The sequence below is a fragment of the Lepidochelys kempii genome, chromosome 10 (genome assembly GCF_965140285.1).
Source record: "Lepidochelys kempii isolate rLepKem1 chromosome 10, rLepKem1.hap1, whole genome shotgun sequence".
NCBI lineage: Eukaryota > Metazoa > Chordata > Testudines > Cheloniidae > Lepidochelys > Lepidochelys kempii.
The window spans coordinates 47,660,922-47,805,100 of NC_136389.1; the positions used below are offsets into that span (position 1 = coordinate 47,660,922).

General features: G+C 45.8%; 2 protein-coding genes and 1 pseudogene across 5 annotated transcripts; all 3 read left to right on the forward strand.

The window, feature by feature from the left end:
- The first annotated feature begins 570 nt into the window (after window positions 1–570).
- SCAMP5 (secretory carrier membrane protein 5) lies at window positions 571–50,900 on the forward strand. Of its 3 annotated transcripts, none has more exons than XM_073363311.1 (8): window positions 571–709; window positions 7,581–7,647; window positions 8,069–8,197; window positions 12,284–12,440; window positions 15,429–15,530; window positions 16,233–16,350; window positions 17,774–17,964; window positions 50,819–50,900. In XM_073363311.1, exons 2-8 carry the CDS (start codon window positions 7,641–7,643, stop codon window positions 50,841–50,843), a joined length of 729 nt encoding a protein of 242 aa, XP_073219412.1. In that variant the 5' UTR covers window positions 571–709; window positions 7,581–7,640; the 3' UTR covers window positions 50,844–50,900. The 3 variants fall into 3 exon arrangements, with proteins under 3 accessions (XP_073219412.1, XP_073219411.1, XP_073219413.1); XM_073363310.2 differs by lacking the exon at window positions 50,819–50,900 and adding an exon at window positions 24,190–24,902; XM_073363312.1 differs by lacking the exon at window positions 50,819–50,900 and adding an exon at window positions 24,190–24,818 and having other exon boundaries at window positions 8,074–8,197.
- Window positions 24,413–24,810, forward strand: LOC140894805 (histone H3-like; annotated as a pseudogene).
- PPCDC (phosphopantothenoylcysteine decarboxylase) lies at window positions 50,843–86,046 on the forward strand. Of its 2 annotated transcripts, none has more exons than XM_073303431.2 (5): window positions 50,843–50,995; window positions 66,587–66,682; window positions 77,321–77,449; window positions 80,498–80,666; window positions 85,770–86,046. In XM_073303431.2, the coding sequence occupies exons 1-5, from the start codon at window positions 50,843–50,845 to the stop codon at window positions 85,853–85,855; spliced, it is 633 nt and encodes a 210-aa protein (XP_073159532.1). In that variant the 3' UTR covers window positions 85,856–86,046. The 2 variants fall into 2 exon arrangements, with proteins under 2 accessions (XP_073159532.1, XP_073159533.1); XM_073303432.1 differs by lacking the exons at window positions 50,843–50,995; window positions 66,587–66,682; window positions 80,498–80,666; window positions 85,770–86,046 and adding exons at window positions 69,312–70,352; window positions 71,836–72,068; window positions 73,565–73,716; window positions 74,519–74,570 and having other exon boundaries at window positions 77,321–77,406.
- The last annotated feature ends 58,133 nt before the right edge of the window (window positions 86,047–144,179 follow it).

The window sequence follows — 144,179 nt, forward strand, 5'->3', positions numbered from 1 at the left end:
CCACCCTCCTCAGAGCCTGGTCACCTCTGCCCCCCTCAGAGTCCAGTACCCCCGGCCCCTCAGAGCCTGGGCCTCCCCCCCTCAGAGCCTGGTCCCTCCTGGCCCCCCCCGAGCCCAGTACCCTCTCCCCCCTGGAGCCTGGGGCACCCCACCCTCCTCAGAGCCTGGTCACCTCTGCCCCCCTCAGAGTCCAGTACCCCCGGCCCCTCAGAGCCTGGGCCTCCCCCCCTCAGAGCCTGGTCCCTCCTGGCCCCCCCCCGAGCCCAGTACCCTCTCCCCCCTGGAGCCTGGGGCACCCCACCCTCCTCAGAGCCTGGTCACCTCTGCCCCCCTTAGAGCCCGGTACCCCCTGTGCCCTAGCGCCTGGGGGACCCTCCCGCCTCGGAGATTAGAGCCTGGTCCCCCCTGCGCCCCCTTCCCCTCGCGCTGGGCGCCGCCGGAGCCAGCCCGGGCTGTGGGGATCGGACTCCGCGCCGCCACCGGGCTCAGGACCCTGGACAGCGGCCGCCGGGCTGCTCTGGGTCTCGCGAGAGTTGCGGGCCCCGCCCCTGGCGGGGGTGGGCGCGTGAGTGGGCGGAGCCAGGCGCGAGCCGCGGTCGCTGCGGCAGGAGGCGGCGGCAGCTGTGGGGCGCGGAACCGGAGCTTCCTGCCCGGGACGGGGAAGGGCTGCGGGGCCTGACGCTCTGCACTGCACGGGCGCTGCAGGGAGGTGAGTCCCGCGGGCCCTGTCAGCCTCGCCGTGACGTCAGCCGGGCCCCGGCGGCTCCAGCCCCGCTGGCCGAGCATTGCGGGGCTCGGCCGGGCTGGGGCTGCCCCTGTGCCGCTGCCAGTATGCGCGTGCCAAGGGGCCCTGCACCCCCCTACCCGTCGGTGCGCGCCAGTGCCAAGGGGCCTTGCGCCCCCCCACCCGTGGGTGCGCGTCCGTGCCCGGGGGGGGTGTCTTGTGCCCCCCCAGCCCATCTGCATGCAGGCACCCAGAAGGGGCCGTGCAGTCCCCAGTCCGTGCGGGAGCGTGTCTGCCAATATGCCGCCCACCCCCCTGTGTGTGTGTGCACCAGCACGCATGCGAACGGGCCGTCCATTTCCCCTGTGTGTGTGTGTGTGTGTGTTCGGCAGGGTCTCCCTTCCTTGCGTGTGCTTGCATGCAAAGGGGCCACCCACCACTCCTCTTGTGCGTGTGTGCAAGTCCACATACATGCAAACGAACAAAAATACCCTTGCAGGTGTGTGTATGCAAAGGGGCCTTCTGTCCCCCTCTGTGGGTGTGTGTGCACATGCGAAGGGGCCTTCCACCACTTAATAGCTCTCTCTCAGTGTGCAGGGATTTTTTTTTGGAAGGCCTGATTGCCTTCTGCACAGTGACCTAATCAGTGGAATGCCCAACTGGCTTGTTTATTAACATGCAGTGAGTAACTGTCCTGTGTATTGCAATGAAAGATGAGCCCAAGTGGAGGAAACCTACTTTGCTGATGTTGTGCGGTGTTTTGAAATTGGAACTTGGATTTGTATTTTGTCCATCTTTATAATGTGCTGAACCAAAACCCTAGATCAGTGCCCCAGCATGCTAAGGCATTCAGGCTAACCAGATGTGAGTCTTGTGTCTTGATTCCAGCTCCAATTACAATGCAAGAGAAAATTCCTTCCTAAAGTGGTAGGCGGGTGAATTAATGCTCCCCGGGTGAAATACACTGGGACTCTGTGCCTACTGCATGTGGGAGGTGGGTTAATATCCCAGTGACTCTCACCACAGACCTCCCTATTGCAGGAGAGAGAGGAGTTGAATATTCCAGTGAAATCTCCACCACAGTCCTCCCTGAAGATGAATGGCAGGGTTGTGGGAGAAGATATTGTACCTGCATATTTTTATGGTCCTTTTTCTCACTTGTATGTGTTTCTCTATCAAGGGGAAAGTGTGAATTAGTGTAAGCCCTATTACCACCCAGTATGTCACATTTTAGGGAGCTGGAGGTGTTAGCCATGTCAGATAAATGTTTAGGATAGATTCACAGAGTGCTTTTTTGTGTATAGTATTGTCTATACAGAAAAACCGGGCCCTGATGTTGAGAATGTGGAGCCCACATGCAACTGATCTGCAGGCAGTAGTGGGAATTTCACTTCATAAAGAGAAAATGTCCGTTACTTTTTTTTATGAAGGCCAAATGGTGGTCCAATTAAAGTCAATGGCAAAATGTCCATTGGCTCCAGGAGGGCTAGGATATTGTCCCAAATATGTGTCGTGTATTTGTTTAACTTTTCATCACTCTTAGTTAACCTAATGGGCCTTGTCTGTGCGCATGGAGGGCTAGATAGGCCCCATTGGTGAAAATGACCCTGTCTCATCTGCACTTTTACCACAAATAATAACAGAGGGACTAGAATATTCAGCAAGCTGACTGTCCGAGCATGAACTTAATAGCTGTACTAGATGTGCAGGTGAAGGGGACAATAGACTGGGTTTGTATGGTTGTGTTGGGTGACTTTGTTTATGTGAAAGTGACTTAGTGTCAGTTTAAGCCCCATACTTGGGTTTGATCGCTAAAGGGGCTTTACAGATTTGTGTGCTAGGGTTTTTGTAAATGTTTGCTAATTTTCTGTGCATCAGTGATGGGGCACTTAACTTGAGCACCCTTGGGGCTGATCTTTTGGAATTGCTGAGTAGCGCCGACTCCCACTGTCTCCAAGTGGAGCTACGTGTGCTCATCTATTTTTAAAAATCAGGCCCAGTGTGTCTTGTGTTTTGGGCACATGCAGTCAGAGGCCTCAGCTACTCATCTTGGCAGAAATGCCAAAGCAGTGTGTGTGATCCCCAATGCCAGACTTTCTTTTGCATCCTCCTGGGTGCCAAAAGCACCAGCTATCAGGACTTCACTTTCCCCTGGCACATTCTGTGATGCTCTTCTGTTTTCTATGCAAAAATCTCATCATCACTCCAGTAACCACATCGGTCGTTGGGGCACCATCACTGATGAGCAATCAACCAATTGTCTCCACTCCTGACGATTGTGTGTCAGTGCTTCAGTCTCCGCGCAGTCCATTGCTGTCCACTCTTTTATGTTGTCAGTCCATCTCTTCTTCTGTCTACCTCTTCTTGTAGATTCAAAAATCTACAGCATGGTAAAAATTTAAAACGTGGAGATGGTATCCAATTGAGCTTCTTATCCAAATAATACGGGAGCTGCGGAACTGACTTATTTATTTCCATACTTAATTCAATGAAACCTCACTTTTTTACAAATGTTAATGAAGCTGTCTTGCTGCAAAATTTAGGTCCAGCTTGTCATTGGTACAAGGACTTAATAATAAGGTGCTATTTGTACATATCTATTTATGGGGTTTTTTATAGCATTTAAGCACTATCACTTTGAAGCTCACCAAGGAGATACGCTGGGAGAGCTTCAGACAGAGACCTACAAGATGAACATATGTCCCTCATTGTTAGTGAAATCAAACAGGTACCAGGTCTGTTATTGAGAATATGCCTCCCTGTGAGAGGGCAAGGTGTCAGTGTAACTCGAGTGAGTAGTGGTTAGGCCTCTGCTACAATTAAGAATCTCGCTAGTGCAGCTTTGGTATCACCTGGAGTCCCTTAGATTTCCTTGATCCCTTTCAATCTGGCTTTTGGGTTGGGTAGTGTGACATGCAATTGACACTACTGCAGCCTAGTTGGTGAGCAAACTCTGCCTAATGATGGTCAAAGGGCAGGTTTTTATCCTGCTTCTTTTAGATTTGCCTGCAGCCTTTGGTACCATTATCTGTGAGGTTTTGTTTAGCTGACTGAAAGCCATGTTTGGGTGGATAGTACCGCTCTTGAGTGCTTCTGGTTTTCCTCTCTGGAAGGATCCCAGAAGGTGTTTTGAAGCAATGGCTTACCTGTCTTGTGGGCTCATGTGCAGGCTTAAGTGGGGTTCTAGTCAAGGGTCTGTGTGCTCCCATTTCTTTCTCAGTGTACATATGAGGACGTTGTGGGAGCTAGACTATTTGAGCTGTGATGCAGTTAGTTCAGAGCTCTACAACTTCAGCAGACACGTGCTCCATGTGGCGACTGACCTATTTGGCAACCTTGGTGTGTGTATATTAAACCGGTGTTCTGACAAATGCTCTGCCTTCTGGGTGCGGTTCATGGTGCTTATACTAATTTCTAATACCCTGTGTGTACCTGTAGCTCTATTAATCTAATTTCCTGAGAGAGACTTTCCTTCCCTATGCACAGCAGTAGTAGCGGAGGTCACTATGGGTCCTTGAGCAGTCAGCCCATACCTTTAAACGCCTGGGGACACAGTGTTCTAAGTGGATGGCCCTTGACTCTAGAATTCTCATTCCTTTTCCTCCTTCCCCACCTCCTCCCCCAGTTGCTCTAACCAAGCCCAAGTCTGCTGACCTTCAGGGCCTAGTGTAAGGCATTTGAGATTTATTCATTTATTTTACGGTGTATTGTTTTTTAAACTCTGCATGTGCCCAGAACTTGGTGCACTTTATAAAGCAAAAACGTTCCCAAGCACTTTAATTTCTGAATGCAAGTAAGTTGAGGATGATACAACTTTGTGTTGCTTTCCACTGCTCATTGTCTTATTCTGGTGATATCCTATGCCACAGCATGTCCCTGGATCAGGATTTCAAACTACTCACAGTCTGGGCTTTGATTCTTACCCGTCTCTAGGAAAATACAAACCCAAACTTGTGATTGTTGTGTAGCGATGTGATGAAGTGGGAATATTCATAATGTTTTCTCTGAATATTGTATGGATGCCTCAGTTTCCCCTATGCAGTTCTTAAGTATCTTGGCGGGGGGGATAAGCTGTGTGATTGTTGCAGAGCCCTAGAGGGACAGTGTGATGCTGTCTGCACAGAGAATGGCCGACACCCTGTCTCCTGGCAACTGATGGCCTGGGCCCCTCCCCTGCAAGGTGCCAACTGAAGGTGTTGGAGAACAAAGAGATCAGATGGCCTCCTGGCCCAGGAAAGAGACAAAAGCCAGAGGAGGAGCTGGAGAGTTTCAGTATGGAGCTGCCTGGGGAAATGGAGGGGGGCCCAGGTGGGGCTCTGGCCTCCTTGGCCCCAAGATGGACCTGACTTAGGGCTCCTGTTTCCTGTACCTACAAGCTCTGTTTTGGACCATGTTCCTGTTGTCTAATAAACCTTCTGTTTTACTGGCTGGCTGAGAGTCACGTCTAACTGCGGAATTGGGGTGCAGGACCCACTGGCTTCTCCAGGAGCCCTGCCTGTGCGGACTCGCTGTGGGAAGCGCAAGGTGTGGAAGGAGATGCTGAATGCTCCGAGGTCAGACTCAGGAAGATCAAAGCTGTGTAAGCTTCTTGTCCTGGAGACAGTATGCTCACAGAGAGGAGGCATGCTCCCCCAGAGTCCTGACTGGCTTCGTATGGAGTAGTTCCAGAGCATTGCCCGGTGACTCCATGACAAGCTACAAGAGCTGAGCTGGTTGTTCCCAGAGAGCTATAATAATGGCCACACTAGGTTAGACCAAAGATCCGTCAAGCCCAGTATCCTGTGTTCTGACAGTGACCAATGCCAGGTGCCCCTGAGGGAATGAACAGCTCAGGTAATCATCAAGTGATCCATCCCCTGTCACCCATTCCCAGCTTCTAGCAAACACTGAACAATGTGCTCCCTGGTGCTTCACTGGACTACTCCCATGGATTAGAGAGTGGTAGGCTCGGTGTTTTGAATGTGTCTCTGTCCTGCTCTCCAGCCTGATTGTCTGTCCTTGGAATAGACTACAGGTGGATATAGGCCACTTGAGTAGGAGGGCGTCTACACTTATCGGTAGATCCACACTGCTGCAATTGATGAAGGGTCTGGTGAAGACACGCTAAATCGATGGGAAAGCACTCTCCCATCGATTTGTATATTCCACCTCCCTGAGAAACACAAGGGAAGTCAACAGGAGACGCTTTCCCGTTAACACAGTGCAGTGAAGCCACTGCGATAAATGGATCTAATTACGTCGACTTCAGTTACTTCAGTATGTAACTGAAGTTGCATAAATTAGATTGATTTACCGGGCTAGTGTAGACCAGGCCTAAGCCTCTCCCTGCCCCACATTGCTGAATCTGCTTTTACTCTTCTGGCTGCAGCCAGCACTTTAGTTGGAATACGTGTTTTAGGCCTTTGTAGCCAGTGGGCTACACTAATGGCTTTCCCAGGGGTGAACAATAGATCTGCGTATATGCATAAATACTGTAGAGACGTGTGTCTAATATATAAGCCCCTTCATTTACAGTTTACCCGTTTTTTACCCCCCAAAAATCCCAGGTTTTACAAAAAGTATTTTTGATTTTCACCCTACTTTTGGATCATTCAAATATATAAAAAATAACTTGTTTTTTAGGAAAACATACAATATATTGAATGAGATATATGTATTACGATATATGAATGAGATATATGTATTATGATAATGTATTAGTCTGCGTATATATGCAAAGCTGCCTGTTGAAGGAAGGCTGTGTGTTAGTCTAGAAGATGAACACAATAAACAAACAGGCACGCACACAAGCTCTGAAGTGCATGCACACCTGAACAAACTGATGAATCTCATGCCTACCATGTACACATTTCAAGCTGTTAGCAGATAATGTTGTAAAGATCTGACACACTAAAATGGTGACACACAAAAATCTGTATCAGAATACATTTCAGAACTCAAGGACATGTTTGAAAGTTTAAAAAAACAAACTGGAGAAAAGGATGAAGTTGAGTATATGTGCCTCAAATGGTGTGGCGCAATTATTAAATGTAAATATTTATAGGCTAATAGTTCTAAGTCTGCAACAGTAAACTGTTTGGGGATTAGAGAGATATTGTTTTCTTAAACTCAGAGGTGGCATTCTGTTTTGAGTTTTGTTTTAGTTCTGCAGCAAACCACACTGAATTCTGTTAATCAAAGCATTAATCTACTGAATACTTTCCCCCCGTCCTTCCATCAACCAAAATAAACCCCGATATTTGCCTAGAAAAATTAAGTTTTTTGCACCTGTTTTTGCTGTTGTAATAATAAACACAGATAAATTCCGAGGAAAAATTAAATAAAAATCGAAAATGAAGGGATATATATACACACACACACACACACACACACACACACACACACACACACACAAAATATAGCATAAACAATGGGAAATTCAACCATGCCTTATTATAGCACTGTCCCTGGGAGCCAGTTATTTCTGTAAAGGGGTACTGTACTGGGGGTTATTTTCATGTTGATTGAAGGTAACAGGGATCTTTCTGTCTGAGGATCATCCCAGGTACTGTTGCAGCGAAGCCAGTTGTTTTGTTGTTGTTGCGGTTTTTGGAGGGGGAGAGGAGGAGGCCGGAGAGGATTCAATATACTCCCTTAATTTGGAGAGGATCTACATTGGAGAAATGCCAAGAGACTACATGAATTTCCCCAGGCTTGAATCGGTGGGATGGTGGGGAAGGATTATGGTGTTAGGACATTTGAACTTCCGGTAACAGAGTAAATCCTGGGAGGTGGTTGAACGTAGAGGAAACATTATTTCCTGTTGTTCTCAGTGTCTGTTTCCTTAATGTCGTTACTGTCTTTTGATTTCTTCCAGTTTTGGCAGAGGTGCGAGCTGTTCACTAACTTAGCTGCGGAGTAGAGACGGACAGACACCATGGCAGGTAAGGAAAATCTCTGCTGGTTCTTGTAGAACTGTTTTTTCTATTAAAGGGCTTAGTGCTTTAACGAAGGTAACATATTGGCTTCAGTGGGCTCATGTGTCACAAAGGGTATAATTTGGTCTGCATGATCTTTATTCCTGGTGATTGTGTGTGGAAAGAAAGAGCCCAGCTGGACTGTCAGAGCTCAGGCTGAGTTGCAAGGCTGGCAATGAGGGGAAATCATCTTTTTTTACTTATAAACTGAGCAAATCTGATCTGGAAATCGGTGAGACACAAACACGTAATCCCACTAGGCCACTTTCAAAGTCACTGCTCAGGTTAGATCAGCACTTTAACCAATCAGCAACATCAGATCAGTTTGGAGGAACGGAGACTTGCTTTGGGTTCTGTTCAGTGATACATATTTTATCTCTTGTCATAGAAAAGGTGAACAATTTTCCTCCGCTTCCAAGATTCATCCCCTTGAAGCCATGTTTCTACCAGGATTTTGATGATGACATTCCACCACAGCATCGCACCATGGCCAAGCGCCTTTACTACCTCTGGATGTGTGAGTCATCCCTGGGGCAGGCACCCTGTGTCTGCGGGAGGGGAAAGGATCAGATGGGTCGAGAGAGAAATGCACATGCCTGCTTCTCTGAATGCTCTTCTCTAGAAGTGTTAGTGTAAAGAACAGAGTGGCACTAAGGGAATCATCATCCTGCCCCAGAGTCTAGGGACTTTTTGCCTCTTGCATATTTCTGAAGAGGTTTAAACTAGTGATGGGATCTGGGTCCTGACATTCGGCTCCAAATCTCAGCTTCTCCGTATCTGGGGAGTGGGGTTCTGGGCTGGGCCATTATAAAGAGGCCCCAGTCACAGTGTTTGGGTTCCCATTGGGATCTGGTTTTCTGAAAGGCTTGAGCTCATCTCTAGCTTTAACTCTGCTGGCGCCAGTCATAGAACTCGTCTCAGGGAGTCCTCCCCAACCCTCTAGGTCAGAGGTGGGCAAACTATTCCCACGGGCCACATCTGGCCTGCGGGACCCTCCTGCTCGGCGCCTGGCCCAGGAGGCTAGCCCCCAGCCCCTCCCTTGCTGTTTCTCCTGCCCCGCAGCCTGAGCCAGCGGCGCAGTGCTCTAGCAGCAGCCCTATGCTGTGCGGCGGCTTGGCTGGCTCCAGCTGGGCAGTGTGGCTGCCTGTCCTGGCGCTCTGGGCAGCGCGGTCAGGGAGCAGGGAGGGGATTGGATAGAGGGCAGGGGAGTTCCAGGTGGTGGTCAGGGGGTGGGGGGGTGGATAGGGGTCAGGGCAGTCAGAGGGCAGGGGTTGTGAACAGGGGTGGTTGGATGGGGCAGGCATCCCAGGGTGGCAGTCAGGAAGGAGAGGAGAGGTTGGATGGGGCGGCTAGGGGCAGTCAGGGGCAGGGGTTCCAGGGTTGGTCAGGGGACAGGGAGTGGGGGGTGTGTGTGCATGGGGCAGGAGTCCCGGGGGGGCCATCAGGGGACAAAGGGAGTTGGATGGGGCAGGAGTCCCGGTGGGGCTGTCAGGGGGCAAGAAGCAGGGTGGGGTTGGATGGGAGCGGGTACAGCCTCCCCTAACCGGCCCTCCATACAATTTCGGAAACCTGATGTGGCCCTCAGGCCAAAAAAGTTTGCCCGCCCCTGCTCTAGGTGATCATGTGCATGTCACAAACCATAGACCACTCATGAACTCTGCTCCCTCACAGAGCCTGCCCTGAGGTGGAACAGATCAGCCAACAAGCTTCTCTTTGCTGAAGGATTTACTGCTCTGATTTTCTCCCTGTCAGGCTCCCTCAGCCAGAGAGCTCATCACTTGGGAAATGCCAGCACACATCTGAGTTTTATATTGCAGCGATATCTGTGCTTGGATGCTCCCTTCTCTGCCAAAAAAACCCATGCAAGGTTTCTGCAAATGGAGAGCCTCTTTTTTTTTTTCACCACCCAGACTCCTGCCAGGGCCCTCCTGAGTCAGGAATTTGAGCCAGATTGAGGTGGAAGCCATGGAGCTGTCCTCTAGCCCGGTGTTTTAGGTCACTACTCCCCCATTTCCCAGTTTGCAAATTCCACATCCAGCCCAAAGCAGCATGGCTGCCTCTGAAGCTGAAATGCCACTTTAAATTAATGTGTACAGGGCCACTGATGCAAAGTGCGGTCTCTTTCACCCAGCCAAAAAGTATAACCTCTGCAGTACCCTGCTCCCCAAGGTGCAGGTGCTTGAGGCTTTCCTCAGAGCCAAACCTCACCTACCCCTTCTGCAGCTGCTGTGTGATGTGCTCTCCACCAAGCTGTGGTCCCTTGGGTAGTTCCTAATGCCACTGATGCAACTAGCTGGCAGCTGGAATAGATTTCCCTTGGATAGGGACCATCTACTAGTTTGACCTGTGGACAAGTAAAGCAGACAGAGTGGCAGGCTTCCCTATGAGGGGAAGAAAATAGGTTTTACACCCCCTTTGGGCTGCTCTTCCTTCAGGTGTGTTTTTTTCCCCCTTCTGAAGCCTGGTGTGGAGCTTAGGAAACCCGGCCAATGCTGAGAGTCAGTGTCACAACTGCCCGAACAAATTGGGGTATGCAGGAAATGTTGTTTAATCAGAAATCCACTTCTGAGAAACCACCTCTGCATTTGGCATGATTTGGCCCCTTTACTGGCTAGCCCAGTGGAGAAGCCAAGGATTGAATGGCCCTTGGAAACTAAACTTGTTCCCAGAGGAAATCCCTCCAGGTTGAGGTTACAGCACTCCTGGCGAAGAAGCTTGCATGGCTACTCCACCTAACCTGTGCCTAAATTGAGGACTTCTGGGTAGCGGTGACAGTCCTAGTGACTGAAGTCACTACCCTTTTTTAAATGAGATCAAAGATTGTTCCATCTGTGTCCCTCCCTTCCCTCCCCACACCCATGCTGTTTCTGAAGCTTTACTGTTGAGTTTGCTGCTATGTAAACCAGAACAGTGCAGATGATTTTTTTAGGTAGAAGTTCTGAGATGGGGTGGGATGGAAGCAGGGAGAGGAGCAGCTGTTAATGAACATTTCCATCCTCCTCCTTGCGGGGGGGATACTACTGGGTGATTGGATGACACATACAGGGTCTGTGGGAGCGGGCGCCGGGCAGCCCCTGCCTTTAAGATGACCCCTGTTCCTTATCAGGTGTTCTCTCTGAACATTGAAAGCAAAATGGAGTGTTGCACTGAAGCAGCCTTCCCTGGGGAGTGGTGTGTGCTCCAAGTGCAGGTTAGAAGGAGCTGAATCAGCACCAAAGGGACTGGGTGCTTGTGCTTTTAACTCATACATCTATCTCCTCCAATGGACTTCCCACCCTGCTGCCTTGCTCAGTTTTCAGCTTTGGTTCTGTGTCCTGCTAGGAGTCTGGAGCTGTGCTGGCTTTCCCCTTCCTCATTCAGGGAGGCTGTTATAGTGAAATTGACAAATTATTCTGTTAAGTGTATTTTGCTGGGTGCCGGGAGGGAGATGTGCAGTCACTTTGATGCCCCATCCCTGATTTGGCTGCACTCATTACACTTGTATTTAATAGGCCCCTTTTTGTTCTCAAGCCTTGAAAAGCAAAAGCACAAACACCACATCTCTGTTGAACTTGTTGAGATTGTTTCTATTAACGTGCTGTCCAAGGAGACCCTTTAGGTGAGCCTGTTTCCTGGGGAGAAGACGTGTCAGAAAGGAGTCCAAACCATCCCCTGGAAGAAGGAAAAAAAAAAAAAAAAAAAGCTGGGGGGGCCTCAGACAGTGAGGGGATGTCCTTGAGTGCTGCATGATGTAATGCACATGTGGATGTCCTGCCAGTCAGATCACTGGGTTGGCTGAACATTTTCATCTTGTACAGCGAAGCATACCAGCTGGCTGCTCCATTACATTGGTTGGTGGGAGGGTGTTAATTTTGATTGAAACAAAGATTCATCCTGAAGTTCTGAGGCACAGGAATGCAGATGACAGATTCTCCTCTGCATTGTCTAGTCTCTGGTAGGGTTCCCTTCATTGTAGTAGGCCTGTATCACTTAGCGTCCTAGTATCTTATTGGAGAAATATTTTTCCTGTTGAACTGATCTGGATGTGCCATAGACCAGCCAGGAACTTGTGACTTCAGTTCTCAGAATCAGTCAGTTGGTGTCCAATGGCTCAAGCAGATTTGTCCTGGGAAAGGCAGCTTGGCTGCTTGGTCCAACTCGCCTGGCAGCTCACTCCCTTTAGAAGCCATTGCTGGTGGCAAGTGAGGAGCTTCCTTTACTTCTCTCATTATCATCCTTTGGTGGCAAGAGAGAAGATAATTGTGTTTCAGTTACTCCAACTCGTAGATGATTGTACTTTTCCACCACGCCCAGACTCTCACCTCCTGTAATGGGTGACGTATGCAGGGAACCCACAATTGGGCCAAGGTTCATAGATGCCAGCCTGCTCCGGCTAGCTTGGAACCATTGCTCCAGGGAGCCTGTTGGGTGTAGTAACTGTGACAATTATAGACGGGAGAAGAAGAATAAAACTGAAGACAAAATCCCACCCTTTGATTAAACCTGCCTGAACATTTCTGAACCCCATGGACGTAGCCATCTGAAGGGCCCCTTCAGTCACAGCTTACTTTCTTGCAGTGTGCTACTTTGCTCCCTCTGTGTGTCTGTATGTATATGTTTGCAGTGAACAGCATCACCTTGGCAGTGAATCTGATTGGCTGCCTCGCATGGCTGATTGGAGGCGGTGCAGCTGTTAATTTTGGACTGGCAATTCTCTGGCTCCTGCTCTTTACACCCTGCTCCTATGTCTGCTGGTTTAGACCTATTTACAAAGCCTTCAAGTAAGTGGTCACAGCTGGGCACAGCTTCTCAATGTCTTTCTCCTTTCTTCTCATGAATAACCAATGCTTAGACTTGGTCACCTCTATTTGGGAATCCTTCCCTTCCCTTCCCACCTTTAACTTTACTTTCCTACCTTGAAAACTTGGATTTCAGGATTAAGATCTCAGCTCTCCATAAAGACTAATATATCAAATATATATTTTCTCTCTGAGTGGAGTTCTTGATAGTGAGTCATGGGAGATTGGGAAGTATATGTGAACAGAAAACTTTGAATGCTGTGTTCTATCACATGGTAACTTGAACTAGAGTCCACAGGCACAGTGCATAATGAATGGATACATTCCAGCTCTGTTTCTGTCAAGTTGACAGACTTTGTGCTTTTGCTGCAGAATGTGGAGGCTCCTAAAGAGAAATGCCTTGGGGATCAGAGAAACTCTGAGAGCCCTTCTCTGATACTAGAACTGGAGATGGGAAGATAGGTCAATATTTAGATGAGTTGCAAGTGCTTCTTCCTAACATCACAGCCCCCTCGTTCCAGCTAAGAACTACAGGGTTCCAGCAATCCTAGCATTTACAGCACGCTTCTCTGACTCTAGGATCCTCTGCATTGAGTCAATAACCAAAGGGTTCTTCAGTCCCGAGAGAAAGAGGAGGGAGCAGCTAAACAGCTCCTTCTCTGACTCTGATTTAGCAATGTACTTAAGCTCCCGCTTAATTTTAAGCATGTGATTTGTTCCGGTGAAGTCAACAGAAAGTAGGAACATGCTTGTGTATCTTGCTGAATCAGGGCCTTTAATTCTAAGGTTCATTCTTTGACTTTCAGGTCTCATTGGGCCACGATGCAAAAGTGTGAGGGAAGAGGTATTGGAAGTTGAGGTTCTTTCAAGTTCCTTTTTCCTGACACTAGATTCATTCGCAGGAAACCTGAAGACAGATCCTCAGCTGGTGTAAAGCTGCAAAGGTCCATTGAAGTCAATGGAGCTGTGGCAGTTTACACTAGTTGTTGGGTATCCAACTATCCCTTTACCTCAAGAGATATGGCTCTGTGGACCTCTCTTTGTAGTAGAGAACACACTGGCTCCAGAAACTCAGTTCTCTGCAGCCCCAGCTTGCAGGGGAGATCTGACACTTTTTTTTTTTGGTGGTGAATATTTTCTTTCTACTAGAGGCTCCTTTTACAAACCTTTTGGGGGTGGATAGCATGTATTTGTATTGGTTATGTGTGCAGATTAGAGCAATCCACGCATCACCAAATGTAAAATACACCATTCTAGCAGTCCCCTGCAGCTTGCTGAATGCTTCATTAGTTCCCTACTTGAGAGCAGGATGGACTGATTTAAATCAATGCGATTTTAAATCACCAAGTGGAAAGCATTGAGTTAATCATTTTAATCAACTTTTCCATTTGTACTTCAGTCATTTTCTAAAGAGAGGTGCATTCTCATTGGTTGGTATAACCATTAAAACATGTTCACTTACAACTAAATAGAACCTTTACATTAGTTTTGGTACATCTTTTTTGCTACCTAGGAGGGTATGCTATAACTATATACGTGTATTTAAGCAGTTATATAGCTTAATATTTTCAGATTCTTATTCATTGTACATTTTAGTATCTTAGAAAATGGTAAATGGTATATTGCATATTTGCCAGATAATTTACTTTTTGCTCTTGATTTGTGTCAAGCTGCATTGTGATGGTAACTGGAACTGAATTTAACACTCGGAACAGCATATTAAATTACTTTATTAAACAAAACAAGCCGTTAATACAGTACATGATCTACTGTGCCATATTTATAAAGCTTGACCTCAAAAGCTAGATGATGTCCCCCTGATTCTTTCTTAATACAGAAAAACAGCCTTTAACTCAGTTTTTGATACAGGCTTATGGATTTAGCTTAGTTATTTTTTATTGTTTTAAGAGCTTATAATAACTTTAGTCCTTAGCCAATTTCATTTTAAACAGGTTTATTTTTAATTTAAATAACAAAATAAAAAAAAGATTTTATTTATTTTTTTTAAATCACTGATTTCTTTTTGTCCACCCTGCTTGCGAGGAGGAAGGATGGTCCAGTGGATAGGGCACTGCACATGGATTCAGGAGAGCTGGGTTCAATTCCCCAGTCAGACACAGACTGGTGTGACTTTGTCCATTTCCTAGCTGCAAAATGGGGATAATACTTCACTGCTTCACAAGGTTGTTGAGGATAAATCTGCTAACTATGAGGTGCTCTAATAATATGGTAATTAGGGCTATGTATGTAGCTAAATAGGGTACGTCTACACAGGGATAAAAGACCTGAGCATGGCTGCAGCAGGCCCAGGTCAACTGATTCAGGCTCATGGAGCTCAGGCTATGGGGTTTAAAATTGCTGTGTGGATGTTAGGGCCCCAGCTGGACTATCCACCCCTCACAGGGTTCCAGAGCTTTGGCTGCAGCCTGAGCCCAAATGCCTACGCAGCAGATTTTTCAGCCCAGAAGCGCTGCAAGCCCGAGTCAGGACAGTCACGGGTTTTTTGTCCCTGTGTAGACGTACCCATAGAGCCTTGGGGAAGCTCTGCCCTCTGAGTTAGCACAGACTGCTTCACGTGGCTGAATGTGAAACTCTTACCACCTTTCAGACCCCCTCTACCTGATCTACCTGCTGCCATAACTTAAAGGTCAGAGAAGCCTGTTTGCCCAGCTTGAGCCCCTCACATTTTCCTTTCTCCTTCCTTATGCTGTGATGTCACTATCCTGACTATTCTTTGAGGGCAGCTCTTGTTCGCACTGGACCATCCATCCCCATTCTCATCCATCACATCATGGGGAAAAAAAATCTCTGCTGGAATAAAAGGGATTGTTTAGCTGAGCTGGTGGCAGAGATACTGGGTGTTCAGGGTGACGAGTGCTTCCTTGCTGCCATTTGGAGTGCAGCTGGAGTACCGATTGAGACATGGGTAGCAGTGAGGAGGAGGATGGCGATAAGTTGTTTCTCTTATAGGACAGACAGTTCTTTCAGCTTCATGGCTTTCTTCTTCACCTTCATGGCCCAGCTGGTGATCAGCATTATCCAGGCGGTGGGGATCCCTGGCTGGGGAGTCTGGTAAGGAAGACAAGAATCTGTCACATTCAACCTTTCTTCTCTTCAGGTGCTAGGCACACCTGACTCCTCTTAGGATGGAGGAACAAAAACATTCCAGAGTCCCCTGGCTCAGTTAGTTCAGGACATTGAGTGGGTAGAAGTGGGAGTAGGGAAGGAGTGCATTAGTGGAGTGGGAGGAGAAGGGTGATGAAGGATGTGATGTGGCTGAGGAAGGAGGTAGAACATAAGAACGGCCATACTGGGTCAGACCAAAGGTCCACCTAGCCCAGTATCCTGTCTTCTGACAGTGGCCAATGCCAGGTGCCCCAGAGGCAATGAACAGAACAGGTAACATCAAGTGATCCATTCCCTGTTGCCCATTTCCAGCTTCTGACAAACAGAGACTAGGGACACCATCCCTGCCCATCCCGGATAATTGCCAGTGATGGACCTATCCTCCATGAACTTATCTAGTTCTTTTAGGAGGCTTTGGGGTGGTCCTTTTTAAGTGCTTGCTGGTTTCAGGAATGGCTTAGCATTATCTTTTGTCAGCCAGGGAAAGGGTCATCCAAGATACTGAAGAGTTTGGGAGAAGAATCATTTTAGAGTGAGGTTTGCCACTTGCAGCATACAAAGCCAATGGGTAAAAAAACATAGCTACTGGATATGCATGGCTGCAACAATGCCATTGTTTAACCAGAGCCCTTTTTCATCTCCCTGCAGTGGCTGGATCGCAGCAATATCCTTCTTTGGGACCAGTGTGGGTGCAGCTGTGGTGATGCTTATCCCCACCATCATGTTTACAGTCGTGGCAGTCTTCTCCTTCATTGCCCTCAGTATGGTATGAGTGCTGGATTAGAGACCCGAAATTGTGACATTTTCTGGGTGGCCTTCTGGGGAGGAGGTCAAGCTGGGATGTTCATTGCTTCATGGTGTTTCTAGAGAGAGCTCCACTGGGTACTTTCCATCCTTTGGTCTGTTAGGAGCAACCCTTTGTTCACAATTTCTGGTGCCACTGTAGCATTTAGGGCTGAAACAACTGTTTTTGCCAAACTTAGAACTTCTCCAAATCTAGTGCTGTCAGATCTAGGACAGGACTTGACCCCTGATATTTGAGTTTCCTTAGGCTCTGGCAAGATGCAGGTTGTGGGCTGCTGAATTTAAAAAAAAAAACAGACAAGAACTCTTATTGCTCAGTTCGTCCTAGAAGCTGGGCAAGAATAACTTAAATAGGAATGTTGCTTGCATAGCTTGGGCTCCCTTGGGAAATTCTTACGTTTGGTAAGAAATTTTTAGCATTTTTAAAAAGTTTAGCAAGAATCTAAAATAAACCAAACTCAAGTCTTCATTAAAGCCCCAAACTTCCCGTTTCTCCTGTTCCTGAACTTCATTCTCACTTACAGAGGTCTGCTGCCCTGTGATTGGTTCCTTGATGGTGATCTTTATGTTTTAGAGCTAGGAACGAGATTTTTAAAGCCTTCACGTTATTTTTTTCCTGTCTTTGATGTGTGGGTTGCTCAGTCTTAATTACAACTTCTCTAATCCCCCAAAGCACAGACATGAGTTTTCTGAGGTTAGCAAGATGGGCGGGAGCTCTTGAGGTTAGAAAATGAGGTAGGTGTTTGTGAAAGGTGTCTGATGAAATGCAACTTTCGTTCTATCCTGTTTCCTGCCTTAGGAATATAGATATAGAGGGGACTGAATGACTCTGGGGAAGACTTGTAATAGGGTAGGTTTTCTGTTCCAATCTATAGTGACCAAACATAGTTACCTTCAGGTGATTGATCGGTGGCATATGTGCACTGAGTTGATTGTCTCATTACGGTTTCCAGTGAACAGTCACCCACATCATGAACTACCGTCCCAATTGGTCAATTTGCTTCTCTTGTTGGCCGTCTATGGTAGAGCGCAAAAACTAAATGGAGATGGAGGACGAACTGCTTTCACCCATCAGAGTGGGTCCCATTAGGCCAGGGTTGAGCCTCTTTGGTGAGAAGAGTTGCACCGCCAGGGCTGTTGTGTGGAGCGTCCCCATCTCCAGGGCTGTCGTTCCAACATCTGTCGGTTTCGGTCCTGATCCTGAGGGGTTGAGCACCTACAACTGCCCATGAAGTCAATGGGAGCTGCCAGTGCTCAGCACCTCTCGGGATTGGACACTTTGTGTTAGGTTCTGTCAGGTGAGCCAGACAATTAAAAACAATAGTTGGGGGCTCGCCTCTGTGAATCAGTGATTTCTTTTCTCTCTACCCTGCCTAAATAAACAGGTGCATAAATTTTACCGGGGCAGTGGAGGGAGTTTCAGCAAAGCACAGGAAGAGTGGACCACGGGAGCTTGGAAGAACCCGCATGTACAACAGGCAGCGCACAACGCGGCAGTCGGAGCTGCACAAGGGGCCACGATGCAGCACGAAACACAGTATTCTGCCACTCCTAACTACACCTATTCCAATGAGATGTGAGCAGAAGACTCTGTCCTGAGGTGGGGTGGGGAGGGGAGGTGGGGAGAGGAGAGGGAGAATACTGCTGAGCCAGTTCTGTGTAAGCATTTCAATAAGGGAAGTGTAAGATACTTGATTTTTTCCATTTACTCTAGAACAGGGTTGGTTTCTTTTTTCTTTTTCTTTTTTCTGATTCTCTTTTCTCATTTTGAAGAAGCTGTGAGTTGACCTGCAGGACGCTCATGCTGTGTGGTAGTAACTGTGTGCTTGTGTTCCCCTGTGAAGTAGTGTACGGTGGTGATTTTTAAATTACTGTGGTGATAGGTGTATGTAATAACATCAGCAAAAAAAATAAAACCCCAACAAGCTTACCAAAATGTCAAGAGCAAAACTGAAGATCCCTAACAACTTGGGAGTTCCAGTGGCTAATACTTCCAGTTGCTAATGTGTGGCTAGTAGTGGCTGTCTCTAGCGAGGACTGGTACCAGTTCATCCAATCCCAGGAATTATTTTTATTGTAGCAAGTTACTAGCTGATTTGGCACTTAAATTCTCTGAAGCCAGGAGGGGCTCCCAGTCCATATCGTCCCTCCTAGGTTCAGAGACAACAGGTTCTCCTAATACATGGTGTTGTAATCATTTATTCTTCGATGTATTGTGAGGAAGACAGTATTGGTGTGTAACTGTACAGCAAGGGCCCCAAGGCAGTATTGGGAGTTTGCCCTGTTTGAATTGTAGTGGACCTTCCCTTTAGTGTGAAACTTTGGTACATTCCAAAAGCTCTGGTCTGAGTTCCACACTCCAAGCCCTATATTTTTAAGGTGTTCAGGTGGGAAAAGTGATTGTAAAATTGGTGCAGTGTTTTTCAACAGATCTACTCTTTGGCATAGTAAGGGCCAAATCTTGTTACTAGAAACATTGCTTCAATGGTATTGCTTATGTAAGTAGTGTGACCAGGATTTGGCCCTTCAAATTATCAAGTCATCTGCTGGTTTTAGGCTCCTTTGAAAACCAGAAGCTAAGGGAGTGAAGTACCCAACTTCCCTTGAAATTCATTGGGATCAGGCTTGCTTGCTAATCCCAACTTTAATGTCTAAGTGTTTGCTCCTGTTGGCCCTGAAAACCCCATACAGCTAGGGGAGAGCAAGTTGGATTCAGACGTCTTGCACATTGTCGGTGCAGTGGTCAACTAAATTTGCACTGTCACATTTGCTGATATAAAATGCAGAAGAAAACAACAACTTCAATTTCAGATCCTGGGTGGAATTTATAGCCCTGGCGGTTAAAAGAAAAATATTTTGACTCCGAGGCAATGGATGTTACTGGGAAGGAATAGGGGTGAAATATGCTTATTTTTAGAGAGAGACATTTTAGACTTTGAAAGCACTTTAAGTAGGGAGGCCAGATTTTCACCAAACCATAATCGGAAATTAGTTCACATTTAATCTAATCAGGCCCCTTTGATCAAGTATCTCCTTTCTTCCCTGATCAATGCTCCCCAAAGTCTTAAACCTGTAGCAGCAGACAAGTGGTGGTCCTGTAATTTAGTGACTCAACATTCCACAGCTTATTTGTTTTCTAGTTGCCCTGCTTTTCAGGCCATCAAAATCCCTTCTCTTAGCTGTCTAATAATGTCTGTATATGAAATATATATGCAAGAATTATGCCGATAGGAATGATTTTTTTCCAGCAAAGCCAACCAAGAATAAAGAAGTTTCCTTTTTAAGGATGCAACTTAAATAATTCTGCAGCAGCCAGTTGTCTTTTGACAAGGCTGTGAAATAAAGGTATGATAAAAATGTATATATCTTATGGAGGAAAGGAAGCCTTCACTGAGCCTATTATATACTTAATCAGATTTTGAATATTGTGCAATTAATTATAGCTAGTCTAAAATGTATTCTACCAAACCTTGTGGTCTGTTAGTCCCCTGGTTGAGAATGTAGACATTAACAGTGATTATTTCGCCTTCTGTATTCATAGTAAGAAAGGCAACCTATTAAAACACGCAGTAACACAAACATACAGCTTTAGCCAACCCTCCTCTCTATTACATGCCCAAAATCTATGAATGTGACTGATCCTCAGTAAAATGACACAGAATGCATCAGTATGGCTGCCACCGATGACAGAAGCTGTGCAGAATACGGTACCTTGATTTAATTATTGTTTGTACTTAACCTGTGACTGCTAGCCGAATGGTGCCAAGAGTTTAGATACTGCTCTAACTCTGGAGAAACTCCAATGAAATCAAAGGATTCACAGTAGATTCTCACCAATATGAGATTACAATCTGCTCTGGCCCATTGGTGGAGTCAGCATTTCCAATGGCAAATCGGATGCCAATGTAGCTTTTTGGCTGGCAGGTAGGGTGACGGGGGTGTTACTTCAAAATAGCAACAGTTCATTGGCTATAAAGTATTCACACAGTTAAATTCCTCACAAATCTGCAACCCCCATTCTCTATCTTTTTGTCTGGAGATTCCTCACTCTGTCTTGAGTTTTATGTTCTACGTGTGTCCAGCCAATTCCGAAAGGCGGGGCTATAAAGATATGATTATGTCACAGTGATCATCACTGGCACAGAACTGTGAATTTTGCCATTTATGTGGACCTTGTTGCCACAGATTAACAGTTCGTTAGCTTTGATCTAGACCTGTTCCAAAGAGGACTATATCAAAGCAAACAGCAGCAGGGTCCACAGAGTTGCTCTGACCATAGCGTGAAACTATCTGTTTTTACTGTGATTGTGCTGTGAATTACGCATAATTTTACTATGACAAAATCTTAAGCCACAGTGATGCATCGTAGGCCCAACTTCCATTCTGAGAGGTGCAGGTATTTTGTTATCTTGCAAACAGTGGCATTTAGATTCCTTGACCACACAACTGGGAGTGTTTCATGCCTATTAAAAATATGAATATTGTTAAGTAAATCTCACAATCTTCTTTCCAACTGTATCTACTAAATGAAAAACAAAACATTAGAATCTGTGAGCACAGTCCATTTGTCTATACCTCATGAGTGCGTTGTGTCCAACCTTATTATGCACTAAATTATGTATGCTAAGATTTTAACTCTAGCATAAAGCCCCTACTACTTAACATAGGTCTTTCCAGAGACCTATCATTGGTCTAAAGACTGTATTATATAGAAAATATTTCACTCTTTGCTCTCCAGGGCTCATCCCTCAGCTAATCTCCACCATCTGCTCATTGGCTACCTGGAGTAATCCACTCGCCTCTTGTGTAGATCTAATAAAAACTGGTTAATCCTGCATGGATTAGACTGCAGTGTAGATGGGTGCTTTGAAAGCTCACTGATGCCTGGTGCTCTGCTCTTATCTTCTCACAGCTCTATTCCTTTCCCTTTCTCTTATTTTTCCCCCTCCCAGCAGCAAATTTCTTGCTAGCCTCAAAGTCTTATTAAAACACAACAATAAATGGAATCCTTGCTGGAGTAAATAGAATAATTTTCTGAGGACTTGAAAACCTACTTCAGCAAACAGCACAAGTTCTTTAAATGATGAGGTATGTTCATTAATATTTCTGGTCCTCTTCATCCTCGTGCCCTGGAAACAACTTTCAGAGGCCAACACTCTTAAGTGCACAGATCGGCGCTGTGGCACTATAAAAAACATTTCATGAATTGAGACACTCACAAGTTAATATATTATAGCTATTTCCTCACTCTGTTAAAATGGAGTTTTATTCCTAATTCTGTCTGGAAAGAATTTGCTAAACTAGTGTGGAGTTTCAGATGGTCATAATTAGGGACATGCTGCTGTATTGAAGCAGGTATTCTACGATTAACTACACTAAAGCACCATATGCCATCCCCATTTACGGAACTGACTCAGGCCCACCTTTGTAACACAAAGATAAAATAATAAACCTCACAGCCTGGGAGTAAAGTGCCAGGCATAGAATGAGAAAAGGGACATGGGGCTCCATAACAGCATGAGAACAAATCTCTTCAAATCGTAAGAGAAAGCCCTTTGGGCGCTGGATAAGAATTAGGCTCAGTGTTCGAACTAGAGGTGGGCTGAGGAGAGTCGGTGCTTGGATCTGTGTCGGGCGAAGGTTGAAGGCTGAAATCCAGCAATCTTCTCTCAGGAGAATTCCATCATCTTTGGAGTACACCAAGCCAAACAAGATCCTGGAGAATAAAAGGTCCCATTGCTCTTTGGATTCAACCCTGATCCAGAATTAGAGGGGTGGGTGTACGTCTGTGTATTCAGATCCAACCTAGCATCTCCCAAAACTTCTGGATGTATGTACGATTCTAGCTCAGTCCAGTCTCTAGTTGGAACATTGCACGCCATATGTAACTTTTAATTTGTCGGTGGAGGCAAGTGGTGGTTGTGAGCATGGCCTAGTCTGTGACATAAACAGTCTTAAGGCGAAGTGGTCTGGAATCTAATAATGTGCTTTCTGAGAAGGTTCTGTGGGAAATTTGCACTGAATCATGGTGGGTTTTGCTTCTGTAACAAACAGTAGAGAATGCTCTGGCATGACAGGTTCTAGTCGGAGTTCAGCTGGATAGTAGAGAACAGAAAAACCTCTATGACCAGTGTGTATTTCAGCATAGTTCAGTGTAGTGATGGTGCCATATAATCCTTTCAATGTATCAACAGTCAGGGTTTTTTTAAATTGTAAAACAAATTGGATGGATGGTTAAATATTTGGACCATTTGTGACTATTCAGAAAGCTGCTGTTTCCTTGAGTCATTCCGTGTCTGTCCTGATAAATCAGTGTCATTCTGGAGAATAACAATAAACAAAAATTCTCTAAAGCAAGGTGTGAAAATGTTGTTTGTTGCTCTTTATAAGTCAGTTTTGTGTGGGTAAAAAGTGTGGCTTGACATTCCTTAAGACTGAAGTCTCCTCTTTATCCAGAGGACAGTTACAGCACGGGAAACAGCAGTGCAAGCTTTCCTACACTTAGTTTAGAGAGGCCATTTCGATGATGTTCACTGTCTGTTAATAGCAGTCCAATGGCCTGCCAGATATGGGGTTGACATGTAAAGGGGGTACCTACACATTAGGAGCTGGAAGGAAACCACAAAGACCTTTTGCAATGACAAAAATCATCCATCTGCAGGTGATGACATTTGGTTACTGCCAGTGTCATTCCAGTTGAGACCAGTGATCCAGCACTCAAAGGGTCTGTATCACATCACCATTGCCTCATAAACATTTTGCTTTTAAATTTGCAATGGAGATACATAAAATTGTGGAGTGTCAAGAGCTAAGGAGAGATTAAATCTCATGCTTAAGGCAGTCTCTAACTATTGGAGCTCACCTACCCCACATATACCGAATAATAAATGGATATAAACTATCAACAAGTTTAGGCTTGAAACTAGATGAAGGTTTCTAACCATCAGAGGAGTGAAGTTCTGGAACAGCCTCCCCAGGGGAGCAGTGCGGACAAAAAAACCTAACTGGCTTCAAGACTGAGCTTGATAGTTTATGGAGTAGATGGTATGATGAGACTGCCTACAATGGTATGTAGCTGATCTGCTATGGTTACCAGCAAATATGTCCAATGGCTGGGGATGGGACACTAGAGTTACTACAGAGAATTCTTTCCCATGGGTCTCGCTGCTGGGTCTTGCCTGCATGCTCAGGGTGTAGCCAGTTGCCATATTTGGGGTTGGAAAGAACTTTTCCCCCAGGTCATATTGGCAGAGACCCTGGGGCGTTTTTGCCTTCCTCTGCAGCATGGGGCATGGGTCACTTGCAGGTTTAAACTAGTGTAAATGGTGGATTCTCTGTAACTAGAAAGTCTTCAGATCATGATTAGAGGACGTCAGTGACTCAGCCAGAGGTTAGGGGTCTATTACAGGAATGGGTGGGTGACGTTCTGTGGCCTGCAATGTGCAGGAAGTCAGACTAGATGATCATCATGGTCTCTTATGGCCTTAAAGTCTATGATTCTTATGCCATCATCTGGCTCTGGCCAGTGTTGGAGATAGGATATTAACTAGATGGACCAGTGGTCTGATCCAATATGGCAATTCCTATGTTCCTATTTTCTAATGGCTCACAATTTGAGCAATCCACTCTTCTTGCTCCTGCTTTTTCCTGTGTAATATTGTCTTTGGGTTTTGAAGGCCAGCTGTAACCAGCTAGCTGAGAGTTTTATATATTACATCAACTCACTCTGAATTTTGCTGTTTTCTACTTGAACTTATTGCCTCCTGAGACACTAGCATAAGTCTTTTTATCTTGCTACTAGTGCAGTTAAAGCAGCGTTGGCTCCCTCACAACATCACTGGCAGCTAGGACAAAAAATGTCCTCCATCGGATTCATCTTAGTGGCTGCTGCCCACCCAATACCAATCACTTCCTCACAGTAATCCCACATCACTGTCTGCTGAGCCTAGTGCTATCTCCTTTCCTACTGAGTGCACAGCCAGTGCCTGCTATGACCGCAGAGTTGTGATTGAGGGTTGCTGAGAATGGCCAGGACCAAGCAGATCGCCTGTAAGTCCACCGGTGGCAAAGCCCCCTGTAAGCAGTTGGCCACTAAAGCTGCCTGGAAGAGCGCTCCTGCTACTGGGGGAGTGAAGAAGCCTCATCATTACCCACCCAGTACTGTCGTCCTGCGAGAGATCCACTGCTACCAGAAATCCACTGACTTGCTCATCTGCAAGTTGCCCTTCCAGCGCCTAGTCCATGAAATCGTCCAGGACTTCAAGACCAACTTGCACTTCCAGAGCTTGGCTGTTATGGCCATGTAGGAGGCCAGCGAAGCCTACTTGGTGGGGCTCTTTGAGGACACCAACCTGTGCGCTATTCTCATGCCCAGAGAGTCACCATCATGCCCATGGACATCCAGTTAGCCTGGCATATCTGAGGTGAGAGCTTAAAAGCTTACACCCACCACCTTTTGGCAACTAGGAAACTATTACGACTGCAGAAGCACGAGGGTTAGCCTCGCTGTGCCAAAGTGGGTTCCTGCAATACTCAGGTAGGAGTTGAGTCTTGAGTTTAATGATTTTTTAGGGATGTCAAGTACTGCAGCTCCCATTCTCGGTGTCCAGTAATGAATCCTACTTCCGACTCTCTCATGCATCCATCCCACAGTAAATAAATGAACAAACAAACAAAACACTGGGAAAGAGACAGGATTTCACTCCACCCCGTGAGGCCCCAGTGTCACTATGTAGGCATCTGTGTTCTCATCACCACCTGCATAAGAACTGTGGTCATCAGCTGAATTAAAGCATCCACCTATAACAAATATGTCTGTGAAAAGCCATGCTGAGTCTGGAACAGTCAACAGTGCCTGGTAATTGCTAGGACTTTAGAGGTGATTTCAGGAATGCATAGGCCTGTACCAGGATTTCTGCATCCCTCAGGATCTCCCACTTTACCCTCCAATACTGATCACCATGGAGCACTCATTTTGTAGCTTCCATCTTTCTGGTTGAGAGGGACTGGATGGGGCTCCTTCTACTACTCTTCCATACCCATCCATCCTAGGGTTCTCTTGACAGCCACCTGAACCACTCCCTCTTCCTCCACCACTAGTTAAACATGCTGTCTTGTAGCTCTCCCAGTTCATACTGGCCTAAGCAACGGGATTAGGTCTTGCAGTGATAAGGGCTGACTCACTTGCCTTGGACCAGTTCGAGCCTAACATTTTCATAATTTTCATTTACTGGCAGGTGGGCCATTTAGGCGGGGCGGGTGGGGCTCTATCCCCCTCTGAGTTTCATCCCTGAGGTCTGCTCCCAGCACGCACCCTAGCCCCAGGCGGAGCTGTTAATTGCAACACAGCTTGTGTGATATGTGATGAGCTGTGTGTTGCTCCTAACTTCTGCCTTTGGGCCAGGGAGTTTGTTTATACACAGAGGGAGGGTGATTAAGATAACAAATTTCAGAGTAGCCGCCGTGTTAGTCTGTATTCGCAAAAAGAAAAGGAGGACTTGTGGCACCACAAGTCCTCCTTTTCTTTTTAAGATAACAAAAGGCTTGTCATCAAAGTAAATTAAGGATTGTTAGAGGATTCTGAAAGCATTGCCAGGCACTCAAGTTAAAGATAGGAAACAAAGGATAGGAATAAATGGTGAGAATGGAAGAGGTAAATAGTGGTGTCTCCCAAGTGTCAGTACTGGGACCAGTGCTGTTCAACGTTCATAAATAATCTGGAAAAAGGGGTACACAGGTGGCAAAATTTGCAGATGATACAAAATTACTCAAGATAGTTAAGTCCAAAGGAGACTGCAAAGAGATCACACAAAACTGGGTGACTGGGCAACAAAATGGCAGATAGAAAAGGAGGACTTGTGGCACCTTAGAGACTAACCAATTTATTTGAGCATAAGCTTTCATGAGTTACAGCTCACTTCATTGGATGCATGCAGTGGAAAATACAGTGAGAGATTTATATACACAGAGAACATGAAACAATGGGTGTTATCATACACACTGTAACCAGAGTGATCAGGTAAGGTGAGCTATTACCAACAGGAGAGCGCGGGGGGCTGGGGGGGGACCTTTTGTAGTGATAATCACGGTGGGCCATTTCCAGCAGTTTACAAGAACGTCTGAGGAACAGCGGGGGGGGGGGGGGGATATACATGGGGAAATAGTTTTACTTCGTGTAATGACCCAACCACTCCCAGTCTTTATTCAAGCCTAAGTTAATTGTATGTAGTTTGCAAATTAATTCCAATTCAGCAGTCTCTCGTTGGAGTCTGTTTTTGAAGTTTTTTTGTTGAATTGCCACTTTTAGGTCTGTAATCGAGTGACCAAAGAGATTGAAGTGTTCTCTGACTGGTTTTTGAATGTTATAATTCTTGACGTCTGATTTATGTCCATTTATTCTTTTATGTGGAGACTGTCCAGTTTGGTCAATGTACATGGCAGAGGGGCACTGCTAGCACATGATGGCATATATCACATTGGTAGATGTGCAGGTGAACGAGCCTCTGATAGTGTGGCTGATGTGATTAGGCCCTATGATAGTGTCTCCTGAATAGATAGGTGGACACAGTTGGCAAACTCCACCCCCCCACCCCACCCCGCACGCTCTCCTGCTGGTAATAGCTCACCTTACCTGATCACTCTCGTTACAGTGTGTATGGTAACACCCATTGTTTCATGTTCTCTGTGTATATAAATCTCCCCACTGTATTTTCCACTGAATGCATCCCATGAAGTGAGCTGTAGCTCATGAAAGCTTATGCTCAAATAAATTTGTTAGTCTCTAAGGTGCCACAAGTCCTCCTTTTCTTTTAATCTTATGACAGTTGTTCTTGCTCTGTTCAAGTCTATGGGCACATTCTGGCCTGAATGCATGGGGATTAATGGAGTGTAAGACAGGAGAAATTGGACCTGTGTCTTCAAGTAGGCTTCTGATTCTTGAAGACCTGCCTTGTCACTTACTGTGTCCCAGCCCACATATTATAAACTGCTGTATAGTAACTGTAAGAAGAATCCTACTGCCCTTTTCAATCAAACTCCAGTACTACCAAGCTCAGAATTTGGGGGCAGATAGTTGATATGCATAGGCTAGAAATTAAGAGAGCTGAAAGTAATTTGGCTTGTGACTGTAGGAAATATCACAGGGCGTGGTTGCCCCTATCCTGAACTTTGTGGGATGATCCCAGTTGGAAATGGCCCACAAATTTTTTGAGGACATTGCACTGTTATATCACAATATGATTAGTGTGATGCTGATAATGCCAATATGTTGGTTTGATCCCCTTGTAGGCCCCACCATCATATTACATCATGATGACGTTGCTTTGAAGGTACTCTTGTTCTGTAAAACATAATTCTTTACTGGCACCAAACATCACAATAACTATTATAAGCTGTAACGTTTTGGACTGAGATAAATTCTGCCCTCAGCACAGTACAGTGGATTCCCACTCAGGTTGTGCAAAGATGATTATTAATAATTCGATACCTCATAGAGGCTTCAGCTGAGATCCAGGCCTCAGTTGCACCGGCCTTGTGTGGCTCCCATATGGGATTGTAACCAGATGTGCTCCCTGCTCTGCCTATTCCTGGTCCCTCTCAGCATTGCTGCCCCCAGAGCCTCGTCACATGGGGTGGGACAGTGTGTCTCCAATGGTTTCTTCTCTGCTCTAGTAGCTGGTTTGGCCCCACCAGGATCCCCTGTTGTTTCTTGCCTCTCTCTCCTGTGGGGTTCCCTGGCTGGGGGGATTGTCTGCAGCGCCTTCTCCTGCTGATCACTGGAATGACTGGTCCTTTCAGGACACCCATCATCTAAGCCTTCACTATGGGGCCATGAGGGCCAGCCCTAGGTGTTTTGCCACTCAGGAAGGTGCCCGAGTGGCCAAGCAAAAAAACCCCAAACCAAAAAAATGGATGACTAATGTTTCACCCTCTGGAAGTTGATGCCCAGGCAACCACCCTGACTGACCATCCCTAAAACTGGCCCTGCACAAAGCCTCTGGGGGTATCCTAGTCCCAAGAGCCTGCTGGGAGGCAGTGGGGGGCTGCAGGGGCTGTGCCAGGTGGATCCACTGCTGTAGAATGGGATGGCCATCCCCAAAAGGTGCTGAGGGCTTGGGGGAGAAGTGGCCTACTACTTGCCTGAACCCCATTGTAGAAGCAGGATTGGTGGGTGGGCCCAGCACAAATACCTGAGGGGTACGGAGAGGAGCTGGCTGCTCCTCCCAGGATGGTGGCGGGGCGGTGACAGATGTCTCACGCTTACAATCCTGGGAGAGGTGGAGTAAAGACTCTCAGGCCTCCCTCCCTGAAATGGTTGTCACAGGCTGGATCACTGGCTCCTCAGACTGGGATCTGGCCCCTAGCAGAGCCACACATGCCCAGGTGAGGTGGAGCTTATGATGCACCCATGAGAAGTGGGGTGGATCACTTTAGACCCAAGTCATGATCAAATGATCCCCTTAAGAATATGGGACCATCTGCTCTCAAACAGGATCCAGTTTGCAAAGGAGCCTGTTACTGGGGGAGAGAGATTTTCCTGTCCCTTTGAAGCCAATGTGCAAGCCCCTAAGTGGGAGATGAGAGGTCCAAAGCCCCAGGATATAGTCTTGATTTGGCTTTCTATCTTCTTCAGTCCTGCTAAGAGCCCCTGCGGCCCATGTCCCCATTCCCACACAGGAACACAGAGCCTAAACACCTCCAGGACAGAGACTACCTGCAAGGCTGCCCTGATTTCTATTAACAGTCCATAGGATTCAAGTCTGTGTTTTATTATTATTAGCATTCACTATTTATTTTTATTATGAACAATAATATTAGAATTGACTATTTACTATTATCATTCAATATTCATTATTCTTATTAGCATTTACCATGGATTGTAATTAGCATTTGCTCTTTATTCTTAGCCTTAATGCTTACTAGTTATTTTTAATTACATTATTCCTTTCAGGGTATTCTGAACCCTATTTTTATATCTTTATTATAAATTATTTATTATACTACTTTTAGGGTGAGCTGGATGCAGTTGGGCTGATCGGGAAGGAGAGAATGAAGAGCTACTGTGTTGTTATTATTAATGTTCTCTCTGAATTTTTTCAACTTCAGAGCTGGTGGGTCACTGTTTCTGCTGTCTGTCTGCTCCAGGACAAAGGAACAGCTTCCTGGAGGAGCAGACACTGAGGACAATCTGTCTGTTGGTGTGACAGATGAATGTCCAGCAATGACGCAGTGAACCTTGGTGTGGGATTGCTGCTCACAGACGGGCCTCTGATATGTGGTAGTTCACTGTGGGCTTGGGAGTGTGAACTGAATCTTTCAATATTATGGTAACAGTTCCTGTATATAGACAAAGTGGGCATATTTCCATTATTTGAATTGTGTTAGTACCTACAGGTCTGTCAGGATCAGGCCCCAGGATTGCATTGGGCACTGTTCAAACGCATATGATTACAGTCCTTGTGAAGAAGAGGTGGCAGGAATCTGGCTGTGCCCGTTACACCTGGGGAAGCTAATGGCGCTTGTTTCTGATCCTAAAAAGATGTCAGTAACACTGGAATAACTGTGGGCTGCTTTGTAATGTGCTATGAAATGCACAGATGGGCCTCATTCTTGCCCTGTGCACTGGGGACTGCATAGGGACAATTACTTTGGTTGTGGCCAGGGTGATTTTCCCCCTATCCACTTGCCGGGGGAAGTGGAGACGTTTGGATCTGGATCCAAAGTTTAAGGGTGCTGAGGTCCAGGACTTTGGTTGGGGACCACTTCTACCCTACACCCAGTAGTGTAGCTAGGGGGGGAGCAGGGCAGCAGCTGCTCCCCCACCGAGCAGAAGTGGTGCCTTTTTAATTACTTGGCGCCTTTTAAATGTTTACTTACCCGGCAGTGCTCTGGGTCTTTGGGGGGGGGGAGTCCTTCAGTGCTGAAGACCCCACTTCTTATGAGGGAGCCACTTTCAAACAATATTCCTGGCAGAGAGGGGCCAGACTGCCCTGCTCATCAACAGATTGGGTCTGGAGGAAGCACTAGTTTCCCAGTGGTCTCTGGGCACTGCTAGCTACTGTACTTGTCACCCCTCGGCCGCCTGTCCCCATTGCCTCCAAGTCTGCTGGAGCAGAGGGAGCCCTTAGCAGCCGGGCTCTGTGGGGAAGGGCTCTTGGAGGCCAAGCTCAGGTCTGTGACAGAACCTGAAGCTGCCATAGCAGCAGAGCCCCCAACACCGCTCCATTGAGTATTTCCCCCTTTAGGAAAAAGAGGGGGGCTCATACCCTTCCATTTTCAGGTGGGATGAGACCTTGCAGGACTAATGGGGACCCTATGGTGCTTCCATGCACCAGGCTGCTGCAATCTGCCCCCATGCTGAGGCTGCGGGGCCGCACCTGCCAGGTGCACCCCCGATTCCGAGGCCCAGGGCAGGGCCCTGCCCTACTCGCTGTAGGGGTGTAAGTGTCAGGTGACCATCTGTCTGGAGCTTTCATCACATGAGAGAATCTTTAATTCCTGGAGCCTCCCGGACAATCTTAGAGCTGGGTTGGCCGGCCTAGTTCTCTGCCGCAGGGTTTGGGGCAGCGCTGAGCTCTCCTAGGGCGCATTTCGTGGGCCCTGGAGCTGGTGTGCCACGGCGGCGATGCAGCTGTCTCTGGCCCCCGCCCGCCCCGAGGCCCAGAGGCGCAGCAGGGGGCGGCCCAGGGCCCAGCGCGCTGCCACTGGCAAACAAGCAGGGATGGGGACGGGGAGACCGTCACGTCACAGCCACCGCGCGTGCACGCAGCGGGAGCCGGGCGCTCCTGCGTGTGGCCGGGGGAAGGGCGGAGCCGAGGGTGCAGAGTGGAGGTAGAAGGGCAAGAGGCACTTTGCTATTACCAGCAGGATAGTGAGTTTGTGTGTGTGGTTTTTGGAGGGGGGTGAGAGAACCTGGATTTGTGCAGGAAATGGCCCACCTTGATTATCATGCACATTGTGAAGAGAGTGGTCACTTTGGATGGGCTATCACCAGCAGGAGAGTGAGTTTGTGGGGGGGTGGAGGGTGAGAAAACCTGGATTTGTGCTGGAAATGGCCCAACTTGATGATCACTTTAGATAAGCTATTACCAGCAGGACAGTGGGATGGGAGGAGGTATTGGTTCATGATCTCTCTGTGTATATAATGTCTGCTGCAGTTTCCACAGTATGTATCCGATGAAGTGAGCTGTAGCTCACGAAAGCTTATGCTTAAATAAATTGGTTAGTCTCTAAGGTGCCACAAGTCCTCCTGTTCTTTTTGCTTTCCTCGTCCTGTCACCCTGGTGATGTCAAGCGGGACCCCCGTGACGTCACTGCCTTGGGGGCGGAAAGGCCTCCCGCGTGTCACACAGCCCCGGCCCGCCACGGAAGGACTCAGCTACCTGGGGGATGGCGCTGTCAGGGGCTCAGGGCGAACGAGCGCGCGCTCAGGGTGGGAACGGGGGGGTGCCTCAGGCGGAGGAGAGAACTACATCTCCCACCATGCTCTGCTCGCGCGGCCGCTTCCGGTGCAGGCAGCACTTCCGGCAGTGCGGGGTCGAGCGCCGCCGCAAGGGTGAGCGGAGCGAGGTTCGGGGGAGTGGGTCTGTCTGGCTGAGCGGGGCAGGCTGGACCGGTAGTGCCCCGGTAACTCGGGGGGTTGGAGGTGGCCCTCGCGCCCTGGTTGGCTGGTGCCATGGTTACAGGAGGGTGGGGGCAGGGGGGCTCAGGGACATTCGCCGCCTCTGCCGTGTTAAATGGGGGGGCAGCGACGTGTCCACCCTCCACGCTCGCGCAGCCCTACCCTGCGGGATGACGGCCCCTCCCCCGCGTTCACTGCACCTCCCCCCCACCCCCCGCCATGATCTAGTAGGTGATACAAAACATCCCTCCATAGCGCCTGGGCGCTTCCATACCTCTCCCCGTTTCTGGGCACGCGGGGGGGGGCGAACCCCTTCCTCGCCCCATGCGCGCCCCAGCACACTCTTTGGAGGGGTGCGGGGCTAAAAGCGGAGCCCTGTGTTTTACTGGCTGCTGCCCGTTGGTGTCCTACCAGCAGCAGTAATCAGTGATGTGCTGGACCCTGAATGGTCAGGCGTGATCTCCTGGCAAGACCTGTGTGCAAAGGGACGCAGTGTGAGCGCTGCAGGTGCCCATGAAACGTACAAAGAACCTCTTGAAGCAGCAGGCTATTAGACTGCAAGTTCTTCAGGCTACCGTGTGTACCAGGGCTCGGCAACCTCTCAGAAGTGGTGTGCTGGGTCTTCATTTATTCACTCTAATTTAAGATTTTGCGTGCCAGCAATACATTTTAACGTTTTTAGACGGTCTCTTTCTATATGTGTGTATATATACATATAACTAAACTATTGTTGTATGTACAGTAAATAAGGTTTTTTAAAATGTTTAAGAAGCTTCATTTAAAATTAAATTAAAATGCAGAGCCCTCGCGGACCGGTGGCCAGGACCGGGGCAGTGTGAGTGCCTATCCCTGGTCTGTACTTTCCTGTGTTGTTTGAGGAGAATGTTGTGGACACTTATCAGAATACAAGTAATGTCTAGCTATAATACACACATGCTGCCCTTTTGCACACAATGTAAAGATCTGCTATGATTTTTCTTTCCAGCAGGAGAGTGAATTTGTGTGGGGGGGTGGAGGGTGAGAAAACCTGGATTTGTGCTGGAAATGGCCCACCTGTTGATCACTTTAGATAAGCTATTACCAGCAGGACAGTGGGGTGGGAGGAGGTATTGTTTCATGATTTCTGTGTGTATATAAAGTCTGCTGCAGTTTCCACGGTAAACATCTGATGAAGTGAGCTGTAGCTCACGAAAGCTCATGCTCAAATAAATTGGTTAGTCTCTAAGGTGCCACAAGTACTCCTTTTCTTGTCTAACTAGGCACTCTACTGTTTTCTCCGTTTTCTTTCTGTCGCACATGTGACTGTAATGTGTTTGCAGTGAACACACCACATGGATAAACAGATGAATGGACACATTTTAAGAGGACTTGCAAAGATTATTGAAAAAGGGCACAATTCTCTTCTGTTACACCAGTGTAATTCTGTTCATGTGTATGGGGTGGTATTGGTGGAAGTGAAAGCAGAATTTGGACCAATATTTTTACATTGCTAAACATGGATATAAAGAGAGATTGTTAAGTTCTGCTGTGGCAAATTTTACTGATGAATTCAGCCCTATTGAGAAGAAAGGGTAGATGAAACCAGCAGTGTTTCAGATGGAAGAGGATTCATCAGTAACATGAACACTGTTGTTCTGTAACTGGTAGTTTAATAACATGGAGGGGATACAAAGGAAAATAATTTGTGCTTGTAATTTCTTAAACAGCTACTGACATCTAATAAAAATAACTTCAAAGGGCTCTATGTTTGGACCCAGTTCTGCTTCACTTTCATATTTTATTTCTCTTCTTTGAAGATCTTCCCATCCTTAAAAAATAAAAATGCTCTAGTATAATAACATGATGGTCCCAAACATTGCAGAAAATCCTATTATATGCTGTATTGTTGTGGAAACTTATGTCCTGATCCTGCAATGAGCTCTGCATAGGCCAACCTCTACACCCATGTGAAGTGCCACTAAAGTCACTGGATCACTACATGGGTTCAGTCTTCCATGGAGCTCATTGCAGGATTAGGGCCTTCTTGTAGAATATTGTTATTTCTTTAATGCATTTTTCACATAGATATTTGTTTAGCAATTTGTCTGTTCCTGCTCTTGTTTCTTAGTATTTCCTAACCTTTGACTGATTGAATTTGTGGTTTTAATATTCTTCAAGGTAGTTTTTTTTTTAATCTATAATTTCCTAGGTATAACACTGTCCTTCCCCCAAAATTCCATTGTATAGAACCATATTGAGTCCCCCACCTGCATAGGGCATAAGCATGGGTTAAACCCAAGATTTTTAGATCTGCAGCACAGACTCTGCTGCTTGAACTAAAGGATTACCAGATAGCATAAGTAGGCTGCTGTCCTCTATATGAACCTACCACTAGAGGGGAATATGACACATTTTTCCAGTGTTTCTCACAGTTATTTGCTAAATAGCAGTGGAATGTTGGGAGTTGATTGTCGTCAGATGCCACCGGTGTGTTGCTCTGCTCTGTTCAATGTTGATAACAGTCAGCTGCGTGCGTGTGCTGCCCCGACTCTGCAGATTGCTGACACAGCAGGCCCTGAGAGAACCCCCCAATGACCACAGACTCTGTTAAGGTATGAAGGCACCCGGCCAGATTTATTGCCAAACGAAGCACAGTAGTAGTTTCCCATAGACTCTACAGGACATACTCGAATACGTGCCCCCTGACAATGGACCGGCTCAGTTAGTGGTGGGACTTACCACTGTCCTCTAGGCCAGACAAAGATATCCACTCAGGGATGCATTATTATACACAGGTGCAAACAAGTTACGCATCACTCCAGATGCATTGTGGTACAACCCCTCTACGGTTTACGGTGCTGTTTCTCTCCTCATGTTGGTTCGAACAAACAACTCTGTCCATCATATTATCCTTTTGACCTTGTCTTTAGGATAGGTCAGCCTGTTCCTCATTGTCTCTGTGGAATGTGTTCTTACCGGCATATTCTGGTGCCATCCTGGCACATGTATATGTGCAATAAGCAGCTGCCGTCTTGCCAACTTCTGTGAACGGGGCTTGCCTCTGGCTCACAGCTTAACTTTGCTTTATGTTAGAAAAGTCTTGACCATTACTTTAGTTCAGGCCTCATACTGGGCCTCTGATAAAAGGGTTTATGTTTCAGGGCCTCATCTTACTATATTCCCCCACTTTTTGTCTTTCTATGGGGAGGATGTTTACCCATCATCCCAGAAAAGCATAATGCATGGACTAAAGATAACCCAGTGGGCTAAACACGGTTATGTGGTTACCTTATTTTACCATCCATACACTCATGCCCCACCTGTCTTTAGTCTGCACATTCCGTCAAACGACTGATGGACAGATTTTATTTTCCAATTGATGATAGTCCCTTACAGTGGGCCTGGGAATGTTAGGCCAGGGACCATAACTGAGGAATGTAGTATTATAACTGAGCCTTAGAGGCACTCCCAAATAATTAATATATATGAATAATATGGATATGGCATATATATTTGTAGTGTATATGGGTATATATGTATAGTATGTATATGTACATATGACACCACCTTATATGCAAGCATAACCATGTTTTTCCAGTCTGGTGTTGTACTCTGGCCTTTTTACTTTGGTGCTACAGATAGAAACACACTCCTATTAGGGCAATTGCAGTTATCACCTGTATCATCATTAGTAGTAGGCTGAGTGTTTTGAAATACTGGGATAGGCATTGTTATAGTGGGTTCCACGGTATTATGCATCTGAGAAGTAAAACAGAAATTTGGAGTAGTGACACTACAAATGAGGCCTTTATATACAAATGTCTTGTAATTAGTTACTACCCAGTACTGGGCATTCATGTTGTGGGTTACCCTTACTGCTGGTCATCGCCCTCTGGTAAGCTTTGCTGGGCAGGAAACAGGAATGGCTAGCTTCTCTGTTCCATGGGTTCCATTGCCCCCGTGATGCGCCAGTAGCTGACATAGATCCAGTTGTTTTTATGGATGATGTTTTTCAGAAAACCTACTGAATGGACAGTAACCAATTTCTCAAATATTGCTGTGTCAGGATTTGGTATTTGTACCCAGACACTGAACAAAACTGTTTTGAATAACATGTGCCTCAGTTAGGATGCAGTGTTACTGATCCCAAATTGTGACCGGTACTAACAGGGAATTTATATACCTAATTTGTAGTTGCCATGTAACAATTTTTTATTAACGAATTTGTTTCTCCTTGCCTTCATGTTTGCTGCCTTTTGTTTGTTGATTTTTACCTGTGTGTTGGTTAAACAGTTTAGCAAGGTTATGCACATTGTAAATGTTGTACAGCAATAATACAATACCACAATAATACAACAGTACAACAATAATACAGTAGTACAGCAATAATACAGTTGTTTTTACACAGTAACCAAGTTGAAATTAAATGACAGTTTATCCTGGTCCAGCTAGTGGTTTTTAGCTGATTGTTAAAGTAATTGTCCATATATGGTAGATAAGAGGTGTATTTGACGAGTCTCTTATTTATAAAGCACTTCATTTTTCTTTTTTTGATGCTTGGGTTTTTTTTCACTGTGTACAGATATTTTCTGGTGTCTTTGGTCTGTGGAATGCAACTTAAACAACTTTTGTTAGTTAACATAGTAAAATTTTTTGTTTTGTTTTTGTTTTCAGTAACCCAAACTTAATACAAAGTTTAACTTAGTTTGTTTACAATGTAATAGGGACGGAGTCTTCTATAACACAAGCTACACTTTTGCAATTGTATAGACATTCATTTTCATTTGAGGTGCATTACTAATATTTTATACTAAATGCTTAACTGCTAAAATAAATGCTCACAATCTTCTGTGAGAAGGTGCATTGCTTTTTTTCCCCCCCGCTGAACATTCTGCTAGCAAAAGAGTCAATAACATAATTTTTACCACGCTTTTTAGAGTTAATTTGCTTGTGATACCAATATCACTCTTGTTAACTGTTTAGAAGCACAAACTTTAACAACCACTGCTTCCCATTAACATAACATAACAAAAGAAAAGTGTATGAAATCAAACCAAATAAATTTTAAATACAGGTCCATGCAAATACTTTGAGGATATTAAACTTTCATGATGCTTTGTTGTGTTTGGGAGCCAAAAGTGGAAACCTGTTGAAATTGTTTGGTTAGCTTTATGCATAAATTGTTATTTGTAAATGTTTTTGCTATCTTATTCTAATAACTATATTTAAAAGTGCAAACAAGTTTATAAAAACCCAAACAAGAACTTGACATTTTGTTAATATTATCTTTATCTAATGTTGAGGTTTCCCCTTACATTTTTTTCTTTGAATAATAAAAAAAATTAAAAAACAAAACTGTGATTAATAAAAGAGAATTCTTTTTGTTTGCAATTGCATTATTTGTTGAGGCAGAAATATACGTACATATATTTGTAACTGAAACGTTTTTGAACTTTGCACAAAAAAATTGGTATTAATAATACTATGATTATACCCCAACCATGATCTTAAAATAGTGACAGGTTTCAGAGTAACAGCCGTGTTAGTCTGTATTCGCAAAAAGAAAAGGAGTACTTGTGGCACCTTAGAGACTAATAAATTGGTTAGTCTCTAAGGTGCCACAAGTACTCCTTTGCTTCTTAAAATAGTGCAGTACCACATATACATATATTTTTAAAAGGGTATAACATTGACTTTTGTTACAACAAAATAAAAATAATAAAAAGCAGTCACATGACACACACAACAAACAACACATGACATACAGGACAAACTTGCAATTAAAAAGAAATGGCGACAGAATTCTATTAATAACTATATAAAATAAGGTAAACAAAAATAAAAAGGGTTAAACATTTGAATAAACAAGTTATTTACCTTATTTAAAACTTTTAACAATTGATTACAAATATATTAATATTTGCCAAATTTATTGTATTAATTTGGTAACAAGGAATTTTGAATTACTTTATATTTAACATTATTTTAAAACTCTGCTATATGGAAATAAGAAAAGCCCATGTTTCAAATATTAGTGAGTGGTTAGGATTAGAAGCAGAGTGGGCATTTCTGTTGCTTGGCAACCATATTTTCAAGAAAGTTAGGAATAATTCTAGCTGTTGCATTCCTGAAGGGTTAAAATAATTAATTTACCGGATTTATTTAAAGTAAAGTTGTTACCTTGTTTTCTTTTTGTTTCTTGTTTTGTTCTGTTTTCAATTGCTTTATCTTTTGGAGGTTTTTGTAAAAACTATAACTTCTAACTTTTAAAACAGAGAAAGAGTCGAAGTGAGGAGAGGCATGGAAAAAGCAGGGGCGGGGAGGTGAAGGTAGTGAGACGTGAGCCAAGAGACATTAACTCTTAAGGTACAGGCAGCAGCAGCAAGCTTAGGAAATTGATAAAGGATATAAAAGAAAACATACTGGTATGTAAAAATATTTGAGAAAGGGGGTTATATTTTTAGCTGAGTGCGGAGTGTGGTTCTGTGGGTAAAAGCAGTTGGGAAACCGCACCCTGGGTTTTTATCCTGGCTCTGAGATGAGAGTGGAGGTAATTATCTGCTCTTGTAAAACCTGAATTTGTTCCCCCACTGTCTGTTTTTGTCTGCATGCCAAACAGATTGCAGAAGTGTCCTTTTCTTCCCTGCAGTTAACTGTTTTTGGAAAAAGAAAAGGAGTACTTCTGGCACGTGCATCCGATGAAGTGAGCTGTAGCTCACGAAAGCTTATGCTCAGATAAATTTGTTAGTCTCTAAGGTGCCACAAGTACTCCTTTTCTTTTTGCGGATACAGACTAACACGGCTGCTACTCTGAAACCGGTTTTGGGTAACTCTATATGTTAATGCATCAATTTTAGGTGTTAACCTGTTCAATTGTAGTTTTTGACTTTGAAATTCCTTTTTATTCACTCCCCTGTGATTGAGTCGCAGCTCCTGTCTTGTAATGTGCTCTGTGAACTGTTCCATTTTTTCCTTCGTTTGATTTACCAGTTCAGTGAAAGTACTGTGTGCTGCTTTTTCCATCTGTGCATTTACTTGTCCCGTTCTGACAGGCACCAGTCTAGGTCCTGCTTTAGGTTTTACCAGAACCTGGTTTTTACCATAAGGTAGTGGTTGCACAGCAGTGGACCCCGTTTCATCTTTTAATTTTACTAGGGCCACCTTTTTCCACTTCTGTCCCCATTCTTCAGGCACAGGGTAGCTACCTGAAGTCTGCTGTTTACCACCAATATTTATAACAGGGGACGGCACATGTATTTTTTGTAGGTTCCTTGCAGCAGTCTTCAATGTTTTACTCTGTTCCAATGCTGGTTGTCTCTGGACTGCTTGCCACCCTGCAAGGAGGGGTGGGAGCATTCCAGGGCTGTGTATCTTCTTTTGATTCTTTTAACTCTTTCTTTGTTACTGTTACTTGCCCCACCAATTCTGTGGCTTGCAGTTTTAACCATTAACAGCCATCGTTATAGTTTGCAGTATTTTATAGTTTAAGGCTACAGTTTCTGCCCTAGCCTTACAAATTACATTACATGTTTCTTTCCCTTTATATTTTTTAAACTCTGTGGGGATTTGCAGGGAGGGGTTAAAGGGGTTCCCTAGCTTGTGGTTTTCTATCATGTTAGACAGCGATTCCTACAGCGGACAGCTCGCTTACTCACCAGATCAGTGGTTGGGGTCACCAGTGTTATCAGATGCCACCGGTGTGCTCTGCTCTGTTCAATTATGACAACAGTTGACTGCGTGCATTTGTTCCCTCTGTGTGCTGCCCCGTCTCTGCAGATCGCTGACACAGCAGACCCCGGGAGAACCCCCAATGACCACAGACTCTGATAAGGTACGAAGGCACCTGGCCAGGTTTATTGCCAAATGAAGCACAGTAATAGTTTCCCGCAGACTCTACAGGACATACTATGAATATGTGCCCCCTGAATACTACATTCCTCAGTCATGGTCCCGGGCCTAACATTCCTAGGCCCACTGTAAGGGACTATCATCAGTTGGAAAATAAAATCTGTCCATCAGTCGTATGACGGAATGTGCAGACTAAAGACAGGTGGGGCAGGAGTGTATGGATGGTAAAATAAGGTAACCACATAACCGTGTTTAGCCCAGTGGGTTATCTTTAGTCCATGCATTATGCTTTTCTGGGACGATGGGTAAACATCCACCCCATAAAAAGACAAAAAGTGGGGGAATGTAGTAAGATGAGGCCCTGAAACATAAACCCCTTTATCAGAGACCCAGTGTAAGGCCTGAGGCCTGAACTAAAGTAATGGTCAAGACTATTCTAACATAAAGCAAAGTTAAGCTGTGAGCCAGAGGCAGGCCCTGCTCACAGAAGTTGTCAAGAAGAAGGCTGCTTATTGCATGTATACACATATCTAAAAGGTATCAAGCACTAATAGGATGAACATGCCAGGATGGCACCAGAACATTCTGGTATGAACATTCCACAGAGATAACGAGTAACAGGTTGACCCATCCTAAAGACAGGGTCAAAAGGATAATATGGTGGATAGAGTTGTTTGAACCAACATGTACCAGGAGAGAGGCAGCACCGTAACGCATAGAGGGGTTGTACCTCAGTGCGTCAGGAGTGATGTATAACTTGTTTGTACCTGTGTATAATAATGCATCCCTGAGTGGATATCTTTGTCTGGCCTAGGGGACAGTGGTAAGTCCCACCACTGACAGAGCCGGTCCCTTATCAGGGGGCACATATTCAAGTATGTCCTGTACAGTCTGCGGGAAACTATTACTGTGCTTCATTTGGCAATAAACCTGGCTGGGTGCCTTCATACCTTATCAGAGTCTGTGGTCATTGGGGGTTCTCTCGGGGCCTGCTGTGTCAGCAACCTGCAGAGTCGGGGCAGCACACAGTGGGAACACACGCACTCAGCTGACTGTTATCAACATTGAGCAGAGCACCACAGTGGTGGCATCTGACGACATCGATATTGTTGGATTTCATTCTTGTCTGTGGAGATGAGAGAGGTCCAATGGTTACAGAAAGCACAGCCAAGCTCATAGAGTGGCACATTTATTCTGAAAGTAACATGGCTAACTGAGATGTTGGTCAGATGTTAGAGACACATGGGACTGTACTGTGTCTCTAAAATGCACCTCCAAATGGAGTTAGGCGCCTAAATATCTTTGAGGATCTGGACAAGGGATTTATTCCCAGCTCTTCCTGAAGTGGCCTTGTGCAACCTCTCATTTTCCCCATGTAAAATGGGGGGAGTTATACTTATCTGCCTTCTAAATTAGGGGAATGAGGCTTTGCTCAATAATAAGGGCTGTGAAGAACGTGGAATTATCGACACCAATTGATGGAAGAGCTGAGACAACAACTCATGCGCCCTTCTGGCTCTCAGTTCAGCATGCCTTCCCATAGGCCAAAGGGACAGCAGCTTTTGCTGTTGCAGTGTTCTCTCAGGAGCTCAAGGTCTGTGCAGTTAGGGAGCATGCTGGATGCAGACTAAATCTTCAGAGATTTTAGCAGCAAGCCTCTCTAAGATGTTCTGAGTATATGTAAAACTCTGACCTTATTCTGAAGAACAGTTTTGTTTTGTTTTTTTATTAAACAAAAATCAGCATGAGGCAAAGACCAAGCATTTCAGCCCAAATGATTGAAGTCTGGCAAGGTTATAAAGACTTGAAAACAGTGCATTAAAGTGGAAGGGGTTTGGTAACCTTAACTATGATGTCACTACCAACTCCACGTATAATAGGGGCTTAGCACTTTGAGCATTTGGAAAATAATATATAATTCAAACATTTGGACTAAATAAACCAAACACATCCAGCAAATCTTGTATGTAATTGTAACCAAAGCTTTGCAATCTTCTACATTTCCAAACCACATGCATAAAGGGTCTTATCTAAAGTCGATGGAAAGACTCCCATTGACTTCAGTTGACTTTGGATCAGAACCAGAAATCCCTAACATTTATTTTACATTTAGTCTGGGAAGTTGTATATCACGTCCACCAGCTTCCACCACTAGCTTTATATATTTATTTAAAAATGTTTACTGTGGTATAAATACCTAGATTATAGATATTCATTTGTTTGAGTGTTATATATGTTTTGAAAATTAAATAACATCCTATGTGTAATATGCATTCCTACACATTTGTTTATACCTCAGTCTTCCCCAAATGAGTTTAGTTAATCAATTGTAGTTAATTCTGTATTCCACCTCTCTAGCAATCTTTCAAAGTATCCCCGTGATTATCAGTCCTTTAGTTCTTGCTTGTATTTTAATCATTTTACTTTCCAAAATATTCATTTAAGGCTCTTCCAGTTAATTTCCCAAAGCTCCAGTTAAATAAAGAATCAGAAGAAATAACTAGCTGGAATATCACACTTTTAATTTTTTTCATTAATCTTTCAAAATGATATTTATTAACCTAATTGTGTAATTTTCTTTTGCAAAGTTTAGGACAGGGATAGGTTGGTGATTTAGAGTTATTATTTAATAGTCATATGGGAGTTATGCCAAAAAAAACCCCAACCCCTGTTCCTACTGAATCATTTGTGATGGCCTTAATTTCATTTAAATTGAATATAGATAAAACATTATAAGATGTTACAGTATCCTGAGTTACCTTAGCCAATACATAAATCGAATGTCCCTGTTCCCAAGACAAAAGAAACTGAACCTTTGAGCAATATTTTGGAGGGTGGGTTACCTATATATCCCTTGTATTATAAGACAGCATTAACAAAGTTAGGCTCTGATCCCTCAACTTATGATGTGTGGATGGACTACTGCGATCGGAGCAGATTTCCATTGACTTCAGTCATTTTAATATAATGACCATAATGAAAATGAGTTTTAATTTTCTAATGTGTTAAAATCTCATGCCAAAGTTAAAAATTTGTTACGATGAGTGGTTCATGTGTGATGGCCTTAGTTTCTGTGCAGTGAATTGCAGGATCAGGGGTTAAATTTGCCCTGGGTGATTTTGTTTTTCATTAAATTATAAATAATCAATCAAGTATTTTGGAAAAATGTCATAAGTTCATAGGCAAACAATGGAAAACATATAAAAATTTCAGGAGCGTGTTCATTTTTAGGATATTAGATCTTTCTATAAACATAAATGGTCCCTTTGTTTTTGTGGGTAATTTATTCAAATTACTTACTACCATATCTTGCTTATTGTTAGAGACCCATCACCCATTTGCCCAAATTTATCTGAAGTTCATTTTAAAGAGAGGTGTTTTAAGTAATCTTTACTATTTAATGGATGTCTCCCAAGTGATTCAGAGTCCTGAAAAAGTCATTATTATTACTATTTATATCACAATATTGCCTAGAAGCTCCAGCAGAGATCACATACCTATTGTGTTAAGCGCTGTGCAAACACTTATTGAGAGAGAGGCTATGTCTGCAGTACAGTGGCATTGCTGTGGTGCTGTAGCTGTGATACCATAACCCTGTAATGTAAATGCAATTTAAGCTAACGAAGGGGTTTTTTCATCGAACAAGGAACACCACCTCTCCAAGTGACGGTAGCTAGGTTGACGGAAGCATTCTTCTGTTGGCTTAGCTGAACCTGTGTGGGGCTTAGGTTGGCATAGTTTCACACGCCTCAGTAATGAGGCTATGTCAACCTAAAATTTTAAGTTTAGACCAAGCCAGACAAAGGGTGGGAGAAAGGAAATATTATTCTCGCCATTTTATAGATCAGAAGTACAGGGAGACTAAGTGTCTTGCCGGACGTCACACAGGTTTTTCTGTTACAGAACTGGGCAGTGATTCAAACTTGAATCCTAGTCTTGTGCCTTAAACGTAAGTTCATACATCAGTTATTTCAGGAAGTGTAATTGCTTGTGGTAACTCTAATCTGCTTCTGCTGTGATGCACAAGATATTAACACTCTTGGCTGGCATTGGTTAGGCAAGTGGCAAGATGTGACTTCTGCTTTTCTGCTAAACTGTGTTTGTTTCATGGCTATCTCATCCTCCACTTCATTGGTCTGTTTTGCCCACCTATTACATCAGGGGGTCTAATCTCTGACTGGGTTCTTGGTGCTCCTATGAAGCAAGTGATGATGCTGATAACTCTTGTATGAGATCCAAATCTCTAACTGGGTTCTTGATGCTCCTATGAAGCAAGTGATGCTGATAACTCTTGTATGAGATCCAAGGTGCATACATGTGACTGATTTATTAAAAAACAACCACATGCATTCTTCTTTGAGTGATTGCTCATGTGCATTCCAGTAGGTGTGTGCGCGCACCGTGTGCACGATCGCCAGAAGCTTTTCCCTAGCGGTACCCGTCGGGTCGGCTGTGGAGTCCCTTAGAGTGGCGCCTTCATGGCGGTGTATATATGTCCCTGCTAACCTGCTGCCTGCTCAGTTTCTTCTTACTGCCCATGACGGTCGTTGGAACAGCTTAGTCTCTTGCTTTGCAAGTGCCTTACCTAGTGATTCCCTTGTTTCTAGTGTAAATAGTTGTTAGTTAGTTGTTAATAGTTGTAGATTAGATTAGTTTATCTTACTTCGGGGCGGGGGTGTTTCCCGTTATACTCTCCCCGCGCCGGGGCGTGCCTCGGTTGCAGGGGTTTAAAGTATGCGAGAGGTGTGCAAAACCTGTGTCAACAAGTGATCCGCATGCTGCCTGTCTCAAGTGCCTCGGGGAGGGCCATTAGACAGATAAGTGCCCTGTTTGCAGGAGCTTCAGACCCAGGACTAAGAGGGAGCGGGACTATAGCCTGATGGAGTCGGCCCTTCAGCCACAGCCTGAGCCAACACTGGCACCCTCGGTGCACAGCACACCTGCCTCGGTGCGGGATGTCCCAGCACCAAGGAAGGACTCCGCCAAGGAGCACTTGCACCGCTCCCCAGCCCGCAAGGCCAGTGCCTCATGGTGGCACTCTTCACAGTCTCAAGGGAGTGCTGCATAAGAAAAAGAAACCAGACGGGGACGTTCCCCTGTCAGGAAGCCAAGGGGGGATTCCAGTGGGGTGCGTCCTCCGGCGGGACGCCCTCGGTCTGGCCCCCAAGAACCGGCGCCGTTGACTGCGGCGAGAATGGACTCGCCTACCTGCGACGATTTGGAGGAAGAGCTTGAGCTCCCCTCCACTCCGGACACATATGGGGCGCCTCAAGACCTCATTGATATGACGGCGCAGTACCCGGCCCTGCAAACTCAGGCACCGACTGTGGCCTTGTGCCCAGCACTGCGGGCAGTTACGACACCTGTCATGACACCGATGCTGATGGCGGTACCGTCGGCGGTGCCGAAGCCGTGGATTCATCATCGGGGGAAGCTCATGATGTTGTGGCGCCAAGCTCCGTCTCCCCGATACTGCTCCCCGTCGGGCTCCGCTCCCCCGTGGTTGGGTACAGAATACTCGTCAGAGTCAGACGTGGAATCGTCTGTGTCCAGACGCAGCCACTACGACTCCCAGTCCCAGCACCGATCCCGGCACCATAGGTTGGCAGAACAACCGGCACCAGTCGCCACTTGGCCACCCCAGTGACAGGGCCCAGTGCAATGGCCTTTTTGGACCCCCTGCGCCTACCATCAGGCTCAAGGTCAGGGATCTAGGCTGGTATCCGTGGTATCGGCCACCCCGTACCCCTCCATCAGCGACGTCGATGGAACGCCACACCCCTAGGGCCCCTGAGGATCCCTTACAGGACAGGGCTGTTGAGTGGCCACAGTCAAGAACGCCCCCTCCTCCACCGACGTCGGTGGCACCTGGACTTCCGGTCGCAGGGTGCTCTGAGGCACCTGACCCGGCCTCCAGAGAACCCGAGGGGCAGAAAGACCCTGTCCTAGGAACCTCTTCCTTCTCTTTGCTGGACGAGGATACCAAAGGCCCAAAGGATACCAATGGATACCAAAGGCCACCAGGACCTGCTTAGGAGGGTAGCAGTTAACCTCCTCTGCCTGGAGGTTGAGGTTATGGAGGACTCAGATCCGATGGTGGACATCCTCACCACTGAGGGTCCTTCCAGAGTATCTTTGCCCCTCATAAGGACAATTCAGAACACCATGAAGGTGCTCTGACAAACCCTGGCCTCTACACCACCAGTGGCTAAAGAGGTCGAGGGACGCTCCTTTCTGCCACAAAAGGGCTATGAGCACCTGTTTACCCACCCCCAACCGGGGACTCTGGTGGTTGACGTGGCAAATTACAAGGAGCAGCAGGGTCTACCAGGCCCCGCACCTAAGTCACGTGACGCCAAGAAGCTGGATCTCTTTTGCCGTAAAGTCTATTCGACTGGGGGGCTCCAGCTTCGGGTAGCGAATCAGCAGGCGGTGCTTAGCCAATAAGCTTTCAATTCCTGGAGATGGTTGGCTAAATTCCAAGAGTTAATCCTGGCTGATTCTCGCAGGGAGTTCTGTGCGCTCCTTGAGAAGGTAGAGTGGTCTCTTGGATGGCCCTCCAGGCAGCCCTGGATGCAACGGACTCTGCAGCTAGAACCATAGCCACCGCCATGGCTATGAGGCGCAGTGTGTGGCTTCGGGTTTCAGGGATCCCACCTGAGGTCCAAAATACAATTCAGGACCTCCCCTTTGACTGTGCGGGCCTGTTTTCTCAAAATACGGACATGCGCCTTCACAGCCTGAAGGATTCAAGGGCAACTCTGAAGTCTCTGGGGCTACACATCCCAGTGCCTCAGAGAAAGCCCTTTAGATCTCAGCCCCTGTCCCGTTTCTACCCGGGGCTCCCTCGGCGGGATCCACCTAGGAGGAGAGGCAGAAATAACAGGAGGCGCCCAGCGCAATCCTCCTCGGACCAAGGCCAGGGTTCAACCAAACAGCCCCCCACCCCCAAACCCAACTTTTGAAGATGCGCACGAGGACGGCGCACCAGTCATCTTCTTGGATCCTTCCCCTTGCTTTGTGAATCGACTTTCCCGCGTCTACCGTGCTTGGTCTCAGATCACGTCAGACTGCTGGGTCTTCAGCACAGTGGGGCGGGATATTCTATCCAATTCTGTTCCCTCCTGCCCTCCCACCCCCCTTCCCCATCCCTCTTCAGGGACCCCTCTCATGAGCAACTCCTTTTACAAGAGGTACAATTGCTCCTAGCTCTAGGGGCAATAGAGGAGGTTCCTCAGGAATTCAGGGGCAAGAGGTTCTAGTCCCGCTATTTCCTCATCCCCCAAGGCCAAGGGCGGTCTTTGGCCTATCCTGGACCTATGAGACCTCAACACATACATAAAAAAGGTAAAGTTTTGCATGGTCTCTCTGGCCGCCATCATTCCGTCCCTGGATCTGGGAGACTGGTACGCCGCCCTTGACTTGAAGGACGCGTATTTTTACATTGCTATTATTCCAGCCCACAGATGCTTTCTCAGATTCATGGTCAGCACTACCAGTTCGGGGTGCTCCCATTTGGCCTTTCAGTGGCCTCCCGGGTGTTCACCACGTGTATGGTGGTAGTGGCAGCCTTCCTCTGCAGGTGCAGGTGTTCCCATATTTGGACGACTGGCTCATCAAGGATGAGTCCCAAGCATATGTGGTGGAGCACGTATCCCTGGCCCGGGCTATGTTTCACAGGTTGGGACTTGTATTGAATGAGCCCTAGTCCACATTGATTCCACACACAAACAATAGAGTTAATCGGTGCTCTCTTGGACTCCACATGTGCGAGGGCATGCCTTCCGGAACTGCATTTCAAAGCGCTCACGGACATTATCCAGACCCTCCTCCACTTCCCCACAACCACAGCCAGGAATTGTATGAGACTACTGGTGCATATGGCGGCCTGTACGTACGTGATACAGCATGCCAGGCTGTGCCTCTGGCCCCTCCAGACATGGTTAGCACAGGTGCACAGACTGGGTAGGGACCCATTGGACTCAATCGTGACCCTCCCGCCTCAAATTCTCCACTCTCTCCAATGGTGGCTGCAACCACAGCTGGTTTGTGCAGGAGTACCCTTTGCAAAACCCCCAACCCATGCTTTCCCTTGCCACAGATGCCTCAGCGCTCGGTTGGGGAGCGCATCTGGGCAATATCAGAACCAAGGGCCTCTGGTCCCATGCAGAGCTATTGCTGCACATCAACGTGAGGGAGCTGAGGGCAGTTTGCCTGGCATGCCTAGCGTTTCAGGCCTGTCTGCAGGGCATGTGCGTATCGGTGCTCATGGACAATACTGCAGTGCTGTTCTATATAAACAAACAGGGTGGTGCTCGTTCCTCTCCCCTCTGTCGAGAAGCCCTCACGCTATGGGACTTTTGTATCACCCACTCCATACACCTGCAGGCGTCGCACCTTCTGGGGGTGCAGAACGAGCTGGCAGACTGCCTCAGTCGCTTGTTCCATGGACACGAGTGTTCCCTCATACCGGACATCGCTCACTCAATTTTCCAGAGATGGGGCTCTCCCCACACGGACCTGTTCACGACGCAGAGCAACAGGAAGTGCCCCAGATTCTGCTCCTTCTTCAACCACAGCCCAGGCTCCACCGCAGATGCCTTTCACCCGTCATGGACGGGTCACCTGCTGTACGCATTCCCGCCATTCCTACCATACACAGGGTGCGCCTCAAGACTCATCAGGACAGGGCTTTCTTAATTCTCATAGTGCCAGCGTGGCCCCGCCACCACTGGTTCACCATGCTACTGAACCTCTCAGTGAATAGACCAGTAGCGCTCCCTCTCTGTCCAACCCTAATCTCACAGGACCACGGCCGTCTACAGTACCCCAACCTGGAGTCACTCCACCTCATGGCATGGAAGCTCCATGGCTGAACCCTCTTGTGCTTCAGTGCTCACACTTGGTTAGGGAGGTCCTGCTGGGGAGTAGGAAATCCTGCACTCGAGCCACGTACCTGGCTAAGTGGAAGCGTTTCTCCATTTGGTCTCAACAAAGGGGAACTGAGCCGCAATCAGCCCCAATTTCCTTTATTTTGGATTATCTTTTAGAGCCAAGCACCAAGGGTTAGCAATATCATTCCTAAGGGTTTCAGAGTAACAGCCGTGTTAGTCTGTATTCGCAAAAAGAAAAGGAGTACTTGTGGCACCTTAGAGACTAACCAATTTATTTGAGCATAAGCTTTTATGAGCCACAGCTCACTTCATCGGATGCATACTGTGGAAACTGCAGAAGACATTATATACACAGAGACCATGAAACAATACCTCCTCCCACCCCACTCTCCTGCTGGTAATAGCTTATCTAAAGTGACCACTCTCCTTACAATGTGTATGATAATCAAGTCGGGCCATTTCCAGCACAAATCCAGGTTTTCTCACCCCCCCCCCACAAACTTACCCTTCCCCCACGGTAACTGCTTGGAAGTCACCTATTGGAATGCACATAAGCAATCACTCGAAGAAGAAAACATGGCTGCTTACCTCTCATAACTTGTTCTTCGAGATGTGTTGCTTATGTACATTCCAAATCCTGCCTGCCTCCCCACTGTCGGAGTATTCCGGCAAGAAGGAACTGAGCAGGCAGCGGGTCGGCAGGGACATATATACACCGCCATGAAGGCGCCTCTCTCGGGGTCTCCACAGCCGACCCGACGGGTACTGCTAGGGAAAAGCTTCTGGCGATGTTGCACGTGGCGCGCGCACACACCTATTGGAATGCACATGAGCAATCACTCGAAGAACAACAGTTATGAGAGATAAATAACCATTTTTTTGTTATTCCTGGTAGAGAATGAAGGTATCCAGCTCAACTGAGTCACGTGCCTTTTCCATATTAACAGCAGACTCTAAATCCTGTACCAGTTTGGACAAGTGAAGTAGCCTCTTTACATTTATTTCTGTTGACCTTCCAGAACAAAGCCTGACAGGTCCTGAAGCATGAATCTAAGCTGTCTATTTTCAAGTCTTTTATCTAAAAACTTATTTAATGGTGAAGATTCTGCAAGGTACTGAGTATACTGATCCCAAGCCGTGGGGGCCACAGACTACTCATGTACTTAAAGTTAAGCAAGTGGTTAAGGGTTTTTCTGGATCAGGATCAGATTGCTTATCACCTCACAGGATTGAGCCTAAAACTAGGTGACCTGATTTCGGATCTACTAAGATCCTTCCACTTTTCAATAATGTTGATAATTTTGCTTCCCTTCATAACACTGGAAGGGATCCCTTCCATTGTGCCTCTCTGTTAATTGACAATAATATGGGATTCCTCTAAAGATTTTGAAACGTTATCTCAAGACCACCTGTTTTACCTCCTGGTATCCTGTAAATACTTTTGCTAGCTCACTTTCACCAATTGGGCTATTCCAGATGTGGAAAGGATCCGATTTACTTCAATGAGAGGTGGATCAGAGTTCCCGACTCTGAGGATTTGCATGTTGCAAATGTACCCCACTGGTGAGTGTGTGTTACATGTGTCCCTCCATGCCCAATCCACAGAGCATGTGAGTCTGTTACATCCCCACACTACAGAACCTGACTCTTTAGCTCATGCTGTAGCAACATATCCATTTAGCTCTGGATCAATTTCTGGTGGCCTCCAAAATGGCAGCCATCATTCATATAACCCTTGATCACAAGCAGTCCCTTCTGGTGAATGCACATTGAGTGCTTTGAGCCATAATACCTGATATTTTTTAAATTGTTAAGTTAATTTCACAGTTAACCCTGATGTGACCTTTAAAATAATACGTTAACTGCTGAGGAGCAGAATGTTATGGTGACCTTCCCACCTGATTACTAAAAGAAGTGTGACACTTCATGGATCAGTTTGTATTGTTCTGAACTGAAGAGTGTTATGAGGACACTTACTGATATTCTGTGTAGGGAAGCAAATCACCAATTTCTCTGCACATCTATCATTGGGTAAATCCAGCTCTGAGTTTGAAGGAGGGCTGGTAAAGTCTGTTTCTCCTTGTTTGTAGATTTGATTGTCGTCAAGGTGCATAATGGAGCCCTTAACCCTTACAGAGCCACAGCCTTCCCCACAAAACAGCTTGCCCACACCACAAAAGAAGTACAATGTCCTGGTGGGTGTTACTGGAAGTGTGGCTGCCCTGAAGTTGCCTATTCTTGTCTCAGAATTGCTGGAGATTCCTGGGGTAAGTAACTTATGCTCCAGTGAGTTAGAAGAGAAACTGTAAAAATGGTATCTTCCTGTTTCCTTTTTATCCTCTCTTAGTGGAGATCAGATTGGGTCAGTTAGAGTTTTAAAGCTGATTCTAGATGCTGGTTCTGGGGTCTGAAAATCAGGCTCGGCATTTTTCTGTCTCTTTTCCTATGATCAGTAATAAAAAAACTCACAAATTCTCACAGTAAGAGCTTACCTGACCGTTTTGTTGGTATCACACAATACATGATGGAAACCAGCTTTGTGTCTCAGCATTATGTGGGCTTTGCAGGGCTCAGTGCTGTCAAAACTTAGATGTCAGTAAAGTCGTCAAATCTGAATTTAAGAGATACATATAGTAAAAAGTGCCATATGCTCTCTAAAACTCCAAATTTATGGTTCAGATCGTGCCATATAAATAGTCTCAGTAATTGAGACATAGAACTTAAAAGTTGGATGCTAGTATAAGATGGAAGAGGACAAGCTTAAAAAATAAAGAAGCATCTGTATGTACATTAAAAAATATATATTATTACCTAAAGTAACCAATTTTTCCAGCAGATGGCAGTAGTAGCCAGTAGTGAATAGACTTACATTCCAAAAAAAGGGAAATATAATAGCTTTTGCTAAAGTAAAAGGAAAATTCAGAATGCTCTCACATTTTGGAACGAACCCAATTATCATGGTTCATTTAAAAAAGAGAGAATGAGGGGAGAGAGAGAATTTGTGGCACTTTCTTTCTTAAACATAGGCCAAATACATAATCCACTTATATTGCTTGGGTTGCTAGATGGCCTGGTTTAATACCCTTTGGATGATTCATATATTTGGGATTCCTTCACTCCATAGCTCAAGGTACCCCATGAGATTCGTACACAGGAGATGATATTTTGGAAATGTAAATGTGAAACTGATTGGTGGTGGTAACAGCAAATCTGGAAAGGCTGTTGAAGGTACACAGAGCTTCAGGGTAACAGTGCTGTATCTTGTCAGCTGTTGGAAACAAAGTTCAGCTGGCATGTTGGGGGCCTTAGTTAAGCTTTTCAGTTCCAGTAACTAAAAGAGACTTAAGGTTCCAGACCAGATTGGGAAGGGTTGGGGGTGGAAACGGACAGAAGAAAGTGGTGCAGAGATAGGAAGAGGTCATGTCAGAACCTCAGGTCATGTGTTGCTGCGTGTATGGAATGTAGGTTATGCAGGGATTTTCCATTCCCCCAGCACTCATCCACAGCTTTCTGGATTTCCATCTTAGCAACAGGAGCTGCCTGAATGATAGAGCCCACAGCATTCCCCCCCCCCCCCCCCAATCCTGTACTGGTATCCGAAGGACCTCCCTCCACTCTATAGGTGACAGGAAGAGAAAAAACTAACCATTCTGAAGGAGTCTAGATCAAAGCACATCCCTTCTCTGTGAATATTTTGATCATAAACTTTGCAGCAAGCTGGATCCAAATTTGATAGCAAGGCTCCTTGATTCTGTGATCTTCCTGTGCAGGAGTCTGCAGATTTTGTGGCAACTTCATTTAAATGTAAAAATAGAGGTTTTCAGTGAATGAAATATAAAGAATCCATTTGGTGTAGGAGCCCTGGTAATTTATTTTGGCAATAAATTCAATTTATTTTCTACTGTCTGTACAATTTCAGGGCCTGAGCCAAAGCCAAATGAAGTCAATGGGAGTCTTTCCAATTACTTTAAATCAGGCCCTCAGTTTTAACTTGCTGCAGATTTTTGTGCTTACAACGGAGAACCGTCTTACGAAAGTTGTCAGAGGAACTTGGGTAGAAAACAGCTGAAGTTTTTGGATCATTAGGAAATGTGCTGAGAGGTTTAGGGTGGTAGGCTAAGCAAGTTAGATTGAACTTTCTGCTTAAATGATCAGCAGTGAAATAGTTGACAATTTAAACATCAATGTTGTAATCATTAGGTTTCAGATTCAACCACTCGTTGAGATGAATGAGGTAGTTAGTACATCTCATAGCCATCAGGTTAGGCTCCTGCAGACTCAGGATGTTAACAGTGCATCAGTTAACATTTTAAAAATTTTCTTCATAACCATAATGGCTGTTGAAGTACAAAAAAGTGCTGTTTTATCCAGGCCAGTGGAAAATTCTGATGGTCACGTATGTATTTGCTCAGGGTTACTAATATAAGTCAAGTCACCGCTTTCTTGACTCTTTAAAATGGCACAAACATGTAAACATGGGCAAAAATCAGGCTGGCAGAGCATTGGCTAGTGGTTTTTGTGTAGAGACAGCAAAGCAAGAGATCCAAGCTTAGCCCTGGATGAAGACTGCCACTCCACTAGCCTCTGGGTATTTGCTGAATCTCCTCATGTAAAACACACACCTTGTGACTCCAGCACACTTCTTTTACCAGGTGACGTGTACATCAGCTTGTATCAGCAGTTAAACAGAGGAGTCATATGCTCATTTTCTATTTTACCTGTTATAGAGGCAAACAGAGGCTGTTACTGGTGTATAGAAAAGAAAGAATACTGATCTCTTTCCAATTTAGGTGGAGGGACATGAAAGTCCCGCTTAGGATGAGTAAGCAAGAAGCCCATCCCTGCAAAAAAGAATTTAACAGTGGGAATAATTAATTAATGGAACAGCTTACCCAGGAATGTGTTAAATTCTCTATCATTTGGAATTTTTAAATCATGATTGAATGTCTTTTGTAGCGCATAGGGCTGGCCTGCTTGCTTGCTTGCTTATATCCTTTCTTATGGGTTTGTTGATAATAGATTTATAGCTTTGTATTAGAGTAGTTTTTGGCAGTAATGCAAGAAACCTACAGGCCACATCCTGTATGATGAGTTAAAGCAAGTTAGTGTACATATGTTTGTGACCTTTGACATAGAGAAGTTGCGAAGCGACTGTGCTCTATAAACTTAACAGGTACACCACAAAGAACATGGAAATAGCCACCAAACTGATTCAGGCCAGAAATAACAGATGTGAGAATGAACACCCCAATTTGATGTGGGTGAGGAAATTGGACATGGAAGGTTGGGTACACAAGAGGGCAAACCAACATGATTAGGGTTAGGTTAGTTTTTTCTTGGGTCTTTTTTAGCTTAGTTTTCTGGTTTTGTAGCTTTCTAGCTCCTCCTAAATTTTTCACCTTCCACTCAAACATTGAGGAACCTGGACCTACTCTTTTGGCATGCCAGAGACGAGGCTGGTCCTTTGTCTCTTACCACCAGGTTCTCAAGGAAGGATGACAGTATGTTAATCTAGGAAGTTTTATAGTAAAGGATACCACGTGTACCTCTAGAACAGTCCTATTTCCTTTTTAATTCTGGTTGATTACTTTCCACTTGATTACTTTTCCACTTATGTCAGTAAAAATATCTACGGCTGTATTGTATTCTCAGCATAAGTGTCCTTGTCATACATCCCGAGGGTCCTTGCAAGACTCTGTGTAGCCTGATTTCGGGACAAGAACCATATTTTCTGGTCAGATCAATTGGTAATCCTTTTAATTTATATAAATAATAATATTGATCCCCTAAAATCAAGCAACACAACTGTTATAAAGGGAAACAGAGGTTGTTACAGATATGTAGAAAGGAAAGAATACTGATCTCTTTCCAACTTAGGTAGAGGGACATGAAAGTCCCACTTAGAATGAGTAAGCAACAAGCCCATCCCTGCAGAAAAGAATTTAACAGTGGGAATAGTTAATCACTGGAACAGCTTACCCAGGAATCAGAGTAGCAGCCGTGTTAGTCTGTATTCGCAAAAAGAAAGGGAGTACTTGTGGCACCTTAGAGACTAACCAATTTATCTGAGCATAAGCTTTCGTGAGCTACAGCTCACTTCATCGGATACATTCAGTGGAAAATACAGTGAGGAGATTTATATACACACATTCTCCATCACTTGGAGTTTTAAAATCATGAGTGAATGTCTTTTGAAAAGATGTACTCTAGCTTAACCACAAAATATTGGGTTCAATGCAGGAATCCCTGGGTTCACTTCTCTGGCCTGTGCTATACAGGAGGTCAAACTAGGTGATCAGAATGGTCCCTTTTGGCCTTAAAATCTGTGAAAGAAATGGCAGAAAGTGAGTGGTTTTTAAAAGTGCCTTGGCTGCAGCTATGTGTTTGTTTTGAAGGGCTTGTCTACACTAGAAAGGTTTGCTGCCTTACCTGTACCGATATAGTTAAAGCAGCAAAAACTCCTGTTGTGTACACAATTATATCAGTATGAAAATTCTTATATCAATGTAGCTTATTTTGGTTCAGGAACTGAAATAAACTATATTGCTATAAGGCACCTTTATATTGGTATAACTGTATATATACTAGAGCTTTTACTGGTATAACTACATTGGCAATAATAATAATTAATATATCACACCCCTAACCAGTGTAGGCTTTGTGTACACTAGAAAGTTTAGTTATAGCTATACCGCCCTCTAAGGCTATGTCTACACTGTGCACCTTAGAGCGACACAGGTGTACCGCTACAGCAGTGCTGCTGTAAGGTGTGCAGTGTAGCCACTCTTTGTTAGCCAGAAAAAAAGCTCTCCTGCCGACAAAATAAAACCACCTCCAACGAGGCGCAGTAGCTTTGTCGTTGGGAGAGTGCCGGGATGGCCTAACCATGAGATGAACTGAGGCGGGCACCTCAGGTGCCAGACTGTGTGGGGACGCCACTAGGACCCAGAGTGTAGAAAATTGTGTCTGCTGCTGGTGCATGTGTATTCTCTCTGCTCTAGATGCACAGAGACGGTGGAGTGCTGTGCTGGAGGAAGGCGGGTACAAGAGACATAAAAGGCAGGCAGGAGAAAAGGTGAGAGGGAATAACGGGAAGCAGCAGAAGCTGCAAAGAGAGAGAGTAGGAGGAGGAGCCTCTTATGTACCTCTCTAGCACCCCCAGGAGCCTGGACTGATTAACACCAGCTTCTCAGGGAGCTTCCTGTTTCCTGCTGCTTCCCTGAACTCACTTGAGGAGAACAGGCAGTCAACTGAAGTAGTAGGAGCCAGTTAGGCCCTTAAGACGCTGATATCTTCCCTCACTCAGGCCCTGCTACCAGCCTGCTTATTTGTCCTTTTCAACTGAGTGTTGAGAGCCAGTATAGCTGGCACAGAACAGTAGTCATGAGTGAAAGAAGAAAACCACCCCTCTGATGTCCTCTGGGGCAACATTCAGAAAAAGAAAGAAAGCAAAGGAAGCTTTTCTATCTAAGTAGGAAGGAGCTCTCCTGAGATACATAGACACATAGTTCACGGTGAGCCTTCTGGCCCCAGTGAGGATGTGAGTGGTGAGGAGATGCCTGATCTTCCAGTTAGTCAGAGTGCAGGTGACCTGGCAACTACTGCAGCATCCATATCTCCATCTCAAATGGATGTAACCTTTCACATTCCTGAAGAAAAGTGTAGATCCAAGAAGAGTGTGGTGGAGGCACAAGAAACAGCTGCTGCTGAGTTTAGTTCCTTAAGTCTAGATGATCTAGGACTGTGGACCGACTTGAGCAGTAGCCTGAGGGACTTCCTTGTACTGCATGGGCCACAGCAAGTGAAAAACTTCATGTTCCCCAAAGACAATGAAAATAGAAGTTTCCATCCAACACATTATTGGGATGAAATCCCCAATGGTGACAAAGGGGAGAGGCCATGGCTTATGTACTCAAAAACTCAGAATGCTGCATACTGTTTTTGTTGCAAACTCTTCCAGTCTAATGTTCCAGCCACATTGGGTTCTACAGGAACAAAGGACTGGAAAAATCTGGCTCGAAATCTGGCATGCCATGAGAAGGCAGCAAATCACCAGAGAGCATTCCATAGGTGGAAAGAGCTTGAGATGAGACTGAGGTTAAAGGCCACCATAGATGATCAGCATCAAGAGAAGATTGCATCAGAGTCTCTTTACTGGCAAAATGTTCTGAAAAGGCTCGTTGCGATTGTGAGAATGCTTACTACCCAAAACCTAGCACTGCATGGCACTTCAGATCAGCGGTTTGTGCCAAACAATGGAAACTTTCTTAAAATTGTGGAGCTGATGGCTGAGTTTGATGCTGTACTCCAGGAGCATCTAAGAAGAGTCACTACCTAAGAAATGTACACACACCACTACCTTGGAAAAACAATTCAAAATAAGATCATTCAGTTACTGGCAACAAACGTCAAACAGAAGATTGTGGCTGATCTGAAGTCAGCATGTTATTACTCTGTTATTCTGGACTGCACCTCTGACATCAGCCATATGGAACAAATGACTTTTAATGGTGCATTTTGTAACAACAACAGAACCTAGTGAAAATGTCCCTGCAATGGTGACTGTCAGAGAGCATTTTCTAGAATGTATTGACATTGATGATACTACAGGAGCTGGTATGACAATTGTGCTTCTTAAAAAGCTGGAAGATATGGGAATTGCGATAGCTGACATGAGAGGTGCCAACATGAGAGGAAAGAACAGAGGAGAGCAGACACGGATCTGAGAGTTAAACCTTCGAGTTTTTTTTGTCCCATGCAGTTCTCATTCATTGAACTTGGTGGTCAGTGATGCAGCATCAGCTTCTAGTGAGGCTGCTGAATTTTTTAATGTAATTCAAAGCATCTATGTATTTTTCTCTGCATTAACTCATTGATGGCAAATTTTGAAGCAACATCTGGGAACATCCTCTCTGACACTGAAACCACTGAGTGCAACACGATGGGAAAGTCAAGTGGAGGCGATAAAGCCTATCAAACACTAAACTGGGAAGATAGATGATGCCATAGTTGCCATTATGGAGGATAACGCTATGACAAGAACTGTTCGTGGGAGAACAGTGGCAGAGGGGAATGGAATCACCAGAAACATACATAACTTCAAATTTCTGTGTGGCTTAGTGTTGTGGCATGACATACTGTTTGAAATAAATGTTGTAAGCAAGAGACTTCAAGGTGTTGACCTTGATATAGCTGGAGCAATGGAACAACTGGACAAAGCAAAGTCATACCTACAGTCTTACTGGTCAGATGAGGGATTTCAAAACATTCTGAAGAGTGCACAGAAGTTGGCAGGGGAACTTCACACTGAAGCTATTTTCCCATCCATTCAAGAATACAAGAGTCACCAAAGAAGACATTTTGATTAACCAGGTGCTAGATTGTGCAACACAGTCAGTTGAAGAACGTTTCTTGCAGCTCAAGCAACACAGCAGTATATTTGGGATGTTGTATGATATTCTAAAACACCTCCCTATATCTGAAGAAGACCTACACCAGCAGTGCAGGGCACTAGAGACAGAGTTGACACAAGATGACATGCGTGATATTGATGCGAGTGATTTAGATGATGAACTGAAAGCCCTTTCAAGATACATTTCAGCAGGAATAACTCCAAAGGTTGTTCTGGAATATATATGCCCAAATAAGATGACCACACTCTTTCCAAATGCTTTTGTTGCTCTGCGCATACGTCTAACGCTTCCTGTAACAGTTGCCAGTGGAAAATGCAGCTTCTCCAAGCTGAAGTTAATAAAAACACATCTATACTTCACAATGACACAGGAGAGGTTGGTTGGCCTTGCAACCATCTCATAGAATACCGGGGTTGGAAGGGACCTCAGGAGGTCATCTAGTCCAACCCCCTGCTCAAAGCAGGACCAATCCCCAATTTTTGCCCCAGATGACCCCTCAAGGATTGAACTCTCAACCCTGGGTTTAGCAGGCCAATGCTCAAACCACTGAGTTATTCCTCCCCCCAAATGTAGCACTTGTGTTGACATCAATATCCATTAATCTCTCCACATGTATGAGGTGCTGTTCACCTTCCTGTGAAGTGTAAAGACTTTTTTGGAGGCCCCCTTCATCTCAATAGAGCATGAGCTGGCCCAGACTGTGGACCTTCAGGAAGAAGTTCAAATCTTTGCAACCAAGAAGGCATGGAAAGAACCACTTTGATTATTCAAACAGATAAAAATACCAGTGTTTACTATGCAGACAAGAAAAGTTACATTTGCTGTCCAGGCATTTGAAAGCTCAGTGGTTTGCGCATTGGCCTGCTAAACCCAGGGTTGTGAGTTCAATCCTTGAGGGGGTCATTTAGGGATCTGGGGCAAAAATTGGTGATTGGTCCTGCTTTGAGCAGGGGGTTGGACTAGATGACCTCCTGAGGTCCCTTCCAACCCTGATATTCTATGATTTGAAAGTTAAATTCCTGAAGGACGACTCATCACTCTCACAGCTCTTGGGAGACAGGCCAGTCCTTGCTTACAGACAGCCCCCCAACCTGAAGCAAATACTCACCAGCAACCACACAACAAAAAGAAAAGGAATACTTGTGGCACCTTAGAGACTAACCAATTTATTTGAGCATAAGCTTTCGTGAGCTACAGCTCACTTCATCGGATGCACAAAAACGCTAACTCAGGAACCTATCCTTGCAACAAAGCCTGTTATCAACTCTGTCCACATATCTATTCAGGGGACACCATCATAGGGCCTAATCACATCAACCACACTATCAGAGGCTCGTTCACCTGCACATCTACCAATGTGATATGTGCCAGCAGTGCCCCTCTGCCACGTACATTGGCCAAACTGGACAGTCTCTACATAAAAGAATAAATGGACACAAATCAGACGTCAAGAATTATAACATTCAAAAACCAGTCGGAGAACACTTCAATCTCTCAATTATAGATGTGGCAATTTTTCAACAAAAAAACTTCAAAAACAGACTCCAACAAGAGACTGCTGAATTGGAATTAATTTGCAAACTGGACACCATTAACTTAGGCTTGAATAAAGACTGGGAGTGGATGTGTCATTACACAAAGTAAAACTATTTCCCCATGTTTATTCCCCCCCCCCCCCCCCCCCCACACACACACTGTTCCTCACAGGTTCTTGTCAACTTCTGGGAAATGGCCCACCTTGATTATCACTACAAAAGTTTGTGGGTTTTTTTTCCTCTCCTGCTGGTAATAGCTCACCTTACCTGATCACTCTTGTTACAGTGTTTATGGTAACACCCATTGTTTCATGTTCTCTGTGTATATAAAATCTCCCCACTGTATTTTCCACTGCATGCATCCAATGAAGTGAGCTGTAGGTCATGAAAGCTTATGCTCAAATAAATTGGTTAGTCTCTAAGATGCCACAAGTCCCCTTTTCTTCTTGTGAAAGTTAAGTGTTTCTTAAAATTTTTGAACAAGGCATTTTAAGTTGTTCGTTCTCCTTTATTGGGGTAGGTAGCAAAGCAGTACCATGAGAGGAGCAGAAGAGGAAGAAAGCAGAATTGAGACCTTTCAAAGTTTTGGCCCAAGTGAGGGGGCATCGGGGCGTCATTTGAGTTCCCCACCTCAGGTGCCAAAATATTGTGGGCCGGCCCTGGGAGAGTGTCTCCTGCTGATAAAGTGCTGTCCACACTGGCGCTTTTTGTCAGTAAAACTTTTGTCCGTCAGGGGTGTGTTTTTTTCACACTCTTGACTAACAAAAGTTTTACTAAAAAGAAAAGGAGTACTTGTGGCACCTTAGAGACAGTTAGAGAGTAAAACTTAGAGAGTTTTACTGCCGAAAGTGCGATGTAGACATAGCCTTAGTGTAGTTGCATCTTATAGCAGCAAAACAGTGCTTTTGCTGGTATAGTCTATACCAGTTACCGAACAAGGAGAATTGCACCCAGTGATTCCTGCATTGAACCCAATATTTTGTGGTTAAGCTAAGGCTTTTATTAATATAGAAATGTCATTAAAAATCACATCCAATATTAGTATTCTGGCTAAAGTCTATAGTATGGATCTGGCCCCAGTTATGCTAGCATGCTTCAAAAGATTCCTAGCGCATTTTAACGTAGAATGGGACTACATCAACAGACGCTAGGTGTGTCATTTCAGAGTGTGTCAGCAGGGTCTACGTGGGGCAGTTTCAGCACAACATTTTAGAATGTTCTACAATTTACACCGCTCCGGTGCACATTGACACACCTTGTAGACAAGTCTAAAGAATGCAGTTGCTGTATAAAATCAGCATTTAAATAGGCTGTGTGGGCTCTGAGGTAAACACCTCATTGAGGCAAATAGGGTAGAAGTGCAGTTAGCACCTTTGCTGCTGCTGCTTGGCTGGAAACAGTTTTGTGCAAAGTGAGGTTAATGGAGAAACTCTGGTTGTTGCTCTGAAAATGATTTTGACACTAGAAAGGGCCAGACGTGTGTGTGATTTCAAATGAAAGCTATGGAAAATGAGCAAACATTTCAGAAAGAGCATAATGTCCCAGGGTATGATGCAGAATAACTGGAAAGTGCCCTGCTGTGAAGAACAAGAACATAAGAACACCCATACTGGGTCAGACCAAAGGTCCATCTAGCCCAGTATCCTGTCTGCCAACAGTGGCCAATGCCAGGTACCCCAGAGGGAAAGAACCTAACAGGTAATGGTCAAGTGATCTGTCTCCTGCCATCCATCTCCACCCTCTGACCATAGGTGCTGACTTTTCATTTTGCCAGTGGGTGCCCCACCTGGCCCTACCCCTTCCCTGAGGCTTCACCCCCACTCTGCCCAAGGCCCCATCCCCACGCTGCCTCTCTCTGCTTCCCCCCTCCTGGTGGCTTGGTCTAGCACCTGACTCCACCCGCTCACTCAAAGTGACACAGGAGGTTCCCCTCTTCAGGGTAGGAAAGGTTGCCTACTGGTTAAAGCACAGGCTTGGAGCTCAGGTGTTCTGAGTTTGATTCTCTGCTCTGACACAGACTCCCTGCTTAGTCTCAGGAAAGTCACTTCATCTCTTGGTGCCCTAGATCCCCCCTTCCAAATGGGGCTAATGCTTCCCTGCCTCACAGGCTAAGTCCATTTATGCCTGTGTGATGATGGGGGCAATGGAGGTATCAAGGTTTTGGCATTCACAGCATCCCCTGGCAATGAGTTCCACGGGTTGACTATGTATTGTGGGAAGAAATACTTCCTTTCTAAGATGCCTGAGGGTGTATTTCCAGTAGATACAAATGTTATCATATATTTCCAATGTCAGTGTGCTTTCTTTTCCTATTAAGTTACTCAGCAATTAGAAATAAAGTCTTAAAAACATTGTAATCTATTTATACAATGCATTTGATCTTTCTCCAGCACAAATGAAAACACACTCCAGTTCAAGATATTAAAGGTATAAAGATTCAAAACAAAAAAACAAATTTAAAAATTGAACTTGCATTAACAAATGACTGATCTAAAAGGCTGTTTTAGCTCTGGAAACAGTTCAGTTTTACAATATAAGAAATCCTGAGTATGTATCTACAGTGACTGAACTGGATGATTCTTAACTGTGTCTTAGTGAAAATACAATATGACACTATATGTCTTAAATGTTAAGAAAATTTGCCCTCTAAACAATGGGTTTCAGAGTAGCAGCCATGTTAGTCTGTATCCGCAAAAAGAAAAGGAGGACTTGTGGCACCTTAGAGACCAACAACAAATTTATTTATAAAGTCCTCCCTTTCTTTTTCCTCTAAACAATGTCATTTTAAAGGGCATACTCAAATGTTAAGGAAGTTACTCAAGAGACCTGTTCTAAGGCTGTAACAATCAGGTAGAATTAAGAGCACTCCGGGAGGGTTTTTTTTTTTTTTTAAATTAACAAAAGTCCCCAGGATCCATTGACTATTTCAAGAAAGAAGATTGAGAAGCAGGGGTAATTACAATAATACTTCCTCTGATCTCCATCAAGAGCAACTGAAATGTCTCAGGGAAGCACTGACTGTGACGCTGAAAATAAAACCGATCAACTTTGTGGGAGAGACTTGAGATCAGCACTCACCACATCCCTTCTCTTGGCCAAGGCTAGCCAGAAACTGCTCTCTCCGGGGTCTGATCCTATCAGCTGGGTGCGAGCTATTTACCCACATGAAGTGCTTTGAGTGCACCTCTGGCCCAGGGGCTGCTAGCACTGCTGCTGGCTGTGGGGGGGATTTCTAACTTGCACAGGCTCTCAGCCACTCAGCCTGAGGGGGCATTTGAGAAACTCATTAAAGACTCCCTCTGTGTGCGAAGGGGTGGGGCGGACAGAGCAATCCAGACAGCTCTGCTGCTTCCAGCCTCGGGGCAACAGCAGCCCACAGAATGGGGAATTTACATTTCCCACAGCCCAGAGCCAAGGGGGAGAGAGGAGCTGCTGATCCAGCTCCTCCGGATAGCCGTATCAAGTTCTTGCTCAGGGAGGAGTAAAAGCCTGCTCTGCCCTGGAAACGGACCACTTTTACCTGCCATGGGGGCTGGGTTAGAAACTGCAGCCACACGCGGCTCATCTGGTGGCTCCCTGCCAAAACAGCTGATAGGTGGCTGCGCACTACAGTTAATTGGTTAGAAACAGCTAATCCAGCCACCAGCCAAAAGTTCATGGGGCTCTGCATGTGCGAGAGCTGAGTTGCAGCTGCCACAACTGATTATCCCGGTGGGTGCAGAGCACCCACAATTTTTTTTCTGTGGATGCTCCAGCCCTGGAGCACCCAAGGAGTCCAGGCCTATGCCTCTGACAAACAAAGGCTAGGGACATCATTCCTTACCCAGCCTGGCTAATAGCCATTAATGGACTTAGCCTCCATGAATTTATCTAGTTCTCTTGTAAACCCTGTTATAGTCCTTGCCTTCACAAACTCCTCAGGCAAGGAGTTCCACAGATTGACTGTGCGCTGAGAGAAGAAGAACTTCCTTTTATTTGTTTTAAACCTGCTGCCCATTAATTTCATTTGGTGGCCCCTAGTTCTTATATTATGGGAACAAGTAAATAACTTTTCCTTTGCATCCGATGAAGTGAGCTGTAGCTCACAAAAGCTTATGCTCAAATAAATTGGTTAGTCTCTAAGGTGCCACAAGTACTCCTTTTCTTTTTGCGAATACAGACTAACACGGCTGTTACTCTGAAACTTTTCCTTATTCACTTTCTCCACACCACTCATGATTTTAGATACCTCTATCATATCCCCCCTTAGTCTCCTCTTTTCCAAGCTGAAAAGTCCTAGTCTCTTTAATCTCTCCTCATATGAGACCTGTTCCAAACCCCTAATTGTTTTAGTTGCCCTTCTCTGAACCTTTTCTAATGCCAGTATATCTTTTTTGAGATGAGGAGACCACACCTGTATGCAGTATTCAAGATGTGGGTGTACCATGGATTTATATGAGGCAATAAGATATTCTCCGTCTTATTCTCTATCCCTTTTTTAAATTATTCCTAACATCCTGTTCGCTTTTTTGACTGCCGCTGCACGCTGCATGGATGTCTGCAGAGAACTATCCACAATGACTCCAAGATATCTTTGCTGATTAGTTGTAGCTAAATTCGCTCCCATCATATTGTATATATAGTTGGGGTTATTTTTTCCAATGTGCATTACTTTACATTTATCCACATTAAATTTCATTTGCCATTTTGTTGCCCAATCACTTGGTTTTGTGAGATCTTTTTGAGGTTCTTCACAGTCTGCTTTGGTCTTAACTATCTTGAGCAGTTCAGTATCATCTGCAAACTTTGCCACCTCACTGTTTACCCCTTTCTCCAGATCATTTATGAATAAGTTGAATAGGATTGGTCCTAGGACTGACCCTTGGGGAACACCACGAGTTACTCCTCTCCATTCTGAAGGTTTACCATTTATTCCTACCCTTTGTTCCCTGTCTTTTAACCAGTTCTCAATCCATGAAAGGATCTTCCCTCTTATCCCATGATAACTTAATTTACGTAAGAGTCTTTGGTGAGGGACCTTGTCAAAGGCTTTCTGGAAATCTAAGTACTGGATCCCCCTTGTCCACATGTTTGTTGACCACTTCAAAGAACTCTAATAGATTAGTAAGACATGATTTCCCTTTACAGAAGCAACCACAGAACCCAGCCTGGAGGAGGGAGAGCTGAAAGACATGCGCTCAGATAGTGCTGGCTGACTCCAGCTAGCTGCTTGCTTGTTAGATTGCAGTTCATAGGTACATGCCCCCACTATGCTTTGACATTGCCACTTTCAAAGCAACATAAACTAAACTGGAAAAGAGCAGTTTTAGTCCAGAATAAGAATATCAACCCAGTGTGATGTACTGCTACACCTATATTACTATAAATATACCCACATAGAGAAATTTACCTGTATATACTATGTAGACAAGCCCTCCTTAGATTCTGAAATAAACAGCAAAAGTGATCAAAGACTGTGAAGTTTTGGAGCTGGAATTTTCCACTGCCCCAGGTCATCCTAGGTAACAATGGTGGAGGTAGATAAGCCTAGGAAGATAAAACAGACAATAAAAGATAAAACAGGCTATAAAACAGTCACTGTTTGGGAGATAGGTTACCCTGTTCCCAAGCCTCAACTGCTGCTGTTGGAAATTGTCAGTAGCTTTTGCTCACAACAGAGGTGTATAGGGGCTAGCATGATGAGTACACCTAGAAAGCCCATAATCAAGTATATTACTATGGATGTGCCTACACAGAGGGTTTTTTTTCAAATTCTCCCACCACTGGTGGAAATAATGGCAGGAAGTGCTAGCATATACTGGCCATCATCAGTGAAGAACAAAGTCTTTTGTCCTTTTTAATGTTCCACTCTAGTCTATCTGCTGTTGATGAGCCTTCCTTGTTAGCCACTTTCTGTTGGAGATAAGCACTTTACACGAATTAATGTCTCTCGCACGTCTGGTGATTTACACAGAAGCTTACAGTGAAAACACTCAAATATTACCTTATGATGTGGGATACAGATATAAGTGAGATTAATGCATGCAGCAACTTACAAGCATTCCATAAAATCTAAACACTAAATGCGTTGTTATTCTAGTACCGATCTTAACATTACTAACACACAGGTGAGCCTGACTGATTTCAGCCATGTATTTTTAAGTATTCAGTTGAGGCATTGGGACCTTGGCATAAGCTGGCACCTGGTATGCCAGCGTCACACTCCATAATAGGTAGTAAGTGTACATCCTCACTGGTGCTAGGACAACAGCCAGAAAATTTGAGAAAAGCCTCCTTGCAGTTAAAACCATTGAGTTACACCCATAATCTCCCATGGCAGGCAGACTGTTTACATGCAGTTTGATTGCAAATGCAGTAGGTGTAGTTAGACACAGACGGATGAACAAAAATCCTACCAGGCAGAAATAGCCCTGGGAAACAAAAAGTTTTATTATGGTGTCTTCTTGTTCAGGGCCATGAGGTGCCATGGTTAAGAGGGCCTTCCAGAGCCAGGCACTTTCATGCCCTCTTTCCATACACATCTCATGATCAAACAAGGATCTTGTAGGGAGCTTTGTTTTTCCTGGCAGCCCTCTTTTCTAAACCACACCTCTCTTCTGTCTGTTTTGGTCATCTTCACTGGCCCAACTGCTGGTTGGTTATTTGCATATGCTAGGAACCAAATGACTAAGGCCCAGCCTGCTCATGTGAAGAACAGAAATGAGTATCTGGCTTGCATTGCACCTGTTGGTGCCTGCCCTTTCAGCAGTGACTGGAAGTGGTTATGCAAATATGAATTGTAGGGTGAAATCTTGGTGTGAAGGCCTGATATAAAACTCTTTGCCACCCAAGTCCTCCTTCCCTTTCCTGCCTTAGGGCTTTTATGTTATAAGCTAATTGTTTGAGTCTCCTCCTCCTTTTCTCTCATTAGCTGAAAGTGCGTGTGGTAACAACCGAGAGGGCAAAACATTTCTACAACCCCCAGGAGATTCCCGTAACCCTCTACAGTGACACTGATGAATGGCAGGTCAGTATCCCTCTCCTACCCAATCTGATCCATTCTCCATGGTTGCAGGGGACACCTAGGTCCCATGCCAGCTTCACTTTTTATATAGGATTTGGTTGTTCATTCAGTTGACCTAGTCTTCCAGAAATGGCCAATAGCTGATACTTCAGAGCAAGGCAAAACCCTCTCCCTCCATAATGCACTTGGTCAGTTGTGCAGATGCTGGAATTGGGGTAGTCAAAGAATTCCTTCCTGGTCCCCTTCAAGTGATCAGTTTTTCAGAATGAGGCTGATGGACTGATTTCATTCAGTTTTACAGAGCTTTTGAATCCAAGTAGAAAGTATTAACAACATGCAAATAATATGATGTTGCCCTCTCTGGATGGTGGTATTTATTATTATTACAGTAGTGTTTAGTGGTCCCAACCAATATCATAACCTCATTGTGGTAGGCACTGTACAAACACATAATAGACAGGCTCTGTCCTAGAGCTTACAATATACAGGAAATAAATAAATAAATAAATTCCTAAATAAAGAGGAAAGGCTAAGTGTGGAAGAAAGGAAAGATTGTTAATGGGTAGGGGGACTGGGCTGGGTTGTGGCACTCTCTGGTCAGACACCAGTATGTTGTGAGAAGACCCAAGCACTGGATCTCATGTGCTTCTAAGACTGCTGGGTCTAGGTAAGCACTGGTCACTTCCTGTATCTGGGTCTCTCGGGCACACTCCCTCTACACTATAGGTCCAATTGTGCCAGTGCAATTTTCTGGCATGGTTAGGGAACATCTGTATGTTGTCACATTTTTTGTTTGTGATGACCTGGGACTGTAGCACAATTCCCAAATCACATGGTCTCAACTACACTAGAAACAAAGTATTAAAACAAAGGTTGCCCTCACTATGCCAGAGAACCACATGGCACACAGATGGATGAGGGAGGGAGTTTAGGGTAAGAGGTGGTCTCTGACCACTCAGGACTTAAGAGCTATCCCCATCTCCCTGAATAGCAGCCGGAAGTGAGTAGGAAGCCACTGAAGAGCTGTGGGGCATGGGCAGCGAGTTCTATGGGCCAGGGGTGCCTGGGGACCATTCCTGATCCGGCTCCAGCAATGTTTGAGGCCGGGTCTCTCCCTTGGCCCGTCCCCGGGCACTCCCCCCTGTACGTCCCCTGGGCAATTTAAAATGGCCCGGGGCCCCCACCTACCACTGACAGCGCAGTGGAGCTGAGCAGCTTCCTGCCTGCTCCATCCACGTGGCTGCCGGCCCCTCCCTGCAGTCCGTGGGTGGGGGGTGGTCTGTGTCTATGTGTGCTGCTCCCGCCCCAAGGAACCTTGCAGCCAATAGGAAGTTCCTGGGGGTAGCAGCACATGGAGACCCCCAGTCCACCCTGCCTAGGAGGCCCCCAGCCCACCCTGCCTAGGAGCCTGCACCCCCACCCCTTTCCCACACCCCCACTCCCACCCCCAGACTCCCTCCCAGAGCCTGCACCCCTCACCCCCTGCACCCCACTCCTTTCCCACACCCCCAGAGCCTACACCCCTCACCCCCTCCTGCACCCCTCACCCCCTGCCCCAGCCCGGAGCCTGCCCTCAAACTCCTTCCCAGAGCCTGCACCCCTCATCCCCTGCCTCAGCCCGGAGCCTGCACCCAGCACCCAAACTCCATCCAGGAGCCTGCAACCCAGACCCCCTCCCCCACCCAAACTCCCTCCCAGAGCCCAACCTCTCACCCCTTCTGCACCCAAAATCCCTCCCAGATCCTGCACCCCTCCTGCACCCCAATCCCCTGCCTCAGCCCAGGGCCTGCAACCCAGACCCCCTCCCCCACCCAAAATCCCTCCCAGATCCTGCACCCCAATCCCCTGCCGCAGCCCAGGACCTGCACCCCAGACCTCCTCCCCCCACGCAAACTCCCTCCCAGAGCCTTAGGCAGGTGGGGAGGGGCAGGCTCTGGGCATTCTGGGCACCACCAAAATTTCTACAAACTTGCACCCCTGATGGGTGCAGAAGTTATGCAATCATTATGCCTCATCCAATTTAGAGGACAGCAGCTTGATTACCCCTATCATTATCTTAGCCTGCAAATCTACAGACATTATTAATAGTAATACAATTATACAGCCCTGTTTAAAATCTACCTTCAGCATATGACTCAATAACCTCCAGCACCACTGAATTTCCCAGGTTATTATACATCATATGGAGTGTAATAGAAGTTCTAGATTCTCAGCCTCAGATCTGATGCCTGGGCACCCGGAGAAAAAGTTCATCTGTGCCCAGTTTCATTGCGGAGTCCTAACTCATTCAGAACTTCAGTGTTTTGCTGTTTTGGATGGTTCCCTCCCATTCATTTTCCTCCTGTAATTTAATACTAGTTAGGATTCCAGATTGGAGACTATGGCACTGAACTGCCTTTCTTCTTAATCCTGGATCATAACATGAAATCCAGCCAATCAAAACAGATGGTTTGTGTGGTGAAAAATAGTTCCAGATTATGTTTCTGGCAGCCGGAGGCAGCAGTTTGTGCTGCGTGAATGAATTGCTCTGTACCATTCTTTATCATCTTATGATTAGGGCTGTGAGACGGAGACCTGGGTTCTATTCCTGGCTCTGCCACTGACTCATTCTTGTGACCTTGGGTGAGTCACTTTACCTCTTTGTGATTGTAGTGGATTAGCAGCGGGGGCTCCTCCCCATCTGGGTCCGTGGGAGGCCACTCTGCCTCACCACATGTCTGTTCATTGCCTACGATGGGGCATTAGCGGGTTGACAACAGTCTACCGCTCGAGTCTATAACTCAGGCTTGTGGTAAGGGCCCAGCAACAAAACACAGGTAGGAAAGCCAGGCCCTTAGTCAGGGCAGGGCAATGAAAGTCTATAGCTCAGGCCTGCTTTCAGGGTCAAGTAGCAAGGGGTTCAGGCATCCTAGCTCCGGCGGATGCCCAAAATGCACTGGCCTTTTAGCCTAGAGGGGGGAGACCACCACCGCAGGGGTTGGGGTGGCAGAGGGGATGTAGGCCCACCCATTCCACTGCATCCCGGCCCAGGGCCCTAACAGAAGTAGAGGGGTTTGCCATTGGGTCAGCAGCGATCCTGACCACAACACGCTGACTGGGTCTACGGCAACAACGCAACCAGACTAGGGTTGTCTGTCCCTGGGCCACTTCCTAACTTCCCCTCGGGGCGTACCTGGGTCTCATCAGCATTTGGGGAGAAGAGCTGCCCAGTCCCAGCTGCACTCCAGTCGTAGGAATTACGATACCCATGGACAGATTTCACGATGCATGACAGAAGGGGCTATGACCGGGACACAGTGCAGTGCAGGGTCAAAGCGAAGGAGCTGCGAAACGCCTACCACAAGGTGTGGGAGGCAAACCGCTGCTCCGGTGCTGCGTCAATGAGCTGCCGTTTCTACAAAGAGCTGGACGCGATGCTCGGTGGCAACCCCACCTCCACTGTGAGATTACTGTGGAGACTTCAGTGGCTTGTGTGCCAGTCGAGTGTGGACCGAGCCAGGAGGAGGAAGTCTTGGATGAGGATGTGGAGTGGGCCAGGGGGACCCAGAGGGGGAGGACGACTCGGAGGTCAGAGATGCATACAGCCAGGAGCTCTTCTCTACCCCAGAGGAGGCTAGCCAGTCACAGCTGTCGGAGCTTGGCGAAGTGCAAACTGGAGAGGAGGAGGCTCCTGGTAAGTGGCTTTAATTTTTGGGAATCGCTGAAGCGAGTTGTTGCGGGCAGGAGGGTTGCAGAAAGCAGGCTTGTGTCTGTATGATTCGCGTACCACCACATGCCTAGTCTGAGTGATAGAACAGGGTGTTGATTGACTCCCACACTTCACGAGAATCTGCCTCAGAGATCTCCACAAAACTCTCATGGAGATACTGGGCAATCCTCTGCTACAGGTTCTCTGGCAGAGCTGCTTTGTTTCTTGCCCCTGTGATACAGCATGGCCAGAAGGCAGCAGGAGAGAGAAATAGGAGAGATATGCAAGTCCCAGGATGAGGAGAAGCCCTATTCCCTGGAAAGGGAAGAAAGGTTTCTATAGATTAATTAAAAGCACCTGAAGCCAATTAGAGCACCTGAAGCTAGTCACCTGGTAAAACCCCCTGCTTCAATCAGCCAGGGGAAGGAATTGGAGCAGAGTGGTTTGGAGTTGGAGCAGAAAGCAGTTTGGAGGAGTTGAAGTAGAGGAGAGTTTGGAGAAGTGCCGTGGCTGGCTAGAAGACCAAGACCCTAGGTAAAGAGACACCCGGCTTGTGCAGAGAGAGAGGGCAGGAAGCCCCACAAGCTGAAGAGCAGGAGAGGGAAGTAGCCCAGGGGAAGGAAGCACTAGTTCAAGTGGTTTACCACTAGCCCTGGGGTCCCTAGGCTGGGACCTGGAGTAGAGGTTGGGCCTGGGTCCCTCCCTCTCCACTAGCCTTCTCTGGGTTACTAGTGGGACAGTAGATACCCTAGTTCAGGGGCAGGAAACTGTGCCCTGAACACAACCTTTCCACCCCCCCCCCCCCGGGCCGCCCAAGAAGAAGTGGTTTCAGCATTAGCCTGCTAAACCCAGGGTTGTGAGTTCAATCCTTGAGGGGGCCATTTAGGGATCTGGGGCAAAAATTGGGGATTGGTCCTGCTTCAAGCAGGGGGTTGGACTAGATGACCTCCTGAGGTCCCTTCCAACCCTGATATTCTACGATTCTAAGTGCGGGACCGATCATAATCGTACCGGCAATTTGCCACACCCCATTAAGGGTAACTTTTCTGCACCACTCTGCCTTCGCTGGGGGGGACCATTGCTGCACACAGGCGAGCTGCATAAGGGCCAGAGCGGAAGCTGCAGTCTTGGAGAAGACCCTCCCTTGATTCCCTGCTCACCCTCAGCAGCAAGATATCTTCCATAATGATGACATCCTGTGGAAAGTGTGGGGACAGTAATGATTATCAGGCTACCCCCTACAGTGCTGGCTCTCCCCAAGAGCCACGTGCCCAGTGTACAGTTCGGTCTTGGAACATGATTTCCCCTGCCCCTGCGGTTACTCACTATTTTGGGGGTCTTGTGGCTCATGTGTGCTTGCCTGGGGTTAGCCAGTTAGTGACAGGTCTGTGAACAGTGGCTGTGTTCTGAATCACTGAATCAGTGGTCTGTGTGTTGCAAACAATACCGCTTCTGTAAAATGTTGCAGTTTGGCTTCACAGAGATGACCTTGGGAGCCCAGCCTCCCTCTTTATCGCTGGCTGAACGGCTGCGCAGAATTAGAAAGCAGTCACAGAGAACTAAAGAGGACTTTCTGCGTGATGTCACGATGCACTCTGCAGCCGAAAAACAAGAATTGAAGGAGTGGCGGGACAGCGAGAAGAGGGACCAAAAGGAGAACGTGGCGCGCCAGAACAAAGCCACGGAGCGCCAAGCGCCAAGGTGCTACTAGCACTGCAAACCGAGCAGCTCCACGCCCTCCCTCCTCTGCAGCCACTGTCACAAAACTCTTTCCCATGCGCCCCCCAGACACCGCCAACACACTCTTATCAACCTCCTGGCTCCAGTCTGTATTCGCTGCATTCCAACCCTGCCCTGACAGAGTCCAGCCCTGCGGCTTCCCAGTACCCACTGCACTCAACACCCGTCCCTCTGCAGTTTAGCCCTGCTGAAGTAGAGTACCTGCTGCACTGTACTCCAGGGATCATATGCAACTTTGCCCTTTGGACATACACAAATCTTTAACCATCCCGGGACCCCACCTCCTCCTGGGACCCTCCCTTCCCCCCCGTCCCCCACAGAGCTGATGTGTTTTTTGTTTGTCTCTCTCCTCCAGTTGTTGTTTTTTAATGAAAGAATTGTTTTGGTTTGAAAGCAATCTTTATTCCATTAATTGTGAAAGCAAACAGAGCCCTGCAAAGCAACAGGCAATTTTCTTAAACCTTCATAGTGCACCGTCTGCACCAGTCACAATCACCTCCTGTCATTACAAGCACTGCACTCCCGAGCATAGCAACAAATATTAGCGGATATCAGCTTCAAATTGCTGCCTCAAGGCATCCCTGATCCTTATGGTCCCATGCTGTGCCCCTCTAATAGCCCTGGTCTCTGGCTGTTCAAATTCAGTCTCCAGGTGCTAAGCCTCAGCGGTCCATCCCTGAGTGAAGCTTTCACACTTCCCTTCATAAATATGGAGCGTACGGCATGCGGCTATAAGCATAGGAATATTGTCATCAGCCAGGTCGAGCCTCTCATGTAGGCAGTGCCAGTGGGCCTTTAGACAGCCAAAAGCACACTCAACAATCATTCTGCATTTGCTCAGCCTGTTGTTGAACCGCTCCTTGTTGCTATCAAGGTGCCCCGTGTATGGCTTCATAAGCCACGGCATTAAGGGGTAGGCAGGGTCTCCCAGGATCACAGTGGGCATTTCGACTTCCCCTATGGTGATCTTCCGGTTCGGGAAGAAAGTCCCTGCTTGCAGCTTTCTGAACTGGCCAGTGTTCCTAAAGATGCATGTGTCATGCACCTTTCTGGACCAGCCTGCATTAATCTCTGTGAAAATGCCCACCATGATCCACAAGTGCCTGGAGAAGCATTGAGAAATACCCCTTCTGATTAATGTACTTGGTCGCTAGGTGGTTTGGTGCCAGAATTGGAATATACATGCCATCTATCACCCCTCCACAGTTAGGGAAGCCCATTTGTGGAAAGCCATCCACAATGTCACGCACGTTGCCCAGAGTCACAGTCTTTCAGAGCAGGATGCGATTAACGGCCCTGCACATTTCCATCAACACGAGTCCAACGGTCAACTTTCCCTCTCCGAACTAGTTAGCAACTGATTGGTAGCAGTCTGGAGTAGCTAGCTTCCACAGTGCAATTGCCACGTGCTTCTCCAGCAACAGGGCAGCTCTCATTCTCGTGTCCTTGCACCACAGGGCTGGGGGGGAGCTCATCACAGAGTCCCATGAATGTGGCTTTCCTCATCCGAAAGTTCTGCAGCCACTGCTCGTCATCCCAGATGTGCATGACGATGTGATCCCACTACTCAGTGCTTGTTTCCTGAGCCCAGAAGCAGCGTTCCAATGTGGTCAGTACCTCCATGAATGCTACAAGCAATCTTGTGTCGTAGCTACCACACGTGGCGAGATCAATGTCAAACTCCTCTTGCCTTTGTAGTTTAAGGAATAACTCCACAGCCATTCATGACGTGTTAGTGAGAGCATGCTGGTCAACAATGCGTGATCCATTCCTGCAGACAGAAGAGGCAGAGCGCGCAGTACACAAACTGTTGAAAGATGGCACCAAATGCAGACGGCAGCACAGGGATTGCTGGGATGCAAAGCAATGCATACTGGGGCATTGGGACAGGACCCAGGATGCCCCGCAACCCCATCCGTCTTACCACAGCTGTTAGTGGCAGAAGAGGAAGAGATGCTCTGTGGGATAGCTGCCCAGAGTGCACCGCTCTGAATACTGCTGCAAGTGCCCCAAGTGTGAACATGCTATTGCACAGGCAACCGATAGTGTGAACACACAACAGCGGTTTCCCTTCAGCACTCTCTGAGTGGCGCTGTAACTGCTGGTGATGTAACTGCCAGTATAGACATACCCCAAAATCTCTTTGGCTTATCTCTGCTGGTTCTCTGTGAGCTAAAGTTCCCAGTGCACTTTTCAGTCAGAGTAAGGGATATTCTGGCTGTTCAGACTTCTTAACATGCCCTTAGTCTGTCAACCAGCTTCTCCTGTTCCAGACAGTGTGTGAATTGTTGCCAAGTGCAGAATGGCTGCTGTTTGTCCAGTGCTTTCTAAAGCACTTTGAGGTACCCTAACTGCAAAGGGGTGGTTGAATAAATACCCACATTCTATTCTCTGCATCTCCCTTCTCTCAGCTTTGCAGTTCTCCCACCTTGAGTGAGTACAAGAAGACCTGCTCATCACCATGTAAGCAGTCCTCTGTTTTTGCACCCACAAGCATATGTTGCTTTCCTTCACAGAAAGGCATGTTAGTGGGAATGAACAGAAAGTTTTCCAGTCATTTCAGAGATCATTGTGGTTCATTGGCAGAGCTCTGTTGCGGCTCAGGTCTGGAATAGCAGGGGAGCTGCAGGTCAGAACTGAGGTGCATTGGCTGTGCCATATGGGCTTGCAGTACTGAAATACCAGGGAATGTTGCAGATCAGGATTAAGATGCATTGGCAGAGCTGGGCAAGGGGTGTTGCAGGTCAGGACTGAGGTGCATTGACAGAGCTGTGTGAGAGGAGCCTGCACAGCTCCTGCTTGCATTATACGTGGCTCCAGGGCCATTCCTACCCATATGCAAAGTACACAGCTGTGTAGGGCTCCGCCTCTTCCCCATGGCCCCCGCCTCTTCCCACCCCTGCTCCGACCCAGCCCCACCCCTGCTCTGTCCCAGCCCCTGAGGACTGCAGCAGGGTCTGGCCTGCACTCACCAGCGGCGGGAAGTGCAGCAACCGCCGGTGAGTGCTGGGGGGCGGTTCCTTCCTGCCCCCCGAGCCAGCCCCCCCCTCCCCGCAGAGGCCTGGAGCCACACACCCTTTCCCTCCCCCCCGCCCTAGAATGGCTAGGGATAGCCCTGCCTGGCTCCAGAAGAATGGCTAGGGATGGCCCTGCCTGGCTCCAGAAGAATGAAATACAAAAAGTTATTTTAAAAAGAAAGCGAGACTCTTTAATGTACTTAAAAACTAAAAAGAGAGTGAAGAGCTCTACTTTGGGAAGGGTGGGGAGCACTAGTTATTCCGGATGCTGCCTCTTTGTTGTGGTTGTGTGTGACTCATAGAGTGAGCAGTTTGTGGCCCTGATGCACACCTCTCACTGGCCTGTGGTTGTGCCTGGTCTCTGGAGGTAAGACACATCATCTCATTTGCTGCTTCTCTTGACATTTTACCAGCTCAGATGCTCCATGGAGGTCAGATGTGACAGATATAGCAATTTCCTGCAATATCCAGGACAAACCTGATTGGATTAAGTTAAATCTTTTTGAATTAAGTTTAAGTATGTTTGCAGTCTATTGTATTTTAAATGTGAAGTTTGTTTTATTGTGGGATTGTATGTAACTTCTTCTGGGGGAGACATGGCCAGTGTAAAACTTGGGAAATGTTATGAGCTTCAGAGGAATATTTTAAGCAATGTGCCAGACAAACAAATATAAGTGGGGTTCTAGGAAATACCCGCAGATTGGTAAATGCAAATGACTACTTCTGGCTGTACAGAGACCCAGCCTTTTGAAGCTTCATCCTGAGGAGGGGACCACTGTCTGGCTACTTAGTATTCACGGTCTCTGCAGATCAAAGACCCAAACTGTGTAAAGGGGTGACTCTCAGATTCAGGCTGTGCTTGTTCTGAGCTAACTGCCAGTATGAACTTGTGACCACAGAAAACCCCCATGGTGGAATTTGAAGGACCAACGACATGTCAGAGCCCTTGTTGGAATTGAGGTGATCTCCGGTAAGCTGATTAGTATGCAGCATATGTGTAGTTTCTTTAACTTTTTTAATATGTTTTCTCTGTAGTGCTTTCACCTTAAGAATAAATGTACTTGCTTAGGACAAGCCGTTTTGTAATTTATACCTATCGGCAATTACACTGTTTGCTGAGGCAAAGGCAAAGCAGGCTAGCTTAGGCAGTCTGACTTGCTGGGGAATTCACAGTGTAGGCAGAGAGCTGTGCAGTCTGGAAAAACCCCAGTCAGGAGGGAGAGAGATGTGTGTCTCCAACCAAGAGAGGCTGTGGCTGGGGATCTGGAAGCCTGAGAGTGGGTTTCCTTTGCTGGATCATAGAGGGCGAATACAGGGGCAGTTGCACTGAACTGTGACCTATATATCTTCCCCCAGATACTTCTGAGGAACCCCACTTAACTTTGTTTAAAATAGTCCTTTGAAGTTCACAACATTTCCCAAGGTTTACAAGTCTCCACCCTAGTGAAGATACATACAATCCCACAATAATACATACATATTGGATTTTTAATACGAAGGGCTCCAAAGATACTTAAACTTAATTCAATAGGGTTTAAATTAATTCAGCAAAGTTTGCTCAGGATATTGCAGGAAATCGCCATGTCTGTCACACAGAATTTCCAGGGCAGCATAAACCTTCTGGGTAAACTAGAATGATCAGAGTTACAAAGGTTGGAGCAAGAAAGACCTAGCTGGCCCCAGCTGGTCTATTCTATGGGGTTTTGGCCAGGGTTGTTCAAAGCAGACTAGTCACCAGGGTAAAATTTTCAGGAAGCTTTTCTAGCTGTTCCTGAGATTCACAGGTGCCCTGTGGTGAGTGTGATGGGGAAGCCTGTGCTGGCATGCAGGGTGATGTAGATGTCTGACATGTAGATAGACTGCTTCAGGGAGCACTCAGTTTCCTTGATGTTTATCTGTACGGTGCCTAGCACAATGAGGCTGTGATCTTTGATTGGAGTTTCTAGGTGCTACCACAATATAAATAGTAACTATAGGAAGCGCGAAGCAAGAGAAGAGTGAAATATGAAGAAGCAGCTGCAGCCCTGCTGTCTCAGAGCCCCATTGTGATTGGGCTTTGTTCCATGTGGATGTTACTCTTTCCCCATGGTTTGACATGGCATTTATGCATGTGGGGTTGGTACAGTGCCAAGCGCTCTGTGTATGAGTGACTGTCTCAGAAGGGTTCAGTGATCCAGCTTCCTCTGTTTTCTACAGCTGTGGAAAGGGCGTACGGACCCAATCCTCCACATCGACCTGAGGCGCTGGGCCGACCTGATGCTAGTGGCTCCTCTTGATGCAAATACACTTGCAAAAATAGCGAATGGCATCTGTGACAACTTACTGGTGAGTTACTGTCCGCATCTGGACCATTAGTTGCCCTGAATACTGGCTGAGGACATCTCTCATGCTCTATTTCCTCATTCCTCTATTTCTTCCACTGTGCCTCTATTCTGTTTTCCTTTTCATGCAAGCTCTTTGGAGCAGGGACCATATTGTTCTGTGTTTGTACAGTGCCTAGAGAAATGGGACATGGATCCATCACTAGGGCTTCGAGGCATTAAAATACTACTATTAATAATAATAATAATTAATAATGCCTGCTCTTTTCAATGCCTCCCTCCTTATACCTCTCTCTCTCTCTCTCTCCCCTCCCTCCACATCCTTCTTCATCTCCCTGGCCCTTCTCTCATGGTGTTCACCCGCCATCCCTTTCCCTATATTTCCTCCTCCTCCTCCTTTGCCTGATGCATATTTCTTCTTCCTCTCCTGCACCTTATATCCTCTTCATCTCTCTGTCTCTCTCTATCTCACACACACACTTTCTCACTCTCCAGTTCCCCTTCCTTTCTGTGTTTTAGATGCAGTCTGGAAAGACACCTGTGAGATCAGATAAGTTTGTTTACTTCCTGCTAGTCCTCACTCCCTCACCTAAAAACATAACGTGGACATCCACCCACCCACACTCACACATTGCAGCCACTTCCAGTTTCAGCCACAGGTCTTTTTTTGGGCAGTGCTGTTTTCTGATACCTCAAGTAGCTTGCGGTGGTGGAAGAAGGGAGTCAGCTCCTGCATTTGGGTAAGACAGACTACCCAAGAGCCCCCTGTACACCCAAGTGCTTTGGGACCAGAGATAGGTGCTCATTAGATAGGGAAGGTCACAGAATTTTTTAGGCACCTAAGGAATCTTCAAAGAGAATGCAAATCTCCACATGCAGCCCTGGTGTAACCAGTTCAGTGTCCCTCAAAAATGAGTGGAGGGTGGATGGAGCTAGGGATGTAGGCACACAAAATCTCAAAAGGAAATTTGTGTGGACAGGTGCCATTCAGGTCATGAAACTCTGAGTGGCTGAACCCCAGTGCTAAGGAAAACCACAGTGCTCGTAAATGAATAAAATACAGCTGGAGTGACAGGCTTCATCTGTGTGAGCATGTAGAATGTCTCTGGAGGTGTCGGCTTAGCAGGAGGAGCATGACAAGGCCCAGGAGACAGATCCCATCGGTCAGTGACACACAAGATTACAACTCTACAACTGCTATCCTTTTTTGGGAGGAAAATAAAATAGCATAGATGTACAAAACAGGCCATTTATGGTTTCCTTTGGAAGCTTGGAGGGGATCAGACCTAACAGAATTAGATTTTGCCTGTACTGGAGAAAGTTCACATCATACAGTACAAAACAACAGATAAAAAGTTTACTGAACACAAGATGACTACAGTCGAGATACTATTCCAAGGACAAATGCAAGTTGTTCTTTGAGTAGTGTCCCAATGAGTGCTCCACTGTAAGTGTATCTGCACCCCTGCACCTCTAATCAGCGATTTTAGGTAGTGGTGTCTGTTCAGCCCATACATGCGTTCTCCCTCCCTCGTGGTTTTCCTCGAGGCTGTCTAACTGTTCGCGCGAGCAAACCGTCTTTGGCGACAAACGGAGTGAACAGTTGTCTCTTCCTTATCTGCATCATTAGTATTGACTCAAAGACTATCCAAATGGGTCTCTAGTTGCATTAATTACTGTTATCAAGGGCACACCCTGTTTCCTCCATCTAGAATCCGTACGCACTCTGCGAGGTCAATTTCTACCTTGGTCGCATTCCTTAATGATGTCCCTATCTCAGAAATCTGCAGAGCAGCGACTTGGGCCTCTGCCCACACTTCTGCAGAATATTATGCTGTCACTCCGATGGCATCTTCGACTCCACAGTGCTCTCTGTAGTAACAGACTCCACTCCGAAGCCTCGGCCCTCCATGGGGGATGCTGCTGTAAAGTCACTTGCAGTGGAGCACCCCTAGGGGCACTACGTGAAGAAGAAGAGGAAGTTACTCACTTTATGCGGTAACAATGGTTCTTTGAGATGTGTCCCCCAATTGGTGCTCCACAACTCACCCTCCTTCCCTCTAGCGTTCTCCATAAGGGGATTTGTGGTAGAGGAGGACCTGAGGGGGGTTCACCTGTGCAGTACTAGATAGCCTCTAGGCAGACCACGAGGGAGGGAGAGCGCATGTGTGGGCTGAATGGACACTGCTACCTAAAATCTCCAATTAGAAGAGCGGGGGCGCAGATACACCTACAGTGGAGAACGCCTAGGGAGACGCATGTCAAAGAACCATCGTTACTGCACAAGGTGAGCAACTTCATTTTGTCCTTTTGTCTTTAGGATGCTGTAGCAAACCCTGTCTGCCTATCTGACATGATAATATCTTGCTGGTTCAAGAAGCCAGACAGAGAACTGACTGCGCCCTCTATTAATGATCTGCAAACTCTGTCACTGTAGATTCTGATGTGATCCCTTGTAATATGTAGGAGCTGTTTGATGGCTGGGAAGCTGAGGGCATGTTTTGATATAGGCCAGCCATGTTTCTTGTACTTGATGCTAGTTACATCCATGGAAGATGGGATGCTTCTTTTGATTGCAAAAGTGACATATCCAGTCGACACAGCACTTAGGCAAAATGACTGTACATCTGGCTTCCCTCACATATGGTCTAGAGAGTTGTACGGTATGGTTTGTGGCCACCCTCAGCTTTACTGTGGGAGGTGCAGCCCAAAGAGGCTGTTGGCTTGTGCCAACTGTAATGTTCCAGCTGGATCTGAGTGCGCTGCTCACTTGACTCAAGGAAAGATGAAGCATGTTGTTCTGGGACTTGCACTCTTTGTACCCCTGCCCCCTTTTCCCTATTAGAAACGAGGCTGCTGCAATCTGATGTCATTGAGTGCCTATTGGTTGCAAGTCCGGAAGCTGCTGACAAGTTTCCAGCATGGCTGGGCAAAGTTTGGGTACCTTCGGCTTGGCAAAGGGCTTCTGCAGCAGCATGATAGGAGATGCAAATAGGAAAGGCAACAAACACGCTAGGGCTGGATTTCTTGTCTTTTTTTTTTTTCCCCCCAGACCTGTGTCATCCGCGCATGGGATATGACAAAACCCCTGCTGTTCTGCCCTGCTATGAACACAGCCATGTGGGAACATCCTATTACAGCTCTTCAGGTGGAGCAACTAAAGGACTTTGGCTACATGGAGATCCCTTGTGTGGTGAAGAGGCTGGTGTGTGGGGATGAAGGTCAGTCTTTAGCATGGCCTCTGGCTACTTTCCTGTGTGCTTTCTCTTATGATGATCATGGAAATGTTACGCTGACGGTGAGAGAATCTTCTCATCCTGTGAACTTCAGTGTGTTGGGTTGAGGTGAACAAGTACAGTGTGTGCTGTAACCCTCCATAGCCAAAGTTTACAGAAATGTGTTGAAATTGGGTCTCAGACCAGCCGTGAAGAAAATATTTCTTTTCTTGCCAATTTTCAAAATTCATGCAGACACTGTGAGATGCTAGGAATCCAAAGCAGAATCAGGAGTAGGAATTTGGGGTTAGGGGTTTAGCTTATCTTAGCTTCAATAACTCAAATCAACCTAAGATTTGAAAAATAAATGTTGCCAACTAGTAATTCATGATAAAAGCATGAGAGAGAGGAAGGATGGGCCAGTGGTTAGCATGCTATCCTGGGCCTTGAGAGACCCAGATTCAATTCTCTGCTCTGCCACAGGTTTTCTGTGTGAATTGGTCTAGTCTCTCTGTGCCCCAGTGGGGATAACAGAGGACAGTAGCACTTCCCTGTCTCACAGGGGAGTTGTGAGGGATAGATACATTAAAAAATGGAGGCACTCAGATACTATAGTAATGTGGGCCATATATGGAGAGAGAAGGAAAGCTGTTTCTTTGGCATGTTGTTCGTAACAAAAAATCAGCTGTAGCACCTGTATAGAATCATGTTTGAACAAGCACATCTGTGTTAATATTTTAATAACTTTGCTTTATAGTTTGATACCAAGCTCTATGGTGTGCATTGACACAGTGCATAGAAATCTGTGGAAAATAAGACACATTTAAAAATAGTCTTTGTGGTTGCTGAGTAAGGGTTGGCTTTCACACCTCCTGATCTCTCAGGTAAATAATGTGCATCTCTGAAAGAGAGGCCTTTTGGAACTGAATACCAATATACTTTTGTGGTTGGATAAACAGATTTGTAAGTTATTTAAATCAGTAAAAACACACCAGGCCATAACTGTTCTGCTAGGGTTCTTACAGCTCATCACATCAAATTTCTCACATGTCCATGATTACTGTAAATGGAAATACTCAAACGAGGTCAAACCACACAATAGACTTTGGCAAAAAGCCATCTGGATCAACATGCCTTCCCTTTTTTGTCTTTTCCTTTATCTATTTAACTAAGATCCCCCGTTACCGTGGTGGTATCTGAGCACCTCGCAATCTTTTATGTATTTATCCTCACACATCCCTGTGAGGTAGGACAGTGTTGTTATCTGTACTGTACCGGTGGGGAACTGAGGCACAGAGAGGATCCATGACTTACCCAAAGTCACACAGGAAGTCTGTGGCAGAGCAGGGAATTGAAGCCAGGTCCCCCAAACGAGCACCCTAGCTACTGGACCATCGTTCCTATGTATCCCTCACTACTGATATCTTATACCCATCAATCACCTCCATCTCCAGAAACAGTTGTGGTTTTTGGGTCTTGTCCACACTGAAGTTTGCTCTGATCCCACTTGTTGATGCCAGCAAGGTTCAAACCCGTAGAGTAGAAAAAGAAAGCTGCAATTTGCACCAGTCAGTGTTTTGCCTGTCTAGTCTACAGGTTTGTGTTGGTGCAGTTACACTGATGACAGGCCACTGATGGCTGGAATTGGGGCAAAACCTCAGTATTAGCAAGGGCGTCAGCACACAGTCTTTGCTTGAATTACTTTCCCTTGTAATTTCTCTCCCCTATTAGACCCAAGAAGTCTCTAACCGTGTCTACACCCGGATTTTTGGATCTGTAATTCCCAACAGATTCCACTCCCTCAATGGATGCTGTAATATAAACAATACTCAGATGAGCTCAAGTGTTTTTATCACTGTATTGCTTAATCTTTCTGGGACAGTAAGACAGACTGGCCTGCAGCAGCTGACTCAGGCAAAGTACTTCCTAATGCTTACACTTTTCATCCTGCTTAGCCAGTATTCTGTGTCATGAGCTCTTAGCAGAGCCTACCTAGCTAAGCTTTTCATCATGGTTAAACTGAAGAATGTTTCTCTTCTGTTTCATGACTATTTTATTTGTTTTCTTATTTTGTTTGTGATTGTCTCTCAGAGGTGCATAGGTTTTGTGTCGGGGTGGACTTCACCCTGTATGAATAATTTGTGGGTTCAGGACACACTGCTTACCAAGGTTTGCACAGCTAAAAAGGCCAGATGTGACTTGCCAAAGGTGAAATGGAAGTAGTTGGGAAAACACAGGCAGGTCTTGGAAATGTTATTTATGGATCATGAAGATTAATGGCTCTGTATGCAGAACTGTAAGGAGCAGAGGTGACATGTAACTGTTGATAGTGGAAGGCACAATTTAAAGGTTTCAGGGGGGACCTGACCACTCCATGTGTTGGCTCTGCTTCCCACCCATGTCTCCTTTGCATGCTCTCCTCCTTCTGCCTCCTTCCGCAGCTCTCCCTCTTGCTGTCCCCGCCCCCAACCCCGCTACTTCTCCATAAATTGCCAGCAGGGTGTATCCCGCTCCCAGCTGCTGTGTGGAGAACCAGCCCCCCCCCCCCCCCCCCCGAGAGCACTCAGAACACCTGCAGCCTTCCCGGAGGACTCCTTCCTTCCCCTCTGCCTCTGGCCAGGACAGCACTCCGGGAAAACCCAAGACCCTCGCACACAGAGCGTGGTCCAGGAGGAGACGTGCCCTGCATGTACCAAAGCTGTCCAGAGCCCTGTGCAGCGCTGGCATGGGGAGCCTCTTTGCCCCACAGATAAGCGCTGGAGTGGGGTCTGGGGAGTGATTTCCAGCCTGTTCCCGCCCTGGACTTGCAGGCTCCCTGGCAGCCCCATGGGCAGGGGCTTAGAGCCCTCTTTTCACCTCTATCAGGCCTGGGCCCTGGCCCCAGGGAGCATGGGGCTGCTCTGTCCAATAGGCTTTGTGCCCAAAGCAGCAGCCACATGTGGCGCTGCTCCTCCCTTGCTGAGCCACCTCTGGCTGGGCTTTGTGGCCACTGAAGCCCCTGCAGTGCCCAGCACCTGCAGCTGGTTCAGGGAAGGTAGGGATGGATCTGCTGGTCCCCCCCAGCCCAGCTTTCTGCTGCCGGGCACCAGCAACGGCCCTTCCCTGCCTGCTGCCACTACCTGCTCCAGTGGCCTTGCCCAGTTCCAGTGTGCTGCCCAGCTGGATGGTCCCTCCATGGAGAGCCCCAGGACTCAGCTGCTTCTGCTGAGCCCTCTGGACTGCGATGGCTCCGCCCTGCAAGCCCCCCAGTGCTGGTGGATGCCTGGCTGGAAATGGAAGGCAGAAATCTGGGGGGCACGTGACCCCGTGTGCCCTCCTCCGACACGTTGCCTCTGGTAAGGAGGCAATCCAAGAGGATGTCTCTTGTCCATATCTGTTGGGCGCTGCTCCATCTGTTCAGGGTTAGACAGCATGGAGATTAACACACAAGCCTGCCTATTCCTTATCTACAATGCAGTCCACCAGCAGGAGTTCACTTGTTGGGAATTATGAGTCTGAAAAATCCTAGTGGAGAATGAAGGTTCTTTCAGCTTTTTAGGAAAATAGTTCCTTTGTTCTTTCAAAACCATCAGTCACCAACAGGTGCTGACAATTATGGGGCCTTCCTAAAGCAAGTCTAAGGTAACTAATTTCTGATTAGGAACTAGGTAACTAACTAGAAATTAGGTAATTAAATTTTAAATTAGAAATAAGGCACACTTTTTTAACAGTGAAAGTGATTAACCTTTGGAACAAACTACTAAGGAAAGTGGTGGATTCTCCACATTTGAAGTCTTCACATGAAGACTGGATGCCTTTCTGGAAGATATGCTTTAGTCAAACCAAATTATTGCTCGAAATTTAGGAGTAGCTGGATGAAATTCTATGACCCGTGTTTGACAGGAGGTCAGACTAGATTATCTAATGATCCCTTCAGGCCTGAATATTTATGAATCTATGAAAAAAGACTTCAGGAGTGAAAGCAACATCTCCACTGAAAGATTTAGTGCACATCTGGCAAGTAACCAATCCCAAAGGAAGAGTTTTTACGTTTTGTTCTTGTCCTTACATTTCCAAGAATTAGTTCAGGATGCAAGCCAAAGCAAAGTCAGGACAATTTTCACTTGAAAATAGTCTTAATTTCATTGTATATTGAAAGCGTACAAAAATACAAAGTGTTCATGCTTTTGACATAGAAAAAAACGGCCATTTTGCATCAATTTCACACAGAAATAAAGTTTCTGGGTTTCAAAATGAGAAGTTAAATGAAAAAAATTCTCACATTAATTTGTTTTGGTCATTTCTACTCAACTTTTTTAATCAACCAATTGGCATTTAACCAGGACACACAATCCACATAGACCCTGGAGAATCGATGAGGCTCTGTGGCTAGTTCATGGGTATTTTTCACCTGCCCATATGGAACACAGTTGCTTTCTGATATTCAGGCCACTATGGGAATCAGGTGGGCCACTCATGAGGACCCATAATTTGTGGCAGTGTCTGGCCCCTTGGAGTTTGGCAGTGGGAGCCATAGGCGCCGATGCCATGGGTGCTCCAGGGCTGGAGCACCCACAGGGAAAAATTAGTGGGTGCTCTGCACCCACCGGCAGCCAATCTCCCCTCCCCGCTCCACCTCACCTCCTCCTCTGCGTCCTCCCCTGAGCGCGCCATGTCCTCCACCTACCTTGCCGCCAAGCTCCAGGAGGAGCAGGAATATGGTGCGCTCAGGGAAGGAGGCAGGGAAGAGGCGGGGCCGGGGCAGGGATTTGGGGAAGCAGTCAGAATAGGGGCAGGGAGGGGGTGGAGTTGGGGCAGGGACTTTGGGAAAGGGGTTGGAATGGGGGCGGGGCAGACGGTAGATGGGGGGGTCGAGCACCCACCGGCATGAGCAAAAGTCGGTGCCTATGGTGGGAACTGATCTTCACACTAGCCTTGTTCTGTCTTGCCAGCATATCTGGTGTAACTCGCTGCAATGCACTGGTTAGAAAATACACTGGAACATTGCATTGCTGTGTGTATGGGAAGGAACAAGGCCAAATTTCAGCAGGGCTTGTGGTATGTCAATGCTTAGCAGTTGTGCAGCCTCCCTGGGACCTGAGTTTTACTGTGTGTGACCTTGCTCTCCAGGTCGAGGTGCCATGGCGGAAGTATGGACCATTGTGGAGAAGGTGAAGGTGATCCTTTCAGAGCGGGACTTGCCGACACAGAGATGATTCCTTGATGTAAATCACGTTTGCCCCCCTTCTTGACAGTTTTTCAGTGTGAGGATGAAAGCAATGGGGAGCTGAGATGGCATGTGCCTCCAAGAACATTGCCATCAACTGAAAGAATAAGATGTTTGGGATCCAGTGCCATCAGCTGCTCTTACATTAAAACCTCTTACATCATTATAGACCGTCCAAAACTGAAGTCAAGTTTCTATATATGATTATGTGGGGGCCGTCTGCCATACCTTATACACAGTTCACATACAAACATCTGTATAGAGAGGGACTTATATCATACTAGGCCTCTTTATCCTGAGTATTTTATATGGAACAGTTTTTGAAACATTGAAAAGAGAATTTCTTAGTTGCTCTATGTCCAGCATCAAGAGGAGTCAGAGAAGAGAATGGTGTAAAACAGTGGTGGGCAAGCTGCGGCCTGTGGGCCACAAACAACCCGTCAGGGTAATCCGCTGGCGGGCTGTGAGATTGTTTGTTTACATCAACCGTCTGCAGGCATCGCTGCCTGCAGCTCCCAGTGGCTGCGGTTCACCGTTCCCAGCCAGTGGGAGCTGCGGGAAGTGGAGGCCATGAACTGTACTGGCCACTGCTTCCCACAGCTCCCATTGGCTGGGAACGGTGAACCACGGCCACTGGGAGCTGCGGTCAGCTGTTCCTGCGGACGGTCGATGTAAACAAACTGTCTCGCAGTCCACCAGCAGATTACCCTGACGGGTTGCAGGTTGCCCACCACTGGTGTAAAAATATTTATTATGGGAATGCTCCCAGCCTCCCACTAAAAGTCACTGTAGTGAATGTTGTAAGAGCACTGGTTTTGGAAAGCTCCTATAGCAGCTGCTCTAGTCTTCACCTTTCCAGCAGGAAGCCCTATATTATTGATATTTCCCCAAGAAACTATAATGGGAAAAGGGTACAATTTTACATTTGAAGGCCGTTTGACTCAGTCTTTGCATGTTTTTGGTGCCTGATGTGCACTTTCTAAATTACTTGAATGTTATTGTTTTTTAACATCACAGGAAAAAAAAATACATTGAAAGAGAGCACACAAGGCCTTGTATTGACCTTTGCCCTTTTGTATCCATTGATGTGTGGAGATGCAGACGTCAAACGTAAACCAAAATGAACTTTTGCTCAGCCTGGCAGGGCGCTGCAGGTCTTAGAATCAACATGTCTGGCCACTCTGGAAAGCCTGGGGAAGCTGTTCCCAAGAGACTTTAACACTCCTTTTGAAATTGAAAAATTAACTGCATGATGAGGAAGTTAGGAAATCCTGACCATGAACACCAGCAGTTAGACATGAGAGGGCCCCACAGTTCATCCTCCTCCTTTGAAATGCAATCCTTCTACCTGAAGGGGACGGGAGTGGACTGGGGAGGGTGCTGCAGCAGCAGACCACAGCATTTGTTTACAGATCCTAGAGTTTATTTTTAACTAGTTACAATCAAATATAAGACCTTCTGTACAGAACCTACATATTAGGCAACCTTTGAGCTCCTTAGCACGAAAGGTTATCATGGAGTGTTTAGTTTCCTTATCGACGTTACACAAATAAAAAGGCTTCTGAACTTTCCCACTTTGGCTTCTTTACTGATGTAGAGTGGGCCCCTTGGGGGCCCAGAATTGCTGGGGATAAGGGCAGAAGGGAGTCTAATGACACAGCCTTAAGAGTAGCAGGGATGTTCGGCTGGGTGATACTGTTCCACAGTAGCGGTAAGAATCCTTGTTTTATAGCGGTGGCCCGGTGGCTTCTGGTCCTCTGTCTGGCCTCCAGCAGTGACCTACCTTTAGCAGTGCTATATTGTGAGGGTGACTGTCTTGTGGGGTTTTTCCATGTTTGTGGGAAAAGTCTCTTACTATTAGTCTATTAGAATAGCTTTGTAATGGTGACACAGGGTCTGATCCAAAGCCCATTGACATCACTAGAAAAGACTTCCATTGACTTCACTGGACTTTGGATCAGGCCCTCACTGAGTGACTACAGAACCTTTGAAGAGAATGTGTTCTGCTGGTGGTTACAACGGGATGGGAATTGGGACTCTTGGGTTCTATTCCTGGTTGTGCTACTGATTTACTCTGTGGGATTGGAAAAGTCACTTACCCTCTCTGTGCTGCAGTTTCCCCATCTGTAAAAAAAAAAACAGCTAAACTGGAAATAACACAAAACTATCTTGTGAGGCTCACGTAATTGTAAAGCACTTGCAGATCATTGAATAAAAGGAATTTTATAATTTCAGAGCCAAGAGAGAGAATTCAGTGGAGATTATGTCAATGAAGTTGTATAGATATACATTAAAGTAGAACATGATCCATAGCATGAGGAAATATGAGCAGACAGTGAGATGACCACTTAAGGAAGTAAGAGAGAACTGCCTGAAAAATAAAGGATGGAGCTTTTTCTTAAAGGACCCCACTCTGTTTTACCTGTGGTACAATATCAGACATTAGTGTGCCATTGTGTGATCCTTGGAAACCTGAGTAGACACTCCTCAGAGTACCTTCTTATTGGATATGGGTCATGGTGTCAGCATGGGTTAGTTTAAACTTTGTTGAAACCAGTGGGTGTAACAGCTACTCTTCATTTGAGATAAATGTAAGAGACAGTTCGACTCCTGTATGGAGCCACATAGCTGAAACAATAGCAGCCTCCATCCAAAACACAGGAACATGTGACTACTGTGCACATGGGGACAGAGGGGTTTTGCTGGGTATTGTTTTGTGAATTTTTGTCGTGGAAGAGAGGCTGAAAGACTAAAGAAGGCAACAAGGAAGCATCAGACACAACAACAGAAGCAGTGTAGATCTGAGGAAAAAACTAAGAGTGCGCTTTTGGGCTGAGTTCTGGCTAGAAAGGGGCTTGAAGCTGTGATCAAAGAAACTGTGTCCTGCTGTTGGATTTTTGCTGTGCTCAGACAAACAGGACTTCATACATACTTTGTAAATAAACAGAGTTGCATCAAAGACACCTGCTCTATCATCAGTTTTTCCCTGCCAACTGAAACAGCGTGCAGGACCCTGAATTTTGGCTAACCACTTGGGTCTAAAAGGGGTAACAGTATATTAGGCATCAAATGAGGGATATCTCATAAAAGTGATCTTTGAAACAGAGAAGAAGGAAAACTGGACTTTTTCCCTTTTTTTTTTTTTTTTTTTTTTTGCTGCTTTTGGATGTACAGCAGACCTGAAATGTTTGCGGGGAGGAGGTTTGTTTTGGTTTTTTGACATTATAAATTCTAGCCTTATCTGCCCTATTTTTCTTGAAAATCTCCATGGATGACTGGAGGATTAGTATGATTGTGACATCACAGACGGCATGCAAGTGGAAGCCAATTAACTGATGTTGTTTGTTCCCATTTTGTTTAGAATTCTTTTTTTTTCTTTTTTTGGAGGGGGTGAGGGAGCAGCACGTGTTTTAACTGAAATGCCTGAAAAAGTAATTGGAACTACAGCTCTTTTTGTTAAAGATTCAGTGCCCATTCCCCCTGCTTTTAAGGGCTGAGAAAATTCAGGATCCATATCTAGGGCCTTTATCTAGAGTAGGATTTGGAAGGCTAGCTGACATCTGAACAGACTAGTGCAAACGAGGCAATGTGCCTTTAACACGTTAGTTATACTGGCTGAGTTAAAGCCTAGAAACTCATCCAGTTTAATTCATGTTAAAGGGTGTGTCTTCACTGCAGGGTTAACTTGAGTTATCTACACTTGAGTTACTTCTCTAGAGTTAGCCTAGCTTGAGTGAGGGTATGGGCTTGTCTACATTTGAAACGCTACAGCAGCACAGCTACAGTGCTTCAGTATGGATACTACTCCACTGACGGGAAGGGGTCTCCTGTTGGCATAGGTAGTCCACCCCCCCGAGAGGCAGTAGCTAGCTAGGTCTACATAGGGACTTAGGTCAGCTTAACTACGTTGCTCGGGGATGTGGAATTTTCACGCCCCTGAGCGACGTAGCTTGGTAGACCTCACTTTTTAGTGTTGACCTGGCCTAAGAGTGACCTGACCACACCGTGAAATAACACTTGAGTTGCTGCATCCACACTGGTACTGCAGTCACTTGTATGGGGTATTAAGATTTCTGGGTGCACGTTCTATGCTTCTTTGTGCTGCACTAAGCTGCGTCTGGTACTCTGTGAGTTCTTTCCTAGTACATTATGGGAGAACTTTTCTATTCTTTCTGGGCACATGGAAGAAATTGTGGGAATGCTTTGGAGGCAATCAAATGGAGCTAGCTTGTGTCCACACTACCGAGTGGTGATGTTAGGAGCCTAAAAATTGTGCCATCTCAGGCTCTACCCTTCCTCAGGTCAGCCCACTCCAGATAAAAGCACCACCATGAGGGAATGAAGGGTTTTCATGTGTGGACCGGATACAAGCTAGGGACAGCACTGAAGTTATAACTTGAAATAACTTTCCAGTGAAAACAAGCCCACAGGTGCACTACTTTGTCAACATGAGGCTGTTAGCACATTTTAGCAAATGCCTTCTAAAGCCTACTCTAACAAGGCCTAAAACCTCCAAAGAGATCTCCAACAAACCTCAGAGAACACACAATGTGATATTTCTGATAGTACTAAAGTGAAAAAACAAGCAAGTCAAAAATAAATCTCCCATATTCACACTTTCTTTTATTACAACATGAACAATTAAAAAAAAAATCACAAACCCAATTCTTTGTCCTTTGCAGATCATTTATATGTATATATATATATATAAAGATTGATCTGCCTGCCCATCTATCACCATGGTATCTGGTAGAGTTACCAGAGATGAATATGATCCTAAATATTTTTCCTCTGCTATCTTTAATAGGTATTTATAGGGTGCTTGTCATCGTAGTAAATGCTGTGAAATATCTTTTTTAAAAGCCCTGACTCCAGAAGTTTGTGTGCACTGGCTCCGGGGTTGACTCCTGTTTGAGGTGGGTGGTGGGGTTCACACTTTTGCAGCTGTTAGGCTGGAGACGCCTTTCTGCAAGCCAGGGAAATGGTGTGGCTTACATCTTCGAAAGCTCTTTGCAACAGGAAGTGAGGTGCTTTTCTTTTTGAAGAGAGCAGATTTTACAGAGTTCAGCAGCAGGAAACTCAGCAAAAGGCAGAGAGATCTCAACATCACAGGGGTTGCGCAAAGGCTTTCCCTGCAGCTCTGAGTGGGCTGCGACCTTAGGAAGAAGCACTAATGGTGATAGATTATTGGTGATGATTAAGAATAACACCTGTCCATAAACATATAGTCTTTAGCTGTAGCATATCTGACAAAAAGAAAAGGAGTACTTGTGGCACCTTAGAGACTAACAAATTTATTTGAGCATAAGCTTTCGTGAGCATCTGATGAAGTGAGCTGTAGCTCATGAAAGCTTATGCTCAAATAAATTTGTTAGTCTCTAAGGTGCCACAAGTACTCCTTTTCTTTTTGCAAATACAGACTAACACGGCTGCTACTCTGCTATCTGACAAAGGCAAAGCTGAATGTAATTAACCAGCAATGTACTTGAATTTTTTATCTGGACTGCACTGAATTTTGAGAAATGGCAACATCCAACCCTTATGGCCAGATGTAACATCCCAAAGGACTGTGTTATATTACAATGCGGCCACACATAGAAGTAAGATTCCTTTTGCTTACTGCTTCTTCTTGGCCATTGTTTATTTTACAATGATCCATCATTGTGGTAGAGTGGCAAAAAACAAAACACTCATCCTATAGAATGGTTTAGATAGAGGATTCAAGAACAGTGTCCCAGTATAGCCCTATAAATGACATAGGATCATTGAAATCAAAGGGGGGTAATGCTGGAATTGAGATCTTAAATGATATTTTATAAAGGGGATTGTAACAAGGAGGCCTTGGCCAGCCAGCCCTGTTCAGCTAGCCCTGCCCCATTACACCTGGACTGCATGTTGGATTTAAAAGGAGGAAATACAAGCAATTGGAGACTGGCTGTAGAGGACAGCAGTTAAGTTGAATTGGAGGGGAGAACTATAGGAGTGGAGCTAGCTCCTTTGGTGGGCCTTGAACCAAGGGCAAGGGTCCAGGCAGGCAGCCCTGTGGACTGCTGTTGCTGAAGAGCGATGGAGAGCTCTAGAGGAGCCTGAGAAGGGCGAGATGCTCAAGCTCAAAGAGGGACAGAAGATGCTTTAATAATATTTGATTTTGTTTGTAGTTTTAATTCTTTTGAGGGGTTCCTGGGATGGGAGAAGCCCTCGGTTTGCTACCCTGAAAAGAAGACTGTGACTCCATTGAGTTTCTGCTTGATTTTTAAAGACTTTGCTGCTGGCCCAGATGAACCCAAAGCAAGGACCTTTGAAGAGGCCAGCTGAGAGAAGCCAGCTTAGGGTCTGACCAGTTACTTAAATACACTGGAAGGGTTTAAATTTGTTTAGTACTTTGGCCAGAGGGAATGGGAGTGATCAATTCATGCAGGAAAAGCCAGGGAAACCCACTCCAGAAGAGGGAACAGAGGCAAGGAGTTGACCAAGAAGGGATGCAATGGGGTGACCATGCCTGTGACAAAGATGAAGAGTCATTTAAAGAAACAGTAGGACAGTACAGGGAAGATCACAGAGTGATAGCAACTTTATAGTGATGGAATTGTGTAAAGATGACCAAATGTGAGAGGTGATTCTCCTGTATTGGCAGACCCAAAGGAAGTACCACAACAACAGAGGATATGATTTCTTTGAAGATGGTTTGCTGAAGGACATAGTGAAAAATCATTCAAGGTTGTTGGTGGTGTTCACAGAGCAGCTGCAAATGGTGGAGCACTGCTTCTGTGCCCAAGAAATGAACATTGACTGCTGGGATTGCATCATAGTGAAGGTTTGGATGATGAGCAGTGGCTGCAAAACTTTTGGATGTGAAAGCCCAAGTTCCTGGATTTGTGGGCTGAACTCCCTCCAGCGCATGGTCACCAGAATGAGAGCTGCATTGACAGCGAAGAAGTGAGTGGCGGTTGCACTCTGGAAGCTCACAATGTCAAAATGCTACTGCTCAGTGGGAAATCATTTTGGAGTTGGAAAATCCACAGTTGGGGCCGTTGTCATGCAAGTGTGTAGGGCCATTAGCTGTCTTCTGCTACACAGGACTGTGACTCTTGGCAATGTGCAAGAAATAGTGGATGAGTTTGCAGCAATGGGGTTCCCAAACTGCAGGGGAGTGGGGGAGTCCCTATTTTGGCAACAACCCTCCTTGCCCCAGAGTACTCAATGGAAAAGGTTACTTTTCTATGGTTATGCAAGCATTGGTGGATCACTGGAATGCTTCACCAATATCAATGTGGGCTGGTCAGGGAGGGTGCACGATATTCGCATCTTTAAGAACACAGGACTGTTCAGAAAGCTGCAAGCTGGGACATTCTTTCCCAACTGGTGGGTGCCCACTGGCAATATTGAAATGCGGCTGCCAACAGTGATTCTGGGGGACCCAGCCTACCCCTTGCTCTCCTGGCTCCATACACTGACCACCTTTACAGCACTAAGGAAGGATTCAGCTACCAGCTTAGCAGGTGCAGAACAACCGCTGAATGTGCTTTTGGTAGACTGATGGGACACTGGCATTGTTTACTCACTACATTGGATCTCCGTGAGAAAAATGTCCCAATGGCTATAGCGGCCTGTTGTGTCCTGCATAATAGCTGTGAAGCAAAGGAGGAAAAGCTGCCTCCAACGTGAAGGGTGGAGATGGAGTGGCTCTCTGCTGACTTTGAACACCCGGACACAAGGGCTATTTCAGAACCCCAACGTGGATCTATGTGTTTGAGGGAGACTCTGAAAGAGCACTTTAACAGTCAGCTCCAGTAGTGTTTTCTGCTGGAGTTTTGGTTTCTGCTTAGGATTGGGTAGTGCCTGCTGTACATTTATAAATATGACTGGGTGTTTTCCAGAAGCAGTGAATTCTGTGATGCTTGGTGTACATTTACAAGTACTGTTTCCTTTGAACACCGTTCTGCGATATATGTTGGAACTAATAAAGGTAATTTGATCCTCCAAAAATAGAACTTAAATTGGTAGGAAAAAATACTGCAGAAAATAATGTGCAAAAAAATCCACAGGCAATGTTTTATGAATTTTTAACATAACTTCATGAGGTGCAAATTTAAAATTAGAAAGGAAGGAAACATTTAAGTCCATTTGAATCCACAAATGTAGTCCGTCGTGGGTATACACACACCAACTGTGGTTGTCACAGGTCAGTGTTATATGAAGCTGTGGTTTTCCTTGCTGTCTTCCAGTGTGGAGTGGTGTGGGTACTGGTGCACCCCATTATGCCACATAGTATGTTCAGAGGGTTTAGGCATTCTTCAAGAACTGCAAAGAGTGGAGAGTTCTGGATTTTTGGACCTGTAAATCAACCAGGATCTGAAGCATTTGGGTTTGCTACGTGAGAAGACCCATTATGTCCTGGTGCATTTCCCTCTCCTTTTCCTGATGGAACGCCTGGGCTTTTTTTCTATCTTCTGTGTCTTTCTACATGCTGTCGGTCATACGGGCCCTCCAGATCCATTGGTCACAGTCTGATGCTTGGCTTGCAGGACCTTGCGAAACACGTCCTCAGCCGTCCTCTTCTTTCTCAACAGGATAGGCTTTCTGCGGGTGTGGAGGGGGCACCCTGAAGGTCGTGACACCAGAAGCTCCTCATAAAAACAGACAGATACTGTGATTTACAGTCGCAATGGAAAGGGAAAGAAAACTTTCAAACTCCCTCTCCTTATTCCCATCAACAATGTCAATATGACTTGCTTATTGACACCAGCTTTGGAGCACCACAGCACAGCACCACTCTCGACCCCAGCTATAGTGAGTGATTTTCAGTTGCACAAAGCTATAAAATTTTCATCCCTATTCCATGGATCTAAGCATAAACCAATGGCACTGACTATTGGCACTAGTTTCAACAGAAGGTAGTGATTTTAGCTGATATCTCACTATGAAGGATAACAAAGGTACAGAGAACACAGCTGCTGGCATCCTGAAGCTGCCCGGGCCCATATGCCACTAGCCTGTTTACTGCAATGTCACCAACCAAACTCATCACAAAGTGGTGTGGGAAAGTGTCTTACCGTGGAGGAAGAAATAAGTCAGCCATTCCTAGAAATTTTTGGGAGCAGATTGCATAGTATCTCCTTTCATGGCGATCTTTCAGGAGGATAAAAGGTACATTTTTATGCATATAAAAAGTGCTCCAGATGGACCCCACCCTGCCTAACCCAACAGGGGAAAGGAAGGCAGGTGCCAACTCTACCTTTCTTGGTTGTACCTCCACCTCTTCTTGTACAAATAAAACAATGAAAAGTTGATACCTTTGTCTTGTTAACTTGGGGATGGGCCAGGCACCATCTTTAAATTTCAATGCTCTAAGGAAAAATATATGCGAACTCCCGAGTTCTCTTCCCCTTCATCAGGCTGATCTGTGCTTGCCTGGTGGGACTGGCTAGACTGTGGCAGAGACTCAAACAGATCCTGGCACGCAGCATGGCTAGAGTCCCCTGCAGTGTTTCCCTCCCCTCCCCTCACTGTTCACAACAGGGGTCTCTATCTCGGGCTCCTCTGAAGCATCCACAGGGGTCTGTGGGGTGCTGGTGGAGTCTCTGCCAAATATGGCGTACAGTTCCTTGTAGAAGCAGCAGGTCTGTGTCTCAGCACCAGATCTACTGTTGCGCTCCCCGCCTTGTGGTATCCCTGGTGAAGTTCCTGGACTTTCACATGACACTGCTGCTCATCCCAGTCATACTTCTTTGCCTATATCTCCAGGCAATCTGCTGGTAGGTGTCCATGTTTCCACAGCTGGGCTGTAGTTATGCTTGCGCAGCCTCTTCTCCCAGCCGGTCTAGGAGCTCTAATAGTTCCTGTTCACTCCAGGCAGGAGTGTGTCTAGTGGAGCTGGCATGGTTGCCATACCACAAGAGAGAGCTGCTAGGTGTGCTGCCAAGGAGGGCAGTCAGGAAAAGGCATTTCAGAATGTGGGGAGAGGGTTGTTTTTGGCCTGTGACTCCTGGGCAGTTGAGTTTACAATGGTGATCAGAGAATGAGGCATTGTGGGACAGCTGCTGCAGGATTGTGAGGGTTGACACAGGTCATGCATTGTCTATGCTTGCACTGTCATCCTCAGTAGGTCAACCATAGCTCTACGCCATTTGGGGAGGTGGTTGCAGTGCCATAATGGGGCAGTTACATCAGCCTGAAACAAATTTGTGCATAGACACATGCACAAATAGATCAATGCAAAGTGACTTACATGGAACTAACTTTGTAGTGTAGACCAGGCCCTAAAGTAAAAAGCGCCTCTGAAAACATTTTAAAGTTCTCCAATCCCTTTTTCTCACTTGTTCTGCAGAGCAGGGATGTTCTCTCACCCTGCCTTGGGGCATGTCTACGCTTGCCATTTAAAGCGGAAAAAGTCCCTTTTTTGGTGCAAAAACCATGGGAGCGTCTACACTCTCCAATGACATTTTGCAGTGAAACTCAGACGTTTCACCACAAAAAGCAAACCACCTCCATGAGAGGCATATAGTTCGTACCAGTGATGCTTTTGCGGTGACGTGCAAGTGAAGACACATTCTTCCCAGTGGCGTAGCCAGGTGGAGAGAAGAGGGAGAGTGGACATAAAAAAAGGCATCACCTGCTTGGACTCACCCGGCGGTGCTCCGGGTCTTCGGCGGCACTGAAGGACCCCCTGCCGCCGAAGTGCCACCGGAGACTGGAGCAAGCGAAGGACCCGCTGCCGAAGACCCAGAGCGCTGCCGGGTGAGTAAAAATTAAAAAGGCGCCATGCCCGCTTGGTGGGAGAGCAGCCCTTGCCCTGCTCCCTCACTAGCTACGCTCCTGATTCTTCCTGTTTACACAGCTTTTCGCCTCCGCAGGATCTCCCACAGTGCCTGGGTGACCACTCTCGCCAGCAGCTCTGCTGCTCTGACGCCAGGTAAACAGACATCCACCCCTCCCCCTGTAAAGCCCCGGGAACTTTGAAACTCCCCTTCCTGTTTTCTTGGCAAGGGCTCACTGATCTGGCCAGGTGACAATGCCTGCTCCACGGAGCCAACGATCCCCTGCTCCCCTGGAGCAATGCTGAGCCACTGGAGCTTATCCGTGTTTGGGGAGAGGAGGCTGTGCAGGGACCCAGGATGCCCCGCAATCCACACCCCCTTCCCACAAGACCCATCGTCAAACTGGAGAGAGCTGCACTGTGGGATAGCTGCCCTAGAGCACTGCTCTCATCCGCGATGGAAGTGCTGCTCATGTAAACACTCTCTGACACCTGAGGAATTAAGTGAGTACACAAACCAGCGCTTTTCTTTCACCGGTTCCCTGTCACCCGTGAAACTTACAGCGCAAAAACTCCGCAAGTGTAGACTTACCCTTGGTTGGAAGGATTCTCTCTGTCCCTTCATCCTTAGAAGATGAGCACATGACCCTTCAGACTGTTTTTTACAGTGTTGTGTACAACACCTAGCACACAAATGGGGCCCTGTTCTGCATGGAGCCTTTGGCTGCTGCCACAATATAAATAGTAATATTGTTGTGCTGAAAGGCGTTAATGGCTGCCAACAGGTCTGAAACACAATCACAGACTTTGTTAAAACCTGTGTGTGTACCAAGCACTCTTAACTTGCCTTGTGTGGTTGAGGTGCAGCGCTGGGAAAAACCCCCACCTCCACGAGGGGCGAAGCTCCCAGCTCTGGGGCACTGTTTACACTGGTGCCCGAGACTTGCTGCACTCGGGGGAGGTTTTTCACCCCCCTGAGAGAGAAAGTTGCAGCGCTGTTAATTGCCAGTGTAGACAAGCCCTTATATGCTCCACAGAAGGAGCAATCAAGCTTCTTTGTGTAGTAAACAAAGCAATGGCTGCATGGCGGGCCCTGAACTAGCCCCAGTAGATTAACAGGGCAAATGCAGGGGCGACAGGCTTGTCCTCACCTACAGCATAGTGCAGCTTTGATGCTGTGGTGCTTTAGTGAAGATGCTAGGACACCGATGGGAGAGCTTCTCCCTTCAGGGGAGTTAATCGACCTCCCTAGAGGCAGTAGCTACAGCGCTGTCCAGGGTGGGGGGGATGGATTTTTCACACCCCTTTGTGATGGAGTTATACTGATCTAGATCTGCATAGTAGACATGGTCTAAGAGATCAGTTGTAAACTGTGTGTGTTGAAGAAAGCCCGGTAAAGGAGTGAGAATGTGACTGTGAGAGGAAGCAGAGGGACATAGCTTCTTGGGCACAGACCTTGCTGGAGAGGCTAACTTGGGGATTTCCAAGCAGGGAAACTGCCTATGGTTGTTTGTTTCTGCTGTGTTCAGGGAGACAGGCCTGTGGGTACATTCTTTGTAGGCAAAAAGTTTACACCAAGCATACACTGACACAAACCCCAGTTTCTCAGCCGAACGGAAATGATGCTGCTTGACTGACTGCCTGGACCACTTTGACTACAAGCTTCAGTCCACCTCTTCCCAAAGGGGGCTCTGTGCAGCTGCAAAGCCAGTTCCTCATTCCTGAAGACTCAGCAAAGACCTTTCCAGTGCGCAGGCCTTGTGGGTGGATAACTTGGGGACAAAACTAGACTCGAGCTCCACCCATAGGTATTGTTTTTATTCCTGTAGTGCCCAGAAGCTGCAACCAAGATCAGGGCCCCGTTGTGCTAGGCACTGTGCCAACACATAGTGAGAGTCAACCCCTGCCTCAGAGAGCTTAGAATGTAGAGAAGACAAAGGGTGGGGGAAACTGAGGCACAGCAAGGGGACGTGACTTGCCCAAGGTCACCCATTAGGCCAGTGGTAGAGCTGAGACAATAACTCAGGTCTCCTGAGTCCCACCCTTTTGTGCCTTTTCATAGCACTTACCTTCTTTGTTTTAGAAGCTGATGGAAACTGATCAGAGCAGTGTGCCCTGTCTATTGGCCTGGGAAAGCCAAGTAGTCCATCGTGCTGTGTCCCATTTCCTTCTCCCTGCTGTGGTTTTCTGTTGACTCTAGTGATGGTCGGCTGTGAAGTCTCTGACACAGGTGAGGAGCCTGTCATGCTATACTATCAAATTACAGTTTTATGCTGGAACACAGGATTAAGCAGATTTTCACTTAGTGCTTAAATTCAGCAGCTCAAATTAACTATTAGCCAAACTCTTAGCTGAGATTGTCAGACTCGTGCATAAAAGGCTAGTTATAGTTCTCCCTCATTAGATGTTGCTTACAGAGACTCATTTGTCGGAGGTTCCACAAAAAAGAGGTGCAGGATCTGGGAGCAGAGTGGATCCTCTGAATCCTCCTTCCTTCTCAAGGATCAGTGTTATGTTCTCTCTATGTTAAAGCCCTGCATCTATTGAAAGAACTTGAGCTTTTTAGGTTTGTTCATGTTTGTGATGGATTTGGTGTATGATTTGCCTTCTCAGCTCATCAGAAAGTAGGGGATTCTGTACTAGTTTCTAGTCCAGTTCTTATTGGCACTGGACCCCTTACATTGGACAGTCACTATAACTTTGGCTCAGAGCTGCACTGTATTTAGGATTGGAAGGAGGGATTCATGGTAAGAGATCTGGATGATTAGCTGAAGTCTCAGATACACTCTGACTTCCTTAACATAGGGTAGGGTGTTTAAACTAGCAAAGTTAACAGCTGTGTTCCGTTGTGGTGGTTTCAGAGCTCATTCTATATGGATTTATATGCTCATTCTCTCAAATGGTTCTTAATCTAGTCTATTCTGTACTCTATTCTGCATTTTAACTTCTGATCTGCAATTTATGGTTTTTCTCAGTCATCTTTGTGGTATTACTTTCCAGCTGCAGCATCCTTTCACTCTCAGGTCCTTTACAGGTCTTCCCCCAGTTATGTTATAGATAAAAAGCCAGCTTAGCTACAGAATTATTTGATAAGGGAAGTCCTTGGGTCTTGAGACCAAAAAGCTTTGTACAGACTAGTCAGCAGCAATTACAGCGATATCTCTGCTTTGAACCAACTAACTCCCAATTAAAATGTGCAGGTGCAATGATCACCCACAAAAAATTCTTTCCAGAAATAATGATGCTTAATTAGGAACGTGAACTCCCTGGGGACATGCTCCTCCATGTTAATGTTCTGTACTGAGGCCTGGGTTTGATTTCCCAGTCTGGAGCCATCGTCGGTGGTGGCAGTGAACAGAGCTGCTTGCCCCTGCCAGGGTTGTGCTCATTGATGGAAAAAATCTAGGTCTGAATAAACATGCAGACTGAGGCCCTGATCCTGCAAAAATGAACTGAGGGTCTTATTTTAAGCCCAATGTTGTGGTGACATTCTTTGGAGGAGCATGTAGGCAGGTTACAATACTGTCTGCTGTAGGTTTTGGGAGGAGGATAGTCCAGTGGATAAAGTGCTAGCCTGGGCCTCAGGAGACCTATTTTCAATTACCTGATCCACTGTAGCCTTCCTGGATGACCTTGGGTAAATCACATAGGCCAAGTCTACGCTCAGAAGTTAAGTCAACCCAGCTACATCACTCGGGTGTGCAAAATCCACACTCTTGAGCAAAGTAGTTAAGATGACCTAAGCCCCAGTCTACACAGTGCTAGGTCGATGGAAGAATTCTTCTGTCAATCTAGCTACTGCCTCTCGGGGAAGTGGATTAAGTAGGTCAATGAGAGAACCCCTCCCATTGCTGTAATGAGTGTCTACACCAAAGTGCTACAGTGGTGCAGTGGCAACATGGCAGCTGTAGTGTTTCAAATGTAGACAAGCCCTGAGTCTCTCTGTGGCTCACTTGCTCATCAATAAAAACAAGATAATAGACTTCCCTACTTCACACAGGTGTTCTAGGGATAAATGCATTAAAGAGAGTGAGGTCCTCAGATACTGTAGTAATGTAAGTACCTAATAGACTAATAGTGCTCATGAGAAATTTCTTGACCAACTCTTAAGACACTCAGAACTACGTTTTATTCACGGGGCATTGTAACTACCCAGTCTAGAGGTCTGCTCAGGCCTGATTTTAAAGCCTGACCTAGACCATACCTGGGAGAAACACAAGAGTGTCAAATGCAGTATAGTTGTAGCCATGTCAGTCCTAGGATATTAGAGAGGCAAGGTGGGTAAGTTAAGATCTTTTACTGGACCAATTTCTGTTGGTGAGAGAGAGAGCCACACAGAGCTACACAGAGCTCTTCTTCAGGTCTGGGAAAGGTTCTCCGAGCCTCCCAGCTAAATGCAATGTGGATCAGATTGTTTAGCATAAGTAGTTAGCACTAGGGCTGTCAAGCGATTAAACAAATTAATCACGTTTAATCGTGTGATTAATCACACTGTTAAACAATAATAGAATACAATTTATTTAAACATTTTTGGATGTTTCCCACATTTTCAAATATATTGATTTCAGTTACAACACAGAATACAAAGTATACAGTGCTCACTTTATATTTATTTTTGATTACAAATATTTGCACTGTAAAAATTAAAAGAAATAGTATTTTTCAATTCACCTAATACAAGTACTGTAGTGCAATCTCTTTATCATGAAAGTTGAACTTACAAATGTAGAATTGTGTACAAAAAATAACTGCATTCAAAAATAAAACTGTATAAAACTTTAGGGCCTACAAGTCTACTCAGTCCTATTTCTTGTTCAGCCAATCACTCAGAGAAACAAGTTTGTATACATTTGCAGGAGATAATGCTGCCTGCTTCTTGTTCACAATGTCACCTGAAAGTGAGAAGAGGCATTCACATGGCACTGTTGTAGCCGGCGTAGCAAGATATTTACACGCCAGATATGCTAAAGATTCATATGTCCCTTCATGCTTCAACCACCATTCCAGAGGACATGCGTCCATGCTGATGACAGGTTCTGCTCAATAATAATCCAAAGCAATGCGGACCAATGCTTGTTCATTTTCATCATCTGAGTCAAATGCCACCAGCAGAAGGCTGATTTTCTTTTTTTGTGGTTTGGGTTCTGTAGCTTCTGCATTGGAGTGTTGCTCTTTTAAGACTTCTGAAAGCATGCTCCACACCTCATCCCTCTCACATTTGGAAGGCACTTCAGATTCTTAAACCTTGGGTCAAGTGCTGCAACTATCTTTAGAATCTCACATTGGTACCCAGGGCTGTCCCTAGGGGGTGTGGGGCCTGGGACAAATCAGCCTCTGCCAGTTTGGGGGCCCGCTCTGCATCGGCGGCTCGGCCAGCAAGATGTATCTGGCCTGGTGGTGGGCCACCTGCTGCTGCTGGCAGTTGCCGGCGCCTACTGCAGGGCTATTGTTGGCAATATAGCGCCATGGCTGCTCAGGGCTCCGGCCAGGGTGAGCGACTCGCTGCATCAAAAGGCGGGCGGCCGAGCCGGGGGCTGTCTCTCCTAACTGTCAACAAGACGGCAGGCCCTGCGGAAGTGATGGATTTGTCTTCCGGCAGTGGTGCTGGAACATTTTTAATAGGGGTGCTGAAAGCCAGCCCTAGTTCCCGTGCCTATGTCTTCTGGGACCGACCATGCTAGCCAATCGCACCGGCTTGCAGGGTCCCCCCCAAAGCACGGGGCCCGGAGCGGTCAACCCAGTTCGCCCTACCCAAGGGACGGCTCTGTTGGTACCTTCTTTGCATTTTACCAAATCCGCAGCGAAAGTATTCTTAAAATGAACAACATGTGCTGAGTCATCATCCGAGGCTACTGTAACATGAAATATATGGCAGAATGCAGGTAAAACAGAGCAGGGGACATACAATTCTCCCCCATGAAGTTCAGTCACAAATTTAATTAACACATTATTTTTTAGCGAGCATCATCAGCATGGAAGCATATCCTCTGGAATGATGGCCGAAGCACGAAGGAGAATATGAATGTTTAGCATATCTGGCACGTAAATACCTTGCAACGCCAGCTAAAAAAGTCCCATGAGAATGCCTGTTCTCACTTTCTGGTGACATTGTAAATAAGAAGTGGGCAGCATTATCTCCCGTAAATGTAAACAAACTTGTTTGTCTTAACGATTGGCTGAATGAAAAGTAGGACTGAGTGGACTTGTAGGTGCTAAAATTTTGCATTGTTTTGTTTTTGAGTGCAGTTATGTAACCAAAAAAATCTACATTTTTAAGTTCAACTTTCATCATAAAGAGATTGCACTACAGTACTTGTATTAGGTGAATTGAAATATACTATTTCTTTTGTTTTTTACAGTGCAAATATTTGTAATCAAAAATATAAAGTGAGCACTGTACGCTTTGTATTCTGTGTTGTAATTCAAATTAATATATTTGGAAGTGTAGAAAACATCCAAAATATTTAAATAAATGGTATTCTATTGTTTAACAGTGCGATTAATCTCACGATTAATCATGGTTAATTTTTTTAATTGCTTGACAGCCCTAATAATAATATAAAGTGAGCAGTGTACACTTTTTATTCCGTGTTGTAATTGAAATGAATATACTTGAAAATGTAGAAAAACATCCAACATATTTAATAAATTTCAATTGGTATTCTATGGTTTAAGAGTGCGAATAAAACTGCGATTAATCGTGATTAATTTTTTTGAGTTAATCGTGTGAGTTAACTGTCATTAATCAACAGCCCTAGTTAGCACATATTGTCTCTCTCACCACAGAAGTTGGTCCAATAAAAGACATTACCTTCCCCACCTTGTTTCCCCCGAGAGTGTCAAATCGTTTTTAGACCCAGCTTGACCCAAATCTGACATTCCTCCCGGAACCAGTGTCAGTTCTGCGGCTTCGTCCTTGGGGCTTGGCCTGGGAGGAGCTTCCTGCTGCCAATCCCCGTGCCAACTCTTGCTACAGGGAGCAGTGAGGTGGCAGTGGCTGGCAGGAGCTGGGCATGCAGCCACTGCAGCGTCGACCCCACCGACAGGAGGAGGTGAGCACGGACGACCCAACCTCAGCCTGGGAGGGTTGGGTTGTTTTCAGACCCAACCCAACCTCGGTTTGACACTTGTATTCGGGTCCTGTTGGGTCAGGTTGGGTTGCAAAGCTCTGGAGTATGAAGTCCATTCAAAGAAGCATCACAGCCCAGGTGTATACATTACATAAAGGCCATTTTTATGGTTCACAAAGTAGAGAATCTTGGCAAAGGAGAAGTCACCCTGGTTTTCTTCTTAGAATTAGGAAAGAACTGATTGAGTGTGAAACTACAGGAAGGAAGCTTGGGGCAGTGGCCACAAACTACTCACACTCATAACACTAAGGAATGGATTGACTGAGCACAGCACTACAATGTGGTAGTCTTCAGCTAAGCAAATTCTGGAGGATGAAGCTATCTAGTGAGCAAGATGCATTGGGGGGGGGTGTAGATGATTAATATTGATGAGAATGGAAATAGGCTGGAAGATCCTAAAGGACATCATAATCAAATCACATCAAATGTTGGCTGCAAGGACCAGTAGCCAATAAGTTGTAAATAAGGACGGCTCAGAGATGGGAGGTAAAAGTAACTTGAAATGGAAACGGGAAGAGACATGGGAAGAATGCCCCATCAGTTAAAGGTGGCTCACAGAATGAAAATGACAACTGAAGTACTCCCAGGCACCACTGCGTTCAGATGCCATGAAAATGGTTAAGTAGAAATACACAGAAAGAGAAACCTCGATAGTATTGAATAAGTGCATAAGAACCGCCAGACCTGTGAGGCCATATAGTCCAGTGTCCTGGTTCTGACTGGGGCCAGCACCTGCTGCTTCAGAGGAAGGTTTAAGAACCCAACGGTAGGCAGATGTGGGAATAATCTGCTCCCCATGAAGATCTCACCCTGATCTTTAGTACTTAAAAGTTGTCTTAAATCCTGAAGCATGAGGTTTTATGTCCCTTCCAAAACTTGTTAGCATTAATGATTATACCTTTGGATATTCTTTTTACCCATATAAAAAATCAAGTTCCTTTTTTGAGTCTTGCTAAGTCCTCAATGACATCCTGTAGCCATGTCTTCTGCAGTTGAATTATGTGTTGTCCCCACTAATCATGCTGTGGAAAGCATGAAGTACACAAATCGGGTTTGACTTTTTTTTTAAATTCCTTTTCCCCACAAAATCCTCTCGGTGTTTCCTGGTTCAGTGAAGAGATCCTACAGTGTGCCTCAGTTTCTCCATCTGTAAAATGGGGGTAATGATATTTCCTCCTTTGTTAAAGTTCTTTGAAATGTCCTGATGAAAAAGTGCTATATAAGAGGAACTAGTGTTATTTATTTTTTCAGTGTGACATCCCAGATATCAGAGTATTTATAACAAGACACAGTGATGCATTCTGGGATACCTTTAATGAACAAAGAAATACCAAAGGTAAACTCTTGGCCTTATTGAAGGGAGTTTTGGTATGGACATTGATTTAAATGGGTCCAGGCTTTCACCTCAAGAGTACATCACAACGTGTGTGCATTGAGGAGGAGAAGCAGTTATCCTGCCCTGGCTGAATGAGGCTACAGTGATTCTTTTCCAACAAATTTCTCCGATTCACTAGAGCAGCAAAGCATGACAGGACATGTATTGTTGTGCTGGAATCACACTCCCGGGGTGTGTCTGGGAACCACTTAAGAAGGGTTATTATGGTCCAAACAAAACAAATATCTCGTGCCCTGGAGCATCAGATTGTGATAACATAAATCTGAGTTGGAGACAGTCGTGTATTTTTGATACTCTTCCCTCTAGGCTTCCCACTTACAATGCTTCTACTGAAATCGCTTTTTACAAACAAAAGTAACTTTTTTCATAAAAACATTTCCTCTATGAGAAATAGTTTGAAGGAGGAGGGTGGGAGGAAAGGCTTTTACAGAAAGGTATCTCCATGCAGGCTTGCGGAGGTGAGAATTGACAGAGCACTTGCCCACAATACACATCCATGTATGTCTGGTGTTCTTGGCCCCAAGCGCAGACAGGGAATAAAGCCTCATTCTCATTTATACTAAGGCCCCTTTACTCCACTCTGGCAGTTCAAAGGGGCTTTAACACGGGCATAAATCACATTTACTCCAGTTTACTGCCAGGACCTTTGTGTAAGTGAGCATCAGCTGCTCCTATCCAGACTCAGGAAAGTATATTGGAATTCACCAGCCACCCAGCTAAGGTCCATCCTGTTTCTACACCCTTGAAAGGAGCAGAGGGTCTGCTTCTCAGTTACTCTGTTCTTGTCTGTGAGACGGGAAGGGCCTTGTATTATGGGGCCACGTAGGGACTTACCCTGTCCCTGGTGTAAGTGAGAATTGGGGAAACTGAACTTGGCACATTCTGAACCAGATGGAGGAGGATACTACTTGAACTGTGGTGGAGTGCGCATTGATGTTTGGCGGGAGAAGTACACCAGCTAGTTGGAGCTGTAAAAACTGGTCACTAATGCCCAAATGGTGGAGCTCTTGACTAGAATATGGAAGGAGATTTCATTTTCATTTTTGCATTAAGCAAAACTGAGTGAGTCGCTATCATTAATTTCCTCAGTTTACATGGGCAGCGATAAATATCTGTACCTGACTTATGGTATTGGTGGCTTTCGATGGCTGAGCACGGTATATATAGACATCTCAAGTGAAGAGTCAACAAAGATAAAAAGTGTGCTATTGCTGGAAAGCATATGAAAGGAATGAGAACGTGCCAGAAGAAGTGACTGAGACATGCTGAGAAGCACTAACAGTGTGTTTCATTCCAGAGAGAAATCTGTCATGTGCCAGATACCTGTTTTGGAACCTAGCACAACACCAGACAGAATCCATAGACAAATTCACCACACAGCCAAGAACTTTAGGAAAGGCTTGCGGCTTTGCTGACCTGGAAGATGAAGTTAAAACAGAAGATAATTGTGATCTATCTTAATTATAATAACTATAATTATTAATAATGAAGATTATTATGATTATCTGGACAGTTAAAGAGACCTGATGGAACTCCAGCAACACTTCAGAGGACTTAAAATCTTGGCACTTCTTGCCAAAGACAATGAGTCAGGCATGAACAAACTGCAGGTGTGCCGTATAAACACAAATCATAGAGCAGTGATAAGATAGAGAACCTTTTGCTTAGGGCTTGTCTGCAAGGGGTCATTGACTGGAATAGCTATTGAGGAATAAGCTATTATTCAACAGCTATTTTGGAATGGCACCTGTGATAGGTTATACAACCCTTGGGGCAAGGATGGACATCTCTCTTGTCTAGGACCTCCTTCCCCAAACAACAGTGTTCCTGGAGATTAGTTTCAGAGTTCAGGGCACAGCCCTCCTACTGTGGCTCTTAGGGAATCTCCCCCGTCCCTAGAGGTGAAAAGTACTCCAAATGAAAAAAGCAAAATACTTCCACAGCACATAAAAGGCAGTGACCCTGCAGCCCCATGCAGTGTAAGGGAGAAACAGTTCCTGGGAGTGGATGTGGGTGTATCCAAACACCCAGGTTGAGCCTCAGGACTCCAAAAAGAAAAGCTGGTCCCCCTTTTCCCTCAGAGGGCCTGGTCAGCCAGGGCTGTCAAGCAGTTTTCCCAGTAAGTAACACTTGCTTCCTGGGGCTGGGAAATCTAGCTCTGCTTCCAAGTGCCACCTCTCACTGAACTGGGATGATCCTTTTAAGGGCCTTGCCCTTCCAAGGCTTGACAAGCCTCATCTGCTCCATGGAGAGGAGAGGGGGCTAACTGTGACCAGAGCAGTTCTTTAACCCCTTCCTAACTGCCCCATCACAGTGCCCTATGTGGACATTCTTATTCTGGAATTAAAGTGTCCACATGGGGAACTATTCTGGAATCATTACTGTGGAATAGTTTATTCTGCAATAGCTAGTCTGTCAATTTTGCTGTGTAGATGAACCCTTAGAGAGAAAAAAAACATACTGCAGATATGGAATGTCAGACTCACAACAAGATACCTTCCCTGTAATAGGAAAAACATGCCAACTACAGCAAGAGAAATTCGAAAGAGACAATGAACTAGCCAGGGGGGAAAGAATCTCATTCAGGGCCCGATTTTGATGGTTTCACTCATATTGAGTAGCTCCTTTCCTCCACTGACTATTTGTAGAGTAAGGTACTATCCAACAGGAATAAGGGGATCAGAACCTGGCCCTTGGGAAAGGTACATTTATAGCACCTGAAGTTGAGACCAGTATGTGGAAATGGAACTAGTGTGTTGAGGAATCACGAGATAAAGAGGATAAATTTGTGTTGTCAGGTTGGTAGCCTTGAAAGTCCATACATAGCATTAATGCTGGTACAAACCATTGGTGAATTTCTAAGAGCTTCTGGCACATCAATCAGCCTAATAGATGATGTGCACGGTCAAAGTCTGTAGTCTGAAGTTCCACTGCAATGGGCATATGGTAGTGAAAACTCCTCTCCCATGGCAGAGCTCACTTGCAATGACTGTTGTGACATTCTCGGGGCACTCAGGACTGTGAGTCACCTTGTTATTCCCTGCATTTAGTGAGAAGGAGTCTTTCTTGTGGTAACTGGGTGTCAGCTTCCTGACACTGCCAGACCTTCAGTTACTCAGGATTCTCCTCTGGGCTTATACCTGCCCTTTCTTCACCTTTCGGGTTAACAGTAGGTGCACCCTGGGATGGTGTGTCCACCCCAGGCAGGACTGGAAGGGGTTAAGGTGGCCAGGTAGGCCTATTAACTCCACCAGCTGCACCTGGAGGAAGAGCCAGGGAGCAGGGAATTGACTGCAAGCAGGTGTAGCTGTGCAGGAATAGGTGGGGCCTATAAAGCCAGGAAGCTGGCAACAGACAGGGGTTCCTGCTGGGAAAGGGCAGTCATTCCCTCCATTCCCTCTGGAGGCTGCAGAGATGTGTAAGTGGCAGTTGCTCCCTTAGAGGAGGGAAGAGGGTTTGGATCTGGTACCCCCAGAGAAATGGGGGGAACCAGGAGTTGTAGGAAGAAGTCCAGGGAAGGAGCAGCACTTGTGCACACTTAGAATAAACCAAAGTAAGTTATATTTAAGAAAAAAATCAATATTTAACTAGAAAGTCGAGAGATGGAAACAAGTGGTTACAATACAAAACATAAAATGCCAACCTGGGTCTACTCTGGGTCAATGATAACCTTTCCTATCTAATAAAATAGATTCCTCCCCCACCCCAAAAAAAAAAAAAGTTCTGTCTTTTGCAGAGCTGGCTGATTTCAGACAAAACAGAATACAAGTGTTCATGAATGCCCCCTGATCCCAACACCTCAAGGGGTTTCCTCAGTGAATGGATGCAGGGTGTCTTTCTTCTCACTCTGTTATACTGAGAGCAATCTTTTGTTTTTATTCATAGACAGGGTGAACCCCTGTTTCGTTGTAAAGATTCTTTTTTACTTTTAAGTGGTTTTGACTGTCCTTGTTTCTGATGATTTCCCATTGAAAGTCTTTGTATTGTGCAATGCTAAACAGTTGTGCCTGGCATTGCATCAGTGGCCAGACAGGGCAGGGTGACAACACCCCCTTGCCGGAATAGACAGTTATCGAGACATCCTGGTGACTAATCTTTAATTTTTATTCCAAGTTCATAAAGCATATTTTCAATATAAATATATTGTCCCTTAAGTATTACCCATACATACATCTCACAATGATTAGGAGTCTTGACAAGTTATGAGCTTTCTGTAGACACATCATGTGATATCCCTTATGGATAAATACCCTGCAAGACGTGTTTGGTGTGATGAGTTTGTCAGATCTGAGGTGAGAGCTGTTTACAAAGAACAGGGGACCCTTTGCCAATGGGCCTCTGTCACAACTGTCTACAACTATGAAACCTCTCTAGTTGCACTATTTCATATTGACAAAAGAGCACAAGGTAATAAGCCTTATAAGTCAGGATAAGAAGTCATCAACAATCCAGGTCTTATTTAAATAGTAATTCACAGTGAAAGACCAGATTCATATATGACAGAAGATGTAAATGACCTAAATAAATAATGTCTCATTATTTCAAGAATGATCAGGTACGTTTTTCACAATGACCAGACTGATATTCTGGTAGCACAAAATACCACCATGTATCATTTCAAATGTTCAAAATAACCTTAGCCTTGGTGAAATTAGCCATATTTGGAATATCCAAGCAGTTGGACCACTGAATTTCTGCAGTTGACAAAACTGGAGAACTTCTAGTTGCCAATATTCACCAGGAGAAAAAAAAAGTCTGAAAACAGCAATCAGGAGAGAGTGGAAGATTCATAATACGAGCTTCAGGTGACATTATTTATCAGATAACAGGTTTGTTCTCCAAACTATATTCAACCAAGGAATTATCACTATTTAGTGCTGGATGAAAAATCAAGACAGTCTCCATGCATGTTGGCTTCCAAAAACCTATTATATGAGGTTTCCTCTGTGGCCGAGGTCTTTCTGAATTACATACCTCAAATGATATAACCCTTGGAGAATGCCATCAGAATCAGCTTTGGCATCCTTGTAAATTATGAAACTGATTCTGCTTTAAGAGAAATAATCTTTTGAGTGTTTCAAGAGGCACAGTTTGACCATATGCAAATAAAAGTCTCTGATATACAAAGGAAATTGAAACTGTGGAGGAATGGAAAATAGAACCTTATCCTTAAAAGGGAAACTCATCATAAAGATGGAGAAATTGAGCAGCACCAGCATATCAAGTCATTTCTAGGTCTGACCTAGCCGTTGCTCCTGCTTTATCTCTGTACATGCAACTCTAAGAGCTGCCCTGCATGAGTTAAAAAGAACTTCAGCTTGTTTGGACTCCAAGTTGTAACCATGTCTTTGAAAATATCAAAAATGACTGGTTAGGGATGGCTTAAAGTTTTAGGATGATTTGAGGACATGGTTAAGGTTCCATCTTAATGGAACCATGGTGTAACCTGTTTGGTTTATACTACACTGTAACTGGGTTCCCCAACAGGGTTGCAGTATAGACAGAGCCTTTACAATGCTGTCACATTGGGTCACGTGACAATCCTTAGATGTCTGAGCTGATTGTGGGTGCTATTTCTCTGGCACTAGGGGGTGTCTACACTTTGGGCTGGAGGGGGTGATTCTCAGCTCAAGGAAACATACCTGTGCTACCTCAGCTAAAAATAGCTTGTAGCTGTGTGGCATGAGCAGCAGGGAGAGCTAGCTGCCCCGAGTACAATCCCATCTATGACTGTAGGCACATGCTTGGGGTGGCTAGCCCCTCCTGGTCCTCATGCTGCCATGGCTACACTCTTATTTTTAGCACACTAGCTCAATTAGAGCTCGCACAGGTGTGTCTCCTCGAGCTGGAAATCATACCCCAGCTTGAAGTGTAGACATTCTAATTCTAGGTGTATAATTCTTGTAAAAGTTGGTGACACAGGTTAACTGTATTGTTATGGCAGGTGTCACGAGGCGGTGCTGTTACGTACAGTCTTCCGAGTTCTTTTTCTTAGCGTGAGAGCAAATGTTCAGTCTTGGGAAGACATGCTGTGTTGTTAGATTTTGTTATGCAAGGTTCTGTGTAGTGGTAGTGGTTTATTGCATGGGAACTGTGCAAGCAGCTGAAGTTTGTTCTCTGCCGTGGTTTCTGATTAGAGTCAATTCCTGAGACACAGTTGCTGTATGGCAGTGTCTCTCCACTTTTCCAGGCTACTGTACCCCTTTCAGGACTCTTTGCCCTGGTCTACGCTATGGGGTTAGTTTAAATTTAGCCACGTTAGGTCGATTTTAAAATGGATGCGTCCACACAACCAACCCCATTCCATCGACTTAAAGGGCTCTTAATATCCACTTCTGTACTCCTCCCCGGTGAGGGGAGAGGCATTAAAATCGACCTTGCTGGGTCAAATTGTGGGGTAACGCGGATGCAAATCGGTAGTATTGGCCTCTGGGAGCTATCCCAGAGTGCTCCATTGTGACTGCTCTGGACAGCACTTTGAACTCTGATGCACTAGCCAGGTACACAGAAAAAGCTTTTCTATGTTCCTTTTGAATTTCATTTCCTGTTTGGTCAGTGTGGCGAGCTCAGCATCACAGGTGACCATGCAGTCCCCCCAGAATCGCAAACGAGCTCCAGCATGGACCGAAAGGGAAACACTGGATCTGATTGCTGTATGGGGAGAAGCATCTGTGCAGGCAGAACTCCAAGCAAAAAGAAGAAATGTCAATATATTTGGCAAAATCTCACAGGGCATGATGGAGAGAGGCTACAAGAGGGACACACAGCAGTGCTGCTTGAAAGTTAAAGAGCTCAGGCAAACCTACAAAAGACAAAGGAGGCAAACGGGTGATCCGGGTCAGAGCCCCATACATGCCACTTCTATGATCAGTTGCATGGCATTCTAGGGGGGACCCTACCACTACCCCACCACTGTCTGTGGACACCTGCCAGGGGAGAGTCTTACGCAACAGGGAGGAGGATTTTGTGGATGAGGAGGAGGAGAATGCGCAGCAGGCAAGTGGTGAATCTGTTCTCCCAGGCAGCCAGAACCTTTTCATCACCCTGGACCCAATACCCTCTGAAGGCTGGATCCCCGACCCTGAAGCTGGAGAAGGCAGCTCTGGTGAGTGCACATTTGTAACTACAGTACAGGGTTTAAAAGCAATAGTGTTTAATGTTAATGATTTGCCCTGAAGAATTGGGATGCATTTGAGGCCAGTATAGCTACTGGAAAAGTCTGTTCACATGTCTGGGGATGGAGCGGGAATCCTCCAGGGACGTCTCCATGAAGCTCTCCTGGAGGTACTCTGAAAGCCTTTGCAGAAGGTTCCTGGGGAGGGCTGCGTTATTTCGTCCTTCACGGTAGGACACTTTACCACGGCAAGCCAATAGCAACTATTCTGGAATCATTGCAGCACAAAGCATGGCAGCGAATGGTCCTCGGTTTTGGTCACATTCAAGCAACATTCGGTCTATATCTTTCTGTATTAGCCTCAGGAGAGTGATATTATTCATGGTCACCAGGTTGAAATAGGGGAATTTTTGTAAGGCAAGAGTAAAAAGACCCCGTTCATGCTGGGCTGTTTGCGCTTAGCTAAAATAGGATCATCCTGGAGAATAGCCATGCGGTGGGGTGGGGGGAGGTGTGTGCTGCACATCCACCCGAAAACTGAAGCCCCTCCTTTTAAATGTGAAACCCAACCCACTGCTCGCTATGGGAAAGGATAGCGCTGCATTTTGAAACCACTCCCACATGTTATGCATAAGAAGCCAACCCCGCGTACCCTGTGCCTTACCATGGCTGCCCTGGAAACCGAATTCTGTTGCCCAGCAATGTGTGATGTATACTGGCAGGTGCTCAATATAAAAGGTAAAATGTGACCTTGTACCTAAAGCACATGTGCTGTCTGCTGTGAATTGCTTGATTCACTGTAAAAGAGTATCCCTTTTGTTCTCAAAAATATATCATCTTAAATTTTACTCTCCCTTTTTATCTCCCCTACAGGTGCAAATGTTTCTACGCTCCCCATATCATCTCCGTCCCTGAGGTTATCGCAGATTAGAAGGCAAAAAGAATGCACTCGCTGGAGTCCGTGCAGGAAAAGGAGAGGGAGATGCACCAGGACATAATGGGGCTTCTTGAGCAGCAAACAGAGATGTGGCAGACTCTGGTGGACCTGCAGGTCCAAGAATTCCATGCTCTCCTCTCTTTGCAGCCCATAGCCAACTCAATGTTGGGACCTTCCTACTTGAACCTCCCCCCCCCCCCCCGCCCCAACATTCTACATGACATCAGGGGCTGCTGCACTACCCTTGCCTCTCCACCTAAGAGGACATTAAAAACAATCACAGCTGTACATACACTGACCTGTGAAAGCCATGGTTGGTGTACGTGCACCTGAAGTGGGAATGGCTGTTCTTTCCCTTCATTTATTAAGTTTTGCTAAGTTCTAAATGTTTTTTTTTTATTTGCCTGGTTCATGTTACAGAATAAAACTCTGCTTTTTGGAACATAATTCATCTTTATTAGTTTGCAACATATGTTGACTGGTGCTGATCATGTCTGACAACCATCAATTTTCTGTTACTTCATTTTGTCAGAGCACCCATAACATTCTCAGATATTAATAGGTGCACTGAAAATGTTATATTCCTATACACACAGTACTCGCTACAAGATTCATGCTGGGCTGAAAAAGAGCAAGGCCAGATAGAGCACACACACTACTCTGGCTTACTATTAAAATGGTCTTTCAAAGCCTCCCTGAGATGTGTAGCTCTGTGCTGAGTTCTTCTTATAGTCCTTGTATCTGGCTCTTCAAATTCAGCAGACAGCTGCTCCACCTCTGCCTTCCACTTCAGTGGAAACTTTTCCCCATTTGCTTCACAGATATTATGCAGGACACAGCAGGCAGTGATAACCCTTGGGATTTTTTTTTTTCACTGAGGTTCAATCTCCTAAATAGACAATGCCAGGGACCCATAAATGACTAAAGGTACATTAAACTGTCATTCTGCACCTACTGAGCCTGTAGTCAAAGTGCTCCTTGGTGCTGTCAAGGTGGCTGGTGTAGAGCTATGGGAGCGAAGGGGAGGCTGGGTCTCCCAGGATCACTATTGGCATTTCAACATTCCCAGTGGTAATCCGCTGGTTGGGAAAGACAGTCCCGGCTTGCGGCTTTCTGAACAAGCCTGTGTTCAAACCATCCACTGTGTCCTGCACATTGCCCAAAGTCACAGTCCTGCATAGCAGGAGATGATTCATGGCCCTGCACACTTGTATCACAACCACCCCTGCGGTAGATTTCCTAACGCAAACTTGCTTCCTGACTGACTGGTAGCATTCTGATGTTGCAAGTTTCCACCATGCAGTCACCATTCGCCTCTCAACTGTCAGCACGGCTCTCATTTTGGTGTCCCTGTGCTGGAGGGCTGGAGCTAGTTTGGCACACAGATCCAGGAACATGGCCTTGTGTGTCCGAAAGTTCAGCAGCCACTGCTCATCATCCGAGACCTGCTTGACAATGCAATCCCAACCGTCAGTGCTTGTTTCTCAGGCCCAGAACCGGTGCTCCACCATCTGCAGCTGCTCCGTGAATGCCGCCAACCACCTTGAATTGTTTCTTTCTATGTCCCAAAGCAATTTAGCCTCCAAGGAATCATCATGTTCTCTGTGGCTCCTCTTGTGGATCTTCAAATATTGCAGGATGGGGTGTCTGTGCTTGCAACGCTCATGACAATAGTGCTGAGCTGTGCAGGGTCCAGGCTTTTGTCAGAGACGGTGGACAGTGAGGAGGGATGTGCGGGTTTGTGGGGATTTTGAAAAGAGGTGCAAAATATAATGGGATGCAGATGAAATTATGGGATGGAGACCATTGCATTATGGGAAATTGAACCGATGCTCCCAGTGACCCCTGCAACTCATTTTGGCCCCATGAAGTATTGAAAAAACTTCCCAAAACACCCTGCGCTGGATGGTGGTGAGTTGCACAGTGGGATAGCTACCCATGGTGCACTGCACTCTGCATTGATACAAGCGCTCCTGGTGAGGACGTGCACTGTTCACACAGGGAGCATCATGTGCACATGTATAAGTGATGTAATAACTGTGGCGGCTGTATGCTGACATAACTTAAGTCAACATAGTTTTGTAGGGTAGACATGGTCTTTATCTAAAAACCTTATATAATGACAGAAGTTTTGGAACTTAGTTAGGGAATGAAACTGCGCATCCCACCAGTTACAATTGTTGACCTGAATTTATAGGGCTAGTTTATTATGGCTCGCCAATGATCTGACCAGAAGTTACTTAGGTTCTTGTCCCAAATTCAGGATACAGAATTAGAGAACATAGGGAGTTTAATGTCTTGTAGGGACCCTTGGGATGTGTGGCAAGGATGCTCACACTTAGGACAAAACCAAAATTTCAAGATCTTTATTAAAATAAATGAGAAAGTAATCAAAGCTATAAACCACTGAGCCATAAAGAAGTAATACAGTTCTATAGTCCTTGGTGATAACATCCCTTTTCTAAAAGGCTACTTAAACTAGCATACTCACACCCTTCCTTGGAGACCTGGTAGTGGGAGACAGAGGGCCAGCCTCATCTCTGGCATGCCCAATGAATTCGATGGTCCAGGCTCCTCAATCCCCAGCTGGTAGAGATCAGGTTTGAGTGTTGAGTAGCTAAGCTATACTGCAAAAACTGAGCTGATAGCTTAACAGAAGATAACGAAGAGGAAAAGCGACCACCCAGCATGGATCTTATAGGGTCCTGGCACTGCCCTGAATATTCATATCAATGCCCAACCTTCTATGCCCAAATCTTATTTCCTCACTCCGATAAATCTTTGGGTACACTTACTATATAGGGTAGCATATTCTGACATATTCATACCATATCCATACATATTACTATCGATTATCTCATCCTTGAAACTGTTACCTTTGGCCTAGATCATTACTTCCATGTTCTGTGGTATACCTTTATGTTCCACAATTTTGATAACTACATTCAGTTCTCTGTTCAGTTCTCCATTCAGTTCCCCAAAATAAAAGCGCAACCAGTAGGCCATTTATCTATGCCAAAAGGTACAAACACTTATGCTAACTTGCTCTAGCTAATCATACAGGATACAGGCCTGTAGATTCCTTGCATTACAGCCAAGTAATGTACACTGGAATTATTCAGTACAAAACATAAATCAAGAAAATAATACAATCAATCAAACCAATAAAGAAAATCGAGTATATAATATAGCAAGCTTGCAGGCTAGCCCCATGGGCTACACAGTGAAGAAGAGGCATAGAGCCAGCTCTTTACATCCCGGGTGTCTGTTTCTGTATTCTGTACAGTACTGTACTAATTTCTGATAATCTTGGATTAAATAATTCCAATTGAGCCTGTTATTGAACAATCTCGAATCGTCATTAACTTCAGACACGCAACAGGCTGAGATCCCTGGAAGATATAAATCAAATTACTCTTAGAATAGGCCCGTATTCTGCATTAGGGATTTTTCCCTTCACTTGGAGGCTGATGAGCAAGGCCCTGGACATCATCTGCTGGTCAGCTGAGAGGTGGCACTGGTTCTGAACGGGACACCAGTGTTTGAAGAAGGGACCTTTATGAGCCATGGGTTGTAAATGATACCTGCGGTTGCTGTGAGAAGTCCTTGTCATTATGTGGGAATGCACCTTCCCTAAGTCTCTGGCAATTCAAGAGGTCCTGTCTTAGGAGCAGTAATTGGCAGCATTACTTAGATGTTAATGATTACATTTGTATTACAGTAATGCCTAGAGGCCTTAATCTGTACTGAAGCCACTTTGTTTCAGTTTTCACCAAGAAGGTTGGTGGCGATTGGACATCTAAAATAGTGAATGCTAGTGAAAATGAGGTAGGATCAGAGTTTAAAATAGGGAAAGAACAAGTCAAAAATTACTTAGCAAGTTAGATGTCTTCAAATCACCAAGTCCTGATGACATGCATCCTAGAATAGTCGAGGAGCTGACTGAGGAGATATCTGAGCCATTAGCGATTATCTTTGAAAAGTCATGGAAGACTGGAGACATTCCAGAAGACTGGAAAAGGGCAAATATAGTGCCAATCTATAAAAAGGGAAATAAGGACAACCTGGGGAATTACAGACCAGTCAGCTTAACTTCTGTACCCGGAAAGATAATGGAGCAAATAATTAAGCAATCAACTTGCAAACACCTAGAAGATAATAAGCTTTCTTTGACAGGGTAACAAGCCTTGTGGATGGGGGGAAGCGGTAGATGTGGTATATCTTGACTTTAGTAAGGCTTTTGATATTGTCTCACATTACCTTCTCATAAACAAACTAGGGAAAGACAACCTACATGGACTTACTATAAGGTGGGTGCATAACTGGTTGGAAAATCGTTCCCAGAGAGTAGTTATCAGTGGGAAGGGCATAACGAGTGGGGTCCCGCAGGGATCTGTTCTGGGTCCAGTTCTGTTCAATATCTTCATCAATGATTTAGATAATGGCATAGAGAGTACACTTATAAAGTTTGCGAACAATACCAAGATGGGAGGGGTTGCAAGTGCTTTGGAAGATAAGATTAAAATTCAAAATGATCTGGACAAACTGGAGAAATGGTCTGAAGTAAATAGGGTAAAATTCAATAAGGACAAATGCAAAGTACTCCACTTAGGAAGGAACAATCAGTTGCACACATACAAAATGGGAAATTACTGCCTAGGAAGGAGTATTCGGAAAGGGATCTGGGGTCATAGTGGATCACAAGCTAAATATGAGTCAACGGTGTAACGCTGTTGCAAAAAAAGCAATCATTCTGGGATGTTTTAGCAGGAGTATTGTAAGCAAGACATGAAAAGTAATTCTTCCGCTCTACTCCAAGCTGATTAGGCCTCAACTGGAGTATTGTGTCCAGTTCTGGGTGCCACATTTCAGGAAAGATGTGGACAAATTGGAGAAAGTCCAGAGAAGAACAAAAAAAAATGATTAAAGGTCTAGAAAACATGACCTATGAGGGAAGATTGAAAAAAATGGGGTTGTTTAGTCTGAAGAAGAGAAGACTGAGAGGGGACATGAAACAGTTTTCAAGTACATAAAAGGTTGTTACAAGGAGGAGGGAGAAAAATTGTTCTTCTTTACCTCTGAGGATAGGACAAGAAGCAATGGGCTTAAATTGCAGCAAGGGCGGTTTAGGTTGGACATTAGGAAAAACTCCCTAACTGTCAGAGTGGTTAAGCACTGGAATAAATTGCCTAGGCAATGGTGGAATCTCCATCACTGGGGATTTTTAAGAGCAGGCTGGACAAACACCTGTCAGGGATGGTCTAGATAATACTTAGTCCTGTTTTAAGTGCAGGGGATTGGACTAGATGACCTCTCGAGGTCCCTTCCAGTTCTATGATTCTATGATTGTGCAGGACATTGGATACATAGAATACATACACCAGATGCCTGATAGGAGCTTCTCCTTTCTCTTTGCATGATGGAGGAACAAGTTCTCACTTCCTGAATTGAAAGAAGCTGGTACCCACTTCTCCCCTCTTCTTTTGGGGACAAAGGAGAGACCTGGGGAGTGCTTGATGGGGCCAAGGGCTTCAGGATTCCTCTGGGTTGTTTGAAGGGCTGAATAGCAACTGATTTCTGCAACTCCCAGAATTTGAATATTATTTGAATAGGTTATTCATCAGGGCCTAATGTGTAGGTTTGATAATTAGCATGGTGGTGACATGATCATTGGATGGGAATGCATATGCTTGCTCATGGGCTGAGGAATTTTCCAAGACTTGGGTTGGACAAAGGTGGGCTCTTCCCCTGCTGGATAGAGAAAATACCATGCACGTTTATGGTGCTGGGTGCTCAATAACACAGATCAGAAATGACTGACAAAGAGGGTGAGAAACCCGAAGACATCTCCCCCACTCAAAGAAAAGGGGAGGGAATTTTGCCGTTTCCTTTCTCACGGCATTTTAGCCTCTCCAGACTGTTGCTGCTAAGAGATTGATCTTTTGTGGAGCTATGAAGGTGTGGGATTTTATAGGCTCTGTGGAAAGACATGGTCCAAAGCTCAGAGGCAGGTGAAGACTGTGTTTGCAAATGTCAATACCACATGCAAATCATTTGCAAACTGGCCTTGCAAATTTGTTACTGTTTATTCTAAGGCTTTATAAAATGTGAGTGGGTTTGGCGTGTGTTTTCCAGGGATCAAAGGGTAGACCAAGCAGATAGAGTTGCTGAGTCACCATCTGGGCTTTTGGGCTTTGCATATTGCACAGGCCTTCAACATCACAATGGCTTGTTTGCCCGGATGTGCTGAGGAGCAATTTGTGGGCTTTGCACTATTTTATTTTTCTTTCCCTGCTACAGCTATGAATTAAATATATCTAAAAGCTAAAAAACTCTACGTACTAGGAATTGGGTGGCTTAGGTAATATGGAGCCTTTTGCCTTTAGTCTCTTTGAATTTGGTCCAGGTCAGTAGTGTCTTGTAAATTGCAACCATCTGGATTTTGTTGAGTGGTCTGTGTGAAATGAACTTGGTGGATCTCAGCCTGTTTCCTCTGCTTCATTAAAAAAAAAAAAAAAATTGGTCCCTTCACTGGAAAGCTCAGCAGAGAAGCCAAATATCTACTTAGATTGTAAGCTTTAGGGGGCATGGATCATCTTTTTATTCGGTGTTTGTACAGCCCTTAGCACAATGGGGTTCTCATCCATGACTGTGGCTTCTCAGCTCTACCACAATACAAATCAATAATGATAATAATAATAAAGATGAATTGAGCCACACACTCTGAGCTCCATCCTCCTAGAGGTTCCCCTTTCACTCCTAGAGGTGGCCCTTTCAGACCAGGGTTGAGGTCCACTGGTGGAATAGGTTTTAGACCAATGTTTTATTGTTTGTTTAGGCGAGGTTTTTGTCTAAGATATCCCAGTGGGGTTTGCAGTGGATACTTAACTAAGGGAAGCTGAACTAAGGAAATTCCCAGCCCACCCACACATGACACGTAACTATGGCTTTTACCCAGAAATATTCAAATGTGGCCTCCATTTTGTGTGTGTGTGTGTGTGTGAACACTTCGACACTCATTTTTGAGCACTGTCACCTGTGTGCACAGGTGATGGTATTTAAAAAAACATATGGTAGCATGTGCAAAGTAGCACAAATGGAAACCAGGTTGAAGCTCCTCTGAAAACTTGATCCAAAATATTAGCATGCTCACTATACTGGTGGAGAACTTTACCCCTGCCTGGAGATTGCTCTTCAGTTTTACTGGCTCACTAAACATCTGTACAGAATTGAGCAGTTCTTGGCTCTGGTTCCCCAGGTGAACATCATCTAGAAGAGGAAAATTACTGGGAGAAAGCAATAGGAAAGTGCATCATGCTTTAGGTGGCATTGATGGCAAATAATATCCTCTCATGTCCATACAGAGAGTCTTTAATTAAAAGGAGTAATTAGAGCTTATACTAACACAAATTCATTAATTCCTATAGCACCCCACCTATGTAACGGAATAGGGGAGTATTAGTGCTCCCATTGTACAGGTGGGAAACTGAGACAGAAAGGCCTGATTTACAACTGCTAAGCACCTGCAGCAGCCACTGCCTTCAATGAAATTGAAAGAGGACAAGTTAAAAACTGATCAAAGGGAATTCCTTTTCACATAACACATTGTTAGACTGTGGAACTCATTGCCACAGGATGTTGTTTAGGCCAACAACTTGGTAAACTTCAAAGATGGATTAGACATTTGTATGGACAACACGAATATCCAGAGTTGTAATAATTAAGGATAAAATAAGAGTGTTGGAAAGGAGTTAGAGATTGGGGTAGACCCTTTTGCAGGGAAGATTCTCCCACATTTGCCTGTTGTGGGATTTGTGTACCTTCCTCTGAAGCTTCTAATGCGGGCCAGCATTGTGATACACAATACAGGACTTTCATGAGCCATAGGTCTGATCCATTCTGGCAATTCCTGTGTTCCCATGACTTGTTTGGCATTGTGTATGCTCAGCATCCCTGAAAATCTTGCTCAAAGCTACCCAGAGGTGGCCGTATCAGGAATAGAACCCAGGAATTCCTCGTTCCCAGTCTGGTGGTGTAACTGCTAGTCAATGCTGCCTCTGATGGCACTAACAATCCCATGACACTTTCAATAAGAGAGTTTTCTGACAACTTTTCTTTGGTTTTCTGACAAAATGCTGCCTCCAAAGTTGTCCTAAATATTCCCTGTCGATTTAACTGGATCATCACAAATGTTATGCAGTGTCCCTGGAGCTGGTAACTCACAAGCTGCATCCCACCCCAAAGGAGGTTTCTATTTCAGTAATGAGCAAAGAGAGCCTCTGGTATATGAGTGTAGAAACACGTTGGAGTCCAATTCTTTTGTGTGAAAGGTGCTGAATAAACATGAAGTAATTGCTGTACCATGGTTACACTAGGAAGAAAATTGTGTCTTATGCCTGGCTGATGACAGTCTTGTGTCAAGTCAGGTCATTGCAATTGTTTATTTCTACAGGGGTTGACGGTGCTGAGGGCTGGAGCTTTGTTGACCTATAAGGTTGCAAAATTTAAATAATAATACCTAGCATGTCTCATCTGTAGATCTCAGAGCATTTTACCCTGATTTCCAGATGGGGTAACTGAGGCACAGAAAGATGAACGGAGATGCCTAATGGCCAGTGGCAGAGGTAAGAAAGAACACAGGTCTCCTGAGTCCCAGTCCAGCGCACAGCCACACTGCTTCTCATCAGTGAATGAATTGCGATTGTTTTACAGCTGAATGAAAATTATTATTCACCATTGATAAGACAATTGGACGTCATATGCAAATTCCTGCTCTCTAATGGCCTCATCAAAGCTTTTTTCTGAACCTCAGCCTTCTCTACTCTTTAAAATGACAGTGTAATTTTTTTTTTATTTTGATGCTCAAGAGCTTTATCATCCAGAGATTTCTGATAAAGGACGTTCAGAGCCATGTTTTCCTGGAGGCCTCAAATGGCTTTCTGAATTGGAGGGGTCAAAGCTGTGCGAGCCAGCACCTTGTATTTTCGCCCACACAGTAGTAGGTAGGTGTCAGTCTGCCAGATTTGCATAGCAAAACATAATTTGCCAATGCAAACATGGGCTTTTTGTATGTACACAAAATCGTGGGCCCAGATTTAGAGGTTTCTGTTGAAAATATTGCTACTGGGACGTATGTAGCAAAATGTATTAGGTCAGTTCCTGTCCTCCACTGCAGCCACTTTGCACCAGTCCACAAGCTCAAGGTACCAGGAAGCCATCTGGTCTGGCTGCCTGAGTATTCCATCAGTGTAGGGAAGTCCCTAGATGGCTTATTGCTGGTATGGTGGCTCTGACTCCTCACCCCTCTCTGCCCCCTGACATAGGTGGCATGGCTGGGTGCCATTGCATCCAGCTGAACCCTGGCTGCTGGAGCTGTCCCTATTGACTTTGGGCAGCCAACACAATTTAGAGCAGCCCCAAGAGTACTCTAAGATGTGCCTTTGGACCAGACTGACAATTTAAGGATTGGGGTGGTTTAAATCCTCTGTTAACTACTCTCTCCTGAACAGCACTGTGTACAGAAGGGTCAAACTCCAGGATCTGGTCCATTGACTTTATATTTTGATGAGTATCAAGATTTATAGTCCCTCTAGGTCAGTGGTCTCCAAACTTTTTGGTTCGCACACCCCCAGGGTGAAGACCGGAAGACCTGCCGCAGACACGCCGCCAGAGGGGAACACCAGCCGTGGACGTGCAGAGCTGCTGCCAAAGAAAAAGAATGGCGAGGTGCCATCTGGCGGTGCTCCTGCTGCCGCGCACCCCCTGGGATCATCTCAAGGGTGCGTGCATCCCAGTTTGGAGACCACTGCTCTAGGTAGTCACTGACCCTCAGCACAAGGTCCAGTCTTTTCCCCTGTGGTCAATGAACCCTGAAGCTTACTTCAGTGGAAGTCAATATTTATTCTTCTTAATCATTTGTATTTATTGGTACTAAAATAAACGAAAGCAGAACAAAGTAGTTGCCTTGTTCCACTGATTTTGTTGGGCACAGCTTTGTTCAGAGCTGAATCACATGATCAGACTTTCCAACACTGTTTGGGCAGTTGATAGCCAGAAGAGCTGACACTAGCCAAGGGAAAACTGCATGTCACACCAGGAGGGATGCTGACCTTGCTGGTTAAATTCCTTGAAGTGGTTTCGCATGTATCTGCGTTTTTACCTATTCCAGTCACTTCCTCCTCTCCCTGTGAAGAGCTTATGAATCTATGTGGGAAACACATGCTCATCCGTTTGGAGCCCATCAAAACATTATCATCTCAGCAGTGGGCTGAGTGACTTTTAAAAATCTCTCTGATTCATCCAACATGTGGAAAAACTGGGTCAGGAGCCAAAGAAGTGATGCTAAGAAAGAAGGTGAAGTCGCAAGATGCCTTTCACTTATATGGAGCTTTTGTGGACTTGCACGGGCAAGTCACAGCCTGGCATCATTTATGTCTGGTTTGAGACAATATTGATATTGGTAAAAGATAAGTAATGTAATAAAAGATGTCAGTTTGTCAAATGACTTCCCAGACCTGCAGTGCCAGCTGCATTCACTGAGTATGTAGGTGCCCGGGTTCTGTATCTGAAGTTCAGAGAATTATTTGTAGGACTAAACTCAGGGCTCATCAGTGGAGTTTACACCAGGAATGAATCTGGCCTGGATTTGTTATTGTGGGCCTAGAAATCCTAAAGGAACCTTTTCTTTCCTGTGCCCTCACTTTGTCCTGCTCCAGGCCAGGAAGCTTCTGCCCTAGAATGTCAAGGTAGCTAAGGGGATATCCCCTGACCATTTTTGGTTATGATTTCCCATCCTCCTCTTCCACTTTATTTCTCTGTGTTTTCTTTAGGGTCAGGAAGGCCTCTTCCTAGATCACAGTGACAGCAAGCTGCGGGGGGGAAGGGGGAGGGGGGGTTCACCTTCCTGTGGAGTACCGAGCCGGGCTCATGCTCACCTATAAGACTCAAGTTGGTGTATTACATACATCTCAGGGTGAGAGAGTTGGGGCATAGGTGAATCTTGGTTCTTCCCATCTTTGTCTATATCTCCAGTTGTTGTGGGCAAGATGATTCATTCCTTGGGCCAGTGCCAAAACCTGGCAGCTGGGGGTGCTTTCTGTGGGACTTCCTATCCCTCTGCAGATTTTGCAGGGGCTTAGAGATTGATCAGTGCAGCACATGGGAACTGGTGGGATTTCTGTGGTTAGAAGCTGGAAGTAAAAGCTGAGGTGGTTTGAAGACTAGGCCAGCCTTGAAATAGGGAAGAATGGAAGGTAAGAGGAACCAAAACTGACCCTCAGAGGAACAATAGTAGGCTCTAGGGAGAAGTGAAAACAGCTGTGATTACTAAAAGCAGTGATGTGAAACCGTGGGAGGGCTATTTGTGTTTCTTTCACTTCACTGTCTGGGCAGCTTTTCTTGGTTCTGACCCTTTCGTGCAGCCTTAGCTACAAATTCTTTCCTGCCCTGGGCTGGGTCATTGATGTCAGTGTATCTTACTCCCTCTAAATGTGGAGCCTGCAAAAGGCATGGAGGGGTATGGCCCACTTCTGGAAATGGGGGAGGGAATTCTACCACCAGATTGGCACCACTAATCTGGCCAGTCAAAAACCTTGAGAGGGCTGGCTGGGGTAGGAAGGGAAGGCTCTTCTCTGCCAAGCCCCTGGGCTTTGGAATTCTCCCCGTCAGTATACGTTCAATAGCATCTTCCAGGGCCAGCATTATTTCAAATGCAGTTGTAGGTGGTGGTCTGAGTCTGTTGTATGGAGTGTGATGTTGTGCACTGAACATTTCCTTCCCACTCTGGGATGTATCTGGGCATGCTCTGGTGGTTTATCTTTCGGGTTTTTTGTTAAGGTACTCAGAGGTGACCCTCAGTGCTGTTCCAGGCATGACAATCTCTAGGCAAATTTGGTGTGGGGGAGGGGGTGCTTGGAGGGGCGGAAAATAGCACTTGTTTTTTAAAGACGCTGAATTGAGCTGCCCGAGCAGGAGAGTTGGGATATTCCATGCGGCTGAGGCTTGTTTCTAGTTCTACCCACGCATATTCTTGCAAGGCTATTAAATAATAAGCAATGCCTCATTGGAACCATCAAACATTCCAAAGCGCACGCCTGTTGTTGGTTATTTCACTTTCCCACTGGTCCTTTTTGCTGACAGATTCTAGAAACTTTCCCAGTTGGACCCTTCACCTGTCCCTGATGATGTGTGGGAAAACCCTCCTTCCCTTCCCCACGCAGCCTCTCTGGCAACATCCTTTCTCACCAAGGGGCTAGGTTTTGCTCCTAATGCAGGACAGGGTTAACTCCTTATTTCACCTGAGTGTGGAGTGGGCATGGTGGGTTTTCTTCACTTGGCACTGTATAAAGGGAAGGTGCCAGGCTCTGCTTGTGAGTCAGACCACAGCACTCACCAAACATTTTACAAACAGAGAATGCTGTTCTGAAGAGGAAAGTTTGAGGTCCTTTGTTTTTTGGCGCTCTGAGAAAATTTGTGCCAAGCCAAACTGTTGATGTTGGTTGTTCGCTTGTTTCTGCGCTCACTGCATTTTTTTTTTTGGCTGCTAATTTGCTTTGCATAAATTACCTTTCTTCTGTTCCTTTTAGAGTGGACTTGTAATTGCACTTTAAAAGGGGAATGATCTGCTTGGTGGTGCTGCCTTTTTAAAGCTTGGCCTTCCCCTGTGCTCAGATGGGCTCAATTCTCAGTTACTCCGTCCCTGCCCTTGTGGCAGAGACAGGTTGAGGTATAGGTAGTGTTATTCTGGGGCTGTGTAAGGCCCTACCTTGCCTCAGGTGTAAGTTAGAGCAGCCAGAAGTAGCTCTAATTTACACTTTGTTTCCCAGGACCCCCTGATGCCTTGGGAAGCAGAGAATACCCATAGTGCAGTGTACGTTGGCCAGGCTCCTGATGCAGTCTATGCTTGGGACTGGGTTAGGAGTAGAGCTCATGTAGAGCCCTTACGCCAGCTGTACACCCAGCGGGGAGGCCCCCTGCATTAGGGATATTTTCAGGTGGCTATTTATGTACATTTAAGCCATCTTTACACTGTCAAAGTGGCCTAAATGTAACTGAGAATGAGGGCCAATGTCTATTTCTGCAAATCTCATCCTGTGTGTGAGGGCGTCTGTGGATATGCCATGCAATTGCTTCTTAACGGTGATCTGTAAAGCACAGGAATTTTTAAGTATGGTCCCTTTTTATTTATTTATTAGGGCTGTCAATTAATTGCAGTTAACTCACATGATTAACTAAAAAAAATTAATCGCAATTAATTACAGTTTTAATCACACTGTTCAACAATAGAATACCAATTAAAATGTATTAAATATTTTTGGATGTTTTTCTACATTTTCAAATATATTGGTTTCAATTACAACACAGAATACAAAGTGCACAGTGCTCACTTTATATTACTTTTGATTACAAATATTTGCTCTGTAAAAATCACAGACAAAAGAAATAGTATTTTTCAATTCACCTCATACAAGTACTGTAGGGCAATCTCTTTATCGAAAGTGAAACTTACAAATGTAGATTTTTTTTTTGTTATATAACTGCACTTCATAACAAAACAATGTAAAACAAGTCCACTCAGTTCTACTTCTTGTTCAGCTAATCGCTAAGACAAGCAAGTTTGTTTACATTTATGGGAGATAATGCTGCCCGCTTCTTATTTACAATGCCACCTGACAATGAGAACAGGCATTCTCATGGCACTTTTGTATCCGGCATTGCAAAGTATTTGTGTGCCAGATACGCTAAACATTCATATGCCTCTTTATGTTTTGGCCACTATTCCAGAGGACATGCTTCCATAAGGATGGTGCTCGTTAAAAGAATGCATTAATTAAATTTGTGACTGAACTCCTCGGAGGAGAATTGTATGTCTCCTGCCCCATGGTTTTACTCACATTCTGCCATATATTTTGTATTATGGTAGTCTCGGATGATGACCCAGCATATGTTGTTTGATTTAAGAACATTTTCACGATAGATTTCACAAAACACAAAGAAGGTTCCAATATCAGATTTATAAAGATAGCTATAGTACTCAACCCAAGGTTTAAGAATCTGAAGTGCCTTCCAAAATCTGAGAGGGACAAGGTGTGGAGCATGCTTTCAGAAGTCTCAAAAGAGCAACACTCTGATGAGGAAACTACAGAACCTGAACCACCAAAAAAGAAAATCAACCTTCTGCTGGTGGCATCTGACTCAGATAATGAAAATGAACATGCGTCAGTCTGCATTGCTTTGGATCATTATCGAGCAGAACCTGTCATCAGCATGGATGCATGTCCTCTGGAATGGTGATTGAAGCATGAAGGGACATATAATCTTTAGTGCATCTGGCACATAAATATCTTGTGACGTCGGCTACAACAGTGCCGTGCAAACACCAGTTCTCACTTTCAGGTGACATTGTAAACAAGAAGTGGGCAGCATTATCTCCTGCAAAGGTAAAAAAACTTGTTTGTCTGAGCGATTGGCTGAACAAGAAGTAGGACTGAGTGGACTTGTAGGCTCTACAGTTTTACATTGTTCTGGTTTTGAATGCAGTAATTTTTGTACATAATTCTACATTTGTAAGTTCAACTTTCATGATAAAGAGATTGCACTACAGTATTTGTATTAGGTGAATTGAAAAATACTATTTATTTTGTTCTTTTACAGTGCAAATATTTGTAATAAAAATAAATATAAAGTGAGCACTGTACACTTAGTATTCTGAGTTGTAATTGAAATCAATATATTTGAAAATGTAGAAGACATCCAAAAATATTTAAATAAATGGTATTCTATTATTGTTTAACAGCACAATTAATTGTGATTAATTTTTTTAATTGCTTGACAGCCCTATTAATTATTTATTATTATTATTTTATTTATTATTGCTTTTTTAATTTCTAAAGGAGGCCAAAAGGGTTTCTTTATCACTTTTTAGCTTCTTCTGATAATAGCTCATCTTAATTAATTATCTTCTTAGAGTTGGTATGGCAACTTCCACCTTTTCATCTTCTCTGTATGTGTATATATCGTCTTACTATATGTTCCATTCTATGCACCTGATGAAGTGGGTTTTAGCCCATGAAAGCTTATGCTCAAATAAATCGGTTAGTCCCTAAGGTGCCACAAGAACTCCTGTTCTTTTTTTAAATCAGAAATTCAGATCTTGTCTCCCATTTTTCCTGAAAAACTCTATGGGCAACTGGAGAGTTGATAAGATTCTGACACCAGAGATCCCAAGCCAGGAAAATCTGACTAACTAAAAGAGAAAAGGATTTTTAGCTAGTTTGTTGAAAACTCTTGCTTGTTTTTGTGTTAGCTTTTGAGCTAGGCATTTCAGCTAAATAAGTGCTATCTTTGTTAAAGATTAAACACTACAGCCAGTCCATTAAAGATTCAGAACTCCCAGTTCACATCTGAGAAAGTTTCTAATGAGTTCTTAGATGCATAAAGAAAATTTCTTAAAGGGCCCAATTAAAAACGATCAGTTAAACTAATTAATGGATTTACTTGTAAATTCTCCAGAAAAATCATTCTATGCTCACAGAATAAGTTTGGAAAGGATACATAACGAGAGGTAAGCAGGCACATTCTCCATGAGTGTAAACGGGTGCCACTCCATTGACTTCAATGGAGTTTCACGCATTTACAACAGCAGATAATTTAGCCCAAAATATTTCCTAGAGCAAAGCTTTTTGTAAAACATCCACTCTTGATTTAAAAATTGTCAGTGATGGAGATCCACCATGAAGCTGAATAAGTTGTTCCAATTGTTAATTACTTTCACTATTAAAAATGTATGCCTTATTTCCAATCTGAATTTATCTAGCTCTAACTTCCAGCCATTGGATCGTGTTCTACCTTTCTCTGCTAGATTGCAGAACCATTATTAAATATTCATTCCCTTGTAGGTACTTTTTGACGGTAATCAAGTCACCCCTTAATCTTCTCTTTGAAATGAAACTCATCCCAGCCTGGCCACCTTCCCCTCGCAACAAAGGCCTGAGTGGTCCGTTTCTATTCAGCTAAGCACTTAAGCACCTCGCTATGTGTCTGAAGTGAATGATGATTCAAGATTGTTGAATAACAGGCTCAACTGGAATTATTTAATCAAGGATTATCAATCAGAGATTAGTACAGCACTGTACAGAATACAGAAAGAATAGATACATTACCACCCTGGATGTAAGGTAAAGAGCTGGCTCTGTTTCTCTTCTTCACTGTAACTGGTGGGATGCGCAGTTTCGTTCCCCAACTAAGTTCCAAAACTTCTGTCATTATATAGGGTTTTTAGACAGAGACCCTCTTTGCCAAAAGTATTCTCCCAGAACCATATGCTCTGATGACATTTAATATCTTTCAGTGTGTCCTCTTTCCTCCATACTCATTCTTCCCTGTTGATTCCCCAATAGGAAACATTATATATATAAAGGGGATGGTTTCCATGAACATCTGGAATTTTATAGACATGGAGGCACCAAAGATTATTAGATACAGCCTAACACATAGAATTCCTGAATAGGGTTACTTGTCGGTTAAAGGCTAGTCTTCTGGGCCTTAGAATTTAAACATTCTTTTTGTTAATGTCATAAAGATTCTAAAGAATATAGTTAATACATAAATGAGTCAAATATACAGAAAGAAAATGACCAAAAGGGTTTATACTTCCTAACAGGTACTAACAACATGACGTAAACCCATTCGCTTCTATGGGACTTAAGTATATGCTTTGTTTAAGCATGTGCTAAAGTGCTTTGCTGAATATGGATTGGATTAAGTGCACGCTTTGCTGAACTGGGTCCTGAGCCAGCAGAGAGCTTATGCAACATCCTGTGAAGTTGATGACAAAGTCAGGCTCTGTCAGACCAACTAGGAAAATGAGTAATTATAACGAATGGGACAAGGAACACCCAATAAAGTGGAACTACTCGGGGGGGATATCCTTTAGCTTCTTCTAGGACCCAGGGCATGGGGACAGATTCATCCCTTGTGTAACTGCACTGAAGTCAGTGTAGTTACACCAGAGATGAGTTTGTCCCCTGGTTTAGGTTCTGGCATATAGAGTAACTGACCATCTTTTGAGTGAATGTAGTGTCGGATCCAATGTCTGTTGAAATCACTGGGAGCCTTTCTGTTGAAATCACTGGGAGCCTTTCCACTGACATCAATGGGCATCGGCTCAAGCTCTTAGTGCTGCCGAGGGGTGCTGGACTGACAGGCACAGAGAGAGAATATAGCTCGGGTGGAAGCAATACAGGCTTCCCCCTACAACCCATCAGTTTCTAGCCTTGATCTGGAAGGAACCATCTCTTGGGTGGGAGGGGAGGATTTGGTTTTTCTTTGGCTTCTCCATTGAACCTGCCAACTATTGTCCACTTTAGAAGGGACCATTATGATCATTTGTCTGACCTCCTACATAACACAGGTCAGGAAACCTCACCCAGTAATTCCTGCATCAAGCCTATGACTTCTAATTGAGCTAGACAGACACCCAGTCTTAATTTACAGTTTAGGGTAGTGTGTTTGTGATGGCGTTGGGGCTTATTTGGCCTAATCTTTTTCTAAGTGCCAGTTTAATGATCTGCTCCTGCGTGCTTGAAAATAACACCACTGCTTGGGCCAGAAACCAGATGTGGGTTTTGGACCGTGGATACCACTCTCAAGTTTGCCTCACTCTCCGTGTGCCATGAAGCCACTACATGCCTTGGAATGGCTCACGTGGGCTCAGAAGCTAATGATTGTTCCCAGCTGTTTCAGGGAATTATTTGCAGCCTGGTCATGTGTCAGCCCTCTAATTACACATACACGCGCTGCCTGGCAGGGACATGGTGACAATTAGGCCTGGAGAGTTGGCGAGCCACCCAGCCTTGTGAACATGCCATTGTTCTCCCAAAAGAATTCCCCCCTCAGTTCGCTTCATCAGAAGGGAAAACAACTTGTTCCTCCTGTTTCATCATCTATTAACCCTTCTCACAGCAACCAACTCAGCCAGCCATGGCCCTGGTCCATGGCAGCTATAGAAGCATTTGTTTAAAACCAGCAAAATAAGGGTCAATGTGTTTTTTACCTCTGTTGGCTCAAGGCAGTTTGGCCCTAGGCTCCAGTAAGGAGTAAAGGGAGCTACGAGAACAAGGAGTAGAGAGAGCTGAATGATCCTTGATACAACAAGGCCATAAGCTAAAGTTTCACACGGAAGACAAAGAGGTTTCTGTTAAAGTCCTTATCATTAGCGTCTACATTGGATAAGACACTCCTCTGTTTGTCTACGCCAATGACAACCCCCTCCCCCACCCCACTCCCCAAAGGAATGGGCCTTCTTGCTAGCTGCCTGAATAACTTCTGACTTCTGTTCCAGCTCATGAGTTAAAACAGTTGTTTGCTCCCTGGAGTCTCTATAATCATTTTTTAGATTGCTTTAGCAGCTTGGGAAAGGCACCACATTGACAACCCTGGAGACTGGAGCCCTCCCTCTGTCCCAGGTACAGCACATGAGCATCAGTGGAAGCTTTCATGCCTCCTGGCTCAATGGCTCAATCCTGAGGAAGAAGGACCCAACTCTGGGGGTTGAGAAGGGAGTTCATTCCCCATGTCCTTTAAATCCTTGGCCTCTCTACAGAGCCTGCCATTAGGAGAGCCTGGTGGTGCCAACTATAATGTCCACTAGAACTGGGTTGAAACTAGGGTGATCAGATGTCCCAATTTTATAGGGACGGTCATGATATTTCTGGGCTATGTCTTATACAGGCACCTATTACCCCTCACCAGTGGTGAGCTGGAGCCGGTTCGCACCTGTTCACTAGAACCGGTTGTTAAATTTAGAAGCCCTTTTAGAACCAGTTGTTCCACGAGGGACATCCGGTTCTAAAAGGGCTTCTAAATGTAACTGGCCAAAAGTGGCGCCTTAGGTGCCAACTCCACGGGTGCTCCAGCCCTGGAGCACCCAAGGCGAAAATTTGATGGGTGCAGAGCACCCAGCGGCAGCTCGCCGCTCCACCCCTAGCCCCAGCTCACCTCTGCTCCGCCTCCACCTCCTCCCCTGAACGCGCCGCCCCACTCTGCTTCTCTGCACCCCCCCGCCCCGGCTTCCCACGAATCAGCTGTTCGCGTGGGAAGCCGGGGCAGGCTGAGAAGCAAGCGGCGGCTTCCCGCTCAGGCCCAGGGATGCGGAGGTGAGCTTGGGCGTGGGGGTGGGGGAAGCGCGAGGAGGGCCGCCGGTGCCGCAGCAGGTAACCCAGGGGCAGGGGGGGGGTATGCGCAGGGGAACCGCTCCCCGCCCCAGCTCACCTCCGCCACCCTCGGCCTGAGCGGGAAGCTGTGGCCTGCTTCTCAGCCCTCCCCGGCTTCCCGCCGAACAGCTGATTCGTGGGAAGCCGGGGTGTGTGTGCAGAGAAGCAGAGTGGGGCGGCACGTTCAGGGAAGGAGGTGGAGGTGGAGCGGAGGTGAGCTGGGGCCGGGCGCGGGGTGGGGAGCTGCCGGTGGGTGCTCTGCACCCACCAATTTTCCCCGTGGGTGCTCCAGCCCCGGAGCACCCAGGGAGTCGCAGCCTAAGGCGCCACTTTTGATGTGATCAATGGGGGAGTGGTCGCTCCCCCTGCTCCCCCCCTAGCTACCCTCCCCCACCCCTAGGAGCCAGAGGAATGCTGGATGTTTCCTGGGAGTTGCCCCAGCTAAGCACCGCCGGGACTCCCACCTCGGCCCCCGGCAAGTGCCTCTGGCTCTTAGGGGTGGGGTGAGCACCCACTACGGTGGCCCACGAGACCCTCCTGCCCGGTTCTGGGGGCAGTCAGGGGAGGAGGGTGGATGGGGCAGGGGTCCTGGGGGGGGGCATCAAGGAACGTGGGGGGGTTGGATGGGGCAGGAGTCCCGGGGGGCGGGGGTGGACAACGACCCCTCGTGGGGTGAGGAGGGAACCCATTGTTAAGATTTTGGCAGCTCATCACTGCCCCTCACCCCCGTCCCGATTGTTCACACTTGCTATCTGGTCACCCTAGTTGAAACCAACAGCTTGTTGCATAGGAACATAGGAATTGTCAGACTGGATCAGACCTATGGTCCATCTAGTTCAGTTTTCTGTTGTGGCCAGCACCAACTGCTTCCTACATTACTACTGCCTAGCCAGTTATTCCCCATTTTGTAGGGGATTTGTCGACAAAAATTATGTCGACATTCAAAAAGCGATATAATAAAAATCGGTATTGAATGTTCATACTTGCTCCCTCTGTCAGCAGAGCGCATCCACAGTTGAGGCACTATCATCGACAGTGTGAGCAATGCACTGTAGGTACCTATTCCACAGTCCACCTCGACACCTTCTGTCAGTAGGTCTTGTGGGAAGGTGGAGCAGATCACGGCGCATCTTGGGACCGGGCTCAATGTCCCATGATGCATTGTTTTCTGTCCCAGCACTCCTTGGGCTTTCAGCTTTCTTTCACGGCAGTTTTCAACAGCCCTTGTTTGCTGTGCAGCCCGGCATCTTTGTGAGAAGGGATGGATCCCACACTGCTCTCCTGTGCTTTGATAACTGTCATTAAGACATTGCGGATGGTCGTGCAGTTAATCACGAAGTTCCTAACTGAAGAAAGAAAAGGAGGACTTGTGGCACCTTAGAGACTAACAAATTTATTTGAGCATAAGAAGATTCCCAGTTGACTGACATGCTGTGTGATATGGATAGGAGCAACTTTAGATTGCTTTCAGCATTCACAGAACAGCTGCAGATGGTGGACCATTGTTTCTGGGCTTGGGAAACAAGCACTGAATGGTGGGATCGTATCGTCATGCAGGTCTGGGATGACGAACATTGGCTACAGAACTTTCAGAGGCGGAAAGCCATCTTCCTGGAACTGTGTGCGGAGCTTGCCCTAGCTCTATGGCACAAGGACACAAGAAGGAGAGCTGTCCTATCAGTAGAGAAGCACATGGCAATCGTTGTGTGGAAGCTGGTGACTTCAGACTCCTACCAGTCGGCTGTGAATCAATTTGGAGTCGGGAAGTCGATCATTGGGGCTGCATTAATGTAAGTGTGCAGGGCAATAAATCGCATTCTGCTACGAAGGACTGTGACTCTGGGTAATGTGTGTGAAATAGTGGATGGCTTTGCAGAAATGGGTTTCCCTAACTGGAGGGGCGATAGATGGCACATATATTCCAATTTTGGCACCAGACCACCTTGCAATGGTGTTCATCGATAGGAAGGGGTACTTCTCCATGGTGTTGCAGGTGCTTGTGGATCACCGTGGGCATTTCACTGACATCAACGCGGGATGGTCTGGGAAAGTGCATGACACACGCATCTTCAGGAACCCTGGCCTGTATAGAAAGCTACAAACGCGGACTTTCTTTGCAGACCAGAAGATTACAGTGGGGGATGTTGAAATGCGCATAGTGATCCTGGGAGATCCGGTGTACCCCTTACAGCCATGGCTCATGAAACCTTACACGGGAAACCTGGACAGCAGTAAGGAGTGGTTCAACAACAAGCTGAGTAGGTGCTGGATGACAGTGGAATGTGCCTTTTGCAGATTAAAGGCATGCTGGCGATGCCTTCATGGCAGGTTAGACCTCAATGAGGATACTACTGCCATGGTCATAGCCATGTGCTGTACATTGCATAATCTTTGTGAAGCTAAGGGTGAAAGGTTTGCTCAGTGTGGGAGTGTTGAGGCAGACCGCTTGGCTGCTGATTTTGAGCAGCCAGATACCAGGGCTATCAGAGGGACCCAACAGGGGACAATTTGAATCAGGAGGCTGTGAGGCAACACTTTGAAAATGAGAACCAGTAACCTATATCTCTATGATTGGTGCTGCAATGTTACATTACACGTAGTTTTCCTAGGAAGCAATGGTGAAATCTGGGGCCTTACATTCCTGTACGCAAATGATTAAGCTGCCTGTGTATGTATTAGTAGTGCCTGCTATCTCAGTTTGTAGGAAACAAATAAAGATGAGTTACCATTAAAATACTTTGCTTTTATTGCACAAGAAGCAACACACACAGGGGTGGCAGGTTTGTAGAAATTTTGGTGGTGCCCAGAACCCTCCCCCACCCAAACTCCACCTCCCCCCCCAAAACTTCTCCCCCTACCTGCCCAAGGTTCTGGGAGGGAGTTTGGGTGGGGGAGGAGGTCTGGGGTGCCAGCCCTGGGCTGGGGCAGGGGATTGGGATGCAGGAGGGGTGCAGGGTTCAGGCTTTGGGAGGGAGTTTGGGGATGGGAGGGGGTGTGGAGGGAGGGGGCAGGCTTTGGGAGGGAGTTTGGAGGAGGCAGGAGGTGCAGGGATGGGGCTGGGTTTGGGGTGTGGCTGGGGATGAGAGGTTTGGGGTGTGGGAGAGGTTCAAGGCTAGGGCAGAGGGTAGGAGTATGGGGGGTGAGGGCTCTGTCTGGGAATGGGGGGTTTGGGGTGTTGGAGAGGCTCAGGGCTAGGGCAGAGAGTTAGGGTGTGGGGGATGAGGGCTGTGGCTGGGACTGAGGATAACATGTTTGGGGTGTGGAAGGGGTTCAGGGCTAGGGCAGAGGGTTGGGGTGCAGGGGGTGAGGGCTCTGTCTGGGGCTGGAGATGAGGGGTTTGGGGTGTTGGAGAGGCTCAGGGCTGGGGCAGAAGGTTGGGGTGCTGGAGGGGTCAGGGCTCTGGCTGGGGGTGTGGGCTCTGGGGTGGGGCAGGGCTGGGGATGAGTTTGGGGTGCAGGCAGGCTGCCCCGGGAATGGGGCCAGAGAGGAGGACTCCCCTCAGCCCTCTCCCGCCGGCAGCAGTGAACTCTGGGAGAGGGGCCTCTTCCCCCTTCTCCCCCAGCAGCACACTCACCCCCACCACTGTCACTGCACGTGCTCCTAGGGCCCCTCTCAGGTCCAGAAAGCCTCCTCGTCTCCCTTGTGGTGGATACCGGGGGTGGGGGCTGCCATCACATGTGCGCCTCCTCCCCTGCTGCTGCCCCTCACTGTAGCCTCACTGGGGGAGGCTGGGGGACACTCAGGGGAGGTGCGGGGGGGCAGCAGGTGGGGCTGGGGAGGAGACCTGGCCCCAAGCATTGGTGGAGCCGGGCCCCATGGCCCTGAATATTGCTGGAGCCCAGGCACCATGAGTGTATATAACTCGCTGCCTGTTGTGTCTGGGCTGAGGTGAACTTTTCAAGACTGAGTTACATGGTTTTGCTTGGTTTCCTAATGAAATATAGCAGCTGGTCACATGACAGGGTCTTTTGCCCCACTCCCAGAATCCACTGACCCTCGGGTCACCCAGAGAAGTGAACAAAAGGTGCCAATTTCATTTTGATTTTCAACTCTGGCCACGTGGGTTCAGACAAACCTGTGACTCAAAATGAAACTCTATGTGAATAGAACCTGTAGGAGCCAGGGATGTGCGCAAGACACTCCCTAAGTCAGTGATACCTGTGACATCTCCTAGGTGTAATACTTCCAACCCAGCCACCCCGCCAAAAGAAATCCATCAATCCCATATTCTTGCCTCTGCCCCCGAAAACATATCCATCCTTTAATCACCTGCCGACCCAGTGCCTCTCAATCCACCGTGCTTTCCCCTTCTCAGCACCACTTCGAGGTTCCTCAAGGTGGCTTCCCTTCCAGGCCCCTATTCCACACAGCAGCAGTAGTAATGGCAGGTGGGTTTTCTGTCTGGCTGTAGGGTAGCTGGCTAGCTACGGGGTAGCCTGCTTTCACACTGTGCTGGATGGTAGGTTGGGGAATGGGTTCCTTTATTGCCTGGGGTGGGTTGCTGTGGTGGGAATGGGTTTGGCTGGGAGGAGCAGTCCCTGTGGCTGGTGGGAAGATAATATCCCTTGGCTGGTGGTGGAATGCAGGACAGGGATGGGTTATCACAGAATATCAGGGTTGGAAGGGACCTCAAGAGATCATCTTGTCTAACCCCCTGCTCAAAGCAGGACCAATCCTCAATTTTTGCCCCAGATCCCTAAATGGCCCCCTTAAGGATTGAACTCACAACCTTGGGTTTAGCAGGCCAGTGCTCAAACCACTGAGCTATTCCTCTCCCCGACCTGCGCTGTGGATCCTGGAAGAGAGAAGGCAGTACCAGAGTCCCTCCTAGTACTGGAAATTCCAGTTCTGAGCTGGAGATGCGCAGAGCCGTGCCCGTGCAGAGGTAGCCACCCAGGTCTACACAACGTGCACGGTAGGTAGCCATTCAAGAAGGCAGCCATAGCAAAAGGTGTAGAAAAGCCAATGGGCAATACTGCCAGTCCATCCTGCATCCATGCATTCTTAGACATCTCCCATTACTCACCCTGTGCCATGGCCTGAATGACGACAGTCTGTTACTTACTTTTCACTGACAATTCTCTTGTGGTCCAGGGGCTTAGAGCCCGCTGGCTGCCGGACCTATGCCTCAGCTCTGCCATCACCATCCAGTTCCAGTTCCCCTCACCCGCTTTCAGCTCCTGAGCACCCTCAACCCCGCCCCTGATCAGTCATGTTTGCCGAGGTTGTGAAATTATCACTCTCTGCCCCCTCAGGCAGGGGTGTTCTGCCACTCATGGCTGCGTTTGTGCTGCATGCAACACACCAGGAATTTCCTGCTAACTCTTATGGATACATGTTGTCATGCATGCATTAACTGTCATGCCAGCCTGAAGCAGACCTGAATATCAATTTGAGATGACCCAAAGCCCTCTCAGTGACCATTCTGATACACCCTGGGGCCTTGGTAGCTCCATGTTGCACCTTAGTATGAAGGTAAAGCAGTCAAAAATCATGAGATTGAAAAAAATGGTAATTTGGGGGCTCAATTTATTTTTTCTTCTTGTTTCTGTGTCTTTAGACTTGGGTCATGTTTCCAAGCTTCTGTCTGTAACCACAAGGGCGAGAAGCTTACTTTACCCTCCTCCCCCCAAACTAAAGCTGTAATTCTCAGGTAATCATGATTCCGGATGCTGGAGCTTTGAAAAACCATTGAATAGTGCATGATTTGTGATAAAATCTTGAGAACTGGCAACACAGCTTCCCAGGGACATTCTGAGGTTTGACCGGTTCAGATTTCTAAAGCCCTCAGATAGCTGTACTTCCAACTCTCACAAATTGATCCTACGTCTCACAATATTTGGTGCTTTTCTTAAAGCTCCAGGCTGAAGCCTGTCAACTTTGTTTGTTTGTTTGAATGGTTCTAGCTCTCCTGGTTGGTGACAGAAGCTTGAAAAAGTGAACCCAAAGGCACAGTAAACCTGAAGGCGAGCAAAAGGACTTAAAATATATGATCTTACAACATATCTCATGATTCAAACAATAATTTCTTGATTTTTTTTCAGGCCTCACATGATGTTTGAACTTTTGGAGCCATGCTGTTCCAGGTGCTACGGAGGGGTACACCATTATTCTTAATACCCCAGATCTGAACGCCTCCAAACTTTAGGGAAGTTCGGATCCAGTTTCAAACTTTACTTCTCGCACCCATCTCTAATAATTGTTATTATTTGGTCGAGAATAACAGTAATAATACCCAGTTCTTACATCGTGTTTTGCATTAGTAGCTCTCAAAGCATTTTACAAACGAGGTCAGGATCATTACTTCCATTTTACCAATGGGGAAATTGAGGCACGGGAAGCCAAAGTGACTTGCCTAGTGTCACTGCACTGGCCGGTGACAGAGCCAAGGTTAGAACCCAGCTCTCCTGACTCCAGAGTTATGAAGTTTATACTTGGGTAGAGCTAAGAGGCATGGTGGTGCTGCCTGCACCACACCTGTGTGTCTTCACGGTATTCAAACTGGCACCTTTCACCAGCACAAAATTCAACTACATAAATAAATAACAAGAAGAAGAAGAAGGAAAAAAATACACAGGCCCAAGCAAGCCCTTGATTGCATCACACAGAAAGAGGATCATAAGGCCCACTGGGTCAGATGCCTGGGAGCCAAGCCAGCCTGGACGGTGTTTAAATAGAAAGGTTATGTACGTGTAAGATTTATTTAATGTTTTAATTAGTTGCTTGTTTATATGACTCAATAATTCTTTCGTAATGTTTGCTTTGTTGGCTCGAAGAGCCTTTCAAAATCCCGGCTGTACAAATTTCAAGCCCAGCCAGTGTTCTAGGGAAGCCTTTGTTCTCAGCTCCTGCCGTTCAGTTTTAAACCGGACCAAAATCATAGGGCCCTTTGCTTTGGGGGAGATTGCAACACTGCTAGCTGCTCCCCACTTGCGGGGTGTGTTATCTAGGTCTGAGAGGAGGTGGGGTGAAAGGATCTTGAGCAACTGATCCCAAACACAGCTACGCTGGTGATCAGCTGGTGACATGGCTATGGTCCTGTGATCAGTAAAGGGTTTGTCTACATTAAAGTAGGCAGGCTATTCATCCGGCTATGGACAGCCCTAATTTTAAATGCTTTGTCCCCTGTCCGGTACTGAGATAAAACTGGTTTTGTCCAGTATCACGGACAGGGGATGCCTTTCGGAAGAGCACAGTGCTCTGCCCCCAACCAACATGACCTCACACAAACTGTTCCCATGAGATCACACCTGTGGGGTGGGGTCACACCATTCCTGGTAGAACAAGAATGTCTGGTATTCTGGGGGTGCATGAGTGGCCACCCTACATTAAAGTCACTGTGTCTGAACCACCCTGTTAGCTAACATGATACTGAACATGGCTTAACAATCAGTGTAAACCAAGACAAGCTGTGTCCAGCGTCGTGTCAGTATCTGCAATCGCTGGCTATCCTATTCAGACATGGTAATAGTTTGTAGGGTGAACTGGCCCCAAGCAGAACTGGCCAAAGCTCTGGCTGCACATAGCCTGCAGGAAGCATGATACAGCCTCTGCTATTTTATGGCAGCTCTTGCTTCCTTCAGTGTGTGTGAACCACCCGGGAGCCTGAAGGAGGAAGCCTGGTTGACTCAGCCTGAGTTTGTGCTGGAGGCTCCATCCTGGATCACCAATAGAAGAGCTTTCATATGGAAGGCGATGCTGTGGAGATGGTACCCCAGCCATTCAGCATGGAAAGGGAGGCTCTATGCAGGAGACCTTCCTCCACACACCACCCTCCTCACATGCCCATCCCTCCGGGGCTGGAAATAGCACAATCCAACTGGAAAAATCCCATCTGTGACTGCGTCAAGTTTAAGTTCAGATGAAGCAGGCAAATGGTCACTCACCAATGTTCATGACTCTTTCAGTCTCCTGAAAATTAGGCCCTTAAGCTGGCAAAAGTGCTAATACATTTGCAATAAGGAATAATCCTGCACGGACAGGGAGACGGTCTGGGTGGTCAAATGGGATTCTTCCGTCACTAACATCTATGGTCCCGTTATTCTCCATGGAGCATATCACAAAACACAGCTGCTCAGGTCCCTGAGGTTTTACACTTATTTATATGACTCAGGTTTTTATATCAATTACAACTGCTGTAGCTTTATCTATCAGATAAGGACCAGGTTCAGAGTAGCAGCCGTGTTCGTCAGTATCCGCCAAAAGAACAGGAGTACTTGTGGCACCTTAGAGACTAACGAATTTATTTGAGCATAAGCTTCTGTGAGCTACAGCCCACTTCATTGGATGCAGTGAACTGTAGCCCACGAAAGCTTATGCTCTCATAAATTTGTTAGTCTCTAAGGTGCCACAAGTCCTCCTGTACTTTTTGCAGATAAGGACCAGACATCCTACCCTCCTCTTCCCCTCTAACTTTTAACTGTCCAGGCCAGTCATTATGTGAGGGATAATAGACCACTGGGGCCATCCTTATTGCTGAAGCAATGCAGATGTAGTAATTTATGAGTTCTTCCCCTGAGGGTTAAACTACATTCTGGTCTCTTCCATTTTAACATTCCTCTGGATTCTCCAGAAGACAATAGCAAAAATAATGCCTTTTCTGGAGTGTGTTAAAGATCCAGATCCTCAGCCAGTGTAAATCCATTAACACTGCTTTAAAGCAGTAGTTCTCAAACTTTTGTACGGGTGACCCCTTTCACATAGGAAGCCTCTGAGTGCGACCCCCCCTTATAAATTAAAAACACTTTTTTATACGTTTAACACCATTATAAATGCTGGAGGCAAAGCGGGGTTTGGGGTGGAAGTTGACAACTCGCGACCCCCCCATATAATAACCTTGCGACCCCCTGGGGGTCCCCATCCCCAGTTTGAGAACCCCTGCTTTAAAGCTAAGCCAATTTATACCAACTTTGGATCTATCCAAATGCTTTTTTAAATGACTGTGGCAATATATTGTGTAGATGCATAATTATCTTTCAAATCAGTTTTAGCGCCTCAACAACAAAACCAGCAAATTGCCATGAAAAGGGAAATTTAAATACACTTTTTGTTTGTTTGTGTGTATGTGGGTTTTTCACTGTTGTTTTAACCTCTTTTACAGATCCCCTGTATTGGGCATGAATTTCAGGTAGGTGTGACCCATCTTTACATCTGATGAATGTTTTAAAACTTTTAAAATGAGATTAGAATTGATTTGTAGTCATGCATTGGCCCCTGGCACATTACAAACCCAATAGATAGATTAGATTAGATTAGATCATTCCATGTTTAAGGTTTCACAAAACATTTTACAAAGCAGGGATCTATATACTAGAACCACAGTGAGTTGCTCAGAAGGATGTGGTGGCTGGTCTGTAACTGATAACATGATACTGAGCATGGTATATACATAATGGGGAGACTGTGCTTGGTACTCGATTCATGGGGCTTTGAACATGGAACCTGTTTTGTTGAGAGAGGGAATGCTGGTCAAGGACACTGGGATTATCCCCTCCTGCTTTGATCAAGTGCCAAAGGGCCTTTATCTTCCACCTGGCTAATTGCTGGAGATGGACAGGAGGGAAGGGGTGTTTACTAGCTCTTTCTAAGAATGGATTAATTGTGATTGCGATGCTTTTTCAAGATAGTGTTTGAGTCATATCCAGGATTAGGAACAAGCCAAGAGTACATGTGAGAATAACACCAAAAAGACTAAACGGAACATTACATAACTCTGACATTGACATGGGGCTCCCAGAAGGAGGATAAAGATGACAATTTACAAGGCACATAGGTCATAAATATCAGAATCCTGTGCTTTGCTTTCAGGGTGAAATCCACTCCTGTGCAGAGGGCCAGTACAAGGTCTGTGGACCACTTAAATCCCACTTCAGCCAACAAGGTTGGGATTTAAGTGGTTCATAGACCTTGTGCTGGCTCTCTATGAGATCCAACAGAAGGCCAGCTACCACTTCTTGTCTGGCTGTTTTTGGCTATCTTCGCTGTTGCATTCATGTTGCTGATTTTCATTAGCATCCACGTGTGTGCAGGAGGAGTTTGTGGGAGTCACATGGGGAATGTGTTTTTCATGCCTGTGTGTTTTCAGGTTACAAAAATGTTAACATCTGTTTTATGCAATCAATCAATTTCACAATCTTTGCTCACTGGGAACAACTGGCAACAACTGGCAAGGAGTGCTTATTGCTTAACTGGCTGAATCAAACATCTGACTAAACGTCTCTGACTTCAGTAACACTTTACTGGATCTGATTCCTGCCACCTCCCCCCCCCCGACGCTGCAAAAATAATTGAAACCCCATTTTTGTTGTTTATTTCCTGTAGATCCCTCTCCTTAACTATTTCTCCCCTTGTTCTAAGTTACTGCTTTTCAAACTGGGCATAAGGATACGCTACTTTGGAGAATCAATTCCCATGGATGTGCATTCACTCGGTTAGAACAATATGCAGGCCCCATTTGATTGCCCACGTTTTTCTGTGGAGGATGACGATGGGTTGGGAGCATCAATTAGAGGGACAATTTCAGTCTGTGGGAGGATAGGCTGGGAGATGTTGGGCCAGCTTCTATATTCCAGCTGAGATGCATGAATGGGGAGAGGGGATACACCTTTGCACTCCCAGTTTTCTGGGCCTGGCTGGGAGCCTCTCCAGCTAGGTCACATTTGCTCTAACATATTTTCAGATGGTCCATGGCCCCCTAAGCTCATAAACAGCCAGAAGAGATAGAGCACAATAGTGCTCAGGTCGTCACAGCATACCCCTGTGCCAGAGTCATAAAGGAGTCTTAGGACAATGGAGAATCATGTCCCTTGTCTGGGGTCAGGAAGGTATTTCAGGAGGCCTACACTTCCCTGTGGTGGAGAGCTCAGTGTTAATATATTATGGAGTGTTTTATAGAAATTGATTAATGCGCTAGTAGCCTGTGATAGGGAGCTTTGCCATTGCCTTCAGTGAGCCAGGATTGTATCCAGTGAATTCATCTGGAGAAAGAAAATCAACCAATGTGAAGTACCAAGGCATAGAGCTTGATTGGCTGAACCCATCTGAAAACAATGGTCTGCTTAGAAACCAAGCTTTTCACCAGGGGATTTCAAAATACTTTGTAAACATTGACAGCTTAGTTCCTCATAACCCTGCTGTGAGCAATGTTAGAATAATCATCCCCATTTTGGACAAAGAGAGATTAATGGCTGATTTTCAGAAGAACTCAGCTGTCCCTTAGGCACCAAAAAGAACTGGCCATTTTTTTTTTTAGAAGTCCTCAGCACCCAGTAGACCCTTGACTTGCCCAAGGTTACACACAAAATCTGTGGCAGAGCCCAGAATTGAATGTGATCTCCTGAGTCCCAGGCCCATGCTCTAACCACAAAAACAGCCCTTTCCTCAAAAAGCAGTTGTCTCAGCCCAGTTCGTGATACGAAAACCCTGACAGCAGGGAGAATTTAGGAAGCCAGAGTCCATTTTCCTGACTTGGAAATTACCCAAGACACCAGGGTTAACACTCCATCTCTGAAGAGAACTTTAAAGGCTTTAAAAAACTGAAATCTACCAGAATCCTGCAGTGTATTTCCATGGCCACCAGGCTTCTGAAGGGAAGCACCATCCTGCAGAGAAATAACCGCCCTTATGAGTGCAAAACTCAAGTATACTGGCTGGCATTTTGGACTCCCAAAATATGAAATATGCACATCAGACAATCTTATTAGCTACTGAGATAAGTAAACCCCAATATAGCTTTGCCTTCTAGCTGTCGTTCAATTAGTAGCATTGAGC

What these genes read in the sequence shown, in the direction of transcription:
- SCAMP5 (XM_073363310.2), top strand. An exon ending in CCTATTTACAAAGCCTTCAA is followed by an intron (nt 12,441 to 15,428) that starts GTAAGTGGTCAC and finishes TTTCTCTTATAG; the next exon opens with GACAGACAGTTCTTTCAGCT. An exon ending in CCTTCATTGCCCTCAGTATG is followed by an intron (nt 16,351 to 17,773) that starts GTATGAGTGCTG and finishes CTAAATAAACAG; the next exon opens with GTGCATAAATTTTACCGGGG.
- PPCDC (XM_073303431.2), top strand. Translation starts at nt 50,843, where the DNA reads ATGGAGCCCTTAACCCTTACAGAGCCACAGCCTTCCCCACAAAACAGC. An exon ending in AATTGCTGGAGATTCCTGGG is followed by an intron (nt 50,996 to 66,586) that starts GTAAGTAACTTA and finishes TTCTCTCATTAG; the next exon opens with CTGAAAGTGCGTGTGGTAAC. An exon ending in GCTGGTGTGTGGGGATGAAG is followed by an intron (nt 80,667 to 85,769) that starts GTCAGTCTTTAG and finishes CTTGCTCTCCAG; the next exon opens with GTCGAGGTGCCATGGCGGAA.